This window comes from Oncorhynchus masou, chromosome 6 (assembly GCF_036934945.1).
Source record: "Oncorhynchus masou masou isolate Uvic2021 chromosome 6, UVic_Omas_1.1, whole genome shotgun sequence".
NCBI lineage: Eukaryota > Metazoa > Chordata > Actinopteri > Salmoniformes > Salmonidae > Oncorhynchus > Oncorhynchus masou.
Window position 1 is genome coordinate 28,332,434 of NC_088217.1, and position 113,180 is coordinate 28,445,613.

At 41.4% G+C, this 113,180-nt stretch overlaps 3 protein-coding genes and 1 long non-coding RNA gene across 6 annotated transcripts; all 4 read left to right on the top strand.

The window, feature by feature from the left end:
* The first annotated feature begins 6,229 nt into the window (after nucleotides 1–6,229).
* LOC135541826 (uncharacterized) lies at nucleotides 6,230–18,624 on the top strand. Of its 2 annotated transcripts, none has more exons than XR_010456000.1 (2): nucleotides 6,230–8,100; nucleotides 12,848–18,624. It is a non-coding gene; the product is annotated as an uncharacterized LOC135541826 (long non-coding RNA). The 2 variants fall into 2 exon arrangements; XR_010455999.1 differs by having other exon boundaries at nucleotides 6,230–6,400.
* A 1,022-nt stretch (nucleotides 18,625–19,646) lies between these two features.
* Nucleotides 19,647–49,070, top strand: LOC135541827 (carboxy-terminal domain RNA polymerase II polypeptide A small phosphatase 2-like). The gene is made up of 8 exons (XM_064968236.1): nucleotides 19,647–20,204; nucleotides 36,251–36,402; nucleotides 40,223–40,261; nucleotides 41,590–41,691; nucleotides 42,366–42,422; nucleotides 44,589–44,681; nucleotides 44,937–45,122; nucleotides 45,380–49,070. Exons 1-8 carry the CDS (start codon nucleotides 20,144–20,146, stop codon nucleotides 45,503–45,505), a joined length of 816 nt encoding a protein of 271 aa, XP_064824308.1. The 5' UTR covers nucleotides 19,647–20,143; the 3' UTR covers nucleotides 45,506–49,070.
* A 10,164-nt stretch (nucleotides 49,071–59,234) lies between these two features.
* LOC135541828 (advillin-like) lies at nucleotides 59,235–79,030 on the top strand. The gene is made up of 20 exons (XM_064968237.1): nucleotides 59,235–59,453; nucleotides 59,820–59,971; nucleotides 60,067–60,131; nucleotides 68,149–68,345; nucleotides 70,608–70,716; nucleotides 70,832–70,942; nucleotides 72,483–72,688; nucleotides 72,898–72,976; nucleotides 73,092–73,190; nucleotides 73,360–73,513; nucleotides 75,436–75,536; nucleotides 75,655–75,792; nucleotides 75,919–76,077; nucleotides 76,282–76,461; nucleotides 76,717–76,868; nucleotides 77,108–77,252; nucleotides 77,453–77,641; nucleotides 77,784–77,852; nucleotides 78,173–78,283; nucleotides 78,525–79,030. The coding sequence occupies exons 2-20, from the start codon at nucleotides 59,893–59,895 to the stop codon at nucleotides 78,636–78,638; spliced, it is 2,457 nt and encodes an 818-aa protein (XP_064824309.1). The 5' UTR covers nucleotides 59,235–59,453; nucleotides 59,820–59,892; the 3' UTR covers nucleotides 78,639–79,030.
* A 3,064-nt stretch (nucleotides 79,031–82,094) lies between these two features.
* Nucleotides 82,095–90,839, top strand: LOC135541829 (probable Bax inhibitor 1). Of its 2 annotated transcripts, none has more exons than XM_064968239.1 (10): nucleotides 82,095–82,221; nucleotides 83,711–83,809; nucleotides 86,768–86,876; nucleotides 87,099–87,219; nucleotides 88,158–88,206; nucleotides 88,299–88,396; nucleotides 88,643–88,722; nucleotides 88,904–89,004; nucleotides 89,292–89,367; nucleotides 89,643–90,839. In XM_064968239.1, exons 2-10 carry the CDS (start codon nucleotides 83,754–83,756, stop codon nucleotides 89,664–89,666), a joined length of 714 nt encoding a protein of 237 aa, XP_064824311.1. In that variant the 5' UTR covers nucleotides 82,095–82,221; nucleotides 83,711–83,753; the 3' UTR covers nucleotides 89,667–90,839. The 2 variants fall into 2 exon arrangements, with proteins under 2 accessions (XP_064824311.1, XP_064824312.1); XM_064968240.1 differs by having other exon boundaries at nucleotides 89,646–90,839.
* Nucleotides 90,840–113,180: the final 22,341 nt, after the last annotated feature.

A 113,180-nucleotide genomic window follows, 5' to 3' on the forward strand; every position in this document is an offset into this window, starting at 1 on the left:
TCCTACTTCAGGCCAACAGCTTGAAAGGTTGGGACACAACTACTTAACACACCCTGTAACTCTGACGTCAAGTCTCGCACATCCAAGTACCTTTCTGCAGCTGCCACCACAACCTCATCTGCCTCACCACATCCCTGCAGTACAGTTGATAACCATTGCTATAAATGCCAAAAATCCAATCTTACTAACATATATGGGTGATTATGCAACTACGGGCACTTCCATGTCCTCGGGTCAATTTTGGGGATTTCATACAAAATAAAACAAATACAAAAATGTGTATGTTATGTTCACACTGGAATCACCCCATACTTTAAAAAAAACTCTCTATCAAGTATTTTAGCTACTTTTTAGATGCATTTTATACCTCAATTTCCCTATTTTGCCATTGTCCCTGACCCAGACTTTTAAGCTTCTACCATGTTTTTCTATGAGAAAAGATGAATAATTACGCATTATATAATGTTATGTACTACAGAAAGAGGCAATTAAATAAAATCTATATCAATATTTATTGTAAGTATGCACTTTATATTGTTTTTTTACACAAAATATACCTGTCCTTTGGGAGTGGTGTCATTTCCACCACTGAGGACAAATTACTCACTAATAAAGATTTCAAGAGGATGTTAATTTAGTTACCATGGAAACATATTGTGACACTGAAACACATGGCTGTGATGTCCTGAAGTTTAAGAAAAGTCAAGGTAAATATTACTTGTGTAGAGAATATTTTAATTGTCAGTCATTTCCAAACAGGCTATAATTTCTTTAATTTGTGGTAGAACTTTTGATTTAAAAAAATATATATTTTATGTATTTAAGGTAAATTATATGCTAACTGTAATACTAATCAAAGCATGCTAAACTGTCTGTCAATTTTCTCCAGAAACTGTAGAAATGTCTTTTCCATCACAAACTTAAGTGTGGTGGAAATGACAAAGTGGTGGAAATGACACACATCCATTATCTTATTAGTTTTTACTTAACTTTAAAAAAAAACTTTAGCCTTATTTAATCATGTTTTAAATTATTTGAATCTAGAAAATGCTCCAAGGTGTGCACAAGTTAAAAACTAAGTAGTATTTTTCTTTATTTTTAGAAGATGCCACATAAAACAACACAGAGGTCACAGACATATAGAAACAAAATAAAAAATTGTTCTATATGATACCAGGAACATCTGCGAAAAGACGGAGAGATACTGGAAGAAAAAAGAGAAGGGAGAAGTGAAATCTATCTCTGAGCTTACAAAGCGAGAACAAAGAAACAAGAGATGGCAATGGAAATGTAACCAACGGTGTAGAAGACAGTCTTTAAAGAGAACAGTTGCAATGGAGACCGACCTATCAGTCAACACACCACCTCAGTCACCAGATGACTTGCAGCCAGAACATGCAGCTAACATACCTGCCCCTAACTTACCTACCTCTGATGCACACCCTGGTACCCCTTCCTCATCGTCTGCAACATGAATGGGAAGTCGAATACTATCTGGAAGGAAAAAGGTTGGAAGAGGTCGCTCAAAAGCATACAGAGATCTTAATATGACAAATGTCAAGCTTGATAATGCTTTACGGAAAGTAAAAAATACAAAAAAAGGTATGATCGACTGATGAACAAAATGAAGAGACAAGATTCCCCAAAGACAAAGACAGAACAGCAAATTAAGAGAACTCCAAAGAACGTGAGAAGGATTTGATTGTTTCAAAATGCCATCATTGCAGAGTTAAAACAAATGTATTAAAAAATGTGCAGTGCCAAAGACACAAGTGGCTTCAAAAATTCTCAGAGGCAACATCCTGAGAAAGTATGGCCTGGTCAAAGCTGCAAACAGAGAATTTGGATTTTCAGCAAAAGCAATGCAGTCAAATGAAAACAGGCCATCAAGTCTTCAATACTCCAGGAAAAATCAGTGTAACAGAATTAGCACAGCCACAGAAGAGAAAATCACTAGATTCTATGAACGTGATGACAACAGCAGAGCAACAACAGGGAAAAGGGACACACTAACGAGGAACAAGAAGAAAAAGCAGAAGCACTTCTTGAATGGCACAATTCAGAACCTTTATCAGAAGTTTAAGAGGGAATACTCAGAAATTCAAATTTCCTACTGTCTATTCTGCAAAATACGTCCTTTTTGGGTTGTCAGGCCAACAGTCCAGGATAGGGACACGTCTCTGCAAAACCCACGCCAACCTCCAGTTCATGGCGGACAAACTACAGTATCACAAAGTGATCAGCTGCAGCAACATTGAAAACCTTAATGAGTCTTTGTGCTGTGAGAACCTGAGGAAAGAGTGCATGTGTACAGAGTGCTCCCTTTGTCAAGCCAAAGAGCTTAAAACATCTGACGTTGATGCTGGTGAGCAGTCATGGTGGTTTGAGTGGAAAAACAAAGCTAAAGAGAGAGAGAAGTTCGCTGTACATTTGACAGTAAAAGAAAAGCTATGTGGCACACTGCATATTCTACTGTAGGGCTTCTCCAAAGGATTGAAAGAGAAGTTGGGGAAACACGTGTACAACATTCAACACCAATACTCATCTGAGAGAATTAAGAGAATATGGAGAAAGAGGAGATCATTGTGCATATTGACTTTGCAGAGTGATAACTGTGTAAATACACCAGTGAAATCCAGGCAGTTCACTTTGGTGATTCTCACAAGCAGGTGACCCTCCACACCTGCGTTGGATATACCACGAATGATAGTTTCACTATGCTCACTGAGCTATTCTATGCGGCATGACCCCTTTGTTATCTGGGCCCATCTCTCAAAAACACTGGCCTACTTCCTTGAGCTCTGCCCATCGGCTGCTGCTGTACACTTTGTTGAGTGATGGGCCTACAACCCAGTATAGGTCTGAAATGTTTAACAATGGTTGTTGTTCAAAATGTTTGCAATAAAATATTGTTTTCATATGATTTTTTTTTACATAGATGTAATTTCCACCACACCTTGTCATTTCCATCACAACCCATATTTTGAGGTAAATGAGTATATTATGTATAATGTACATGCATTTATTTGTTTTAGATATGGAAATCATATGGTTGTTATCATAATCGCATAAAAAGGTTGGATGGAAATATATTATTTTTCATGATAAATAAATGTTTTCAGCTTTCACAAAGGCAAGTTTATACATTCAGGTGTTGTGTTGAATTATTAACATTAGGAAAACTTTAAAAATCACTTTAAATAATATTCAATGCAAGTTCATGTACAAATGTATAAGAAATATGTTATAAATCAATTGTATGATATTTCATTTTCAACTAAAATTGATGTTTAATGACATGATGGAAATTACATTTCCATACATGTGTATGGCTGTCTGGGAAAATTGACAAAAATATATACATTCCTGAAGTACGATCGCAGCCATTATCAGATATAACTTCTAGACAAATCAAAGACAAGTACAATACTGGTAAAATGGTGTTTGAATAAGTTTTAATTTCTGAAAGTTTGCACGGCCAAAGTGCCTGAAGTTGCATAATCACCCATACCTTATACATATATCTTATATCTTACTGAAACCCCCACTATCTTAGGCCTCATCCCACCCCCTATCTGAGATACCTACTGCAGCCCTCATCCTCCACATACAACACCCGTTCTGCCAGTCACATTCCTCAAAGCACATACATCCCTGGGTCGTTCCTCTTTTCAATTCGCGGCAGCTAGCGACTGAAGAGAGTTGCAAAAAGCACTCAAACTGGACAGTTTTATCTCCATCTCTTCATTCAAAGACTCAATCATGGACACTCTTACTGACAGATGTGGCTGCTTTGACTGATGTATTGTTGCCTCTACCTTCAAGCCTGTTGTGCTGATGTCTTTGCCCATGTTTGTACCTCATTGTAAATGAGAATTTGTTCTTAACTGACTTGCCTAGCTTAATAAAGGTTAAATAAAAAATAAAAATAACTTGTTGGTTTATCCCTCTGTACTGGTACAGATCTACTACTCACACCACTGCTCTCAGGATCCCTCCCCCTTGACCCATCTTCCTCTATTTTCTTCACTGTGTCAGCTTATGATATCTTCTGCACTACTCTAACCCTGGAAACCTCAACCTGCCTCTCTCACATGGCAATATTCCTTTCGTGTTAGAACAGCTGTGGTAATGTTAGTGTAGTGTAATATACTATAAAAAAAGGACAAAATTATCCAATGTATATATATATATATATATTTTTTTTTATGTAGGTAATGTTAGGTACCTGTGATTTTTTTGAAGATTTTATTTGGTTATTTCAAATGAATAAAAGGTGCTGATTGATCTCAGTCAGCAAGTAAGCCTGAGTCATCAAGGAATGGTAGAAGCCGTATGCCAGAGTCATGGGTACCTGGAGTGTCTCTGGAAGTGGGCGTGTCAACCAAAGTGGGCGGGTAAATCGAAGAGGCCGTATTTCAAGTGAACGAGCTAATTGGGCAGATTTGTTGTCACTCAAGACCGTTTTGCATGGCTCTTGTCAAACTTTCAGTGAGTCTGTCATGGTTTTGGTAGAAGATGGGTCAAGGGGGAGGGAACTTGAGAGGAGTGGTGTGAGTAGTAGATCTTTACCAGTACAGAGGGATAGGCCAACAAGTGATACTGTATACAGTACAAGTCAAAAGTTTGGACACATGTACTCATTCAAGGGTTTTTCTTGATCTTTAGTCATCTGGAATGCATTGTAATTAACAGGTGTGCCTTGTTAAAAGTTGATTTGTGGAATTTCTTTTCTTCTTGAGCCAATCAGTTGCGTTGTGACAAAGTAGGGATGGTATACAGAAGATAGACCTATTTGGTAAAATACCAAGTCCATATTATGGCAAGAACAGATCAAAAAAGCAAAGAGAAACAACAGTCCATCATTACTTTAAGACATGAAGGTCAGTCAATCTGGAAAATGTCAAGAACTTTAATTAGAATTACCAGCCTCGGAAATTTCAGCCCAAAAAAATCAAGTAACAGACACATCTCAACATCAACTGTTCAGAGGAGACTGTATGAATCAGGCCTTCATGGTCAAATTGCTGCAAATAAACCATTACTAAAGGACACCAATAAGAAGAAGAGACTTACTTGGGCCAAGATGCACGAGCAATGACCATTAGACCTATCGAAATCTGTCCTTTGGTCTGATGAGTCTAAATTGAGATTTTTGGTTACAACGGCCGTGTCTTTGTGAAAAGCAGAGTAGGTGAATGGATGATCTCCACATTCTGTAGTTCCCGCCGTGAAGAATGGAGGAGGAGGTGTGATGGTGTGGGGATGCTTTGCTTGTGACACTGTCAGTGATCTATTTAGAATTCAAGGCACACTTAACCAGCATGGCTACCACAGCATTCTGGTTTGCGCTTAGTGGGACTTTCATTTGTTTTTCAACAGGACAATGACCCAACACACCTCCAGGATGTGTAAGGGCTATTTGACGAAGAAGGATAGTGATGGAGTGCTGCATCAGATGACCTGGCCTCCACAATCACCAGACCTCAACCCAATTGAGATGGTTTGGGATGAGTTGGACCGCAGAGTGAAGGAAAAGCAACCCACAAGTGCTCAGCATATGTGGGAACTCATTCAAGACTGTTGGAAAATCATTCCAGATGAAGCTGGTTGAGAGAATGCCAAAACTGTGCAGAGCTGTAATCAAGGCAAATGGTGGCTACTTGAAGAATCTATATAACATATATTTGGATTTGATGAACACTTTTTTGGTTACTACATTATTCCATGTGTTATTTCATAGTTTTGATGTCGTCACTATTATTCTACAATGTAGAAAATAGAAAAAATAAAGAAAAACCATTGATTGAGTGGACGTGTCCAAACTTTTGACTTGTACTGTATGTTACAGTAAGATTGGATTTTTAGCATTTATAGCAACTGTACTGCAGGGGATAGAACGTAAGTTGAAGAAAATGTTGGTTTTGGTGGCAGCTGCAGAGGTATTTGGGAGCGAGACTAGACATCAGAAGAATTACAGGGTGTGTTATGTGGTTGTGTCCCATCCTTTCAGGTCAATGGCCTGAGGTAGGACTAAATAGATTTAAATAGTGGAGTAGGGTGGTGCTATTTTTTGTGTTGTGTAGATGGTAGGGTATTTTTTTATTTTTTTCAAGCAAAGTACAAGGGAGTTGTACTCCAGCCCAGTAGGTGGCGGTAATGCAACATGTATTGGATGCCAACCATCGTTAAACCTTATCGAAACAGCGATGTAGAAGGATGACCGGAAGTGGTAGGAGCTGAATCGTCAGATTTGTAATCACATTTTCGAGTGGGCTGATGGAAATGTTGTTTTCGTGGACCAGTGACCACTGTTTGGGAAGCTGTGGCTAGCGAACAATCGATGATAAACAATCAAATTTTACTCGGTGTGGCGGTGGTTCGGCTGTGCTGTGACTGTGTAAGATATAGTTGGAAATAGGGATGGAGAAGAAAGTAAAGCAAGTATGGAGCATGGTGGTACAAATAAAGGAGGGCGGTGTTGAGCAGCTCGACTGATCAAGCAGGGAAGTAGTGGATTAAAGGGGTGATAACAGGAGTTTCTGTGAGTGTTATATGTGTTATGTGAGAGCTTATGTACCGAAGCCTTTAAGATGCTAGAGGTTTGGGCATGTGGCAACAGCCTGTAAAGGGAAAAAGAGGTGTGGAGGGGAGTATTGGAAGTGTGGCATGCTGTACAACTAAAGTGCTGCAGCTGTGGGGGTGCTCATAGTGTGGCATATAGTTGGTGTGAGGCTATGAAGCAGGCAGTGGAGGTGTAACAAGTGAGAGTGGCAAGAAGGGTGTCATATGCTGAGGCAGTGAGGGTGGTCCAGGTCCAGGGACATACAGGTTCAAGGGAGAGATGGGTAAGGAGCATCTAGACCAGGGATTACGGGGCAGGTGGGAGGCGATATGTTATACATAGAGAAGAGAATGCTGGTGACGTTCATAGCAGGAGCTATCAATAGCAAAGTAGAGTCTAAAACAGAGAGGATTCAGCTAATAGTGAAAGCTGCTGGGACACATCTGAGTATGACAGGGTTGACATGGGATGAGGTTCGGATGATCTCAATTAGTGGAGTCATGTATTACTGGATCTTAGTTATGGTGGTAGTGCCACAATGGAATGCTTGAAGCCTGTTGACTAATGGCCAGCAGTTTATTGTAGATATGCCAGCTAAGCCTGATGTGATTTGTGTGCAGGAAACATGGCTCAAACCGAATGTGGCGTGTATCATACAGGGATATGTAGTGGTTTGTAGGGACGGAGATATTTGGGGAGGATGTGCCACATTCATAAAGCATGCACTTCCTTACAGGATGTTATGGAAAAGGTATTGAACAGGAATGTATGGAGGTGTGGTTGAGGGGGGTGGTAGTGAACTACTATGATACGTGTCAGATATTGGATTTAGAAGTGCTGGAGAGGGGGAAGGGCCAGGACAGAAGTAAGGTAATGTGGTGTGGAGATTTTAATGGAAATGGCCAAGTGATGGAAAATCTGATAGGAATGAAAGATCTGGTGTGCCTGAATGATGGCAGAGGGACCAGGATTGATGTAACCACAGTGAAAGAGTCTGCCTTGGACCTCTCTCTGGTATCTAGTGCGATGGCAGGAATCTGTGAGTGGGAAATATTGGAGTCGACGACAGTAGAGAGTGATCATTACCCCATAGTATGCACAGTAGGGCGGAAGGAGGAGGAGGTGTCAGTGGATGGAGTAGGCAGGTGGGTGTTTGGAAAGGCAATGTGGGATCAGTTTCGAGAGCTGAGTGAGCAGGTGATGGCTCAGGTGGATATGAGAGGGGATGTGGATAGTATGAATAACTGGGTGAGAACAGCATCAATGAGGCAGCTACTGAGGCTATACCGAAGAGTTCAGGGAGGAGGAGGAAGCAGTCCCATAGTGGACGGAGGAGTGTGGGGAAATGGTGAGGAGTAGGAACAGGGCATTTAGAGTACTGAAAAGGATGCCTAACTTCCAGTACGTCTGACTCAGTATAAGCAGGCCCAGGCCCTGGTGAGGAGGGCCGACTCTTTTCTCTGTATATATCAATGATGTCGCTATTGCTGCTGGTGATTCTCTGATCCACCTCTACGCAGAGGACACCATTCTGGGTACATCTGGCACTTCCTTGGACACTGTGCTAACAAACCTTCAATGCCATACAACACTCCTTCTGAGGCCTACAACTGCTTTTAAATGCAAGTAAAACTAAGTGCATGCTCTTCAACCGATTGCTGCCAGCACCTGCCCGCCTGTCCAACATCACTACTCTGGGCGGTTCTGACTTAGAATATGTGGACAACTATACATACCTAGGTGTCTGGTTAGACTGTAAACTCTCCTTCCAAACTCACATTAAGCATCTCCAATCCAAATTGAAATATAGAATTGGCTTCCTATTTCGCAACAAAGCATCCTTCACTCATGCTGCCAAACATACCCACATAAAACTGACTATCCTATCGATCCTTGACTTTGGCGATGTCATTTACAAAATAGCCTCCAACACTCTACTCAGAAAATTGGATGCAGTTTATCACAGTGCCAACATTTTGTTACCAAAGCCCCATATACTACCCACCACTGCGACCTGTACACTCTCGTTGGCTGGCCCTCAGTACATATTCGTCGCCAAACCCACTGGCTCCAGGTCATCTATAAGTCTATGCTAGGTAATGCCCCGGCCTTATCTCAGCTCACTGGTCACCATAGCAACACCCACCCGTAACACGCACTCCAACAGGTATATTTCACTGGTCAGCCCCAAAGCCAACACTTCCTTTGGTCGCCTTTCCTTCCAGTTCTCTGCCTCCAATGATTGGAACGAATTGCAAAAATCACTGAAGCTGGAGCCATATCTCCCTGTAACTTTAAGCATCAGCTGTCAGAGCAGCTTATCGATCACTGTACTTGTACATAGTCAATCTGTAAATAGCACACCCAACTACCTCACACCATATTATTACTTACCCTCTTGCACCCCAGTAACACCCCAGTGTTGTTTGATTTTGTCACACTGCTTTGCTTTATCTTGGCCAGGTCGCAGTTAGAAATGAGAACTTGTTCTCAACTGGCCTACCCGGTTAAATAAAGGTGAAATTTAAAAAAGGATAACTATCCGTCAGGCAAAATGGTCATGTTGGCATTGGTTCTTTGACACCACTGGAACGGTGACACCTGTGGGAGAAGTGTGGGGGATGAGTAGGGTCAGAAGTGAGTGATATTATCCAGTGTTGACGAGTGGGAAGGATGCGGCAGTAACAGATGAGAAGGCAGAGATGATGGCCAAAGCTTTTGTCAAAGTGCATAGCTCTGCAAATTTGGCAGAGGGGCAGAAGCGGAGAGGACGAGAGAGGAGAATTCTGGTGTGCTGGATAGGAGGGAGGATGTAATTGATTTGTTGAATGCACCATTTACCATGGCAGAGATGAAAAGGGCAATAGGTAAGGTTGGGTTAACTTCTCCTGGGAAACATTAGGTGTGCTATGTTATGTTGGCCCATCTTAGTGATGAGGCCCTGGATAAGGTATTGGGGTTCTACAACACAGTATGGGAGAAGGGGAAACTACCAAGCAGTTGGAAGGAGGCAGTAGTGGTACCAATCCGGAAGCCAGGGAAGGACCCAACGAGGCCAACGGCTTTAACATTACATGTATGTAAGATTATGGAACGTATTATTACAGAGAGGCTAACTTACTTCTTGGAGATCAGAGGGCTCGTATCGCCACATAAGGGTGGGTTCAGGAAGGCTCATTCAATTTGAGCTGTGTCTTTGATGTATGTATACTAGGTTTTTATTGCTGTCTAACATTAGCGTGGATATAATCTACCAAGCTAACATTAGCTAGTATGTGGACACCCCTTCAAATTAGTGGATTCTGCTATTTCAGCCACACCTGTTGCTGACAGGTGTATAAAATCGAGCACGCAGCCATGCAATCTCCATAGAGAAACATTGGCTGTAAAATGGCCTTACTAAAGAGCTCATTGACTTTCAACGTGGCACCGTCATAGGATTCCACCTTTCCAACAAGGCAGTTCATCAAACTTCTGCCCTGCTAGAGCTGCCCCGGTCAACTGTAAATGCTGTTATTGTGAAGTGGAAATGTCTAGGAGCAACAACGGCTCAGAAAACCGGATGCAGTCTATCACAGTGCCATCCATTTTGTTACCAAAGCCCCAGATTGGCTGGAGTGGTGTAAAGCTCACCGCCATTGGACTCTGGAGCAGTGGAAATACATTCTCTGGAGTGATGAACTGCGCTTCATCATCTGGCAGTCTGACAGTTTTTGCAGATGCCAGGAGAATGCTACCTACCCAAATGCATGTTGCCAACTATACAGTTTAGAGGAGGAGGAATAATGGTCTGGGACTGTTTTCCATGGTTCGGGCTAGGCCCCTTAGTTCCAGTGAAGGGAAGTCTTAAAACTACTGCATACAATGACATTCCAGACGATTCTTTGTGGCAACAGTTTGGGGAAGGCCCTTTCCAGTTTCATATATATATATATATATATCTGTAGATATGTATGTATAGATATGTATATATATATACATATATATATATATATATATACATACATATATATATATATATGTATATATATATATATCTATAGATATGTATGTATAGATATGTGTATATATATATAGATATGTATATATATAGATCTATAGATGTGTATGTATAGATATGTATATATATCTATAGATATATATATATCTATAGATATGTATGTATAGATATGTGTGTATATATCTATATATATATCTATATATATATATATATATATATATATACACACATATCTATATATATATATATATACACATCTATATATATATATATATACACATATCTATATATATATATACACACATATCTATATATCTATATACACACATCTATATATATCTATGTATGTATGTATGTATGTGTGTTAATTCAACCCATTTTGTGTATTTCTTCCTTTACTTTCCAAGTGCATGTCTGCAACACAAACTACAACAGTGTTTTCATTGTTTGTCAATGCACATTAATAAAATGTAAGTTTTATTTGATGTAAATTATTCATACTCATTTATATTTTACTATTAAACTGGTATCTACTTTCTTACAATATAAAATTAATCTGTAAAACAAATTGAGAGATTATTTGGATAAAACACTGATTTTGGTGAAGAACCATTTTTAAGAGTCCACAAGAGGGCGCACCAGGCTACACAACGAAAAGTTGACGAGCAACTAATTTTATTATTTTTTAAACCGGAACACTAACCAACTAGTCAATTATCTAGTAAACACTTCGGATACGAGGTTGGTGTCTGTTTTGAACAAAATGAAACGGATATATTTTGTAATTTAACAAAATAGTAAGGTGGGCAATAACTGGGCGGGGAGCGTATGCCGAAAATATTTTGCTCAACAGTTTATCAAAAAGCTGATAGTATTGCCACAGAAATGTCAAACATTCTACTTGCTAACCCGTTTTACTGTTTTACGACACCAATAATCACAAAACATTGATGGCTTGATCACAAGATAACACCGTTGAAGGTAATATATTTCTTGAAACGCTGTTGAATATGCCGGTAATACGGGGTTCCACGTCAACTATTGAGAGGAGTTGTGGGAGAGACGCACCAAAACGTTTATTTGTGGCGCAGATCGGTGCAACGGTCATTCAGTTTCGGTAGGCAATTAGATCTGGCATCGACACAGGGCTATCACGACTCCTACTTATATCAATCAGTACACGTGTAAGAACCTAATCATTACGAAACCTGTATTCGATCAAATAAGCCACAACATTTATACATACTTTTTACATTCTTCCTCAAACATAATGCTCTATACTAGTGGTTCCGAAACTTTTAATAGTCCCGTACTCCTTCAAACATTCAACCTCCAGCTGCGTACCCCCCTCTATCACCAGGGTCAGCGCACTCCCAAATGTTATTTTTTTGCCATCATTGTAAACCTGCCACACACACACACACTACGATACATTTATTAAACATAAGAATGAGTGTGAGTTTGTCACAACCCGGCTCGTGGGAAGCGACAAAGAGTTCTTATAGGACCAGGGCACAAATAATAATCAATATTTTTGTACTTTATTTAGCCATATTACATAACCTTACTTGTACATCAAAATTGTGAATAACTCACCACGGTTTAATGAGAAGGGTGTGCTTGAAAGGATGCACATAACTCTGCAATGTTGGGTTGTATTGGAGAGAGTCTGTCTTTTTCTACACACAATCTGTCCATGTATTTAGTTTTCATGCTAGTGAGGGCTGAGAATCCACTCTCACATAGGTATGTGGTTGCAAAAGGCATCATCAGTGTCTTGACATCACAATTTGCCAAGGCAGGATACTCTGAGCGTAGCCCCATCCAGAAATCTGGCAATGGCTTCTGATTAAATTCAATTTTAACAGAACCGCTTGTTGCAATTTCAATGGGGCTCTCTTGTTCAGATATTAGTAAGTGGACTGGAGGCAGGGCATGAAAGGGATAACGAATCCAGTTGTTTGTGTCATCTGTTTTGGGAAAGTACCTGCGTAATTGCACACGCAACTCACTCAGCTGCTTTGCTATATCACATTTGACATTGTCTGTAAGCTTGAGTTAATTTGCACACACAAAATCATACAATGATGGAAAGATCTGTGTGTTGTCCTTGTTTATGCAGACAGAGAAGAGCTCCAACTTCTTACTCAAAGCCTCAACTGTGTTTATTTTCAGCAAACTTAACCTGTAAATATTTGTATGAACATAACATTCAACAACAGACAAACTGAACAAGTTCCACAGACTTGACGAACAGAAACTCTGACATTCTTGTCTTGCAGGAAATCACGCACAGAACGAGCAGTTGGTGGCATTGTCATGCTGGAGGGTTATGTCAGGATGAGCCTGCAGGAAGGGTACCACATGAGGGAGGAGGATGTCTTCCCTGTAACGCACAGCATTGAGATTGCCTGCAATGACAACAAGCTCAGTCCAATGATGCTGTGACACACCGGCCCAGACCATGACGGACCCTCCACCTCCAAATCGATCCTGAGTACCGGCCTTGATGTAACGCTTATTCCTTTGACGATAAACGCAAATCTGACCATCACCCCTGGTGAGACAAAACCGTGACTCGTCAGTGAAGAGCACTTTTTGCCAGTCCTGTCTGGTCCAGCGACAGTGGATTTATGCCCGAATGCAACGTTGTTGCCAGTAATGTCTGGTGAGGACCTGCCTTACAACAGGCCTACAAGCCCTCTGTCCAGCCTCTCTCAGCCTATTGCGGACAGTCTGAGCACTGATGGAGGGATTGTGCGGTTCCTGGTGTAACTCAGGCCATTGTTGTTGCCATCCTGTATCTGTCACGCAGGTGTGATGTTCGGATGTAACGATCTTGTGCAGTTGTTGTAAAACATGGTCTGCCACTGCGAGGCCGATCAGCTGTCCACCCTGTCTCCCTGTAGCACTGTCTTAGTAGTACGGATATTGCAATTTATTGCCCTGGCCACATCTGCAGTCATCATGCCTCCTTGCAGCATGCCTAAGGCACTTTCACGCAGATGAGCAGGGACCCTGGGCATCTTTCTTTTGGTGTTTTTCAGAGTCAGTAGAAGGGTCTCTTTAGTGCCCTAAGTTTTCATAACTGTGACCTTAACCTCTCTGCGATCGTCCGGGACGCTAGCGTCCCACCTCGCCAACAACCAGTGAAATTGCAGGGCGCCGAATTCAAAACAACAGAAATCTCATAATTAAAATTCCTCAACCATACAAGTATTTTACACCATTTTAAAGATACACTTCTCGTTAATCCAGCCACAGTGTCAGATTTCAAAAAGGCTTTCCTATGAAAGCAGAACATATCATTATGTTAGGTCAGCAACTAGTCACAGAAAGCATTCAGCCATTTTACAACCAAAGAGAGGTGTCACAAAAAGCAGAAATATAGATCAAATTAATCACTAACCTTTGACGATCTCCATCAGATGACACTCCTAGGACTCAATGTTACACAATACATGTATGTTTCGTTCGATCAAGTTCATATTTATATCCAAAAACCTCAGTTTACATTGGCGCCATGTTCAAAAATGCCTCCGAAACATCCAGAGAAATTGCAGAGGGCCACATCAAATAACAGAAATACTCATCATAAACTTTGATGAAAGATACATGTTTTACATAGAATTAATGATAAACCTGTTCTTTATGCAACCGCTGTGTCAGATTTCAAAAAAGCTTTACGGCAAAAGCACAATATTCAATAATCTGAGAACAGCGTTCAGCCACAAAAGCAAGCCATAGCCGACAAATTGTGGAGTCAACAAAAGTCATAAATAGCATTATAAATCTTCACTTACCTTTGCTGATCTTCGTCGGAATGCACTCCCAGGACTCCCACAAGAAATGTTTGTTTTGTTAGATTACGTCCATATTTATGTCCAAATACCTCCGTTTTGTTCGCGCGTTTAGTTCACTATTCCAAAGGCACAATGCGCAAGTGCAAAATCCAGATGAAGAGTCAAAAGAGTTCCATTACAGTTTGAATAAACATGTCAATCGATGTTTACAATCAATCTTTAGGGTCTTTTTTATAACACAACAATAGCGTATTCATTACAGAGGAAAAAGAAGGAACGGCGCGCCCGCGTGACCACGCAGTAAACAACTGATTGGCCTCAGCCTAGTCCATTTGTTGAAACAGCTCTTATTCGACACCCTTCCACAAAAGAAGCCTCAAACAATTTTCTAAAGACTGTTGACATCTGCTGGAAGCCTTGGGAAGTGCAATCTGTTCCCATAGACACAGCATATTGGATAGGCAATCACTTAAATGAAACTACAAACCTAAGATTTCCCACTTCCTGGTTGGATTTGTCTCAGGTTTTCACCTGCCATATGAGTTCTGTTATACTCACAGACATCATTCAAACAGTTTTAGAAACTTCAGAGTGTTTTCTATCCAATATTACTAATAATATGCATATACAGTGGGGAAAAAAAGTGTTTAGTCAGCCACCAATTGTGCAAGTTCTCCCACTTAAAAAGATGAGAGAGACCAGTAATTTTCACGATAGGTACACTTATTAGCATCTGGGACAGAGTAGCAGGCAGTTTACTCTGGGCACCTTATTCATCCAAGCTACTCAATAATGCTCCCCTGTCACCAAGAAGTTAATTGCCTACCGTCTGTAAGCTGTTATTGTCTTAATGACCGTTCCACAGGTGCATGTTCATTAATTGTTTATGGTTCATTGAACAAGCATGGGAAACAGTGATTAAACCCTTTACAATGAAGATCTGTGAAGTTATTTGGATTTTTACAAATTATCTTTGAAAGACAGGGTCCAGAAAAGGAATGTTTCTTTTTTTGCTGAGTTTATATATTTTTCAAATGACAATCACGTTTTTATTTGGCGTTCCGCCGACGGCATTGCAAGTACTACCTGCTCTATACCATTTTACAGGTACAACGACTTGTGTACTTTACAGATGGTTTGTTTCAATGAAATGCCAATTATCCCAAAGTGAGCAGTCTGCACTGCTGGGCAGTGAGATTGTTTTGGGAGATATGTAAGATGGGAGGGTATTCGCGCCTTTTATTTTCTTCTCTCCATTTGGGCAATTTTGTTTGCTTCTCTTGTTTCATCACCACTTTTCACTACACCTCTCTTGTGGGCTGTCTCTCTCTCCTCACACTCACATTCTCTATCTCGTTCCCTCTCTCATATCCCCCTGTTTCGCTCAGCTCAGGCGTCACAGTTTGCCTTCTAGGACCCTTTTCCTGGAAACGGCCCTATGGCTGAGGCCACCTCGGGGCAAGATGGGAAGGAGTAGGGGGAACAGGCATATTCCTGCAAATCACATGGTACAGGAGGTGCCTTCACTTCTTGTCTTAAATTAGTTCAGCTTGTGGTCTACGATGTGGTTGAGAGATAAATGGAAGCATGGAGTACAGTGGGCGATTACCCTGATATGCCAACTACACATATGTGTCCATCCTGCCACAGCTTTGTGTAGTATTTCTACACCACTGTTTTAGTTAGATTCGTTATGTGTATCAGCCTGCCCCACCCTTGTGAGTTCTGGTGTTCTCTGCTTATCCTGTCTCCCTCTCTCCAGCCCCCTCATTCCTGCCAGACCCTGAGGATCACGTGACCTCTGTATAGGTTTTCCATAAATTCCTCACATTCAACCAATGGGCATCCAGTATCACAACCTTCGGTTTCCCTGTTACCTCATTCCTGCCTGCACGTGTGCATTCTTCAGTCTCTCTCCCTATAGGTCAATGTATAGGCTAATCTATAGTTCAAGGCCAAGCAGTACCTCGCACAATGCACAGCACACTGTATTGCTGATCAGGCACAGGTTGTTGGAAGAGTATGTTGTCAGAGAGTGAGACATTACATGTGAAAGTTTAGTCCATTACATTAGTCCTCAGAGGCCCTGATGAAACAACATATAGAAAACATCTTTCATCCTGGTGTCAACTATAGACATGTTGGCCTATCTATTATTCGCTGCAATGTATTTTGTTTGTATATCACAATGAAATTCATATAATTAATGTATAGCTCTTATCTGCAGCCTATTCACACTGCTGTTTTTTCATGAGCTTTTTATCTTATAAAAAATCACACTTCCTGTGTTCTTTACTTGCTGTTTGTTTAAACTTTTTCCTGACATTTCTGTTATGCATGTTGTTTTCTGTTTTAATTTGATACATTTATTTTACAGCTGTGTTTTATCAGCTGGTGAACACTTTCAATATCTTAATCGCTTAGTACAATTAGTAAAAATGTAAAAAAATCATACAGACCCATATGCAAACATACCATAATTTGCCAATATAACAGATATTCTACATTTCTTAATCCTCCAGACCAGGTATTTCCAAACTGTGGTACGCGCAATGCTGTCTAGGGTACGCCAAATAAAAATGTGATTCACTTTTAAAAAATGTATTTTTTCTTCACATTTTCCAACAGTATATTTATATTTTTCAACAAGTGAGTTTTTTCTCTCACCTGAGTAGCCTCGTTTCACTGCCAAAATAAAATACAATTATCTAGTGTTCAGCGAAATAACAACACAATGTCAAATAATTAACCTAGTCAAATAATTAACATCCAATCACATTAACCATTACTCTCTCACGGGAAACCTTCACTCATAAGCAGACATTTATAAACGAAACATGACCATTTGAAAAATAAGCCACAGGGTTTTTTTGAGCGAGAATAAAGGTGACTTTCGAGTAGTAAGACATGTATAAAAGCAACAGATACCATTAAGAAGGGGCTAGAAGCGTCTTATATGATGAGCTACCGAGTAGCTAGGACATGTTATTATATTGGACTTTGAGGTCTTATTACATTCATACATAATACCACAAGAGGATCTGAAGGAAGCTGCTCCTGCGTTGTCTTGGCTGTGTGCTTAAGGTCGTTTTCCTGTTGAAAGGTGAACCTTCGCCCCAGTCTGAGATCCTGAGCGCTCTGGAGCAGGTTTCATCAAGATTCTCTGTACTTTGCTCTGTTCATCTTTCCCTCGATCCTGACTCGTCTCCCAAGTCCCTGTCATTGAAAAACATCCCCACAGCATGATGCTGCCACCACTGTGCTTCACCGTAGGGATGGTGCCAGGTTTCCTCCAGATGTGACACTTGGCATTCAGGCCAAAGAGTTGAATCTTGGTTTCATCAGACCAGAGAATCTTGTTTCTCATGGTCTGAGAGTCTTTAGGTACCTTTTGGCAAACTCCAAGCGGACTGTCATTTGCCTTTTACTGAAGACTGGCTTCCGCCTGACCACTCGACCACAAAAACCTGATTGGTGGAGTGCTTCAGAGACGGTTGTTCTTCTGGAAGATTCTCTCATCTCCACAGAGGAACTCTCGAGCTCCCTGACCAAGGCCCTTCTCCCCTGATTACTCAGTTTGGCTGGGCGGAGAGCTCTAGGAGGAGTCTTGGTGGTTCCAAACTTCTTCCATTTAAGAATGGACATTCAATGCTGCAGAAATGTTTTTGGACCCTTCCCCAGATCTGTGCCTTGACACAATCCTGCCTTGGAGCTCTATTGACAATTCCTTTGACCTCATGGCTTGGTTTTTGCTCTGACATGCACTGTCAACCATGGAACCTTATATAGACAGGTGTGTGCATTTCCAAATCATGTCCACGGGTGGACACCAATCAAGTTGTAGAAACATCTCAAGGATGATCAATGGAAACAGGATGTACCTGAGCTCAACTTCTAGTCTCATAGCAAAGTGTCTAAATACCTTTGTAAATAAGGTGTCTGTTTTTTATTTTAATACATTTGCAAAAATTTCTAACGATCTGTTTTCCCTTTGTCATTATGGGGTATTGTGTGTAGATTGAGGATTTTTATTTATTTAATCCATTTTAGAATAAGGCTGTAACAAAACAAAGAAATGGAAAAAGTCCAGGGGAATACTTTCTGAATGCACTTGTATTTACTTTTTTTTTTAAGTTATTCATGTCAAATTCAAACACTCATTTATAATAATGTACCTAATATTGCATAATAATGTACATAATGTTTATAATCAGTTTATTTGCAGATATTTTCAAATAAAGTGTTATAATATGTTATATACTCCCATTACCACAATCATACTCTAGTTTGAAAATATAATATAGGCCATCAATCAAAGGCAAGATAACTAGTTGATAAGAAATGTATAAAATACATGTTGTCTTCTGAATGCCTCAGCAAAGGCTTTGTTTTATTTTACTGTTATGACTGATGATACTTTTTAATTACTGGTCATCGGTGATCCGTGCCTCTCCCGGTCTGAATGATTCAATTATGCTTTAGGATTCTTAACGGCCAGCAGGTAGAGTAGCGCTTAAGAGAGTTGGGCTGGTAACCGAAAGGTCGCTGTTTCGAATGCCGAGCCGACTAGTTGAAACATCTGTTGATGTGCCCTTGAGCAAGGCACTTAACCCAAATTACTCCTATAAGTCGCTCTTCTTCTAAATTACTGAAATGTAAAGAGGTAGCTAATTTTAGCCTATATGATAAATCTAAAATGTGGTTTGTAACCAAAAGATTGGTGATGCACATGGTCAAAACGAAAAAGTATGCTGCCTTTATAGTCTTTAATTCACATGTTTTACATGGTAGTAATTTATTATTTTGTTCTCTGTAGCTGCAGATAGTTGGTGATCATTTTGTCAATAGGTTTCAACCACATATGTATACGTCATATACATACATTTACTGTAAAATAAATAAAGAGCATTTGGAATCATATTTAGCATGTAAATATGCAATTAAATAAATAAGTTTAGGATATCAAACCAGTTTTGCATGCTATATCGATAATACAGTATATTTGATGAGGCCATGAGCGAACACAGGAAATCGTTGCTATTTCGGGATCCTTGGGACGTCCAATATTGAATTTAAAATGGTTAAGATTTGGGTAAGGGTTGGTTTAGAGTAGGGACGTTCCAATGGGTTCTAGATAGCACTAACCACACAGGAATGCGCTCAGGATGAAGCGGGTTGAGAAGAATGCCTGTGGTACGCCCACTTCTACGAGATCCAATCCGCGACGACGAGCAGTTTCAAGGCGCCCCTGAAATCCCCAGAAGAGAAAAAACAAAGCATTCGATAAACGAAAACAATCTATTACTAATCAGACACACCTATTCTTACTTTGGACCAATGTAATCAATTATTTTACCAATATATTTTCCGCTTTCTTATTGGAGATTATGGTCGTCAGGGTTGTTTATCAGTAGTAAGGGGAACTTGAAACCGGCCCCTGCCATTTCCCCTCGGTTGTTTTGCTTTTTTTTATCCTGGATTCTCCATGTTGGAGCAATAGCGAGGACTTGCCTAGTATTAGCTAGCTGTCAGAGGGGACCTTGGCGTTACAATAATATACATCGTGTTAAATGCATGAGACAAATTGGGTAGCTTGAACGTGGAAAGATAGCGGCAGCAAGCTGCAATTGCCACGAGAAAAACGTGTTTATCTAAATATTTTAGGATACCAACGGGTTGGTAAGCGCAATTGCTAACCAGCTAGCTGAATGTTGAAAGTAGCTACCTGCGAATTGGGGGAACGGATTGGACTTTGAGGGGCTGTGCATTTGTTAGATGGAAAGTTCTATTATCACTCAAGTGCAGAAAGAAGATAGTCAACTGCCGTCCAAGACAGGTAAATCCTCGGGTTTATTGGCGCGGTGTGATCACTTTTAAATATAATCTTGTTGAAGCTGACTCGGACACTAGCTAGCCAACTGGTAGCTAGCAAGCAAGCGGCTTCTACTAGGTTAGTAGCATGCTAATAGCTACACGCCAGTCTAATTAATTAATGTAAGGACAGGTTTGAGTTGGTTTTGTCATGTGAACAACATTTTATTTAGGTTCTTGTTGAATGTGTTTCGGACATTTGGGTTATGGCCTGGATATATCCCAACTGCTGGATGTACTGAATCAGATTTGCCACTGTGTGGGTGTCCATTTTACATTCAGCGCGCTAGTCAAATAATAAAACGTAGCGAGTTAGTGCTATTCATGCGCAGACTATAACATCAGTCAGGGATAGCGAACATCTGGATAGTGTTTGTTTGTTTTAACCGCAAACTTACAAACTACTGTCTTGTTGGCTAATATTATGCAAACCATCGATTCTAGCCTATATTGTCAGCCAGATACTCCATAGATCTTAATATTTGTATAATTGAGAAGCTGTGAAACACAAGTGTTGACCGCCTAGAAGTACTGTAATGTCTGGAATGTGCCTGATCGTTTTTATTTGTTCAGACCGTCAGATTGCATACTTTAGTTTGCAATTTGTCATATCAGTTGGTATAAATAACTTATATTTTGGCATGGATGTAACTACAGTCTTCATTCATGGACTGTCATGCAAATATCTGTCAAAGTAGACTCCTTTTTATTCGGGTGTTAGGGGACAAAATAAAACTTTGCCTCTGGTATTCTACTTTCTATTCCATGTTTTAAAGAGAAGCTTCTTAGAACACTTTCTTGATGATAGGATTTACCATGGCTGAGATCTTATTTTCAAGTTATTGGAAAAGGTCAACATTAATCCCTTGTCATTAATGGCACCTAATCACCTGTCTGGATTCTTAAATTCAACACATTCTGTTCAGTGTCTCAAGATAGGGTGGTTATATTATTATAACATTTTCAGGGCTAATGTGGAACACAGATGATCCAAATTAAAGTAATTTATTCAATTAAAATGTGGTATTACAGTAATTTGACTAATTTAAGCTAGGGTGGTCATTATTAACATATCTTTATGCAACACTGAGTTTGTAGCAATTTATGAATTAGGAATACAAATATTTGTATACTATTGTATGCAAATTAGTTACTTAATATGGTAATTCGTTTGTAAGGAATTTGAAAAATACAGCATGTTAAGCCCACTCATTTAAAGTAATTTGGTCATACTAACATATATTGATGTTTTTTTGCAGGGGGTGGTAACAGAGTACATTCAATTGGGATTAAGTAATAATAATAATGATGATTATTTTGACCAATTAGTAACTGTTAGGCTGTATTCAGTAGCTTAACTGATTAGACCTAAAGTGCCAAATAATACACCCAACCCTGTGCCACCTGCATACACACAGCCCCCAACACAGGCTGTGTGTGTGGTAATGCTGAAAAGACTAACACACACACTTCTCACTAAGTATAAACTGTAACATAGAAGTCTACTAGTCTAATTACAGCTTACTTCTAAGGTAAGCCTAAAACTGAGTTGAGTTACATTGTAATGTTATTTTTGGTTTTGATGAGTTACCCTGTGATAGGATGAACTGCACCATTTTGAGCAAATAATTAGCCTAGGCTCAGAAGAGACGGTGAGTTGCCTGCTTGCCAGTTGCAGAGAAGGATAGATGGGACACAATTTCAATTCACTGGTATTTACACTAAAGAAAAATAAATGCAACCATTTCAAAAAGATTTTACTGAGTTAGTTAATTTAAGCAAATCAATCAATTGAAATAAATCCATTAGGTGCTAATCTATGGAATTCATGTGATTGGGAATACCTAAATGCATCTGTTGGTCAGATACCTTAAAAAAAAAAGTAGGGATGTGTATCAGAAAACCAGTCAGTATCTGGTGTTTCATTTGCCTCATGAAGCACCACACGTCTCCTTTGCATAGAGTTGATCAGGCTGTTGATTATGGCCTGTGGAATGCTCTCCCATTCCTCTTGAATGGCTGTGCGAAGTTGCTGGATATTGGCGGGAACTGGAACACGCTGTCGTATACGTCAATCCAGAGCATCCCAAACTTGCTCAATCATGAGACATGTCTGGTGAGTATGCAGGCCATGGAAGAACTAGGACATTTTCAGCTTTCAGGAATTGTGTACAGATCCTTGCGACATGATGGTGTGCATTATCATACTGAAACATGAGGTGATTGCCGTGGATGAATGACATGACAGTGGGCCTCGGGAGCTCGTGGCGGTATCTGCATTCAAATTGCCATCGATAAAATGCAATTGTATTCCTTGTCCGTAGCTTACGCCTGCCCATATTATTACCTCACCACCACGGGGCCCTCTGTTCATAACGTTGACATCAGCAAACCTCTTGTCCCCACTTCTGCCTGGTGCAGTTGAAACCGGGTTTCACACTTCTTCAGTGTGCCATTGGCCATCGAAGGTGAGCATTTGCCCACTGAAGTTGGTTATGACTCTGAACTGCAGTCAGGTCAAGACCCTGGTGAGAATGCAAATGCGCTTCCCTGAGACGTTTCTGACAGTTTGTGCAGAAATTATTCGGTTGTGCAAACCCACAGTCATCAGCTGTCCGGGTGGCTGGTGATAGACTATGCTGGAGGGTGAATAAGCCTGATGTGGAGGTCCTGGGTTGGCGTTGGTTACACATTGTCTGCAGTTGTGAGGCCGGTTGAACATACTAACATAGAGAAATTAACATTTGATTTTCTGTCAACAGCTCTGGTGGACATTCCTGCAGTCAGCATGCCAACTGCACGCTCCCTGAAAACTTGAGACATCTGTGGCATTGGGTTGTCTGAGACAACTGCATATTTTAGTGGCCTTTTATTGTCCCCAGCACATGGTGCACCTGTGTAATGATTATGCTGTTTAATCTGCTTCTTGATATGCCACACATGTTAGGTGGATGGACTATCTTGGAGAAATGCTCTCTAAAAGGGATGTAAACAAATTAGCACAAAAATATGAGGGAGATAAGCTTTTTGCGCATATGGAAAATTTCTATTTTATTTCAGCTCAAGAAACATATAAACCCAACCTGTAAAGTGTTGGTTCTATTTTTGGTTAGTATTGCTATGTTCTTATCAATTGTAGGGCTGTGGCCACGGAATTCTGCTAGTTTTTAATTGAAAGAATAAAATCGTCAATCACAAAATTCGCAGCTGGCACAATACAGCCACGCTGCTTCTCGTCCGACTTGTTGCCTAAGGGAGTGCCTGATGCCATTCGCACACAGCTAGCAAGCTAGAACTCGTCATAGAAACAGGGGTTACGACATTAATTTGGACCAATCCCTGACAACCCATGCCTCAACGTAGTTACAAAACTCTAATTTGGAATCTGCTACGTTTCATTTTCGTGTCTCAAAATATTTGAATGACAGAAGCAAAGGAAATAGTTTTACCTTATTTCAGTCAAAAAATGTTCGTGAAATTAACGGGCTGCATTTCCGCAGGACCCGACGGAGATCTTTGCTGCGCAGTCGGCATTTGTCATGCTGCGGGTGGGAGCAGGGAATCTTGAGACAATTTTGGGATAAGAATATGTTTGTGAAATGGTCGTCTTTCTGCTTTGTATGCGTAATAAATATTGATTTGATAGCCTAATAATGGGCCGCGTGAGAATCTGGTCATTTAAAACCTATTTCCTAGGTTAATTTTGCGCATTTTGATATTGCATATCGGGTGCAAAATTGATGGGACCATGCCTGGCAAGTAAGCTGCCTCACATAAGCTTAAAATAAAATTGCGGGACTGCGGTTGGGTTTATGACCAGTTCTTGCGGTAGAGGGTGGGAGTCGGACAGAAATCCAGCAGGTGCGGTATGAAAAGCTGCAGGTCCAGCGATAGCAGAATGAACAAATCAGTCCCACGCAGACCTCTACCGTGAAATATGCCATCATGACTTTCCCATACGTTTTGGCAATACAATGTTACACCAATCTTACTTTAGTTTGAAGAATATCCATCGCATAGAGCAAATGAACACACAGATTTTGCGGATTTCACAAAAGGGGCTGTCCCTCAGATTTGAATGTTCTTAGCATGGCAGTTGATTTACGTTTGGGCTCATATCCTATAAGTATCATAACAGACAGTATTACGATTTTTAGACATGAGTAACAAATGCCACATTTTTTCAGATTTATGTATTTTTTGGCGAACACATTGACATTTAGTAAAAACAGATTTGTTCACTGTTTTTTGCATAGCGTCCATTGTTTGTCACGTCACCTAACACCCTACTTTTTAAAAATTAACTTTTGTTGTTAATTTTGCTAAGCAATACAGACCGTCAACATAAGATCTGGTTAATGCCACAGTCAGGAAAGATGGTCATGATGGCTGTATATGATAAGCATGTTTGTTCATTTCAGATAACTTCACCCCTACCCACTATCCTACCCATATGTTGAAAGTATAACACAGACATACCACCATGTAACTACACTGTCTTTAGGACCCCATAAGACAAGGATAAACATTCAAAAGCCTGGAATGAGATGGTGCAGCTGATATGAAGGCATTGTGTGTTTTTTATGCTCTGTCTCTGAACTGGATTAAAGGCCTTGCCTGGTCCAGATGGGGAAACTCCATGTTTGTTTTTCAGATTGTCTTGAGCTCTTGTGGGTGGGTGGGTGGATATAATTGCGCGTTATCGTCAACTGTCCTTCCTTTGTTGTCCTGCACAGATAGGCCTACATTTCACAGGCAAAGAGGGGGAAGTTTGTTTCTTAGTAATGTAGGCATACCACGATGCTACATTGGAGGATGACATGTTGAGCAGGGGGGGATAAGAAATGTTGGAGTAAATTCCTTGACTTCTGTTATTGGGGTATGGCTTAGGGGGTTCGTTGCACTTCAAGACAAGGCTGTGTGGAATGATATGAATCCTCTGTGTGAAGCATTCTGGGTGACAGACTTGTTTTCAGTTTGCGATGAGAGCACGGTACTGTGATTGTCTTAACTTCCCATGTTTGGTCTGAGGTCATCATGATCACTGTTTTTGTTGGAATGCTTTTACTGGTTTTGAGCTAGCTATCTATCGGGATAAAAAGCCCTAAATAAGCTTTGTTGTATAATTAAGGGTAAAATACACTGCCTTTCAAACCGCCAGCAATCGTCTAATGAATTTGGGGCTTGTGAAATTATACCTAGGCTTTACATATAAGTCTATGAAAATGCCATTTTTGTTGAACATTTACCAGAACCATTCATAATGTACATTACTTTTTTTGTAGCAGACATTATAGAAAATTAACCCAGGTCTCCTAAACAATCTCATAAGCACAAGCACATGTGCCAGCTAATCTTTATATTTCAAGTTTAGCCAACTTGGATCTATGTGTTTAGCTAACAAGGTAGAACAGTTGAGTTGTTATGAGCACATCCTTCTGTCAGTCTCCAACTTTTTGAACAGCATGCTAGCCTTTTCACTTTGTCCAGATGCTGAAATCAAGTGGCCTACCTTATTTCTCAGAATGCGAGCGAGTTGCCAATTCCATATAATTGTTTTATGCTTGTTGCACATTTATAAAACAGACTAGACAGATAGAGACAAACTGAGCATGAATTTTCCAGAATCAATTTTCATTGATACTCCTGTTTTAGTCGTCTGCTCTGTACGCAATTTGAGGAGTTGAGACACAGGGTATCGTTAGAATGGTTAACTACTCCTCTATTACAGTAAAATGTCTTTCAGTGTCCATATGACCAATTTTTCTGTTGGACCAAACCGAGTTAAAACCGCTTGTCAGAGAGAATGCACAGAATGGAGCAAAGGAGACCAGACCAAAAAGACAACATGAGAATATGCAGACAAACACTAATTTAAAAAATTTTTAAATAAAAACGTATTTTGGGGATTCTTGCTATACAGGCATTTGGAATACCATGCAAAAACATACATTTTCATTAATTTGATATATCGCCTAGCCCTACTTGAAAGCTTTTTTTGTCACTCATGGCTGTAAAAGTATCCATTCAACATTCTCAAACACTATGAAAAGGTAAGATTGGAGACAACATGCTTATGACAGCGTTGTCAGTAGTCATGTGCACTGTAGGGAACAGCCAGGACAGTGTCAGTAGGATGAGTTTCAGTTGTGAAGTTGAACCCAGTTCCAGTGTAGAACAGGGAGTGTACTTTGCAGCAGCTTCATGCCTGTAGTTGAAAATATGTTGGATAAAACTGGGTTGATGAGTTTAGTTGGGAAATCCAAATCTACTGATAGGCTAGGCCTGCTGTCCAAAAGTATGATATAAGTTACGAGGGGGATCTCAGACACTGAGTGTGAAGCAGGCCTTAAAAGATGCTACACAGGATTTAAAAAATAATTTTAACATTGTAATTTCAGAAAATGTCCATAATATATCTGCAGTAATAGTGGAATGATTGTGTTTCAGTGTTACTTACCCACCAGTGTTGTGATTGGCTGTGATATTTGCCAACTAATTTGGGCAAAATGGGAAAGCTGTTTTGACTAGAGGTCGACCGATTTAATTGAAATGGCCGATTTAATTAGGGCCGATTTCAAGTTTTCATAACAATCGGAAATTGTTATTTTTGGGTACCGATTTTGCCTATTTTTATTTTTTTAGAAATACCTTTATTTAACTAGGCAAGTCAGTTAAGAACACATTCTTATTTTCAATGACGGCCGAGGAACGGTGGGCTTACTGCCTTGTTCAGGGGCAGAACGACAGATTTTCACCTTGTCAGCTCGGGGATCCAATCTTTCAACCTTACAGTTAACTAGTCCAATGCAATAACCACCTGCCTCTCATTGCACTCCACAAGGAGACTGCCTGTTACACGACTGCAGTAGAAGCCAAGGTAAGTTGCTAGCTAGCATTAAACTTATCTTATAAAAATACAATCAATCATAATAACTAGTTATAACTACACATGGTTGATGATATTACTAGTTTATCTAGCGTGTCCTGCGCTGCATACACCGGGGGATGATTTAACAAAAGAGCATTTGCGAAAAATCGTTGGACGACAGTACATAACCATAAACACTAATGCATTTCTTAAAATCAATACACAGAAGTATATATTTTTAAACCTGCATATTTCGCTAAAAGAAATCCAGGTTAGCAGGCAATATTAACTAGGTGAAATCGTGTCACTTCTTTTGCATTCATTGCACGCAGAGTCAGTGTATATGCAACCGTTTGGGCAGCCTGGCTCATTGCGAACTAATTTGCCAGAATTTTACGTAATTATGACAACATTGAAGGTTGTGCAATGTAACAAGAATATTTAGACTTAGGGATGCCACCCGTTAGATAAAATACCGAACAGTTCCGTATTTCACTGAAATAATAAACGTTTTGTTTTCGAAATTATAGTTTCCGGATTCGACCATATTAATGACCAAAGGCTCGTATTTCTGTGTGTTATGTTATAATTAAGTCTGATTTGATAGAGCAGTCTGACTGAGCGATGGTAGGCAGCAGCAGGCTCGTAAGCATTCATTCAAACAGCACTTTCGTGCGTTTTGCCAGCAGCTCTTCACAAGCACAGCGCTGTTTATGACTTCAAGTCTATCAGCCTAATGGCTGGTGTAACCGATGTGAAATGGCTAGCTAGTTAGCGGGGTGCCCGCTAATAGCATTTCAAACGTCACTCGCTCTGAGACTTGGAGTAGTTATTCCCCTTGCTCTGCATGGGCCGCGGCTTTTGTGGAGCGATGGGTAACGCTTCTTCGAGTGTGGCTGTTGTCGACGTGTTCCTGGTTCGAGCCCAAGTAGGGGCGAGGAGAGGGATGGAGCTATACTGTTACACTGGCAATACTATAGCGCCTATAAGAACATCCAATAGTCAAAGGTATATGAAATACAAATGGTATAGAGAGAAGTAGTCCTATAAATACTATATTAACTACAACCTAAAACCTCTTACCTTGGAATATTGAAGTCTCATGTTAAAAGGAACCACCAACTTTCATATGTTCTCATGTTCTGAGCAAGGAACTCAAACGTTAGCTTTTTTACATGGCACATATTGCACTTTTACTTCTTCAACACTTTGTTTTTGCATTATTTAAACCAAATTGAACATGTTTCATTATTTCTTTGAGGCTAAATGGATTTTTATTGATGTATTATATTAAGTTAAAATAAGTGTTCATTCAGTATTGTTGTAATTGTCATTATTATAAATAAAAATCGTCAGATGAATCGGTATCGGCTTTTTTTGGTCCCCCAATAATCGGTATCCAAAAAATTATAATCGGTCGACCTCTTGTTTTGACCTTGTCTGTGTCATCTAGTGGAAATTGGGTCAAGCACCAATGTAGACATTGCTATGTAATTTCCTGGTTGCTCCAATTCTACACTGTTCGCTCAATTTCAGTTGGCTTAATCTGAGAAAATAAGCACTGAATAGTGTAGGGAATCCTTGCATCTAAATCGCTGTGAAATATATTTTCAATTACAAAAAATATAGTTTTTACAGCTGAAGCTGGTGGACAAAAACTGAAAGTAAAAGGCTCAAGCGTGAGTCTGCAATGTTAAGTGTAAATGGGATGCAGGGGTGGGGGGGTTCTGAATGCAGGCTAGTATTGCAATTAACCTAGGTTTGCGTGGGGAGTGGGATTCTGAGAAATTCTAGGTGTAGCATCTTTAACCTGAACTGGGCAGAGAACAGAAAATGGTTACAATAAAGAACAGGGAAAGTATTAACTGAATTTGTATCACAAAGTGGGAGTGATATGTAGGCTAAAGAATACTACACAGACATGAGTTTAAAATCAACTAGCTCCTGTTTCAGGTGGATCTATCCTATTTTTTTAATAGCCTATCTAATATGTTTAGTCTACATTTCCATGCTTCATGTGCTTACTATCTCTATAAGTGTTGAAATGTTACACTTAAGTGTTCCACTAAGGCCCTCCCGGGTGGCGCAGTGGTTAAGGGCGCTGTACTGCAGCGCCAGCTGTGCCATCAGAGACTCTGGGTTCGCGCCCAGGCTCTGTCGTAACCGGCCGCGACCGGGAGGTCCGTGGGGCGATGCACAATTGGCCTAGCGTCGCCCGGGTTAGGGAGGGCTTGGTCGGTTGGGATGCCCTCATCGCGCACCAGCGACTCCTGTGGCGGGACGAGCTTAGTGCGCGCTAACCAAGGTTGCCAGGTACACAGTGTTTCCTCCGGCACATTGGCTTCCGGGTTGGATGTGCGCTGTGTTAAGAAGCAGTGCGGCTGGTTGGGTTGTATCGGAGGACGCATGACTTTCAACCTTCGTCTCTCCCGAGCCCGTACGGGAGTTGTAGCGATGAGACACGAAATTGGGGAGGAAAAGGGGTAAAAAAAAAAAAAAGAAGAAAAAAAAAAGTGCCCCACTTAGAGAAACATGACGTTGCTTGCCCTCATTACGCACAGGATTGTAGTCTTCAATTAAGATAGTGGCTAGTAGCGCCTTGCTGTGACTCCCCACTGCCTCCCTCACACCACACCCGCACTGTTTACATTCATACAAACCATGTGGCCTATTGAAACTTCAGTAATCATTTAACTCTAAGTGAGGACCATTCTCAAACTGCTTGGCATTCACATCAAAGTGTGTGTACGTACACGTGTTCACCTCATCCAGGAGGGAGCATGTTAAATATATTTGAATGACAAATAACTCAGAGAGCTGGCATACTCAACAACTTCTTCAATTCTTGCCTGTTTTTGGTGCAGAGTAAAACAAATCAAAATCGAATGTTATTTGTCACATGCTTTGTAGACTAAATGTGAAATGCTTACTTAAGGGTCCTTTTCCAACAATGCAGAGTTTAAGATAAAATTCAAATGGAGACAAGGAATAAATACACAATGAATAACAAATAAATAATTAGTAAAAATATCATGGCTATATACAGGGAGTACCAGTTCTGAGTCAATGTGCAGAGGTAATTGAGGTAGCGAGGTAGGGGTAAAGTGACTAGGCAACAGGATAGATAGACAGTAACAGCAATGTATGTGGTGAGTGTGAAAGTGGGGGTGTGTGGTGTCAGTGTATGTAGTGCGTGCATATGTAGTGTGTGTGTGTGTGAGGTGTCAGTGTAATACTTTGTGCAAAAGATCAGGTAGCTATTTGATTAGCTATTTAGCAGTCTTGTTTTAAAGTCTTACGGTTTGGGGGTAGAAGCTGTTCAGGGTCCTGTTGGTTCCAGACTTGGTGCACTGGTACCACCTGCCATGCTGTATCAGAGAGAACAGTCTGGCTTGGGTGGCTGGAATCTGACAATTTTGGGGGGATTTCCTCTGGTAGGCTTGGGTGGTATACCGGGTATGGAAATAGCCATTCGAAGGTTTTTCAATACGTTTTAATATTTGTAACTACTTTAAGTAAATACCTGCAGTCATCTTGTGCAATACATTAGGAGATAAAGCAGACTGTGTTCTTCATTTCACCTGTCACATTATTTTACATTATGAAGCTTACTGTAGTTCCTCAGACCTGTTTGTAAATGGCACAACCAGAGAAAGCGGGATCAGTTGTGTCCAGCTACAGTGCCTTGCGAAAGTATTCGGCCCCCTTGAACTTTGCGACCTTTTGCCACATTTCAGGCTTCAAACATAAAGATATAAAACTGTATTTTTTTGAAGAATCAACAAGTGGGACACAATCATGAAGTGGAACGACATTTATTGGATATTTCAAACTTTTTTAACAAATCAAAAACTGACAAATTGGGCATGCAAAATTATTCAGCCCCCTTAAGTTAATACTTTGTAGCGCCACCTTTTGCTGCGATTACAGCTGTAAGTCGCTTGGGGTATGTCTCTATCAGTTTTGCACATCGAGAGACTGAAATTTTTTCCCATTCCTCCTTGCAAAACAGCTCCAGCTCAATGAGGTTGGATGGAGAGCATTTGTGAACAGCAGTTTTCAGTTCTTTCCACAGATTCTCGATTGGATTCAGGTCTGGACTTTGACTTGGCCATTCTAACACCTGGATATGTTTATTTTTGAACCATTCCATTGTAGATTTTGCTTTATGTTTTGGATCATTGTCTTGTTGGAAGACAAATCTCCGTCCCAGTCTCAGGTCTTTTGCAGACTCCATCAGGTTTTCTTCCAGAATGTTCCTGTATTTGGCTCCATCCATCTTCCCATCAATTTTAACCATCTTCCCTGTCCCTGCTGAAGAAAAGCAGGCCCAAACCATGATGCTGCCACCACCATGTTTGACAGTGGGGATGGTGTATTCAGGGTGATAAGCTGTGTTGCTTTTACGCCAAACATAACATTTTGCATTGTTGCCAAAAAGTTCAATTTTGGTTTCATCTGACCAGAGCACCTTCTTCCACATGTTTGGTGTGTCTCCCAGGTGGCTTGTGGCAAACTTTAAACAACACATTTTATGGATATCTTTAAGAAATGTCTTTCTTCTTGCCACTCTTCCATAAAGGCCAGATTTGTGCAATATACGACTGATTGTTGTCCTATGGACAGTGTCTTCCACCTCAGCTGTAGATCTCTGCAGTTCATCCAGAGTGATCATGGGCCTCTTGGCTGCATCTCTGATCAGTCTTCTCCTTGTATGAGCTGAAAGTTTAGAGGGACGGCCAGGTCTTGGTAGATTTGCAGTGGTCTGATACTCCTTCCATTTCAATATTACCGCTTGCACAGTGCTCCTTGGGATGTTTAAAGCTTGGGAAACCTTTTTGTATCCAAATCCGGCTTTAAACTTCTTCACAACAGTATCTCGGACCTGCCTGGTGTGTTCCTTGTTCTTCATGATACTCTCTGCACTTTTAACGGACCTCTGAGACTATCACAGTGCAGGTGCATTTATACAGAGACTTGATTACACACAGGTGGATTGTATTTATCATCATTAGTCATTTAGGTCAACATTGGATCATTCAGAGATCCTCACTGAACTTCTGGAGAGAGTTTGCTGCACTAAAAGTAAAGGGGCTGAATAATTTTGCACGCCCAATTTTTCAGATTTTGATTTGTTAAAAAAGTTTGAAATATCCAATAAATGTCGTTCCACTTCATGATTGTGTCCCACTTGTTGTTGATTCTTCACAAAAAAATACAGTTTTATATCTTTATGTTTGAAGCCTGAAATGTGGCAAAAGGTCGCAAAGTTCAAGGGGGCCGAATACTTTCGCAAGGCACTGCATGTAGTGACAAGGGTTGTTGTGTTTTATACACTGCTCAAAAAATAAAGGGGACACTAAAATAACACATCCTAGATCTGAATGAATGAAATATTCTTATTAAATACTTTTTTCTTTACATAGTCGAATGTGCTGACAACAAAATCACACGCAAATTATCAATGGAAATCAAATTTATCAACCCATGGAGGTACACTCATAATTAAAGTGGAAAACCACACTACAGGCTGATCCAACTTTTTGATGTAATGTCCTTAAAACAAGTCAAAATGAGGCTCAGTAGTGTGTGGCCTCCGCGTGCCTGTATGACCTCCCTACAACGTCTGGGCATGCTCCTGATGAGGTGGCGGATGGTCTCCTGAGGGATCTCCTCCCAGACCTGGACTAAAGCATCCGCCAACTCCTGGACAGTCTGTGGTGCAACGTGGCGTTGGTGGATGGAGCGAGACATGATGTCCCAGATGTGCTCAATTGGATTCAGGTCTGGGGAACTGGCGGGCCAGTCCATAGCATCAATGCCTTCCTCTTGCAGGAACTGCTGACACACTCCAGCCATATGAGGTCTGGCATTGTCTTGCATTCGGAGGAACCCAGGGCCAACCGCACCAGCATATGGTCTCACAAGGGGTCTGAGGATCTCATCTCGGTACCTAGTAGCAGTCAGGCTACCTCTGGCGAGCACATGGAGGGCTGTGCGGCCCCCCAAAGAAATGCCACCCCACACCATGACTGACCCACCACCAAAACGGTCATGCTGGAGGATGTTGCAGGCTGCAGAACGTTCTCCACGGCGTCTCCAGACTCTGTCACGTGCTCAGTGTGAACCTGCTTTCATCTGTGAAGAGCACAGGGCGCCAGTGGCGAATTTGCCAATCTTGGTGTTCTCTGGCAAATGCCAAACGTCCTGCACGGTGTTGGGCTATAAGCACAACCCCCACCTGTGGACGTCGGGCCCTCATACCACCCGCATGGAGTCTGTTTCTGACCGTTTGAGCAGACACATGCACATTTGTGGCCTTGCACAAAGGCGGAGGTAGCGGTCCTGCTGGGTTATTGCCCTCCTACGGCCTCCTCCACGTCTCCTGATGTGCAGGCCTGGTAGTGCCTCCATGCTCTGGACACTACGCTGACAGACACAGCAAGCCTTCTTGCCACAGCTCGTATTGATGTGCCATCCTGGATGAGCTGCACTACCTGAGCCACTTGTGTGGGTTGTAGACTCCGTCTCATGCTACCACTAGAGTGAAAGCACCGCCAGCATTCAAAAGTGACCAAAACATCAGCCAGGAAGCATAGGAACTGAGAAGTGGTCTGTGGTCCCCACCTGCAGAACCACTCCTTTATTGGGGGTGTCTTGCTAATTGCCTATAATTTCCATCTGTTGTCTATTCCATTTGCACAACAGCATGTTAAATTTATTGTCAATCAGTGTTGCTTCCTAAGTGGACAGTTTGATTTCACAGAAGTGTGATTGACTGAAATGGCTGAATTAGTAAGGGAATCATATTGTTAGCTTTCTGCCGTGTTTGAGACTTAACGCATCCAAAGGGCTTTGATCTGTACAGCTGCACTGCAGCTTGATTTCCTTGGGATTTTTCTCTGCTCTGCTCCTCCCCCATCTTCTCGGCGCTGAGCTGGCAGGGCCTTTGCCCTAAGAACTCCCAGATTCCACACAGTGTGTACACACTACTGTTCTTCCTTCAGAAAAGCATGCTTTAAAACTTTGAAAATTTCCACAATCTCTCATTTCGCTTGTAAAAGTCCAAACTCAACTAAAATGACATTCCGTAGCTCCTACAAATACATGTATTCCTTTGTTAGCTGGATTGCCTGTCTTTGAAATTTGTTTATTTTAGTTTGCACCTGTTAGCTTATTTAGCTAGCAGCCTACATAGAAATTCGGTATTATTTGTGCTAATTTTGTTAGCATTCTGGTAAGATGCCCAATGGTCTTTTTTTTGGTAACCCTTGTGTACTAAGCCGTTAATTCCATAAATCCCGACATGAGAGAAGGATGGTATGACGATATAAAAATCTGGATACTGCCTAACCCTACCGCCTGGTAGTTATTATTAATAGCAATGACGGCATTTGTCTAATAAAATACATTAACTGTCATTAAAGCTGTAATATATAACTTTTTGGGTGACCTGACCAAATTCACATAGAAATGTGAGTTATAGATGTCATTCTCATTGAAAGCAAGTCTAAGAAGCAGTAGATCAGTTCTATGTGCGCTATTTCTATGCTTCCGGTTTAGTTTTGCCACTTTTAGTTTTGTACACAAACAGCTGAAAATACAATATTTTTATTTATTGACAATACATTTCACAGCAGTTTAGATGGTACAATTATCCTCTTCACTATGCAATGCTTTTTTTGTCACCAACTGAAATAAGGCAAACTTAGAGTTTTAGCAACCAGGAAATGGCAGAGCGATTTCTACATATTACACCTTTTATATGTTTATCAGCGCATGTTGACTAGCCTCCTCTTGAGTCTTTGTGTCCCAAATGGCCCCCTATTCCCTATTTAGTGCTCTACCATTGACCAGGGCCCATAGTGCACTACATAGGCTATAGGGTGCTTTTTGGGAGTCAGTCTGTGGCTTTTTATATCTTCTCATGCCTCTGATGCCTGAGTGTGTAAATGGAGCCGACTCCCTCTTCTATCAGGCCCGGTGAACTGTGGCTATGCCGAAATAGACCCATACAGAGAGCAGGATCAGTTTCCTTTCTGCTCTGATCTATTAGCCCTGGTAAAGACCAGGCCTGATGGCTCTATTTTAGTGGAAACAGGTATCTCCTCTCGAGAGGGATACGGAAGGCACATTATGGCCAGGGTGGTTTCCTGGACACAGATTTGTCGTAGTCCTGGACTTAAAAAACATGCTAATTGGAGAATCTTAATTGAAATAACTTTTTAGTCCAGGACTAGGCTCAATCTGTGTCAGGGAAACCAGCCCTAAGGTTATACTGGTTATTAGAAAGGGTGACAAAAGGGTTGGTACCAATTAGAGGTGTCAGTTATTGTAGGCCTACGTGTTGTGGGTGGGTGTTTGTTACTGATTTGAGATTGACTGGAAGACTCACGAGTGCAAATTAATGTAGTCCTAGAGATGTCTGTTTAGGGGCAAGGGGGAGGTTGTAGGGGATTACATATTTGTCCTTTAATCCCATACAACAACACTATCTCTTATTAGTCTAGGTTTGGGATGGCCCATATGGGGTTTCTCCTTCCATGAGTTTATTCAAATCAAATTTATTTATATAGCCCTTCGTACATCAGCTGATATCTCAAAGTGCTCTACAGAAACCCAGCCTAAAACCCCAAACAGCAAGCAATACAGGTGTAGAAGCACGGTGGTTAGGAAAAACTCCCTAGAAAGGCCAAAACCTAGGAAGAAACCTAGAGAGGAACCAGGCTATGTGGGGTGGCCAGTCCTCTTCTGGCTGTGCCGGGTAGAGATTATAACAGAACATGGCCAAGATGTTCAAATGTTCATAAATGACCAGCATGGTCCAATAATAATAATAATAAGGCAGAACAGTTGAAACTGGAGCAGCAGCACGGCCAGGTGGACTGGGGACAGCAAGGAGTCATCATGTCAGGTAGTCCTGGGGCATGGTCCTAGGGCTCAGGTCCTCCGAGAGAGAGAAGGAGAGAATTAGAGAACGCACACTTAGATTCACACAGGACACCGAATTGGACAGGAGAAGTACTCCAGATATAACAAACTGACCCCATCCCCCCGACACACAAACTACTGCAGCATAAATACTTTACACATTTCTTTACACATTTCTCCATGTGTTAATTTGTTCATTCTCTCCCTAGGCCAGGTGAACCAATCTTCCCCAAAGAAGCCTCGGAGCCGGAATATCTTCAAAGCGCTTTTCTGTTGCCTCCGAGCACAGGATGCCCCTCAGCCTCCACCCCCTGCCCAGGATACTCTACTCCCTCCTGAGGACAATGGGACGATCGACAAGGTAACACAACCGCCAGTCAGCCAGCCACTCCAGTGGTTTAGAGCTGCATAGGTTGAAAGAATGCAGGTTAAGACAACGTAATAATTCCATGTGGCAGGGTTAGACCAGCACTGTTGCTGATTCTACATTAGCATTGAAACCGTGACCTGCAATGGGGAAATCAAGTAGCAAAGTGGCTGTAGATAATTCCTTTAAAATTATGAATAGAATGACAGTAAAACAGTTACGCAATGTGTTTGCTGAGTTGTTAGATGAAATTTACTATGATTGTGTTAGTTCTCCATCAAAGTGGAAAATAATATTTTTATATAGTAATATTCACTGAACAAAAATATAAATTAGGGATGCAAATGACTAACAGACCCTCATTAAGCGGTCAACAAACAGTTACATTTAATAAAACAGTTAAATGACCCGGCCGACAGAGAACACTATTAGAGATCTGTATATAATGACAAGATGCTTATGTTTCCGCCCTAACAATGGGAGTCGGCCCAAGGTGGGAAGGCAGGCGACAAGTTTAGGCACAAAATAAGCCCATAGAAACGTATTAGGCTTCTTTTGGACAGATTTTGGCAAAAGTGAAATATCTCGTTTTGCCTCTTCCTCGCTGATACTATGCATACATACATGGACCAGACATTTTTCATTAAGAGCTTAATTCTTATGGATATAATCCCATTAACGGGATCGGTTTGACAAATCTGGTGACATGGCAGAGCGTAAAATTCAAATTAAATTACTATAAATATTTAACTTTCATGAAATCACACATGCAATACATCAAATTAAAGCTACACCTGTTGTTAATCCAGGAAACGTGTCAGATTTCAAAAAGGCTTTACGGTGAAAGCAAACCATGCTATTATCTGAGGACAGCACCCCATCAAACAAACACAGACAATCATAATTCAACCCGCCAGGCGCGACACGAAACTCAGAAATAACAATATAATTCATGCTTTACCTTTGACGAGCTTCTTCTGTTGGCACTCCAATATGTCCCATAAACATCACAAATTGTCCTTTTGTTCGATTAATTCCGTCGTTATATATCCAAAATGTAAATTTATTTGGCGCGTTTGATCCAGAAAAACACTGGTTCCAACTCGCGCAACATGACTAAAAATATCTAATAAGTTACCTGTAATCTTTGTCCAAACATTTCAAACAACTTTCCTAACACAACTTTAGGTATTTTTTAACGTAAATAAATCAATAAAATTTAAGAAGGGATAAACTGCGTTCAACAGCCAATAAACACAAAGTGGAGCGAGCTTTCAGGTCACACGCCTCTAACAAACAGTACACTCCACTCGACCCTCGTTCTGAACTGCCCTACTTCTTCATTACACAAAGGAACAACATCAACCAATTTCTAAAGACTGTTGACATTAGTGGAAGCGATAGGAACTGAAAACCCATTGAAAAGAGTGACCTCAAACTGCATGTTTTTTTGTTTGTATTATCTTTTACCATATCTAATGTGTTATTCTCCTACACTAATTGCACATTTCCACAAACTTCAAAGTGTTAACTTTCAAATGGTATCATGCATATCCTTGTGTCAGGTCCTGAGCTGCAGGCAGTTACATTCGGGTATGTCATTTTAAGTAAAAATTGAAAAAAGGGGTCCGATCCCTTAACACATGGCAGAGTTTTTAATCTGTTAGCCTAAGTCTAAATTGCTCACATTTAAGTGCCCATTCACCAACATGCTAACTAAAACAGTGTCATCAATATACTGTGGATCTGTGAAGTGTGGTGGTAAACCTGCCTTTCAACTACGAGAAAACGCTTGCATTTGAATAATTAAATTGTCTTTATCGCCAACGTCTATCTTGGCCCAATTAAATCCATAATACTTTGAACTGGGATTGAGTAAATTATTGTGATGTTCATGAGCAGTCAGACATCTTCACATGGTGTGGGGACATGAGTAATTAAGCCAACTGGAACTGTAATTCAGAGAATCACAGATATTATTCTGCAGGGTAATGACGACATGGGACATGTCCCAAATGGCATCCTATTCTCAATATAGTGCACTACTTTTGACTAGAGCCATATGGGCCCTGGTCTAAACTTGTGTACTATATCAAGAATATGGTGCAATTGGGGACACAGCCATGCTTAACCAAATACTAGTGTTGTACCGTATAAATCAGGTCAGCTCTACTCTAGCCGGTTAATTACATTAATAGATCCATCATGAATCAGAGTCATATTAGGCCCCATTAGCCATCTGTCTTGTAATTACATGGTGCGTCTAGACTACTGAACAACGTGAGTGCAGATTTAAGAAGACAGCAGCATACAATCTGAGGCGACAAGAATGTAAAAGATAAAGTCAAATTTATCAGTCAGGGAGAAGTTATATAAATCTCCATCCAGCCTTTATTCTCTATTTACTCTGATTTATCTCAAATGACTTACCTCAAATCAAAACTTTTAATGGGACATGCCACTTAAGACCAATTCTGATATAAAATGACATTACTAGCCACAATCTCTTGGACAGAAGTTGGTCTACTACACTAATGCTAGGTCTTTCTATAAAGTACTCAGCCAGCCTAACTTACTTTTAGGAAGTCTGTCCAGTGTTAGCAGCTGTCTAGGTTGAAGATAAAAAGGTTAAGAGAAAGTAATAATTCCATGCGAAAGTGTTCGAAAATAAACAACTTTATTGGACTAGCGCTGGAGAAGAGAAAAATATATACACATACATACGCTGTTGCCAGAGAATTGAATGTTAATTTCTCTACCATAAGCTGCCTCCAGCGTCATTTTAGAGAATTTGGCAGTACTTCCAACCGATCTCACAACCGCAGACCAAGTGTATGGCGTCGTGTTGGCGAATGGTTTGTTGATGTCAACGTTGTGAACACAGTGCCCCATGGTAGCGTTATGGTATGGGCAGGCAAAAGCTACGGACAATGAACACAATTGCATTTATTCAATGGCAATTTGAATGCACCATGATGAGATCCTGAGGCCCATTGTTGTGCCATTCATCCGCCACCATCACCTCATGTTTCAGCATGATCATGCTGTACACAATTCCTGGAAGCTGAAAATGTCCCAGTTCTTCCATAGCCTGCATACTCACCAGACATGTCACCCATTGAGCATGTTTGGGATGCTCAGAATCAACGTGCACAACGTGTTCCAGTTCCCTACCAATATCCAGCAACTTTGCACAGCCATTGAGGAGGAGTGGGAAAACATTCCACAGGCCACAATCAACAGCCTGATCAACTCTATGCGAAGGAGATGGGTCTCGCTGCATGAGGCAAATGGTGGTCACCAGATACTGACTGGTTTTCTGATTCACACCCTTACTTTTTTTTAAGGTATCTGTGACCAACAGATTCATATCTGTATTCCCAGTCATGTGAAATCCATAGATTAGGGCCTTATTAATTTATTTCCATTGACTGAATTCCTTATGAATTGTAACTCAGTAAACTATTTTTAATTGTTGCATGTTGCATTTTAATATTTTTGTTCAGTATAGTTCATGCATATTCATCTCCACCACCACCCCATCATCATATGACAACTGTGCGTTTCTATGTTTTGTAGTAAGAAAGAGAGGAAGATAATTGTTTCAATGACATCATCTGTGATTTTAACCAATTACGTGTAGGCATTGCTTACTAATTGGTTGTTGTCATAAACACTTATCTTCCTCACTTTCTTACTACAAAATATAGAAACATGCCATTTTCACATGTTGGGGTGGTACTGGAGATGATGAATATGAAGTAGAGAAATTGTGAAATTTCCCTTTAACTGTCTTTTTCATCTCTCTGTTTAGCTTGATCTACTTCAAAACCTTCGCTACCAGTTTCATCAAGTACGTAAAGGACAATATCACTGGTTTTTGTGGGAGTAGAGACAATGGGCTTAGATTAAACTGTCACATTTGGTATGATGCAATGTATTGTAACTGATATTTCTGTGTTTTGATAAATTTTCTTCAGACATGTTACAGTTAAGCTATTGCATTTGGGGTGGAAAAGGAAGTTAATTCACTTTTACAGGACAGTGTGCTTTGTGCAATAGGATACGTGTCTGAAATTGTAATGTGTATGGGCTAACTATATACACTAGGACCAAATACATGAACATATTTAGATGACCCATTTGTTACTGTAGATAGGTCATTGGTTATTATTCTGGAACTCACATTGAACCCGTCATTCTCAAACTAAAATGTTTTCCTAGCTGGAAAAATGTGATTCCTGTATAGAATCGCACCAGAGGTTCCAAGTCAATAGATGATTGATTCCCTCTGGAATATTTCATTGAAGATGCAATATGCCGAAATCACGCTGCCATTTCCTGGTTGATAAAATTATAATAGTTTGCTTAATTTCAGTTTGTAAAAAAAGCAGTCATTGTGTAGAGAGAATCATTGTACCATCTAAACTGCTGTGAAGTATATTTTCCATAACCAATAATATTGTATTTTCAGCTGTTTGAAGCTGGTGTACAAAACCGAAAGTAAATGATGCAAAAACAAAACTTAAGGGAAGCATAGAAATAGCGCACATACTACAGATCTACCACTTCTTTGACATGCTTTCAAAGAGAATGACAGACCTTTCTATGTGCATTTGGTCAGGTCTCCCAAAAAGTTCTGTATTGCAGCTTTAAGTGTGGGGTGCGTCATCTTTCATTTAAATTGTAGGGGAAAAGTCACTCTACCCACCTCTATCCTGCCTCTACCCACCTCTATCCTGCCTCTACCCACCTCTATCCTGCCTCTACCCACCTCTATCCTGCCTCTACCCACCTCTATCCTGCCTCTACCCTCTACTCTTCTACCTTCCTCTCCTCCTCCTCTACTCCTATACTCTTCTACCTTCTAATCTTCTATCCTCCTACTCCTCCGATACTCTTCTACCTTCTAATCTTCTACCCTCATCTACTCCTAATCTTATATCCTCCTCTACTCATCCTCTACTCCTCCTATACTCTTCTACCCTCTAATCTTCTACCCTCGTCTACTCCCCTAATCTTCTATCCTCCTCTACTCATCCTCTACGCCTCTTCTATTCTTCTACCCTCATCTCCTCTTCTAACTGTCCTCCTCCACTACTCTACTCCTCCACCCTCCTCCTCTACTACTCCTTTATCACCTACTCTCTTCCTACCCTTCCCCTGTTCCACTCCTCTCAGGTTCCAGGGACAAGTCTACTGCCCGAGGTAACCCCTCAGGATGAGGGCAAGATCTGTGTGGTCATTGACCTGGATGAGACATTGGTGCACAGCTCCTTCAAGGTAATATACATACACTGTTAATAAGAAACAGGGCTATTGGAAAACACAGTTTGACCTATTATCTCACCACATAGAAGACATCTTGTTTTGGTCCAATGCAGGCCAGGGCAGTTGATTATATATAATATCATGATCCATAGCTCTTACTTTACTCATTTGCAACAGCAAGCTGTAATCGTTGGATCGGCTAGTCCTCTTTGTTTGTGTCCCGTCTGACTTCTATATCCCACTATTAGACTGTAAGTTTTAATGGACAGCTGTTAGCTGGATCAGGTAGCTCTTTACACTGGCTGTGAAACGGGAGCTGCTGATGCTGTTAAAACATTCAATCAACAAATCAATGGTCACTGGCAGACAAATCAGTGTTGTCCATGTTTCTCATAACAAGGCATGATTTGGATTGTGGGAGTGTTAGTTGAGAGGGTTGGAGGGTTAGTTGAGAGGGTTGGAGGGTTAGTTGAGAGGGTTGGAGGGTTAGTTGAGAGGGTTAGTTGAGGGGGTTGGAGGGTTAGTTTTTTCCTAATTTAAAACTTTGCTATGCTTTTAGATGCATCTCTTAATCAGAATATCTAACTTTCTTTGTTAATCTATACATTTGTCTTTTGCGTGTGTCACTGCAACTGATTATATTTTATCTGAAAACTGATAAACGGTTGTCTTCTCTAATGCTGTAGCCCATCAGTAATGCTGACTTCATTGTACCTGTGGAGATTGAAGGAACAACACACCAGGTAACTGACAATGGCATTTAGGTCAACACACGTGTGTGTATAGATGTATGTATGTATGTATATATGATTGTATGTATGTATGTATGTATGTACAGTGGGGCAAAAAAGTATTTAGTCAGCCACCAATTGTGCAAGTTCTCCCACTTAAAAAGATGAGGCCTGTCATTTTCATCATAGGTTAACTCTGGGTCTTCCTTTCGTGTGACGGTCGTGTGACGGTCCTTCATCAGCGCTTGATGGTTTTTGCGACTGCACTTTCAAAGTTCTTGAAATTTTCCGTGTTGACTGACCTTTGGTCATTTACCAAATAGCCCTATCTTCTGTATACCACCCCTACCTTGTAACAACACAACTGGCTCAAACGCATTATGAAGGATAGAAATTCCACAAATGAATAAGGCACTCCTGTTAATTGAAATGCATTCCAGGTGACTACCTCGTGAAGCTGGTTCAGAGAATGCCAAGAGAGTGCAAAGCTGTCATCAAGGCAAACGGTGGCTACTTTGAAGAATTTGTTTAACACTTTTTTGCTTACTACATGAGCCATATCTCAGACTGGCCAATAAAAAGAAAAGATTAAGATGGGCAAAATAAAACACACTGGACTGAGGAACTCTGCCTAGAAGGCCAGCATCCCGAAGTCATCTCTTCACTGTTTACGTTGAGACTGGTGTTACTATTTAATGAAGTTGCCAGTTGAGGGCTTGTGAGGTGTCTGTTTCTCAAACTAGACACTCTAATGTACTTGTCCGCTTGCTCTGTTGTGCACCGGGTCCTCCCACTCCTCTTTCTATTCTGGTTAGAGCCAGTTTGCGCTGTTCTGTGAAGGGAGTAGTACCCAGCGTTGTACGGGATCTTCAGTTTCTTGGCAATTTCTCGCATGGAATTGCCTTCATTTCCTAGAACAAGAATAGACTGACGATGTTCAGAAGAAAATTTTGACCCTGTAGTCGAACCAACAAATGCTGATGCTCCAGATTCTCAACTAGTCTAAAGAAGGCCAGTCTTATTTTTTCTTTAATCAGCACAACAGTTTTCATAATTTCAAAAGGGTTTTCTAATGATCAATTAACCTTTTAAAATGATAAACTTGGATTAGCTAACACAACATACCATTGCAACACAGGAGTGATTGTTGCTGATAATTGGCCTCTGTACGCTTATGTAGATATTACATTTAAAAAATCCCGTTTGAAAATAGTCATTTACAACATTAACAATGTCTACACAGTATTTCCAATCAATTTGATGTTATTTTAATGGACAAAAAAATAGCTTTTCTTTCAAAAACAAGGACATTGCTAAGGGACTCACTGTTGTTATTTTTATACTTTGCAGCCCATTGGAGTAGCGCTACCGCTTCTTAAATGTAGCACTTAAAAAATAATAATAATACATCAAATCAAAAGTCATGTGTAAATGGAACATTTGTTGTATAAATGTGTTTTCTTCCATGGTCAAGATGAATATAGTAGATTTTGAAGCTGTATAGTACAGTTAAGCCAAGGGTCAGCGAGGCCTCCCACTCCGACCTCCTCATCCCGGGACACTGACCACAGCTCCCTGGCCTCAGCCTGGTTCAAGTAATCCAGGATAGGCTTTTTCTCACCAGCACGGCCTATTCTCGATTACTTGTTTCAGGAGGCGGCTGACCTCTTCCAACATGGCCCTCTGGGACAACCACACATACTGGCGCGCTTTCCCTAACCCACAGACTGAATGAGAAGGAAAGAACAGGCAGACCAAACCGGGAGGCAGGCCTCATTTCTAACCCTTATTTTAACATTCATGTTCAGTTATGTTTTTTATGTTCACATTCTATTATTTTCTGAAATGTTGAACCAGGTTGTTGAGTGGATGAAAGATGGATTCACTTGTGCTCACCAGCCTCTGTCCCCCCCCCCACTGTTGCCTTTTCAATTATCCAAAACATTAGCCTTGTTAAGCCAGGTGAGTAGACTTATCACTAGCCAGTAAATAAGGTTGATCAGATTTGAAGATCAATAGATACTGTGGTCCTTAGGGACTGGAGTTGTGTGTGTGTGTGTGTGTGTAGTTGCTTCAGTCAGTTAGTACATAGACTAGTGTTCATAGATGGTCGCTGTTAGATAGCTGTACTTGATTCTCCTAGCCAGATGCTTATAGCCATGCTATGATGTGTCCCAGGTTTACGTCCTGAAGAGGCCACATGTAGACCAGTTCCTCCAGAGGATGGGAGAGCTGTTTGAGTGTGTTCTCTTCACTGCAAGTCTTGCAAAGGTAACATTGCTTTTACTGTTGATTTAGAGAATTACCTGGTGTTTATTCAATTTGCTCCCCCTGGTGGTGGTGATATATGCCTGTTAGCTGGAATTGCCACTTTTTCTATGTTCAGTCGTCTACCACCCAACATACCACTCTCCCCTTACACACTACTCTGTCTTACATCCGTACCTGGCCCTCTCTACCTTTCTGTTTCTATCTTTATGTCCTGTCCTCTTTCTCTTCTCTCTCCTTCCTCTGTCTCCCCTGCAGTATGCAGACCCAGTGACAGACCTGCTGGATCAGTGTGGTGTGTTCGGGACGCGTCTCTTTCGGGAGTCCTGTGTGTTCCACCAGGGCTGCTACGTCAAGGACCTGAGCCGCCTGGGCCGCCAGCTCAACAAGACCCTTATCCTTGACAACTCTCCCGCCTCTTACATCTTCCATCCTGAGAATGCTGTGAGTGTTGCTGCCTAGCCCAATCGTTCTCTTAGCTTTACTCCAAAGGACTTACTGGCCTGTCCCAATGTTGAATCACTGAGGTGATCTCCCTGTTTTAAGCTATTTGATGATGCCAATTTTATTTTCTGAATGTGTGTTTTGTCTAAACTGTGGAAATCAATGTTTCCCAACTGCAGAGTGGCAGGAAAGGGTCTTTCCTTCATTAATAGCCTTCTCTAAAATGTAAATGTTTGATTCTGATTGTGTTTCCTCAGGTGCCTGTGGTGTCCTGGTTTGACGACCTGGAGGACACTGAGCTGCTGAGCCTCCTACCCGTCTTTGAGGAGCTGAGTGAGGCGGACGACGTCTATGCCAAGCTGCAGCAGCTACGAGCCCCCTGACACAACACGCCCCCTCTGACAAGCCAGAGCCTCCCCCTCTCAGCCAGACCACACCCATCAACCGACGGAAAAAAACAAAACCTTACTTACATACACACACTCTGTGTGCTGTGTTAGTATCATAGACACACTCGGCGGTGTGTTTGTTTGGCCCCTGAACGGTGTGTTTGGACGGCTGTCCACCGCTCCTACTGTCCTCTTCCTCCTCAGTATGTTAGCTGGTGCTGCAAAACTGTTCTGGAAACAATCCAACAAACACAATGCGAAGTGGCTCACTCTTTTCTCATTTTAAAATCGGAACTCAAACACATACTATTAATCCAATCATTCACACTGACTGGCCAGGTCTTTGTTTCTCCAAAACAAGACTTTGATTTTATAGCACTAATTGTGACACAAAACAATGGACTCTGCACATCATCTCTCTGCTTCGACAATAATCTCTGTAGAAACACGTTGACAAAGGACTCTAAAGCATTGCAAGGAAACTGCTAAATCCAGTGATTTAATTTCAATTTCTTAGTACAACTGCCTCTATATAGGCTGTTTTTAAGGACTTTTCTCTCCTGAATGGATTGATTACTTCAGGAAATTCATTTTGAAAGTTGAACAGGTGGTCTTTCTGATCCAAGGCCGTCAGTACATAACTAGACATTACAGTACATAAGATGATATGACCTCATTTGACCAGACCTTACATGGGGAGCAAGGGATCTCCATCTTTGTGCCTTCTGTATAAGAACAAAATAATTCAATCTTTTTTGTTGTTTTTAAAGAAGGAAAAAAAGCTTTGTTCCTTGTAGAAAATGGTTGTTCTTTTTCAATCTTTACGCTTTTCTATACATTTTTAAGATGTCTTTTAAATGTTGGATATGTTGGTTAGAAGTACAGATGATGAATTTTGTAATGTCTGGGATGTTGAGGAAGAACAGCCATACATTAACAGCCTCTGTATCTTGTAGTTACATGAAATTCTCCATTCTCATTTGCTGAAGATATCCTCAGCCAATAGGGATCATTACAATCCAAGGGGTCACACCCATGGTGTAAATGCAGTGGTGTAACAAACCCTGCCTCTATGCTGATTCACCCTGAGCTGCATCAGGTACAGGATACTTGAGCTGATTCAGCTCAACTTTTAGCACACTAAAAAAAACCATTTAAATGAACAGACTGATTGAGACTTCGTGTTGCAAATTTGGAGTGATTCTATGCTGGTATTTAGTCTTCAAAGGATGCCATAGTGGATAAACCAAGGCCTTGTTTTAAAATGATTCACATTTTGTGTCAAGCCTTCTGGGTGCCATATTATTTGGTTAGCTTGGGGGACTTGTATAAGCTGCTAAGAGTGAACACAATGCACACTAGTTTAGCCCCCACCTTTAGCCCTTTCTCCATACTTTGCCAAGTCATTATTTAAAAATGTATTATATTTTTGGTGAGATGTTTCTACATTACTGAGACTTAAAAGTATGTCTGATAAATGATCTTTGCGTTATTGCCTGTTGTTCTAGAAGGTCTACGGTACTCACTGCCATATCTCAGGTGTTGTACACATTGTGGGGTGGCAGCGGTTTTGTGGTGCCATAAACTGGATGGATTTAGCAAGAGATGTTCTACTGCTCAAGTTGTAATTTAGCACACATAGACATGCCCAAGCCAGACTAGTCACTGCATCCCAAAGAGATTTGTTTTGTGGTTTTATTCACAAGATAAAGCGCCTTCTCATACTATTACACTATGAAGTGCCTAAGGTTTCTTTCTGCAATAGAAGCTTTGGAATAAAGCACGAAGGGTCTTCATCCCCATTTTTTATTTTACATTTTTATAACTGTTACCCTGTCTCTCGTATTTGGCTGAAATTGAGTATCCATAAAACTCTTTACCAAGTAATCCTACTCCGCTGTTTCATTTGGATTGAAAGAAGGGGCCGTGTGTTATGATGTTGTGGACCCCACACCCATACTGTCAGAGAAATATGTCCGTTTAGGCCTATTCCATGTCTCCCAATCTATAGTTTCTGTTATTTAGATATTTGTAAGCATTTTAATCTCTGGATGTGTCCCAAATAGCACTCTATTCCCTATATAGTAGTTCTGTATGGGATGTTAAGTTGTCTCTTCTGGTGGTGGGATGTGGTAGAGGGTGCACAGAGCATGACCTGACTGTCTTCTTGTTATGTCTGAAACACTAAAGGTAAAGTGGGGTTAGACATTCATTTTTACGAAAGCTCAACACTTTGATTTTGTGGAGGTGGGTGGGTTGGAGGGGAGGGGGAACCAAATATTCACAAATTTCAATTAAAGCGTTTTCTGCTTCACTTTCCTTTCTTCTCGTCGAAAGAACCCATCTTGTTGCTTTAAACATGCATCACTTAATTGTCAGTAATTGTAATTAGGTTAGAGGCCCACACATGATACCTGGTATATTCAGTCATAATGTCTGCTGACATGAAATGACTACATGTAATGAAATATATTGACATTGACATCAGAGGTGACGTGTCGAACCCTAATTAGTAATGTTTTGGATCACTGGGAAGGAGTAAACGTTCATCCCTGATTGCGAGTTAATGTGTAACTCCCACGAAGGGCATGCTTATGGCCCTCAACCAAAGCGACATCAGACATGTCCTGTGTTTGATTCAAATATAGTTTACTGTTTGAGAAATACAAGATTTCATGACCACTTTGTGATCACTAAGCATCCGAATGATGCTAGGATAATTATCATACTATAAATTTTATCTTACTCATACAACAGTTTTTATTTTCTCAAAGTCCTGGAAAGAAAGAATGTAAAGAACTGGAGAGAAATGTATTTGAAATAGATTGTCCTAAACAGTCCATCTGTAAAAATAAAAGGTTTTGGTGACTTATCAAGAGAATTCTTTGTAATTATTATTTTTTTTATATGAAAGCCATATGTATACAAAGTCACAATATTTTTGAAATATTAAAAGCAAAGAATGGATAGAAATGTAGCTCTAAAAAGCTTTCGGTGTTCTTTTGTTTTGGAAATGAATTATTCCAATTTAAAATATTTTGGCCATTACAAAATATGGAGATCTATTTTCAGTGTTCAGTTGGGTTACTTTCTGTACGGATTCTTAGATGCCAAACAATCGGAACAAAATGAGACATGAGTCCGAGGGTACAATCGAATGATGCAGCGTTGTTTTTATGTATATATTGATCAATCTATTGGATAGATTGTGATGGTGACCAGTCTATTATTCTTCTAATGGATGAGATTTCTGTTTGGATAAAATCATTTCTCCATTTTAGTTTTTTGTTAACTGGACTCTGTTGGATTGATTGTGGGGTTGGGTCAGGTTGTGTACAATGAACAAACTTCAAATTTTGCGTAGAAACTATGCAGTAATACATACAGTATAATGCAAAAATGATAAAACAATCTTGTGCACGTCTGGAGTTCAAAATACTGTTTTTACAGCTATTTTATCAAACAAACGTGAGACTCCTGCATTATATTTGGGCTTTTTTGTTAAACTAGCAATTCTGAAAGTTGTTTTTCAAAGATGGAATAAAAAAATTGATTAGTGCATGTGTCTACTGTAGTGCATTTGTGTCCACATCTCCAGAGAGCAGCAAATTCCTAATCACACAGATTTCCTAATCATAATTAGGAATTATTCCTAATCACACAGATTTCCTAATCATAATTAGGAATTATTCCTAATCACACAGATTTGCATTTCACAAACAATATAGTTTAATCAAAGTCAAATTCAGATTTGGCATCCCAAATAGCACTGTTTTCCCTATATAGTGCACTATGACCCGTAGTGGCAGTGGTCAGGAGTAGTGAATAGTGTTTCATTTGGGATGCAACCAAGGCATGTAGGGACATTCATTACATTATGACATCATAATATGTGATGAACTTGTGTTCATTAAGAATCAGTGGCCATGTCACATTTTCGGCAATAGCAGAGAGGGAGTGGTGACGCGAGAGGTTTTAGTCCTCCCAAACTCTGTCCACTTAAATAAGCCTACGAAGTGAGGAATTTTTGTATGGAGGTCAATGAACGTCAAATTTGGTAAACAAAAAAATATAATTGCTAATTTGTTACATGAGGCTTATTTGATTTAATATAAGTTTCGTAATGAATGGTTAGGTTGTTACAAATGCAATGATATAAGTGGACGTATGTGGCATTTCTGCAGTTGTGCCCTTTATCATGAAGTTAGAGGACTCATGATATAACCCATTTAGCATGGACTTTTCCATTTTAAAGTAGTCAACTGGGTGTGGATTCCAAAGATTTCGAAGTCAATCAGCCAATGAAAAAGATAGCACGGGTAGCGCCATTGAGGCTGTCACTGACGCTATAATGGCACAGATACAAAGATGAGTCCTCTTATCTATCTCTATGCCCTGTTGTTGAAGCACGTATATGTCCTCTCATTGGCTAGAATGGTCAGACCTGATCTCGCCTGCCTTCATCTTTGAGGACATGTATTGCTTGCTCTCTGGGGTTTTAGGCTCGGTTTCTGTTTAAGCAATTTGCAACAACTGCTGATGTATAAAGGGCTTTATAAGTAAATGCGATTGACGTATTTCCATTGTTAGAGAGCAGTCACTTGACTATCTTGTCAATATAATCTTTGGCAATAGCTAGGGCAGATGTGGGGCTTATATAATGAAAGTGGGTCATTCTGATCACATAGGATTGTCCAATCACAGAGGTCAGCATGAGGAAATGTAGCTCCTTCTCTGGGTTGTTAACTAATCCTTTTATGTTTCACTAATCTTGCATTATTTCCATTCTGCAGGGGTTTCCCTGAGAACAGATCGCTTGTAGTTGTTCCATGTTCCTCTGAATTTGTTTTCATCAAGGGTGAGGTAGTATAATAGTCACAAACTGTGACCAGATTCAACATTATGAAGCTCTGTACAAAATAAACTCAGCAAAAACAGAAACATTCCTTTTACACGACCTTGTCTTTCAAAGATTATTAGTTAAACATCCAAATAACTTCACAGATCTTCATTGTGAAGGGTTTAAACACTGTTTCTCATGCTTGTTCAATGAACCATGAACAATTAATGAACATGCACCTGTGGAACGGTCGTTAAAACACTAACAGTTTACAGACTGTAGGCAATTAAGGTCACAGTTATGAAAACTTAGGACACTAAAAGAGGCCTTTCTACTGAATCTGAAAAACACCAAAAGAAGGATGCCCAGGGTCCCTGCTCATCTGTGAGAATGTGCCTTAGGCATGCTACAAGGAGTCATGAGGACTGCAGATGTTGCCAGGGCAATAAATTGCCATTTTCGTACTGTGAGACGCCTAAGACAGCGTTACAGGGAGACAGGAATGACAGCTGATTGTCCTCGCAGTGGCAGACCTTGTGTAACAACACCTGCACAGGACCGGTACATCCGAACATCACACCTGCGGGACAGGTACAGAATTGCAACCCCAACTGCCTGAGTTACACCAGGAATGCACAATCCCTCCATCAATGCTCAGACAGTCTGCAATAGACTGAGAGAGGCTGGTCTGAGGGCTTGTAGGCCTGTTGTAAATGCAGGTCCTCACCAGACATCACCGGCAACAATGTCGCCTATGGTCACAAACCCACCGTCGCTGGACCAGTGGACCAGACAAGACTGGCAAAGAGTGCTCTTCACTGACAAGTCGTGATTTTGTCTCACCAGGGGTGATGGTTGGATTTGCGTTTATTGTCGAAGGAATGAGCGTTACACCGAGGCCTGTACTCTGGAGCAGGATCGATTTGGGGGTGGAGGTTCCGTCATGGTCTGGGGCGGTGTGTCACAGCATCATCGGACTGAGCTTGTTGTCATTGCAGGCAATCTCAACGCTGTGCGTTACAGGGAAGACATCATCATCCCTCATGTGGTGCCCTTCCTGCAGCCTCATCCTGACATGACCCTCCAGCATCACAATGCCACCAGCCATACTGCTCGTTCTGTGCGTGATTTCCTGCAAGACAGGATTATCAGTGTTCTGCCATGACCAGCGAAGAGCCCGGATCTCAATCCCATTGAGCACGTCTGGGATCTGTTGGATCGGAGGGTGAGGGCTAGGGCCATTCCCCCCAGAAATGTCCAGGAACTTGCAGGTGCCTTGGTGGAAGAGTGGGGTAACATCTCACAGCAAGAACTGGCAACTCTGGTGCAGTCCATGAGGAGGAGATGCACTGCAGTACTTAATGCAGCTGGTGGCCACACCAGATACTGACTGTTACTTTGATTTTACCCCCCCCCCCCCCCCCCCCTTTGTTCAGGGACACATTATTCCATTTCTGTTAGTCATATGTCTGTGGAACTTGTTCAGTTTATGTCTCAGTTGTTAAATATTAATACAAATATTTACACATGTTAGGTTTGCTGAAAATAAACCCAGTTGACAGTGAGAGGACGTTTCTTTTTTTGCTGAGTTTACATGTTTGTGATGGCCATAACACAAACACAAACACAACACTTCAACATAAGTAATTTGCCTGTCAAACTTCTCAGGCTGTTAAGGGCTCTCTGGTATTTGCATTATGTTTCCAACTAGGTCGAGAAATACACTTTTGAGTTCTTGAACAAACCTTCCAGACTGCCTCCCCACTGGGCACAGACGTCAGTTAAACGTCTAGTTTTGATTCACATTTGGTCGAGTTGTCAACTAATGTGAAATCAACAAAAAAATTCACCATGTCATTGGATATAGGTTAAAAGTTGGGTGAATAAAATAAGATTCAATTACCTTCTACTTTTTTCAAATCCAATCAGTTTTCCACATTTATTCAATGTCATCAAAATATATTTTCTTGTTGTTGAAATGTTGTGGAAACAACGTTTATTAAACCAGTTTTTGCCCAGTGGGTATGTATGTCTGGCATGAACCATCAGATTTCATGGAAAGCTACAGTTAACTGCCAAAATAATGGAAACACTTGAGTAAATGAGTGATACAAAGTATATTGAAAGGTGGGAATTCCACACAGGTGTGGTTCCTGAGTTAATTAGGCAATTAACATCCCATCATGCTTAGGGTCATGTTTAAAAATGCTATACAGGCCACTATGTTGGCTACCATGGCTATGCCCCCATAGGATGACAATGCCCCAACTGCAGGGCATGAGCGGTCACTGAATGGTTTGATGATCATGAAAACGATGTGAACCATATGCCATGGCCGTCTCAGTCACCAGATCTCAACCCAATTGAACACGTATGGGAGATTCTGGAGTGGTGCCTGAGAGTGTTTTCCACCACAATCAACAAGTCACCAAATTAGGGAATTTCTCATGGAAGAATGGTGCATCATCCCTCCGATAGAGTTCCAGACACCTCTAGAATCTATACCACGGTGCATTGAAGCTGTTCTGGCTCGTGGTGCCCCAACGCCCTATTAAAATACCCTGAGTGTACAAAACAGCTCTTTCCATGATATAGACTGAACAGGTGACTCCAGGTGAAAGCTGTGATCCCTTCTTTATGTCACTTGTTAAATCCACTTCAATCAGTGTAGATGAAGGGAGCCTTGTTAAGCCTTGAGACAACTGAGACATGGATTGTGTATATGTGCCATTCAGAGGGTGAATGGGCAAGACAAAAGTGTGTTGTGTGTATCAAGAATGGTCAAAGGATATCCAGCCATCTTGACATTACTGTGGGAAGCATTGGAGTCAACGTGGGCCAGCATCCCTGTGAAACGCTTTTGACACCTTGTAGAATCCATGTCCTGACGAATCGAGTCCGTTGTGATGGCAAAAGGGGGTGCAACTCAATATTAAGGTGTTCCTAATGTTTTGTGCACTCAGTGTACACTTTATTATTTTGATTTTTCCTTTATTTTGGCAGTTACCTGTACTTCTAGAGTGCAGCTAGATTTGGCTTTAAGGACATCCAGTGAGAGCATTCTAAAAATCAATAATGCAATTTGAAACATAATCAGTGTAAAGTGAGTGTCACGTAGTTCTGTGTCATCATGTGAGATCTCTCCACAGTATTGGCCTCTACTGGAGATGGCTCTCAGGATCTCTCCACAGTATTGGCCTCTACTGGAGATGGCTCTCAGGACCTCTCCACAGTATTGGCCTCTACTGGAGATGGCTCTCAGGACCTCTCCACAGTATTGGCCTCTACTGGAGATGGCTCTCAGGACCTCTCCACAGTATTGGCCTCCACTGGAGATGGCTCTGAGGACCTCTCCTACAGTATAGGCCTCTACTGGAGATGGCTCTTAGGACCTCTCCTACAGTATAGGCCAGTACTGGGGATGGCTCTCAGGACCTCTCCTACAGATAGGCCTCTAATGGAGATGGCTCTTAGGACCTCTCTTACAGTATAGGCCTCTACAAGAGATGGCTCTTAGGGCATCTCCTACAGTATAGGCCTCTACTGGAGATGGCTCTTAGGATCTCCTCTGCATTACAGGCCTCTACAGGAGATGGCTCTTAGGACCTCTCCTACAGTATAGGCCTGTCCTGGAGATGGCTCTTAGGACCTCTCCTACATTATAGGCCTCTACAGGAGATGGCTCTTAGGACCTCTCCTACAGTATAGGCCTCTACTGGGGATGGCTCTCAGGACCTCTCCGACAGATAGGCCTCTACTGGAGATGGCTCGTAGGACATCTCCTACAGTATAGGCCTCTACAAGAGATGGCTCTTAGGACCTCTCCTACAGTATAGGCCTCTCCTGGAGATGGCTCTTAGGACCTCTCCTACATTATAGGCCTCTACAGGAGATGGCTCTTAGGACCTCTCCTACAGTATAGGCCTCTACTGGGGATGGCTCTCAGGACCTCTCCGACAGATAGGCCTCTACAAGAGATGGCTCTTAGGACCTCTCCTACAGTATAGGCTTCTACTGGAGATGGCTCTTAGGATCTCCTCTACATTACAGGACTCTACAGGAGATGGCTCTTAGGACCTCTCCTACATTATAGGCCTCTACAGGAGATGGCTCTTAGGACCTCTCCTACAGTATAGGCCTCTACTGGGGATGGCTCTCAGGACCTCTCCGACAGATAGGCCTCTACAAGAGATGGCTCTTAGGACCTCTCCTACAGTATAGGCCTCTCCTGGAGATGGCTCTTAGGACCTCTCCTACATTATAGGCCTCTACAGGAGATGGCTCTTAGGACCTCTCCTACATTATAGGCCTCTACTGGGGATGGCTCTCAGGGCTTCTCCGACAGATAGGCCTCTACTGGAGATGGCTCGTAGGACATCTCCTACAGTATAGGCCTCTACAAGAGATGGCTCTTAGGACCTCTCCTACAGTATAGGCCTCTCCTGGAGATGGCTCTTAGGACCTCTCCTACATTATAGGCCTCTACAGGAGATGGCTCTTAGGACCTCTCCTACAGTATAGGCCTCTACTGGGGATGGCTCTCAGGACCTCTCCGACAGATAGGCCTCTACAAGAGATGGCTCTTAGGACCTCTCCTACAGTATAGGCTTCTACTGGAGATGGCTCTTAGGATCTCCTCTACATTACAGGCCTCTACAGGAGATGGCTCTTAGGACCTCTCCTACAGTATAGGCCTCTACTGGGGATGGCTCTCAGGACCTCTCCGACAGATAGGCCTCTACAAGAGATGGCTCTTAGGACCTCTCCTACAGTATAGGCTTGTACTGGAGATGGCTCTTAGGATCTCCTCTACATTACAGGCCTCTACAGGAGATGGCTCTTAGGACCTCTCCTACAGTATAGGCCAGTACTGGGGAGTGCTCTTAGGACCTCTCCTACAGTATAGGCCTCTACTGGAGATGGCTCTTAGGATCTCTCCTACATTGTAGGCCTCTACAGGAGATGGCTCTTAGGACCTCTCCTGCAGTATAGTTCTCTACAGGAGATGGCTCTTAGGACCTCTCCTACAGTATAGGCTTCTACTGGGGATGGCTCTCAGGACCTCTCCGACAGATAGGCCTCTACAAGAGATGGCTCTTAGGACCTCTCCTACAGTATAGGCTTCTACTGGAGGTGGCTCGTAGGACATCTCCTACAGTATAGGCCTCTACAAGAGATGGCTCTTAGGACCTTTCCTACAGTATAGGCCTCTCCTGGAGATGGCTCTTAGGACCTCTCCTACATTATAGGCCTCTACAGGAGATGGCTCTTAGGACCTCTCCTACAGTATAGGCCTCTACTGGGGATGGCTCTCAGGACCTCTCCGACAGATAGGCCTCTACAAGAGATGGCTCTTAGGACCTCTCCTACAGTATAGGCTTCTACTGGAGATGGCTCTTAGGATCTCCTCTACATTACAGGCCTCTACAGGAGATGGCTCTTAGGACCTCTCCTACAGTATAGGCCTCTACTGGGGATGGCTCTCAGGACCTCTCCGACAGATAGGCCTCTACAAGAGATGGCTCTTAGGACCTCTCCTACAGTATAGGCCTCTACAAGAGATGGCTCTTAGGACCTCTCCTACAGTATAGGCTTGTACTGGAGATGGCTCTTAGGATCTCCTCTACATTACAGGCCTCTACAGGAGATGGCTCTTAGGACCTCTCCTACAGTATAGGCCAGTACTGGGGAGTGCTCTTAGGACCTCTCCTACAGTATAGGCCTCTACTGGAGATGGCTCTTAGGACCTCTCCTACATTATAGGCCTCTACAGGAGATGGCTCTTAGGACCTCTCCTACATTATAGGCCTCTACTGGGGATGGCTCTCAGGGCTTCTCCGACAGATAGGCCTCTACTGGAGATGGCTCGTAGGACATCTCCTACAGTATAGGCCTCTACAAGAGATGGCTCTTAGGACCTCTCCTACAGTATAGGCCTCTCCTGGAGATGGCTCTTAGGACCTCTCCTACATTATAGGCCTCTACAGGAGATGGCTCTTAGGACCTCTCCTACAGTATAGGCCTCTACTGGGGATGGCTCTCAGGACCTCTCCGACAGATAGGCCTCTACAAGAGATGGCTCTTAGGACCTCTCCTACAGTATAGGCTTCTACTGGAGATGGCTCTTAGGATCTCCTCTACATTACAGGCCTCTACAGGAGATGGCTCTTAGGACCTCTCCTACAGTATAGGCCTCTACTGGGGATGGCTCTCAGGACCTCTCCGACAGATAGGCCTCTACAAGAGATGGCTCTTAGGACCTCTCCTACAGTATAGGCTTGTACTGGAGATGGCTCTTAGGATCTCCTCTACATTACAGGCCTCTACAGGAGATGGCTCTTAGGACCTCTCCTACAGTATAGGCCAGTACTGGGGATGGCTCTTAGGACCTCTCCTACAGTATAGGCCTCTACTGGAGATGGCTCTTAGGATCTCTCCTACATTGTAGGCCTCTACAGGAGATGGCTCTTAGGACCTCTCCTACAGTATAGTTCTCTACAGGAGATGGCTCTTAGGACCTCTCCTACAGTATAGGCTTCTCCTGGGGATGGCTCTCAGGACCTCTCCTACAGATAGGCCTCTACAAGAGATGGCTCTTAGGACCTCTCCTACAGTATAGGCTTCTACTGGAGGTGGCTCGTAGGACATCTCCTACAGTATAGGCCTCTACAAGAGATGGCTCTTAGGACCTTTCCTACAGTATAGGCCTCTCCTGGAGATGGCTCTTAGGACCTCTCCTACATTATAGGCCTCTACAGGAGATGGCTCTTAGGACCTCTCCTACAGTATAGGCCTCTACAAGAGATGGCTCTTAGGACCTCTCCGACAGATAGGCCTCTACAAGAGATGGCTCTTAGGACCTCTCCTACAGTATAGGCTTCTACTGGAGATGGCTCTTAGGATCTCCTCTACATTACAGGCCTCTACAAGAGATGGCTCTTAGGACCTCTCCTACAGTATAGGCCAGTACTGGGGAGTGCTCTTAGGACCTCTCCTACAGTATAGGCCTCTACTGGAGATGGCTCTTAGGATCTCTCCTACATTGTAGGCCTCTACAGGAGATGGCTCTTAGGACCTCTCCTACAGTATAGTTCTCTACAGGAGATGGCTCTTAGGATCTCCTCTACATTACAGGCCTCTACAAGAGATGGCTCTTAGGACCTCTCCTACAGTATAGGCTTCTACTGGAGATGGCTCTTAGGATCTCCTCTACATTACAGGCCTCTACAGGAGATGGCTCTTAGGACCTCTCCTACAGTATAGGCCTCTCCTGGAGATGGCTCTTAGGACCTCTCCTACATTATAGGCCTCTACAGGAGATGGCTCTTAGGACCTCTCCTACAGTATAGGCCTCTACTGGGGATGGCTCTCAGGGCTTCTCCGACAGATAGGCCTCTACTGGAGATGGCTTGTAGGACATCTCCTACAGTATAGGCCTCTACAAGAGATGGCTCTTAGGACCTCTCCTACAGTATAGGCCTCTCCTGGAGATGGCTCTTAGGACCTCTCCTACATTATAGGCCTCTACAGGAGATGGCTCTTAGGACCTCTCCTACAGTATAGGCCTCTACTGGGGATGGCTCTCAGGACCTCTCCGACAGATAGGCCTCTACAAGAGATGGCTCTTAGGACCTCTCCTACAGTATAGGCTTCTACTGGAGATGGCTCTTAGGATATCCTCTACATTACAGGCCTCTACAGGAGATGGCTCTTAGGACCTCTCCTACAGTATAGGCCTCTACTGGGGATGGCTCTCAGGACCTCTCCGACAGATCGGCCTCTACAAGAGATGGCTCTTAGGACCTCTCCTACAGTATAGGCCTCTACAAGAGATGGCTCTTAGGACCTCTCCTACAGTATAGGCTTCTACTGGAGATGGCTCTTAGGATCTCCTCTACATTACAGGCCTCTACAGGAGATGGCTCTTAGGACCTCTCCTACAGAATAGGCCAGTACTGGGGAGTGCTCTTAGGACCTCTCCTACAGTATAGGCCTCTACTGGAGATGGCTCTTAGGACCTCTCCTACATTATAGGCCTCTACAGGAGATGGCTCTTAGGACCTCTCCTACAGTATAGTTCTCTACAGGAGATGGCTCTTAGGACCTCTCCTACATTATAGGCCTCTACAGGAGATGGCTCTTAGGACCTCTCCTACAGTATAGTTCTCTACAGGAGATGGCTCTTAGGACCTCTCCTACATTATAGGCCTCTACAGGAGATGGCTCTTAGGACCTCTCCTACAGTATAGTTCTCTACAGGAGATGGCTCTTAGGATCTCCTCTACATTACAGGCCTCTACAGGAGATGGCTCTTAGGACCTCTCCTACAGTATAGGCCTCTACTAGGTATGACTCTTAGGACCTCTCCTACAGTATACGCCTCTACTAGGTATGACTCTTAGGACCTCTCCTACAGTATAGGCCTCTACTAGGTATGACTTTTAGGACCTCTCCTACAGTATAGGCCTCTACTAGGTATGACTCTTAGGACCTCTCCTACAGTATACCTTCTACTGGGAAGGACCTTCTAATGCCTAGTCATTATATGCAGCAGCTGCATTACAGCATCAATAGTCCATTGTGCAGTGCATCATTTATCAAAACATCTATAGCTCTTTGGCTTCCTTCCTCATTTCCTGGCAAAGGGAGGGTTATTTATTACTCCCCCTCCCTCCCTTTCTTTCTCCACCTCCTCTCCCCCCCTTCCCTCCCATCTCCACTATCACTAATGTGTCCTTTAAGCCCGTGGTCTTTTGAATATGAGTCGTGTCTGCTCTCTCATTTCCCTGCTGATTTGTGTATCTTTCCTTTTCTCGAATCAGCGATTGGATGGAGCGATAGGAGAGGTCCTGGAACATGCAAACTCAGGCAAATCTCCCAGGGTCCAAGGGCCAGGAGGAGGAAGAGGAGAAGAAGGATGCTTTGATGCTCCAGTGACAATCCTAAATCCTCTGGTACTCTCCTGGGGATGTACTGCTGTGTCCAACCTTGAGTCAACAGAAGAACCATCCAGACACACACAGAGACACTTACTCCTACAATCAAGCAAGTAACTTTCTAGCCGGACACCCTTGTCTTCTACCTCTGCAACAGCAACTCCAGGTACTGTTTGACTTGATCATATCTGCCCTCTGTGATTTCTGAGTTTCATGGTGTGTATTGAGAGAAGATAATCAGGATGTTTTATGGCTGGATCGATATAGGCGTACACAGCTTTGACCATCAGAACAATAAGGTACAGTATGTTGTGGACTTTGTGACATTGACTGAATCTAATGTATAGTAATGGATGTCAATGGCAACGCAGTGCTTTTGAATGCTTCTCCCTCTTCTTCCGACAACACCCATTTTTTGATGCAAATACATTCGTTCTGCAGTAAAACTCCATAAATCCTGAAATTGATATTGAAGTCATTTTTAATATCCATCTCAATAACCTCCTGTGTCAGATCATGCAATTTTGTTCAGTGGTTACAGAAATACTCCTTCTTCGTCCAAGGATCTTTCCCTCATAGATTGAGATTGCCTGTATCTGAGAAACATGGAGTACACATTCAGAGCAGTATCCCACAATCCTGGGATTATAATCTGGCGAATCGAGGTAAGGCAGCTGTCAGTCAGTGTATCCTTTGAAAATGATCAGGGTGTGGATTTCACAAAGTCAGTTGTGAAAAAGACAGACGTCTGCATTTCTTTGTCATCACAGAAAATGGAGTTGTGCAGGTCCCTGAAAAATCACATGGAAACTTCTACGAGGGCGACTGCTACATCCTACTCTCTGTGAGTCTCGGGGCCATGATACTCATCAGGGATGTCATGTCAGCACATTAATTTGTTGAATGAGGGAGTTATGATTTGCAGTGCCTAATGAAAGTCTACACACCCCTCTTCACATTTGTCTGTCTTAAAATGTAATCTAAAAGGGATTCAATAGTTTTTCCCCTCTACAGATATACAACTTCTCCACATTTTTTTGTGGTACTTTTTACCCCTTTTTTGTGATATCCAATTAGTAGTTCCAGTCTTGTCTCATCACTTCGACTCCCAACTCGGGAGAGGCGAAGGTCGAGACCCACGCATCCTCTGAAACACGACCCTGCCAAGCCGGCCTGCTTTTTGACACACTGCTCGCTTAAGCCGGAAGCCAGCCGCAACAATGTGTCGGAGAAAACACTGTACAACTGGCAACCGTGTCAGCGCCCGGCCCACCACAGGAGTCACTAGAGCGAGATGGGACAAATACATCCCGGCCGGCCAAACCCTCCCCTAACCTGGACAACACTGGGCCAATTGTGCCCTGCCTCATGGGTCTCCCGGTCACGGCTGGCTGCAACACAGCCCGGGATTGAACCCAGATCTGTAGTGATGCCTTTAGCACTGCAATGCAGTGCCTTAGACCGCTGCGCCACTCGGGAGGCCTACTCCACATTTTCAAAGTGAAAGAAAGCTATAGAATAATTTCCAAATGAACACAAAAAACCCTAGGATTTCTTGAATGCGCATGTCTTCTTTGCTCCGTTCATATTTATTTTGAGCCTGGCAAACTCCCCAGTCCCTGCCAGTGACAAGCATACCCATAACATGATGCTGTCACCACAATTCTTGAAAATACAAACGGATCCACAACATTGCATTCACTCCATACTAGCCTGTGTGATAAAGTAAAACATCCACTCCAAATCATCCATTCTGTTTGCAACAAGGATGTTAAGCAATACTGCAAGACAACACAGTGAATACATTAAATACAAAACTACAGGTTTGGGTCAAATCCAATACATTACAGAGGGAACCCCTCTCTATTTTCAAGTATTGTAGTGGCAGCATCATGTTATATGTATGCTTGTCATCGGCAGGAACTGAGGAGTTTGTCAGGATCAAATTAAATATGAAAAGAGAAAAGCCCAGGTAAAAAGTTAGAGGAAAACCAGCCTCAGCCTTCTGAATACCCTGGGATAGAGTTTTATTTTACAGCGAGACAATTACACAAATGTTAATGCCAAAGACACACCAGAATGGCTTTCAAAGTGGTGTTGAGTGTTCCTGAATGGTCCAGTCTTAAATCTGCTTGAAAAATCTGAAACAAGGTTTGAATATTGCAGTCCATCAATGATTCACAATCAAATGTAATGTGATTGAGCAATTTTTACAAAAACAATGGATATGTTGCCCTATATGTTGGTAGAATCATTTTCTAAATGATTCACAGCTCTAATGGCTGCCAAAGGTGCTTCCACCAAGATTTTTTTATTATTTTTATTATTTAACCACATATTGACTAGGCAAGTCAGTTAAGAGCGCATTCTTATTTACAATGACGGCCTACCCAGTCCAAACCCAGACAACGCTGGGCCAATTGTGAGCCGCCCTATGGGATTTCTTAACTCTTGGTTGTGAAAACATACGCAATCCAGATATATTTGTTTATTTTTTACATTTTCTATAACTTCCTTTAAACTTTGAAAATATTGTGTTGATCTGTAGGGAACCCCCACACCCCGCACACACATTTAATCAATATTTAGATTGAATTTTAAGGCAGTAAAATGTGAAGACTGTACATAGGGTGTGTAGACTTTCACTAGGCACTGCATGTTAATTAATGCCCTGGAGGGAATCAGTGTGTTTGCTTTGGAGTCTGTTTTGCATGATTATCATAGTGGTGACAGTATTTGCTTGCTAACGGCTATATACCATTGGTCCTGGTTTGAAGGCCTGTGAGTCACAAAATGCTCTTTGTGATGTTTCCTCTTTCTATCTCTGTCGGTTTGTTTGTTTGTCTGTCCGCCTCTACCTCCTCTTCTTTCAATCTCCCTCCATGCTTTTTATCTCTTTCTATCTCCACCCTCTCCCTATCTGTCGCTCTGTTAATCTATCTACAGTGCCTTCAGAAAGTATTCACACAAGGTGGGATTCAAATGGATTTAATGGTCATTTTTTTGTCAATGATCTACATAAAAATTCTAATATTGGTCCAAAAAAAATGTCATGAAAAATAAAATACTAATATACATTATCTTGATTACATAACTATTCAACCCCCTGAGTCAATACATGTTAGAATCTGTGAGTCTTTCTGGGTTAGTCTAGGATTTTGCCTGTGCTTAGTTCCATTCTGTTTATTTTTATCCTAAAATAAACTTCCTAGTCCTTGCAGATGACAAGCATACCCATAACATGATGCAGCCAGCACCATGCTTGAAAATATGAAGAGTGGTACTCAGTCATATGTTGGATTTGCCCCAAACATAACAATTTGTATTCAGGATATAAAGTTAATTTCTTTGCCAATTTTTGGGGGTCTTTCGTGCTTTGTTGCAAACAGGATGCATGTTTTGGAATATTTTTTTAATTCTGTACAGGCCTACTTCTTTTCACTCTGTCATTTAGGTTAGTGTTGTGGAATAACTACAATGTTGTTGATCCATCCTCAGTTTTCTCCTATCACAGCCATTAAACTCTGTAACTGTCACAATTGGCTAGTGGTGAAATCCCTGAGTGGTTTCCTTCCTCTCCGGCAACTAAGTTAGGAAGGACACTTGTATATTTTTAGTGACTAGATGTATTGATACACCATCCAACGTGTCATTAATAACTTCACCATGCTCAAAGGGATATTCAATGTTTGTTTTTTGTATTTTTACCCATCTACCAATAGTTGCCCTTCTTTGCGAGACATTGGAAAACCTCCCTGATCTTTGTGGTTGAATCTGGGTTTGAAATTCAATGCTCGACTGAGGGACCTTACAGATAATTGTATGTGTGGGGTACAAATCATGTTAAACACCATTATTGCACATAGAGTAAGTCCATGCAACTTATTATGTGACTTGCAATAACAAAGGGGTTGAAGACATTTTAGTAAAAACATAATTCAACTTTAACATTATGGGGTATTGTGTGTAGGCCAGTGACACAAAATCTCAATTTAATCCATTTTAGTTTCAGGTTGTAACACAACAAAATGTGGAAAAAGTCAAGTGGTGTAAATACTTTCTAAAGGCACTGGATCTATTTCTCTCTCTCTCTCAATTCAATGGGGCTTTATTTACATGGGAAACATGTTTACATTGACAAAGCAAGGGAAGTAAACAATAAACAAAAGTGAGAAGACACAAAACATCAACAAACAATTATTAGAAATTAACAGTAAACATTGCACTCACAAAGGTTTCAAAATGATAAAGACATTTTAAGTGTAATATTATCAACTATGTATAGTGTTTTAGCAATGTGCAAATAGTTGTAGTAGGAATAGTAGGGAAGATAAATAAACAGATAAGTGTTGGTGGTATTTACAATGTTGTTTCTTCTCCACTGGTTGCCCTTTTCTCATGGCAACGGGCCACACATCTTGCTGCTGCAATTGCACGTTGTGGTATTTTGCCAAACAAATATGGGAGTTTATTAATGTTTTATTTGTTTTCAAATTCAGTGTGGGTCTGTGTGATCTGTGAGAAATATGTATCTCTAATGGGGTCATGCATTTGGCAGGAAGTTCAGCTCAGTTTCCACCACATTTTGCGGCCAGTGTGCACATAGCCTGTCTTCTCTCGAGAGCTATGGAGCTATGGCGGACTCTCGCAATAGCAAAGCTATGCTCACTGAGCCTGTACATATTCAAGGATGTTCTTTAATTTTGGGTCAGTCACAGAGGTCACGTGTTCTGCCACTGTCTAGTCTCTGTTTAGGGCCAGATAGCATTCCAATTTGCTGTTTTTTGGTTAATTCATTTCCAGTTTGTCAAATAGTTATCTTTTTGCTTTCTCATAATTTGGTTGTGTCTGATTGTGTTGCTGTCCTGGAGCTCTGTGGGGTCTGTTTGTGTTTGTGAACAGAGCCCCAGAACCAGCTGGCTGAGGGGACTCTTCTCTAGGTTCATCTCTCTGTATGTGAGGGCTTTGTGGTGGAATGTTTGGGCATCGGTTTGTTTTAGGTGGTTGTACAATATAACACCTCTATTCTGGATTTGGATAACTACCGGATATAGTCCTAATTCTGCTCTGCATGCATTATTCTGAGTTTTGCGTTGTACACTAAATATATTTTTGCAGAATTCTGCATGCAGCGTCTAAATTGGGTGTTTTTTCAAATTTGGTGAATTCTTGGTTGGTGAGTGGACTCCTAGACCTCACAACCAGAGGACAATGAGTTCTAGAACTGATTCAAGTATTTTTATCCAGACTCTAATTGGGATGTCGAATTTTGTGTTCCTTTTGATGGCGTAGAAAGCCCTTCTTGCCTTGTCTCTTAGATCGTTCACAGCCTTGTGGAAGTTACCTGTGGTGTTGATGTTTAAGTAATGCTTGACTTGGGATGAAAGAAGTGCAGGAGCTGTCTTTTTCCAAGTTGGTTCATTAGACTATGTTCACCAAAATTCACAAATTACATTATGCTACAGATACCTGATAATTCACTGTTAATGGTTTTACAAATTTTCCATTAGTTCTCCATGATTTTTAACCACGTTTTCATGACTATTATTATAGCGTACATGAAAAGTAAGCATTATTGACACTGGAAGGCTGCTGTGTCAGATCCCATGTAGACTTACCATCTCCTGCCATTGTGCCCTTGATCAAGGCACTTAACCTTCAACTAAGTAGAACTCGAGTTGTCACATGTTGTCAACATGTGGTCAACCCTCAATCTGGAGAGCTCCTGGGTGAGGAGGCTTGGCTATTGATCCAGCCCTGAAACACCCAAGTCTACCCTGTTGAGCAGCTCCTGTTTTGACTACTATGTGGTTAGACCAGGGCTTGAACAAAAGCCTGCACACTCAGTAGCTATCCTGGAGGATGGTTACCACCCTTGATATAAAATATTGCAACATTATAACAACATGCTTTTGTCTTTAGAAAATGATTCCCTCATTCAATGAATCAGGGATCAAATGGATAAAGTAAGCAATTCAAAGCCAGGTATCTAACTAGACATATTTATATATAAGGCTATAATATTCATATTTTGGGGGAGATCTATGCACAGCATGTTATTTGTCAATTAGACTATTCTTCGAATATTGTTTAACATTAGCCATAAATTATGGCTACTGTCTAGTAGAGGGGAATCCCAACTTTCCAACATTGCAGATTTATTTAGGCTCTACAGAGGTGGTGGAAATGTGACAACGACATTAATGCTTAGTTAGCTATAGCAAGATAACTTGTAGAAATTATGTTTTGAATTGGCTATCTAGTTAGTCTTGTCTGTAATTATTTTATACCTTCTGCTGAAATGTCGCGCTCTTCCTCAGGCAACGGCCCACTCCCCCTTGCACACAAACAGCACACACAGACAGGCACTGAAGGGTCATTCCCATTTAAAAATGTGCCTTTATGAATTACATAACAAAAATTATTTAACTAATTTCCATGACTTTTCATGACCTTACAATCCCTAATTTGACAATTTGGAACAGCATTCAGGCTGGCACATTTTCAATATGCGCACTTTCAAACAGTTTACTGTTACGCACAGATTCACAGACTAGCAGCAAATAAACTTGACCAAAACGGAATCAGGAAATGAATGCCCACTCTCCATTGCTATTCAATGCAGATCTCGCCTTCATTCCACTTCGATCAATCATTTTTTGCCTGTGTGTGAATCTGGGCCCAGCGATAGACTACTTTGTTTTATAGAGGAGGTGATACGCAGTTCCCCTAAACTTTGAAGTGCCTGTATGGCGCTCTGTACGGCTCTGGCCGAAGTCAAGCAATGTGTCACGCCCTGACCTTAGAGAGCTTTTTATGTCTCTATTTTGGTTTGGTCAGGGTGTGATTTGGGTGGGCATTCTATGTTCTTTTTTCTATGTTTTGTATTTCTTTGTTTTGGCCGGGTATGGTTCTCATTCAGGGACAGCTGACTATCATTGTCACTGATTGGGAAACATACTTAGGTACCTTTTCCCACCAATGTTTTGTGGGTAGTTTTTTTTTCTGTCTGTTTAGTGTTCTTCACATGACAGGACTGTTTCGTGTATTCACTTTGTTATTTTTGTTTATGTGTTCAGTTCAATAAAAGTAATGAACACTCACTACGCTGCGCTTTGGTCCGATTCCTCTTCCGACGACGACACCCGTTACACAATGTGTTTAGGCCAGGAGCTCAACTTTCACCTGCCGCCTAATGAAAATGAAAAGTGTTTGCGAATGTATTTACAAAAACAACAGATATGTAAATAACGTAAGTATTCAGAACCTTTCCTATGAGACTCGAAATTGAGCTCAGGTGCATCCTGTTTCCATTGATCATCATTGAGATGTTTCTACAACTTGATTGTAGTCCACCTGTGGTAAATTAAATTCCTTCGACCTCATGGCTTGTTTTTTTGCTCTGACATGCACTGTCAACTGTGGAACCTTATAGACAGGTGTGTGCCTTTCCAAATCATTTCCAATCAAATGAATTTACCACAGGTGGACTCCAATCAAGTTGTAGAAACATCTCATAGATGATCAATGGAAACAGGATGTACCTAAGCTGAATTTCGAGTCTCATAGCAAAGGGTCTGAATACTTATGTTAAGATATTTCTGTTTTTTTAAATTTCTAACATTTCAAAAAAACTGTTTTCACTTTGTCATTATGGGGTATTGTACGTAGATTTGTAAGGTAACAAAATGTGGAAAAGGCAAGGAGTCTGAATACTTTCCGAATGCACTGTGTACGTGGTCTGTCGTATGTTTTTTTGGTAAGAAACCAATTTGACATTTGCTCAGGACATTGTTTTCACTGAGGAAATGTTGGTGTCTACTGTTGTTGATACTGCAGAGGATTTTTCTGTGATTGCTGTTGACACAGATTCCACAGTAATTATTGGGGTGAAATTTGTCTCCACGTTTGTGGCTTGAGGTAATCAGACTTTGGTTCCAAATATTGGGGAATACGAATAAGAATAATGTTGGAGAGTTTAAGAATAGCCCATTTGAATTTGTGTTCTGTATATTTTATCATTTTTGTTTAGTATACCATTAACAACACAGGCCTTTTCGGGTTGGAGGGTTTGTATTTGTCCTGTAGCTCATCCAATGTAATTGGAGAATCCAGTGGGTTCTGGTAGTCTTTAATAGCTGATTTACGCTCTTATTCTTTGCTTTATTCTAGAATTGATTAAATTTTATTTTTCTCTCATCAATCTACATACAATACCCCATAATGACAAAGTGAAAACTGTTTTTTTGAAATGTTAGAACTGTTGTTATATTGTTGAAGAGGTTGGAGAAGTGGTTTATCCAACCATCTCAATTTTGAATAGATAGCTCTTCATTAAACCATTTCTCATTGCTGTTAGTTTTCTTAGGTTTTCTGCCTGAAGTTTACACCTTCACTATTGCAGGGAAACATTTTGTCCATGAAGTTCTCTTGGGGTGATTGGCTTTGTTTTTGGCCAATTGTTTTTTGGTAGGTATCTACACTACCCTTCTTCCATCGATAGCATTTCTCAATAGCATGCAGTTTTTTCTGCTTCGATACCTCATGGTTGAGTATTGCTCTCTTCAAGTAGATTGTGATTTTGCTGTGATCTGATAGGGGTGTCAGTGGGCTAACTGTGAACACTGAGAAACTCTGGGTTAAGGTCAGTGATTTAGTGGTCTGCAGTATTACTGCCAAGAGATGAGCTATAGGTGTACCTACAGATGTAGTTCCCTCGAAGCCTATCATTGACTATGTACGGACCCAGCGTGAAACAGAGCTGCAGGAGTTGTGACCCGTTTATGTTGGTTGTTTTGTTGTAGTTGTGTCTTGGGGGGCATATTGATCTCTCTCTCTTTATCTCCCCCTGTCTATCTCAGACCCAGAAAGTGGGTAGCTCTCTCTCCTATGACATCCACTACTGGATCGGCTCCCAGTCCAGTCAGGATGAACAGGGTGCGGCCGCAGTCTACACCATCCAGCTGGATGAGTTCCTGGGATCAGGGCCCATCCAGCACCGCGAGGCCCAGAACCATGAGTCGGATGCCTTCCGGGGATACTTCAAACAAGGGGTCATGTAAGTATATACAGTGGCTTGTGAAAGTATTCACCGCCCTTGGAATTTTTCCTATTTTGTTGCCTTGCAACCTGGAATTAAAATAGATTTTTTTGGGGGGGTTTGTATCATTTGACTTACACAACATGCCTACCACTTTGAAGATGCAAAATATTTCTTCTTTGAAACAAATGACAAATAAGACAAGAAAACAGAACTTGATTGTGCACACCTATTGGGGTATGTCTCTATAAGCTTGACACATCTAGCCACTGGAATATTTGCCCATTTGTAACGATCTTCTTCATCTGAGGAACAGGAAAGATCGGACCAAAACGCAGCGTGGTAAGTGTCCATGTTAATTTAATAACTGAACACGAAATACAAAATAACCAAGTGAAACAACGAAAATTGAAACAGTCCTGAAAGGTGACAACACAAAACAGGAAACAACGACCCACAAAACCCATGTGGGCAAGAGCTACCTAAGTATGATTGAGAACCAGAGACAACGATAGACAGCTGCCTCTGATTGGGAACCATACCAGGCCAAACACAGAAAACATAGAAAAACAACATAGAATGCCCACCCCAACTCACTCCCCGACCAAACCAAAATAGAGACATCAAAAAGGAACTAAGGTCAGGGCGTGACACCATTCTTCAAGGCAAACTGCTCCAGCTCCTTCAAGTTGGATGGGTTCTGTTGGTTTATAGCAATCTTTTAGTCATACCACAGATTCTCAATTGGATTGAGGTCTGGGCTTTGACTAGGCCATTCCAAGACATTTAAATGTTTCTCCTTAAACCACTCAAGTAAGCAACACTAGGAGTATGCTTAGGGTTATTGTCCTGCCGGAAAGTGAACCTCCGTCCCAGTCTCAAATCTCTGGAAGACTGAAACAGGTTTCCCTCAAGAATTTCCCTGTATTTAGCTCCATCCATCATTCCTTCAATTCTGACCAGTTTCCCAGTCCCTGCCGATGGAAAAACATCCCCACAGCATGATGCTGGGGATGGTGTTCTCGGGGTGATGAGAGGTGTTGGGTTTGCGCCAGACATAGCATTTTCCTCGATGACCAAAAAGCTCAATTTTAGTCTCATCTGACCAGAGTACCTTCTTCCATATGTTTGGGGAGTCTTCCACATGCCTTTTGGCGAACACCAAACATGTTTGCTTATATTTGTCTTTAAGCAATGGCCTTTAACTGGCCACTCTTCCATAAAGCCCAGCTCTGTGGAGTGTACGGCTTAAAGTGGTCCTATGGACAGATACTCCAATCTCCACTGTGAAGCTTTGCAGCTCCTTCAGGGTTATCTTTGGTCTCTTTGTTGCCTCTCTGATTAATGCCCTCCTTGCCTGGTCCATGAGCTTTGGTGGGCGGCCCTCTGTTGGCAGGTTTGTTGTGGTGCCATATTCTTTCCATTTTTAATAATGGATTTAATGGTGCTCGTGGGATGTTCAAAGTTTCTGATATTTTTTTTATAACCCAACCCTGATCTGTACTCCACAACATTGTCCCTGACTTGTTTGAAGAGCTCCTTGGTCTTCATGGGGCCGCTTGCTTGGTGGTGCCCCTTGCTTAGTGGTGTTGCAAACTCTGGGGCCTTTCAGAACATATATATATATATATATACTGAGATCATGTGACACTTATATTGCACACAGGTGGACTTTATATAACTAATTATGTGACTTCTGAAGGTAATTGGTTTCACCAGATCTTATTTAGGGGCTTCACAGCAAAGTGGGTTAATACATATGCACGCACCACTTTTCTGTTTTTTATTTTTTAGAATTTTTTTAAACAAGTAGTTTTTTAAATTTCACTTCACCAATTTGGACTATTTTGTGTATGTCCATTACATGAAATCCAAATAAATATCCATTTAAATTACAGGTTGTAATGCAACAAAATATGAAAAACACCAAGGGGGATGAATACTTTTGCAAGGCACTGCACATAAAATATATATAAATATATACACAGAGACAGGGAGAAATCAAACAACCTCATCGTTATACTCTGTTCAGTATTCCCATTCTGATCTTATTCTGAGGCACTGTGGGTAATTCTTCTGTGGGTGTAGGTTGGGCAAAGCAGCACAGTTATCAATGGTGATTAGTGTACCCACCCATACAGATTTGATTACTGAGCAAAAGCTCTTATTTCAACGTCACTAAAAACACAATGTATATTGTGCACACAATACAGACATTACACTGTAATAAAACCAAGAGAAATGTATTTTATAGCCTACTTACCTCTCTGTCTCCTACAGCTATAAGAAGGGTGGGGTGGCATCAGGAATGAAACACATAGAGACCAACAGTTATGACATCCAGAGACTGCTGCATGTGAAAGGGAAGAAAAGGGTCAGCGCCATGGAGGTGAGAAACATAGATACAGGGGGATTTCATTCTGTGTAACACAACAGGAAGTGCTGCTGAAAATGCTTGAAAATTAACTTGTAATGTATCTGGCACAATTCTGCCTATACTGTAGGTAGAGATGAGCTGGAAAAGCTTCAATCTTGGGGATGTCTTTCTGTTGGACACTGGTAAAACCATCATTCAGTGGAATGGACCAGAGAGCAACAGACAGGAGAGGCTCAAGGTACGGTAACGATCTGTGCAATTGCTATTCTCAAGGAGTGCATCCACAGTGAAGCCAATGTAATCTTATTACACCTACCTCCTATCAGTGACACAATGAAGCTAATTCCACATTGGTAGCTCAATAAGAGTGGTTGAAGTGAAATCCACTTCACTCCCCTAAAGATTGGCTGAAGAGACCACTAGTAGAAAAACATTAGAAGCAACACTTTAGATTAGAATCACAGTAAATCAATCATGCACCTCTGGGTTATTCCACCAATTCTGTGCCTTTTGAAAATATTTGATTTCACCTAATTTTAAGATTCTGTCATAAAGAGCACATGTTCATGTAATGCGGTGTGTGCTGGTGGCAGGGAAGTCAGGCGCAGGAGAATGAACTTGGTAAAAACAGAGCTGTTTAATAAACATTCCAAAAACCTCAGAAAACCAAAGTATACAAAAATAACATAATAGGGTGCAAAACCTGTCGCACACCAAAACAAATAACACACCTACATGCAACAAACAATCTCTGACAAGGACATGAGGGGAAACAGAGGGTTAAATACACAACATGTAATAAATGGGATTGGAACCAGGTGTGTAGGAAGACAAGACAAAACCAATGAAAAATGGATCAATGATGGCTAGAAGGTCGGTGACGTCGACCACCGAACACCACCCGAACAAGGAGAGGGACCGACTTCGGCGGAAGTCGTGACAGTTCAACTTTATTCAAAACAAATCTTTCCATCTTGATAGGTTAAATAAATTTTAAAAAAATACTATAATAAGTGCCTATTAAGTGCCAAATAAAGTAACAGGGTTGATGATTTCATCTTAAATCCGACATAAATCCCATTGTGACAGGGAGAATGGAAGCTTGTTGTGGGCAACAGAGAGCGGTAGTTGAATGCAAGCTTCACAAAAAAACGTTTATCTCGCCTGTCTATCTTATGGGTAACAGGGTTGACAGGTGTTATGCTCGACCTGTTTAGTTGTCCCATCACAAAACACCAGAAAATTGCCAAAAAGAGTAGAACCAGCTCACTTGCGTTTACACTATGATTTGACTATTAGATGTTCAATGTTTCTTTTGGAAAAAATGATCCAAAACTCAATAAAAATGCAGTTATTGTAACAGGGTTGACCTTAAAAGAGGGAGAAACGTAAATTGAACCACTAATCACATTAAATAAATAATCCTTAGAAATTAATTTGGCAAATCAAGTTAATAACTAGGGCTTTACAATGATTATGAAACTTGGGGAAATGTTTGGTGGGTTGAAGTGGGTTGAAATCTTCCTAAAAGTGACACAGGGTTGATAGAGGGACATGTACAAATGCAGAAGTTTTGCACTTTATAAGCCATAATTCATATAATAAAGTCTGATTTATTGAATTCTCCAGGTGGTATATATTAAAGGGCACTTCATTTAATTTAACAGACTTTTAAAATGCAATATTGGTGAACAATTTCTACTGAAAATATCAAAGGGACGCAACATCCACTCTTTTCATGGAACAACATCTCTAACTTTACATTCTGTGACTCTTAGGGCATGCTGCTGGCTAAAGACATTCGGGACAGGGAGCGAGGGGGTCGGACGGAGATAGGGGTGATAGAGGGGGAAGCAGAAGCAAATTCCTCTAAACTGATGGACATCCTGACTAGCATCCTGGGGCAACGGACCTCCAAGCTGCCCAGTGGAACGCCTGATGAATTAGCTGACCAACAACAAAAAGCACAGCTTACTCTGTACCAGTGAGTGGCTAAGGGCCTATGTCCAGATGTCCTGTATTTATGCCTGTTTGGATTGCATTTATTCAAAAAATAGTTAACTCCAAAAAGTTTAAAACTCATTCTGAATCATAGTTAGCCTAGTCCAAGCCATGTTTGGCATGACAATAAGATACAAGGAGTTGACACGATAGCATGCTTAGTCATTAGTAAGTATGTCCTGTCCCCAACAGTGTGTCTGATGCTGAGGGCCAGATGAAAGTCATAGAAGTTGCCACTAGGCCACTGGTTCAGGACATGTTGAATCATGACGTAAGTCTGCAGAGCAGAAAATTGTACAAGTCGGACATCATTTGATATAAGCATTATGAAGAGTTGTGGGCTCCCAGTGATAGACATTTGCTCATGTGACTTAATCTTTCTCCAGGACTGTTATTTCCTAGACCAGGGAGGGGTGAAGATCTTTGTGTGGAAGGGGAAGCGAGCCAACAAGGCAGAGAGACAGGCTGCCATGTCCAGAGCTTTGGTGGGTATAAGAGATCACACATACTGTACATACTGTATGGTATCTTCTTTTTGTTTCCTATTTTGTAACAAAAATCAGCTATAGTGGCAGCTTGAGTTTTGTGTGCCAAGTAACCAGTTGCAGTATCTGATGGGAATGCACTGAATCTGTCTCCTTCCTTTGTGAACAGGAGTTCATTAAGCTGAAGAACTACCCCACTACCACCAATGTGGAGACAGTGAATGACGGGGCAGAGTCTGCCCTCTTTAAGCAGCTGTTCCAGAGCTGGAGTGTGAAGGATCAGACTGTAGGCCTGGGCAAAACACACAGTGTGGGGAGAGTGGGTATGTGTTTCTATGTTAGGTACCAGATCCAAATCAATAGCTAGAAATGGGATAAAAGTTATTGTCTTTAAGTGACTACCTTTCCCCCTTTTGGATGTATGTTTGACATGAGTGCTTGGAAAATACTATCTTTATCTAATTGCTCACTTTGTGTTTGTCTTTATTTTGTGGAGTCATTAAAACTCGTTTTTCAACCACTCCACAAATTTCTTGTTAACAAACTATAGTTTTGGCAAGTCGGTTAGGACATCTTCTTTGTGCATGACACAAGTCATTTTTCCAACAATTGTTTACAGACAGATTATTTCACTTATAACTCACTCTATCACAATTCCAGTGGGTCAGAAGTTTACATACACTAAGTTGACTGTGCCTTTAAACAGCTTGGAAAATTCCAGAAAATGATGTCATGGCTTTAGAAGCTTCTGATGGGCTAATTGACATCATTTAAGTCAATTGGAGGTGTACCTGTAGATGTATTTCAAGGCCTACCTTCAAACTCAGTGCCTCTTTGCTTGACATCATGGGAAAATCAAAAGAAATCAGCAAAACCCTCAGGAAAAAAAATGTAAACCTCCACAAGTCTGGTTCATCCTTGGGAGCAAATGCCTGAAGGTACCACGTTCATCTGTACAAACAATAGTACACAAGTATAAACACCATGGGGCCCGCAGCCGTCATACCTCTCAGGAAGGAGACGCGTTCTGTCTCCTAGAGATGAACGTACTTTGGTGAGATAATTGCAAATCAATCTCAGAACAACGACAAAGGACCTTGTGAAGATGCTGGAGGAAACAGGTACAAAAGTATCTATATCCACAGTAAAATGAGTCCTATATCGACATAACCTGAAAGGTCGTTCAGCAAGGAAGAAGCCACTGCTCCAAAACCGCCATATAAAAGCCAGACTAAGGTTGGTAACTGCACATGAGGACGGAGATCGTACTTTTTGGAGAAATGTCCTCTGGACTGATGAAACAAAAATAGAACTGTTCGGCCATATTGACCATCACTATGTTTGGAGGATAGAGGGGGAGGCTTGCAAGAGGAAGAACACCATCCCAACCGTGAAGCACGGGGGTGGTAGCATCATGTTGTGGGGGTGCTTTGCTGCAGGAGGGACTGGGGCACTTCACAAAATAGAAGGCATCATGAGGTAAGGAAAATGATGTGGATATATTGAAGCAACATCTCAAGACAACAGTCAGGAAGTTAAAGCTTGGTCACAAACTGGTCTTCCAAATGGACAATGACCCCAAGCATACTTCCAAAGTTATGGAAAAATGGCTTAAAGACGACAAAGTCAAGGTATTGGAGTGGTCATCACAAAGCCCTGCCCTCAATCCTATAGAATATTTGTGGGTAGAACTGAAAAAGTGTGTTTGAGCAAGGAGGCCTACAAACCTGACTCAGTTACACCAGCTCTGTCAGGAGGAATGGGCCAAAATTCACCCAACTTATTTTGGGGAGCTTGTGGAAGGCTACCCGAAACATTTGGCCCAAGTAAAACAATTTAAAGGCAATGCTACCAAGTACTAGTTGAGTGTCTGTAAACTTCTGACCCACTGGGAATGTGATGAAAGAAATAAAAGCTGAAATAAATAATTCTCTCTACTATAATTCGGACATTTTACATTCTTAAAATAAAGTGGGGATCCTAACTGACCTAAGACAGGGTATTTTTACTATGATGAAATGTCAGGAATTGTGAAAAACTGAGTTTAAATATATTTGGCTAAGGTGTATTTAAACACTTTTTTGTTTGTGTGTTATATCATAGTTTTATATAAGTGTTATATATATGTGTTATTTCATAGTTTTGATGTATTCACTATTATTCTACAATGTAGAAAATAATAAAAATAAAGAATGTGTAGGTGTGTCCAAACTTTTGACTAATACTGTATACATTTATATGTTAGCCAACGTCACTCAGGAGAAGTTTGATGCCACACGGATGCATGTGATGCCAGATGTAGCAGCACAGGAGCGCATGGTGGATGATGGCACTGGCCAAGTGCAGGTAAACTCACAAAAACATTAACTCTGATTTATATCATTTGTTCCAAGATATCTCTCGGTCATTTGACTCACTGTTTGTTCCTTGTGGACATTTCATACACTCTCTGTGACACATGCAGGTGTGGCGTATCGAGGACCTGGAGCTGGTCCCAGTGGAATCCCAGTGGCATGGCTTCTTCTATGGAGGAGACTGCTACTTGGTCCTCTACACTTATGAGGTCCACAACAAACTCAACTACCTCCTTTACATGTGGCAGGTAAAGGAGCTCACTGCCATTGTAGAACGCATGAAGGTTCATCCATTTATTTGGAATAACATGGCAATAAAATTGCATTACTTTAGACCTAAATAGATCATCATTACAGTTCATATTTTTTTTCAGGGGCGTCATGCCTCTCAGGATGAGATAGCGGCATCTGCCTTCCAGGCCGTGGCCCTGGATCAAAAGTATGGTGACCAGCCTGTACAAGTAAGGATCACCATGGGCAAGGAACCCAGACACTTCATGGCCATGTTCAAGGGTAAAATGGTTATATTTGAGGTGAGACAGTTTTTTATTTTTTTATTTAATGGTACAATGATACGATTTAAGAATTGTGAAACTGGTTTTCATTTTCTGATATCCATGGATTGTCTTTTGTTTATCCGTGATTATAGGTTGATTTTGGATTTCAAACCATTAAGTAATTTATTACAACATATTTAAATCAAACCTGACCTGCTCTCCTCATCTTCTGTTCCTTAGGGTGGTACCTCCAGAAAAGGGACATCTGACCCAGAGCCCCCCATCAGATTGTTCCAGGTCCGCGGTTCTGACGCCTCCAACACCAAAGCCATCGAGGTGCCGGCCCTAGCAGCCTCGCTCAACTCAAACGATGTCTTTCTGCTGAGGAGCCAGTCCGGGATTCACCTGTGGTGTGGCAAGGTACTGTAGGGAGGATAAATAGATATATCCAGGTGTGGAATCTGCTGGTTTTCTGTTTTACCAGGTAATTAATTGCACACACCTGGTGTGACAGGTCTAAATCAGTCAGAAAGGGGAACAATTAATAAAATGATGTGGAACATGCTTCGAGGTCCAGAGTTGAGTTTGTGGGGTATAGCGAATAGGGTGCCATTTGGGACGCAGACACAGAGATGGTACAACATTCTGTCTAATAGTCTTTCTCTGATTGACCAGGGATCAAGTGGGGATGAGAGAGCCATGGCTAAGGAGGTCAGTTCTGTAATTGGACAGCACTCAACTGCTGAGGAGATCGTGGCGGAGGGTCAGGAGCCTGTTGAATTCTGGGATTTACTTGGAGGGAAGGCCCCTTATGCCAACGACAAGAGGTAATAAACAGTCATAAAGTATGGCAGTATGTTACCTTGCCATTATCTGTATTTCAACCAAATATTCTCTCATATAATGTCAATTGGAGCAGCTGTATTACTATTACTATTATTAGTGAAGTGATTGCAATCCTAAACCATGTACAATTTATTGATGTGAGTCACTGTGCTAGATATGTTGGATTTCAAGTAAACAGTTTGGTGTATTTACATTTGTGTGTGTTTCTTGTCTCTGAAAGACTACAGCAGGCTGCTCTGGATCATCAGCAGCGTCTCTTTGAATGCTCCAATAAGACTGGCCGTTTCATCGTTACCGAGGTGACCCAGTTCACACAGGATGACCTCAGCGAGGATGATGTCATGCTGCTAGACACGTGGGACCAGGTACAGTGTGTATTGTTAAAACACAACTTGCAATGTTAACCAAATTGGTATAAAGTAAATCACACAATTATAAAACATTATACTAACAAAAAGGTAATAGGTCTGCAATCAAAGCGCTGTCACATGAAGCTTACTTTATTTTGTATATTTTATATTACATTTGTGAACTGTCATCAGATATCTGATCATGTTGCATCCAGGTTTTCCTCTGGGTAGGGAATGAGGCCAATGAGTTGGAGAGGAAGGAGGCTGTTGTCACCAGTCAGGAGTACCTGCGAACCCACCCAGGGTCCCGGGACCCTGACACCCCCGTTCTCCTCATCAAGCAGGGGTACGAACCCCCCACCTTCACCGGCTGGTTCACCGCCTGGGACCCCTCCAAATGGAGTGTGAGTGCAAGTGATCTGCTTCTCTTCCAGTTGAACTCTCGGCCTGTGTGTGTGTGTGTCTGTGTGTGTGCGTCAAATTGTACACAACTGTTTAAGTATATAGATTCCATCAATAATACTGTACACACATTTGTTGTGTTAGGGAGGGAAAACTTACGAAGAGCTGAAGAAAGAGTTGGGGGAGGTGACATTCCTCGTAAGGATCACAAATGTAAGCACAATTTTATTTATCTATGCATTCACCAAAACTTGGTGTAAAGAGGGGGATTGAGAAAATGATGAGCTGAATCCATCAATCAATTGACCTAACCTTGCTGTGAACTCAACCCAACAGACGAAGGGATACCTCAATTGTATTGGCCCTGTACACACTCAGGCCATTACAACAGATTTACAACCCACTTTGGTTGTGATACAACTGATCGTTTAGTTTGTCTGAACAAAAATTATTACACATCCATTATGCCTCGGCAGCCGTTGTGTAAAAAAAAATTGTCAGACAAACTCCTGAATCTAATCTTTGCCTCTCAGGAGCAGAATGGTGTTGAGACCAAGAAGAACTTCCAGTCTTACCCACCTAAGGACCTGATCAGCAAACTAGCCAATGAGCTGCCTAAGGGTGTCGAACCCACCCAAAAGGAGGTAGGTGTACTGAGCTGCTATAATGAAGTGACGAGTGTTCAAAGTACTGCCACACTGATACACTCAGATGCTGTATTCATTGGTAGTTTTTAAAGTGTGAAAAGTATATTCTCTCCTCAATATGAGTTACGCTGTAGTACAACTTGTTTTAAGTGTCTTGACAAATGTATTATTTACACTTGAATGTTGCCTTGAAACATGTAAATGGTCTCCTCCTCTCTCTCCCTCCTCTGTCTTCCAGAAACATCTCTCAGACTCAGACTTCAGTGCTATATTTGGAATGTCTAAAAACCTGTTTGCCAGCCTGCCTCTATGGAAGCAGCTGAGCATTAAAAAAAGCAAAGGCTTATTTTAAGGTGACTGAATGTCTCATAATTTTGCATCAATTTCCAGATGTTTAAATTTGCAAAGCATACTAATTGTACCTTGTTCCAACATGTACTTTTAATTTGTGTCTTATTATTTTGTTCTAATTTCAAAGACTGTCATAAATTAAATGGACGTCAGAAGACATTAACTGAGATATTTAATGTTTTGTGCACTTAAAAAGACATTTTGATTGTACATGTCTACCTCTCAATCAAACATCCATGTTAAATACAATCAATCAAATAAAAATATCAATGTGTGTATTCTCAATGATTATATTATTGCCTCTTCGGACCACGCACAACTACCATATATCCTGTAGTTTAGTTGATTGTAATATGGTAGGACTCAATATACAAATAAAAAAGGGGATATGTCTATCATTGTTATGTGTGTTTCATGTGTGTAGTTCACAAGAGGCTTTCAGGGTCTTGATTTCTTGGTGTAATTATCTTTCTCCTAATCCATCTTCAATAAATTGATGTTAATAATGTCAAAATCAAACATGCATAATTGTGATTGAATTGTTTTGAGTCCTGAATATATATTTTATGGCAAACTATTTTTATTAGCAGACATTTTTGGAGGTGTGTTGTGTTCAATGCAATGCATGCAACCTTTGTACCATGTCGTTGCACTATATTTGGGGCGTGTCTATTCCTATGATGTCACCACATACCCTATAGTTACGTACACATTGAAACAACAGAATCTAAAGCGGAGATACAGAAATACACTATAGAAAAAGAAGGAACAGCACTGTCAGAAATCAACTCAATGTAATCGAAGACTCCATAGACTCTAACCACTTCTGGGAAAATTGGAAAACACTAAATAAACAACAACACGAAGAGTTATCTATCTAAAACTGAGATGTATGGGTAAACCACTTCTCCAATCTTTGTGGCCCAATAACAAAGAACAAACAGCAAAAACATATACATGATCAAATACAAATCTTAGAATCAACTATTAAAGACTACCAGAACCCACAAAATGCAAACCCTCCAACCCAAAACGGCCTGTGGTGTTGATGGTATCCTCAATGAATTTATAAAATATACAAACCACAAATTCCATTTGGCTATACTTAAACTCTTTAACATCATTAGCTCTGGCATCTTCCCCAATATTTGGAACCAAGGACTAATCACCCCAATCCACAAAAGTGGAGACAAATTTGACCCCAATAACTACCATGGGATATGCGTCAACAGCAACCTTGGAAAAATCCTCTGCATTATCATTAAAAGCAGACTCGTACAATTCTTCAGTGAAAACTATGTACTGAGCAAATGTATTTTTTTTTTTTTTACCAAATTACACGATGACAGACCACGTATTCACCCTGCACACCCTAATTGACAAAGGGTCTGCTATACAAATTGATGGAAAGTGGTGTTGGGGGGGAAAAACATACAACATTCTAAAATCCAAGTAAACAAACAAGTGTGCAGTAAAAATGGAAAAAAAACACACAAATTTCTTTCCACAGGGCCGTGGGGTGAGACAGGGATGCAGCTTAAGCTTCACCCTCTTCAACATGTATATCAACGAATTGGCGAGGGCATTAGAAAAGTCTGCAGCACCCGGCCTCACCCTACTAGAATCTGAAGTCAAATGTCTACTGTTTGCTGATGATCTGGTGCTTCTGTCCCCAACCAAGGAGGGCCTACTGCAGCACCTAGGTCTTCTGCACAGATTCTGTCAGATCTGGGCCCTGACAGTAAATCTCAGTAAGACTAAAATAAGGGTGTTCCAAAAAAGGTCCAGTTGCCAGGACCACAAATACAAATTCCACCTCGACACCGTTGTCCTAGATAACACAAACAACTATACATACCTCGGCCTAAAAATCAGCGCCACAGGTAACTTCCACAAAGCTGTGAACGAGCTGAGACAAGGCAAGAAGGGCCTTCTATGCCATCAAAAGGAACATAAAATTCGACACACCAATTAGGATCTGGCTAAAAAATACTTGAATCAGTTATATAATTCATTGCCCTTCATGGTTGTGAGGTCTGGGATCCGCTCACCAACCAAGAGTTCACAAAATGGGACAAACACCAAATTGAGACGCTGCATGCAGAATTCTGCAAAAAATCCTCTGTGTACAACGTTAAACACCAAAAAATGCATGTAGAGCAGAATTAGGCCGATACCTGCTAATTATCAAAATCCCGAAAAGAGCCGTTAAATTCTACAACCACCTAAAAGTAAGAGATTCCCAAACCTTCCATAACAAAGCCATCACCTACAGAGAGATGAACCTGGAGAAGAGTCCCCTAAGCAAGCAAGCTGGTCCTGGGGCTCTGTTCACAAACACAAACAGACCCCATAGAGCCCCAGGACAGCCACACAATTAGATCGAACCAAATCAAGAGAAAACTAAAAGATAATTACTTGACACATTGGAAAGAATTAACAAATCAACGGAGCAAACTAGAATGCTATTTGGCCCTAAACAGAGAGTACACAGTGGCAGAATACCTGACCACTGTGACTGACCCAAACTTAAGGAAAGCTTTGACTATGTATAGACTCAGTGAGCATAGCCTTGCTATTGAGAAAGCTGGCTCTCAAGAGAAGACAGGCTTTGTGCACACTGCTCACAAAATGAGTTGGAAACTGAGCTGCACTACCTACCAAATGTAGAGACACATATTTCCCTCTGATTACACAGATCCACAAAGAATTCAAAAACAAACCCAACTTTGATAAACTCTTATATCTACTGGGTGAAATACCACAGTGTGCCATCACAGCAGCAAGATTTGTGACCTGTTGCCACAAGGGCAAACAGTGAAGAACAAACACCTTTGTAAATACATCCCATATTTATGTTTATTTATTTTCCATGTTGTACTATTTGCACATCATTACACTGTATATAGACATAATGTGACATTTGTAATGTCTTTATTATTTTGGGTCTTCTGTGAGTGAAACCCCCCCCCCAGTAATGTCAATTTTTATTGTTTTTTTTTACCCCACTTTTGTTTATTATCTACTTCACTTGCTTTGGCAATGTTGACATATGTTTCCCATGCCAATAAAGCCTTTAAATTGAAATTATATTAAAGAAAGGAGGAGCTCTGGCTAAAGTACGTAAAGAAGCTGCAAGACTATTCTACTCAAGATAGACCACAGCATTTCGTTTCAAATGGGAACAAATTCATAGTCATAGTGGGCAGAGCCAAGCACGCATTTATTTGATAGAAATCTAAACAACGCAATTTTTAAATAAACTTTTGCAAAGGTTAAATCTATAAAACTCAGTCCACTCTGTTCGTAACAGATTCTAGTTTAGGCAACAGTAAACGGTATTGAGATCAAATGTTTCATCGATGAGAACCTTTGCATAACTCCGGCCAAAATCCATCTCACTCCATCTTCTCCCACTGGGCTTCCTCTCATCGCCATATTTGGTAGTGAGCGGAAACGCCAACCGGATGCTTCACACTTGTACTAACAGTGAAATATCTGGCTCATCTGTGGAAACAGCTTGCCTTTCGTTAGCTATTTAAAAATCTATCTGTTGCTGATCGTTGTCCAAATATCACCGTCAGGTAATTTGTATTATATATAAAATGCAGCTATCCCGAAAGTTGTAAACGACACCTGCCCTTATGTTCGTTTTGACGTCTGACAATGAAAAACGTTGTTAGCCAATGTCGATGCTAACATAAACTAGCTAGTTAGTGGGCTTGTTCGACATTGCAGCCAACAGTGTAGGCGGCTACCGACTGATCTAAATAACTGTCCATTAAAATGTCTAGATCAGTCAGTCAATTCACCCATGCTACATTACGTTTTTGATGCTCTCGAACACGGCCAATGTTAGTTAGCTACCGTTTAAATAGTTGACTTTCTACTCACATTTTATTTATCCATAAAAATGATCTAACGTGATCCTGTTACCTGTTTTTTATGTAAAGGGTTGTGGTTAGCTATATTACAATAGGCAACTGTAATTAATCGGAGTGAAGTTGGCTAGTTTTAGATAACCTTACACGAAACGGCGAACAAGCTAAGTTTGTTTGAGTTACGCATGATTGGGTAAGGGCCTTCGTTAGCCAAGTTGTCGAGGATAGCGTGCTGGCATTAGATGTCTGGCTCTCATGACAGCGCCCCCTTCAACTAGCAATCTGTTTGGGAGCATCTAAGAGCTAGCTATTTTAGTTTACGATTACATTAAATAGCTAGATACATTAACAACGTAATCTGAAGTGAGTTAGTTAGCTTCCTGGTTGCACTATCCTCTTCCGCCACTAAAAGCACTTGCCGCGTTCATGTACTAGGTCGGAACTCGGAAATGTACGACTTGCTTACTGGTTGTCGTTATACGTGTGACGCGTTTAACCGTTTGGCAAGTCGTACAATTCCGAGTTTCCTCGTTCAGACTAGCAAATTAACATGGCAACTCATTTTGAATCAGTGCGTATGTGGCCTGAGGTCAATTGTCGACTCTTGTGCGATTACGACAAGGTTTCATTACGTTTGACAAAAGTGTTGACTTTGTTTACTGTAGGCCTAATTACCCGTAATAGTTTGTTACTCTGGGGGATTTTGGCCAAGGTGTATTAGCAACAGTTGCTTACCGATAACTAAGTAAATCTGAAACGTAGCCAGAGATGGTCATGGTGAGACTGAGTGCTATATAAGAATTGAACTCAGGAAGCCCCTTACCACAATCCCTTACAACCAAGTCAGTAAAAAGCTAAACCCCATCCCAGACCTTCGTAATGTCAGACTAATCATTACACGAATTATTGCTTTGCATAAGAGGAGGCTACATTCGTTCAATTTCAAACCCACACAGTTAACGTTAGCTGTCTATTTGTTCTGTCCAAGTATGTGATCCATAATATAAAGAATGAAGTGAAAAAAGTACTTTTGGCTCGGGTGATTCAGCCAGATATATTTTTTTCACTTTCATTCCAGGACATATAGCTCGTTCAAATTTGATTTAATTAAGAAGGCTGTTTTTATTTCAATTCATTACTGTACTAATCAACAGTAATGCCTAATGTCCATCACATATTTGTTTTGTTTCAGGAAATTTTACTCCAGGGACAGGGTCCAACCAAGTCCAGACAAGATGAACATGTTTGATCGGAAAATACATTTTGATTCCCTTTTTAAATTTTCCCAAATGTAAGTAACTTGCTTGGTTTACTATTTCCACACACTATCTGACAACATTAAGGAGACTTACGGGCATCATTAGTGTTGTCATCACGAGTCAGTCATTGAACAGAAGCAGTCTGTACTGGTCACTAACAGGCTTTGCTACTGTTGCAGGCATTGATGTGTTACTAAATTACAATATGACTAGATTAGTCCTAACTGATGAGTTGGACATTTTATGTTAAAATACATTTTCTGTAGAGCTAAACCTGTTCCTCATACAATAAAAACTCTCCCCTTGATCTCACCTCCTGCTCCACTCAGGCTTCAAGCATACCTGATTCTGGGTGGGTTGGGTGTAGAGATAGATCAATTCTCTGTTGATGTTAGGCTTTGTGGGTGTTGCATATGATGTGCACTACCGTTAAAACATTTGGGTTCACTTAGAAATGTCCTTGTTTTTGAAAGAAACGCTCATTTTGTACATTAAAATAACATCAAATTGATCAGAAATGCAGTGTAGACATTGTTAATGTTGTAAATTACTATTGTAGCTGGAAACGGCAGTTTTGTTAATGGAATATGTACATAGGCATACAGAGGCTCATTATCAGAAACCTTCACTCGTGTTCCAATGACACGTTGTGTTAGATAATCCAAGTTTATAATTTTAAAGGGCTATATGATCATTAAACACCCTTTTGCAATTATGTTAGCACAGCTGAAAACTGTTGTCCTGATTTAAAGAAGCAATAAAACTGTCCTTCTTTAGACTAGTTGAGTATCTGGAGAATCAACATTTGTGGGTTCAATTAGACCCAAAATGGCCAGAAACAAAACTTTCTTCTAAAACTTGTCAGTCTATTCTTGTTCTGAGAAATGAAGGCTATTCCATGCCAGAAATTGCCAAGAAACTGAAGATCTCATACAACGCTGTGTACTACTCCCTTCACAGAACAGAGCAAACTGGCCCTAACCAGAATAGAAAGAGGAGTGGGAGTCCCCAGTGCACAACTGAGCTAGAGGACAAGTACATTAGACTGTCTAGTTTGAGAAACAGACACCTCACAATTCCTGAACAGGCAGTTTCATTAAATAGTACCCGCAAAACATCAGTCTCAACGTCAACAGTGAAGAGGCGACTCCGGGATGCTGGCCTTCTAGGCAGAGTTCCTCTGTCAAGTGTCTGTTCGACCATCTTAATCTTTTCTTTTTATTGGCCAGTCTGGAATATGGCTTTTTCTTTGCAACTCTGCCTGAGACATGAGATACATAGAGAAGATTAAGAGAGATGTGTATGTGCATGTATATACAGTTGAAGTCAGAAGTTTACATATTTCGGTTGGAGTCATTAAAACTCGTTTTTCAATCAGTCCACACATTTCTTGTTAACAAACTGTAGTTTTGGAAAGTCTGTTAGGACATCTACTTTGTACATGACACAAGTATTTTTTTCCAACAATTGTTTACATACAGATTATTTCACTTAAAGTTCACTGTATCGCAATTCCAGTGGGTCAGAAGTTTACATACACTAAGTTGACTGTGCCATTAAACAGCTTGGAAAATTTCCATAAAATTATGTCATGGCTTTAGAAGCTTCTGATGGGCTAATTGACATCATTTGAGTCAATTGGAGGTGTACCTGTGGATGTATTTCAAGGCCTACCTTCAAACTCAGTGCCTCTTTGCTTGACATCATGGGAAAATCAAAAGAAATCAGCCAGGACTTCAGAAAAAAACATTGTAGACCTCCACAAGTCTGGTTCATCCTTGGGAGCAATTTCCAAACTCCTGTAGGTACCACATTCATCTGTACAAACAATAGTACGTAAGTATAAACCCCATGGGACCACGCAGCCGTCGTACCGCTCAGGAAGGAGACGCGATCTGTCACCTAGACATGAACATACTTTGGTGAGAAAAGTGCAAATCAGTCCCAGAACTTAAGCAAAGGACCTTGGGAAGATGCTGGAGGAAACGGGTACAAAAGTATCGACATCCACAGTAAACAAGTCCAATATCGACATAACCTGAAAGGCTGCTCTGCAAGGAAGAAGCCACTGCTCCAAAACCGCCATTAAAAAATAAAAGCCAGACTATGGATTGCAACTGCCCATGGAGAAATAGAACTGTTTGGCCATATTGACCATCGTTATGTTTGGAGGAAAAAGGGGGAGGCTTGCAAGCTGAAGAACATCATCCCAACCGTGAAGCATGGGGCTGGCAGCATCATGTTGTGGGGGTGCTTTGCTGCAAGAGGGACTGGTGCACTTCACAAAATAGACAGCATCATGAGGAAAGGAAAATTATGTGGATATATTGAAGCAACATCTTAAGACATCAGTCAGGAAGTTAAAGCTTGGTTGCAAATGGGTCTCCCAAATGGAAAGTGACCCCAAGCATACTTCCAAAGTTGTGGCAAAATGGCTTAAGGACAACAAAGTCAAGGTATTGGAGTGGCCATCACAAAGCCCTGACCTCAATCCTGTAGAAAATATGTGGGCAGAACTGAAAAAGCGTGTGTGTGCAAGGAGGCCTACAAACCTGACTCAGTTACACCAGCTCTGTCAGGAGGAATGGGCCAAAATTCACCCAACTTATTGTGGGATGCTTGTGGAAGGCTACCTGAAACATTTGACCCAAGTTAAACAATTTAAAGGCAATGCTACCAAATACTAATTGAGTGTATGTAAACTTTTGACCCACTGGGAATGTGATGAAAGAAATAAAAGCTGAAATAAATAATTCTCTCTACTATAATTTGGACATTTTACATTCTTAAAATAAAGTGGTGAGCCTAACTGGCCTAAGACAGGGAATTGTTACTAGGATTAAATGTCAGGAATTGTGAAACTGAGTTTAAATGTATTTGGCTAAGGTGTATGTCAACTTCCAACTTTGTGTGTGTGTGTGTATGCGCGCACACACACACGTATGTGTCTGTGTGTTCCTCATACAGTACAACTCTCCCTTCTGTCTCAGCTCCCGCTCCACTCAGCTGCACCTGAAGAATGTCTACTCCAGCCTGGCCCTGTGCATGTTTGTGGCTGCAGCTGGAGCCTACGTCCACGTCATCACCAGACTATTCCAGGTAAATGGAGATAATGGTAGCCATAGGAACAAGTACAACCAAGCTGAAGCACTCTATTAGTGTTGTAACTATGAAGAACACTCAAGTTTGGGGTAGATTTCGCAAAAGAGGGCCATATAACATATGATTGTGTGGTAATGTTTCGCATTAACTGGTAATTGACAATCACCATTTATCTTATTACATTATAATAACTGTTGCTGTGTGTTTTATGTCCATTAGGGTGGGCTGTTGACAATAATGGGCTCCCTGGCCATGATGGTCTGGCTGACGATGACCCCCCACTGCCCTCAGACGGAGAAGAAGAGACTGGCTATCCTCTCTGGCTTTGCCTTCTTCACAGGTAATCTCTTGTGGACAGATCTACGTAAATATAACTGGTAACGTAGAATCTGTCGGGAAGGAATGGGACGCGTAGGATAACGAGCAGCAGTAGTTTCGTTGTTTGGGTTTTCCTTCACTGGTTATTTGGACAATCACGATTTCGCAGGTGTTAGCATTTTTGGGAGGGGACATTCAGCCCCGTAACTTGCAAAGAGGGGGTGGAGCTCCTCGTTCCAGTTCCGCTCTGTTTTAGCATCTCTTGATCCCTTCTCTTAACACCTATGGACCCAGAACTTAATTGAGCAGCTGAGCAATTACACAAGACTTTAGTTCTGGGTTAACCAAGGTCACTTGACATCTGATTACCAAGGTCACTTGACATCTGATTACCAAGGTCACTTGACATCTGATTACCAAGGTCACTTGACATCTGATTACCAAGGTTACTTGACATCTGATTACCAAGGTTACTTGACATCTGATTACCAAGGTTACTTGACATCTGATTACCAAGGTTACTTGACATCTGATTACCAAGGTTACTTGACATCTGATTACCAAGGTTACTTGACATCTGATTACCAAGGTTACTTGACATCTGATTACCAAGGTTACTTGACATTTGATTACCAAGGTTACTTGGCATCTGCCTCATAGCGCTGTCAGAAAAGGGCCTACACTGTGTGTGTGTGTGTGTGTTTGTGTGTGTGTGTGTGTGTGTGTACTTTTTCACTCACCCTCATGCATTTTAAAAGCTTTGGATTGGTGCAAACATGGCTGGAGGGAGTTACCACCATATTCCTTACACCAGTCCATTATTTTTAATAAATCCTTGAGGGGGAGGGTACGAGTGCACACGTCCAAAGAAGGGTAGAGAATCTAAACGCAGCCTATGTATTTTTAGCTATTGTAGTGGTCATGTGCTGATATTTTGTTTTGTTTTCGTCTTCATTCCAGGTGTTGGTTTGGGCCCAACCATGGATTACATAATCTCTATTAACCCTAGGTAAAATGACAATGATCTGTAAGTAGCTAGTTTCCTTTTGACTGAAGGTTTTTTCTAAATGTTTCTCATATCTACTCTCCTTCTCCGACCAGCATCATAGTTACAGCCTTCCTGGGGACCTCCATCATCTTTGTGTGCTTCACACTGAGTGCTCTTTACGCCCAGCGTAGGAGCTTCCTCTTCCTCTGGGGTAAAGTGTTGTCTGCTGCTAACCACATTGTGTAATGTAAAGGAATTGAAACTATAGAACGTAAACTTGCACACCTTGACGTGCTACTAGGTCAGATACATGGAGAAAATAGTATAGTCATTACCAGTGTCCTGGAGTTTTATTTTTTATTAAGGGACTGAAACTAATCACTCTGGTTTTAGTGAAACTGTACTGTTGTACAAAATAAATGTTACTAAATTAAAACACCCCATGTCTGCCTTTCAGGTACTCTGACATCCGGATTGTCCATCCTGCTCCTGGTCTCTTTCCTCAACATGTTCCTGGGGTCTGTCATGTTGTTCAAGGTAAGAGGAAAACAACCTACTATAGTCTATATGTTTGCATTGTTTTGAATAATAATAATAATAATAATAATACTATACACAGTGCTGTTCAACACTACTCTTCATGGACTTAGTTATAGTATGACTTACAGAATGTGTGCTAGTTGTCATTTTTACCAATCAAGCGTTTTTGTGTGTGTAGGCTCACATATACCTTGGCCTGGCCATCATGTGTGGATTTGTGCTGTTTGACACTCAACTCATCATTGAGAAGGCTGAGATGGGAGACAAAGACTACATATGGTAATGGGGACACACTCTCTGGACCTGGTGAAGAGGGTGGGGGACTAGTTGTTGAAACAGTCTTTTGCCATTGTGATCTGGAATTTACAAATGTGCATGGGTGTGTCTGTCAGGCCATGCAATCTTTCCTTATCTAACACAGTAAAACGTAGAGTAGGGTATACAATGCAATTGGTATGGACTTGGTATTATGTAGCCTGTGTCAATAGCTTGGCTCTTTTACAATGAGCTTTTCAAGTGTTTTATAAGATATTTGTTAACTCTTTTCTCTCTTCACCCTATTGAAGGCACTCTGTAGATCTCTTCTTGGACTTTGTGACTATCTTCAGGAAGCTAATGGTTATTCTGGCCATGAATGAGAAGGTACAATACTGGCAAGGGTGCTCTAACACAGTGCATTTTTATATAGTATACCAACTATACTATACTTCCACTAACTCTTATACACATTGCTATGTTTTGAACAATCTAATAACATGCACATAGGACCAGAAAGCATCTTAAATACTATGTATGATTAACCAGCATAGTGTACCTTATAGTAATCTTGTACTTGCACTGCCAGGTTAATAATGGTTTGAGGTTAGTTAGGTGAGAATTTGTCTGTTTAATGTATTGAAAATATGTTATTTATTTAGCAGGACAACAAGAAGAAGAAGTAAATTAAGTGGAGGAAAGATCTGTGACCTGGAATTGCATCAGGAGTGCGTCTGGTGCATTCGCCTTAACTGCTTGATCATTATGAATTATTTAGACCATGATTTGATTTTGTTCTTTGGTATAATGTCTTAATTTTTAGGAACCGATTGGTTGCATTTGGAATTTGACTTTGGCATAAGGTTTGATGTCTTTGAGCTTTGATGTAAAGATCTAGAAGTCCCATTTTGAAGGGACCGTGTAGTTGCTTTGAAGTAATTAACACACTTATTTTGATAGTTATTTTCACATTGTGTTGAGGAGACGATTATATATAAAAAAAAAAAATTCCATGTGAACAATGCCTCAAATGATTAAAGACCACTTTTTATATACCTACTGATAAGTACAATAATAGTTTGCATTTGTGGGACCTCTTCAGCAGCTGTTAATATAATGGAAATGGATACATTTACTGCAAAGAGGATGATAATTCTGTGAATATTATCTGTTCAGTTGGGAATTCTGCCACTTAAATAACCCCCCACACCATATTCGTCTCATAACGATGACATCGCAGGATTTCAGCGTTGTGATGAATGAAGAACATGAGTTCGTAGGGTGGTCATTTACATGGTTTATCATTGTTATTAGCATACCGGTATAACAAATATTACTACTTCTATTACAGTACAATCCCTTTCTAGGACGTTTATTTTATGTCTGTTAACTGATCAGAGTAATTTACTGGTTTCATTTAAGACATTGCCTTTCTCAAAGTGAGGATGCTCTTATATCAGTATTTTTATTTTGTAGGTTGTCATTTAGGGGATGTTCTCAGTTTTTTTTATAAGATGCAAACGATTGCATTCGAGGATTTTACTCATGTTAAATATCCAGACCTGGCCCAAAGCACCTCAATCAACATAAAAAATGATTGCTATAGGAGTTGTATGGTAATTACTAATGGTGTTGTCCGCTATGGTGTCTAGAAAGTGATATATATTGATTGACTTGTGTTGAGAAGTGTAATATATTTTTCCAGATATTTCTTTTGTCAAGCTCGTTTTCTTTTCCTTACAAAAAAAAGATTCAGTGCTTGAAACGGGTGAACAGTAGAGAACCTGTGTTTCATGTGCTATGGATTTTATTTTATGTATTGAGGTGAAATGAAATAAATAAATCCCACTCATCATAAAGGAATGTCCAGGAGTAACAAAATTGATTTACAAGGTGCACTTACAGTTGAATTGAGAAGTAATCTCTTGTGACAGGGGTTATGGGATTAATTGAGAAGTAATCTCTTGTGACAGGGGTTATGGGATTAATTGAGAAGTAATCTCTTGTGACAGGGGTTATGGGATTAATTGAGAAGTAATCTCTTGTGACAGGGGTTATGGGATTAATTGAGAAGGTATGGCATTTCTGCCAAATTCAAACTATTCCAGTCAATTCAGTCACTGAAGCACATGGCATAGCATCCAATTACCAGTCAGAACTAGTCCTCTTCTACCCATTAACTCTTCGTCCTTGGCTAAAGGATGAGCTTTTACGACTGTTTCTTCCTTGATGTTGAGGGGAATCAAGATGCAGGGAAATTAACGGTTTCCATTCTGATATGTGTCATATTCCTTAGGCTTTCAACATTGGTTGAATGACATTGAACAGTCAAAGATCCTCCCTGCTAGGCTTTATTTTCTTAAAGTGCCAATAACAATACAGGTTTACCAAACTATTACTTCTCATCTGAGGATTTTACGGTTTCAAAAATTAAATAACTGCTCTCTTATACTGTGAAAACTTTTGCTTTTCCAGGAATTGCTGTTTTAAATCTGCAAAATTAATGTAAGAATAAAAACGTGTTAAAATAAGGTTTAAATCAATGGGACTTGTAATTTATGTTCATTGATTTTTTTTAATGGGTTGCAAAGTATCACACACTTCCCAAGGTTTTTTAAATCCTTAGTCTATTGACACACCTGTGCATCAATCTAATTAACATGATAAAAACATCCCCATCAAAATCTGTCAGTTTAAGATTATTATTTTTTGCATGGGCTTCATCTCAATCCACCACATTTACATTTACATTTAAGTCATTTAGCAGACGCTCTTATCCAGAGCGACTTACAAATTGGTGAATTCACCTTCTGACATCCAGTTGCAAGCAATACCCATCAGATCATGCTGCCTTTGTCAGCATTCCACATCAGCCTTTGTCAGCCTTCCACATCAGCCTTCCACAGCCTTCCACATCAGCCTTTGTCAGCCTTCCACATCAGCCTTTGTCAGCCTTCCACATCAGCCTTTGTCAGCCTTCCACATCAGCCTTTGTCAGCCTTCCACAGCCTTCCACATCAGCCTTTGTCAGCCTTCCACATCAGCCTTTGTCAGCCTTCCACAGCCTTCCACATCAGCCTTTGTCAGCCTTCCAAATCTGCGGTGGAAAGTGGCTACAGGACATCCCAAAAGTCGGTATTCTCACAAAAACCTCTGTAGCATCCTAACAGTTTGGCCTTGGGGTAACTATTTTGACCACGATGGAAAGAGTCCTGTGGGACTCGCCTGAAGTCAGTACCACCGATGTGGCAACTTCTGTCTTTACCGTCCAAACTGTTTGGACAACAAACTAATATGCTAATTTGCTCTTCAACCCCCACAAGTGTCTTGGGACTTGTCTCAAGGTAACCCATACAGATGTCATGGGACTTGCCTCAAGGTAACCCATACAAATGTCATGAGACTTGTCTCAAGGTAACCCATACAAATGTCATGAGACTTGTCTCAAGGTAACCCATACAAATGTCATGGGACTTGTCTCAAGGTAACCCATACAAATGTCATGAGACTTGTCTCAAGGTAACCCATACAAATGTCATGGGACTTGTCTCAAGGTAACCCATACAAATGTCATGAGACTTGTCTCAAGGTAACCCATACAAATGTCATGGGACTTGTCTCAAGGTAACCCATACAAATGTCATGGGACTTGTCTCAAGGTAACCCATACAAATGTCATGGGACTTGTCTCAAGGTAACCCATACAAATGTCATGAGACTTGTCTCAAGGTAACCCATACAAATGTCATGGGACTTGTCTCAAGGTAACCCATACAAATGTCATGGGACTTGTCTCAAGGTAACCCATACAAATGTCATGGGACTTGTTTCAAGGTAACCCCTACAAATGTCATGGGACTTGTCTCAAGGTGTAACCCATACAAATGTCATGGGACTTGTCTCAAGGTAACCCCTACAAATGTCATGGGACTTGTCTCAAGGTAACCCCTACAAATGTCATGGGACTTGTCTCAAGGTAACCCATACAAGTGTCATGGGACTTGTCTCAAGGTGTAACCCATACAAATGAATGGAGGTAGTTTTGTGGCAACAAAAAAGCGGTTAAATATGTAAAAAAATATATCATTTCCTAAGCTTTCTTATCTCCTAGATATGAGGACAGACACTTAAACCATATTCCTTATGATTTATTTTTAGACTGTCTTTTTTTGCCATGTATGAATGTGTTATTCAATGTGTTTCTATGGGCTATAGTAGTAAAGGCCAAATTCAATATTTTCTTTTTTAAATATATTTTTTGATACATAATGGTTCTACAATTCAAAATCAAATTGCTTAATGATCCATGGTTTGAGCATCTTAAAACAATTATATATGTTATCTTTGTAGACCAATTTCACTTCTGTTTGTCATTCTTTTTGGTCAATGGAGCCATATGTGTCAGTCAGCCCTCTTGGTAGATTGTAGAATCTCTGTCTACAGTAGACCTAGTTTTTCCAGTCATCTCTCAGGGCAGTGTCTATTGGCTCCAACGCAAGGCATCTCCACATCTGAGAACCTTCTATCCAATCCAGCCAATACTAGTGTCCACATCAGGGAAGTGTTCCCATGGCAACAGTGATGATGAGGAGAGTAGTGGGTCTAGTGGGAGGATGGGTGGGGGCCAGGGAAATCCTGGGTGGGCGGGGTCCGTTGCAGAGGGGGGTGTTACAGCAGCTGATGCAGACAGAGCCCACCCGACCCGGGACGCAGAAGGACTGATACCCTGCTGATACGATCAGACAGGTGGAGAAAGAGGCACAGGTCTTCCTGTAGGACACACCTGGAGAGAGAGAACACTGAAACATCAAAATCAAAGCCAAACATTACACAAGTCAAAGGGTGCAATTTTGTTTGTTATTGTAAAACAACAAAGATATTTGTTTTTATATTACTATTAACCCTGCTAGAATGGATTCAGACTTGGCAGCAAAAAAAGTCCACCAGGCTCACCATTTTCACCCACAATCACCTCCTTCTGACAGGCATTCTGGATGTTTGCTGTGCAGTTGACAATGAACTTTGGAGCTGAACAGTCATTGTCCAACAGAGTCTCTTCACAGTGGTAACACTGCATCTGAAAAGGCCAGCCTGACACACACGCATGCGTAAAATACATGGAAGGAAACATCTAGTTATGGTGCAATACAACATGGAAGCGCATTAACGTGTTTCCAAGCAACGTCCATGGAGATAAATGCAGTGCAGAATATCCACAAGAGGGAGCCATTTCCTTCTGTTGATGCCTCTATTCCTTCTCTAATACGAAGACATGACCATTTGCTAGTACCCTTTTCAATTAGCATGGGTTTAAACCCTCTAAAAATGCTACAGCTATTGCTTTTACACTGTTTATCGTTTTAACACCATATTATTATGACCACTGTCTCAGCAAAAAAGGGAGCGATCATCACATGCACCTTCAAGTTTGAAAGCTATCCAATCACTGCCAAGATACAGATAATCATTAGTATTACGAATCCTTGGCAATCAGTAGTCATCCAGCTCTGATTAACATAGATGTTTGGAGTTGATCTGTTGTTCATCCTCTGACTATCTGGCGCTATGGTAGACGGCATCCAAAGGTTTAAGAGTAGAGGGTAATGCAATCTGTTATGCCAGCATGATCTGATGGGTATTGCTTGCAACTCATGAACAACATTATAGCAGCACGTTGTAAAACACATATCTCTATACAGCTCCACTATTTTGAAATCGTATTACTGTTTTTCTGTGTGGTTGCATCCTATATGCATGGTACACATTGATCTGTCTGTCTGTCTGTCTGTCTGTAAGGTCATCTACCATAAATAATAATCCAAAGTGGCCACATATTCAGTATTATTATTGCATTATCCATATTTCAAACAAAGAGATTAACTGGTCTAACTATAGGCTCATGCTGTTGGAGCAGAAATGATTCATGCGTCTGTCTAAATGACAGAGACTGGTTTCACGATTTTGTGTTTATGACAGGTTGCCTCAGACTTCAAAGGTAAAACAAGTTAAATAAAGCATTCACTTCTGTCAATGTTCGTAATTGTGCATGGTTAGCTTAAATTTAAAACGATTGCATACATATTTAGTCTACATTTTAGTTTAGAAAGTAAAATAAAATACATTTGTGAGAAGCCTTCCCACGCCTAAAGGCTATATTCTTAATTTGAGAGATTTTAGGGCACCGAGGCAATAATTGAGAAAATAATCAATACTGGGGATTGAAAATATTATACATAATATAAATAAACCTACACTGAACTGTACAAACGGGAAACAGTAGATATGTACCTGAGCAGAGGACGCATCCACATAGAGAAGCGAGGAGAACAAACGATTGCATCTTCCATAAACTCCATCAAAAGGTTACTGTGTCTCCCCAAAAAATACTACCCAGGTGTAAGGTTAGGCTAGACTTTAATTCACGCCTGATAAAGTATAGTGGAAGCAGCAATATCACCAGTAAGCGTCCAGTAGCCGAAATTGGTTCGAGTGGGTAGGCTTGCGTTTCCTAACTTGGATGCGGTGAGTGCGCTCTTGTGGGCAATCAATCTCAGAGTGCTGTGTGTAGTGAAGTACAATTCGCAAACGATTCGTTTCTTTTGAACAACTCTTTTTACTGACTCGAGGGTCATGATTCATTTTTCTGAGTGACTCGTTCATTTTAGTCGTACATTGACCTGCTAGTGCTGGTCGCAATGGGCCCTACAGGAGGATTAATAGCAAATGTATGCTTGATCTGTAAATGTGTCCGGAGACTCCATTTGGAGGGTGTGACGCAATTGCGAAACTTCCAGTGGCATGCAGAGGCCAAATTGTGCTCTGTACTGCATCGCTGTGCAGCTCCTAAATGTTGTAGGGCTCTGCATGACCAATCCGACGTCTGAAGTTGCCGTACATAATTTACCGTGATACAGCCACCAAAAACATCAGGGCTTTCAGAATTCTTGCGCTTAGTGGAGCAGAGCTATTGCGAAGGAAGTTGTCAAGGAAGTGAGTTTGTGTTCAAAAGCACTGCATGGTCAATCTGTCGTCTGCATTGGGTTTGCTGCATTTAGGGTGACACTGCCTATGCAGAAGTCAGGGCATTCATACTTCTGACACTTCGCCGAGCACCACAGAGCTGTTGTGAATGAAGTCGTCAAGGAAGTGAATTTAAGTTTATACAGGACGTCCTGCCCTCACCTACTGTCAACCAATCATGTCAACGCAGTGCTATTGCCCTCTACATTTAATAAATAATATTTTTTAAATAATATTTGTTATTTTGAACAACAAATCAATACATAAAGCACCTGAGGGAACACGAGCATACATAGATTACAAACAATGGACAATCGAGCTAGGGGGTACAATATCACATTACAATTACACAAGGACCTTAACGGACATGCATATACTTACAATTCTAACAGCTTTTTTTGTTAGAAGAGCATTTAACCGTCTTAAAATACAGTTCAATTTATTTTTGTAGGGTAAGAAAATGTGGTTTTCTATTTGTAAATTTACATTTGTGTATATGAAATTTGGCCAAAAGAATAATGAAATTAATTACATAAAAATGTTTCATCTTATTTCTATTGTATGTAAAGAATACAAACAGTACATCTCTCCACAATAGTGTAAAATCTTCATAAATGTGTTCAATTATAAACCTACTGATGTCTTGCCACAGTTTTCTTACATGCACACAATGCCAAAAAAGATGCAACACTGTTTCTGGGTGGTCATTACAAAAGGAGCAATTTGAGTTGATGTTTTCCTTAAACTTCTTCATATAGTGGTTGGCAGGATAATATTTATGAATAATTTTAAAGGAAACTTCCTTAATTTTGTTAACAGGTAGGTATGTGTGTGGCAACATCCACACTTTTTTCCAACAGATAATATCAATAAATCCATTCCAATAAGGCATGACATACGGTTTGCATACAACATCCTGCTGAAACAAGGTTTGTATCGCTCTGTTGTTGAATGGGCCAAAAGAGAAACAAATCTTTCCTACTGATGAGTCAACAGGGTCAACGGAAGGTAGGCTCTGAGGATCAGGTCTCCACACGAATGAATAATAAAGCAACACCTGAGGGAATGGCATCTAAAACAATTGCAAAATCTTTAGGTGTTACAGGGACCTTGTAAAGTGATAAGAATTCTTTATAACTGAGTAAAATACCCTCTGCATTTACCAGTTGGCTCACCAATATAATATTATTTCGGAACCAATATTCTAAAAACAAAAAAGTACTTTTATACAATATATCCCCATTATTCCATATATAATATCTGTGTGGATAAAAATTGTGTTTATAAATTAAGGACCATGACAAGAATACCTGCCGATGAAAAGCAGAAAGTTTCACTGGAACTTTGTCAATATTATAATTGCAAAACAACATGAAGTTAAGGCCACCAAAAGTAGAGAAGATGTGATGAGGAATAAAATTCCAGATAGAAGTGGGTCTTAGGAATTGTTTTATCCAATTGATTTTAAAAGTATTTTTTAAAGTAGTAAAGTCCAGAAGATTCAGCCCACCATTCTCATAAGTGTTCATTACAACAGTTTTCCTAAGGTAATAGGTATGATTTCTCCACATAAAGTTGAAAAGCATCTGGTCTATCTCCTTGCTTATTTTACTGTCAAGATATAAAGATGGAGTGCCATATGTTAGTCTAGAGATACCTTCAGCCTTGGTTATTAGTACTCTACCTTTTAAACATAAGTCCCTCTGTAGCCATTGATTTAGCTTTTTCTGGGGTTTTTTAATAAGAGGGTTAAAATTTAGTAAGCCTCTAGACTTCTGATCCTTTGTAATGGTTATGCCTAAATATGTAAGTTCTTACTTTACTGGAATACCATAATATGAAGGTGTCACACAATCTTTGACAGCTATGAGTTCACATTTATTAATGTTATGATATATACCAGACGCTTTGGAAAAGGATTGTATCACATTGATCGATATGGGAATTTGGTTAGCGTCTTTCAGAAAAAGTGTAGTATCATCAGCCAGCTGGCTTATAATAATTTCTTTACCAGCTATGGAAATACCTTGTACAGGACTATTATTTAAAGAATTTGCAAGAATTTGGGTGATTTAATAAAAACAGGTACGGAGAGATAGGACAACCTTGCCAAATTCCTCTCTTTAACTCAAATCTAGGTGAGGTGCCATATTTCAATTTGATAGAGCTTTTACCATTTGCATAGAGAGTCTTAATAGCCTTACAGAAAAAATCCCCAAAGCCAAGTCTCTCAAGGGAGTGGAAGAGAAACTCATGCTCTACTGTGTCAAATGCTTTATAAAAATCTAAAAATAATATGAAGCTATCCTCAGTTATTAGGTCTGAGTAGTCAAGTACAGTGCCTTGCGAAAGTATTCGGCCCCCTTGAACTTTGTGACCTTTTGCCACATTTCAGGCTTCAAACATAAAGATATAAAACTGTATTTTTTTGTGAAGAATCAACAACAAGTGGGACACAATCATGAATTGGAACGACATTTATTGGACATTTCAAACTTTTTTTAACAAATCAAAAACTGAAAAATTGGGCGTGCAAAATTATTCAGCCCCCTTAAGTTAATACTTTGTAGCGCCACCTTTTGCTGCGATTACAGCTGTAAGTCGCTTGGGGTATGTCTCTATCAGTTTTGCACATCGAGAGACTGACATTTTTTCCCATTCCTCCTTGCAAAACAGCTCGAGCTCAGTGAGGTTGGATGGAGAGCATTTGTGAACAGCAGTTTTCAGTTCTTTCCACAGATTCTCGATTGGATTCAGGTCTGGACTTTGACTTGGCCATTCTAACACCTGGATATGTTTATTTTTGAACCATTCCATTGTAGATTTTGCTTTATGTTTTGGATCATTGTCTTGTTGGAAGACAAATCTCCGTCCCAGTCTCAGGTCTTTTGCAGACTCCATCAGGTTTTCTTCCAGAATGGTCCTGTATTTGGCTCCATCCATCTTCCCATCAATTTTAACCCTCTTCCCTGTCCCTGCTGAAGAAAAGCAGGCCCAAACCATGATGCTGCCACCACCATGTTTGACAGTGGGTATGGTGTGTTCAGGGTGATGCGCTGTGTTGCTTTTACGCCAAACATAACGTTTTGCATTGTTGCCAAAAAGTTCAATTTTGGTTTCATCTGACCAGAGCACCTTCTTCCACATGTTTGGTGTGTCTCCCAGGTGGCTTGTGGCAAACTTTAAACGACACCTTTTATGGATATCTTTAAGAAATGGCTTTCTTCTTGCCACTCTTCCATAAAGGCCAGATTTGTGCAATATACGACTGACTGTTGTCCTATGGACAGAGTCTCCCACCTCAGCTGTAGATCTCTGCAGTTCATCCAGAGTGATCATGGGCCTCTTGGCTGCATCTCTGATCAGTCTTCTCCTTGTATGAGCTGAAAGTTTAGAGGGACGGCCAGGTCTTGGTAGATTTGCAGTGGTCTGATACACCTTCCATTTTACATTTACATTTAAGTCATTTGGCAGACGCTCTTATCCAGAGCGACTTACAAATTGGTGAATTCACCTTATGACATCCAGTGGAACAGCCACTTTACAATAGTGCATCTAAATCATTTAAGGGGGGGGGGTGAGAAGGATTACTTTATCCTATCCTGGGTATTCCTTAAAGAGGTGGGGTTTCAGGTGTCTCCGGAAGGTGGTGATTGACTCCGCTGTCCTGGCGTCGTGAGGGAGTTTGTTCCACCATTGGGGGGCCAGAGCAGCGAACAGTTTTGACTGGGCTGAGCGGGAACTGTACTTCCTCAGTGGTAGGGAGGCGAGCAGGCCAGAGGTGGATGAACGCAGTGCCCTTGTTTGGGTGTAGGGCCTGATCAGAGCCTGGAGGTACTGCGGTGCCGTTCCCCTCACAGCTCCGTAGGCAAGCACCATGGTCTTGTAGCGGATGCGAGCTTCAACTGGAAGCCAGTGGAGAGAGCGGAGGAGCGGGGTGACGTGAGAGAACTTGGGAAGGTTGAACACCAGACGGGCTGCGGCGTTCTGGATGAGTTGTAGGGGTTTAATGGCACAGGCAGGGAGCCCAGCCAACAGCGAGTTTCAGTAATCCAGACGGGAGATGACAAGTGCCTGGATTAGGACCTGCGCCGCTTCCTGTGTGAGGCAGGGTCATACTCTGCGGATGTTGTAGAGCATGAACCTACAGGAACGGGCCACCGCCTTGATGTTAGTTGAGAACGACAGGGTGTTGTCCAGGATCACGCCAAGGTTCTTAGCGCTTTGGGAGGAGGACACAATGGAGTTGTCAACCGTGATGGCGAGATCATGGAACGGGCAGTCCTTCCCCGGGAGGAAGAGCAGCTCCGTCTTGCCGAGGTTCAGCTTGAGGTGGTGATCCGTCATCCACACTGATATGTCTGCCAGACATGCAGAGATGCGATTCGCCACCTGGTCATCAGAAGGGGGAAAGGAGAAGATTAATTGTGTGTCGTCTGCATAGCAATGATAGGAGAGACCATGTGAGGTTATGACAGAGCCAAGTGACTTGGTGTATAGCGAGAATAGGAGAGGGCCGAGAACAGAGCCCTGGGGGACACCAGTGGTGAGAGCGCGTGGTGAGGAGACAGATTCTCGCCACGCCACCTGGTAGGAGCGACCTGTCAGGTAGGACGCAATACAAGCGTGGGCCGCGCCGGAGATGCCCAACTCGGAGAGGGTGGAGAGGAGGATCTGATGGTTCACAGTATCGAAGGCAGCCGATAGGTCTAGAAGGATGAGAGCAGAGGAGAGAGAGTTAGCTTTAGCAGTGCGGAGCGCCTCCGTGATACAGAGAAGAGCAGTCTCAGTTGAATGACTAGTCTTGAAACCTGACTGATTTGGATCAAGAAGGTCATTCTGAGAGAGATAGCGGGAGAGCTGGCCAAGGACGGCACGTTCAAGAGTTTTGGAGAGAAAAGAAAGAAGGGATACTGGTCTGTAGTTGTTGACATCGGAGGGATCGAGTGTAGGTTTTTTCAGAAGGGGTGCAACTCTCGCTCTCTTGAAGACGGAAGGGACGTAGCCAGCGGTCAGGGATGAGTTGATGAGCGAGGTGAGGTAAGGGAGAAGGTCTCCGGAAATGGTCTGGAGAAGAGAGGAGGGGATAGGGTCAAGTGGGCAGGTTGTTGGGCGGCCGGCCGTCACAAGAAGCGAGATTTCATCTGGAGAGAGGGGGAGAAAGAGGTCAGAGCACAGGGTAGGGCAGTGTGAGCAGAACCAGCGGTGTCGTTTGACTTAGCAAACGAGGATCGGATGTCGTCGACCTTCTTTTCAAAATGGTTGACGAAGTCATCTGCAGAGAGGGAGGAGGGGGGGGGATGAGGATTCAGGAGGGAGGAGAAGGTGGCAAAGAGCTTCCTAGGGTTAGAGGCAGATGCTTGGAATTTAGAGTGGTAGAAAGTGGCTTTAGCAGCAGAGACAGAGGAGGAAAATGTAGAGAGGAGGGAGTGAAAGGATGCCAGGTCCGCAGGGAGGCGAGTTTTCTTCCATTTCCGCTCGGCTGCCCGGAGCCCTGTTCTGTGAGCTCGCAATGAGTCGTCGAGCCACGGAGCGGGAGGGAGGACCGAGCCGGCCTGGAGGATAGGGGACATAGAGAGTCAAAGGATGCAGAAAGGGAAGAGAGGAGGGTTGAGGAGGCAGAATCAGGAGATAGGTTGGAGAAGGTTTGAGCAGAGGGAAGAGATGATAGGATGGAAGAGGAGAGAGTAGCGGGGAGAGAGAGCGAAGGTTGGGACGGCGCGATACCATCCGAGTAGGGGCAGTGTGGGAAGTGTTGGATGAGAGCGAGAGGAAAAGGATACAAGGTAGTGGTCGGAGACTTGGAGGGGAGTTGCAATGAGGTTAGTGGAAGAACAGCATCTAGTAAAGATGAGGTCGAGCGTATTGCCTGCCTTGTGAGTAGGGGGAAGGTGAGAGGGTGAGGTCAAAAGAGGAGAGGAGTGGAAAGAAGGAGGCAGAGAGGAATGAGTCAAAGGTAGACGTGGGGAGGTTAAAGTCGCCCAGGACTGTGAGAGGTGAGCCGTCCTCAGGAAAGGAGCTTATCAAGGCATCAAGCTCATTGATGAACTCTCCGAGGAACCTGGAGGGCGATAAATGATAAGGATGTTAAGCTTGAAAGGGCTGGTAACTGTGACAGCATGGAATTCAAAGGAGGCGATAGACAGATGGGTAAGGGGAGAAAGAGAGAATGACCACTTGGGAGAGATGAGGATCCCGGTGCCACCACCCCGCTGACCAGAAGCTCTCGGGGTGTGCGAGAACACGTGGGCGGACGAAGAGAGAGCAGTAGGAGTAGCAGTGTTATCTGTGGTGATCCATGTTTCCGTCAGTGCCAAGAAGTCGAGGACTGGAGGGAGGCATAGGCTGAGATGAACTCTGCCTTGTTGGCCGCAGATCGGCAGTTCCAGAGGCTACCGGAGACCTGGAACTCCACGTGGGTCGTGCGCGCTGGGACCACCAGATTAGGGTGGCCGCGGCCACGCGGTGTGGAGCGTTTGTATGGTCTGTGCAGAGAGGAGAGAACAGGGATAGATAGACACATAGTTGACAGGCTACAGAAGAGGCTACGCTAATGCAAAGGAGATTGGAATGACAAGTGGACTACACGTCTCGAACGTTCAGAAAGTTAAGCTTACGTAGCAAGAATCTTATTGACTAAAATGATTGAAATGATACAGTACTGCTGGAGTAGGCTAGCTGGCAGTGGCTGCGTTGTTGACACTACACTAATCAAGTCGTTCCGTTGAGTGAATAGTTTCTACAGTGCTGCTATTCGGGGGCTAGCTGGCTAGCTAGCAGTGTTGATTACGTTACGTTACGTTAAAAGAACGACAATAGCTGGCTAGCTAACCTAGAAAATCGCTCTAGACTACACAATTGTCTTTGATACAAAGACGGCTATGTAGCTAGCTAGCTACGATCAAACAAATCAAACCGTTGTGCTGTAATGAAGTGAAATGAAAATGTGATACTACCTGTGGAGCGAAGCGGAATGTAGACCGGGTTGTTGAAGTTCTATTCGGTAGACGTTGGCTAGCTGTTGGCTAGCTAGCTAGCAGTATCTCCTACGTTAAGGACGACAAATAGCTGGCTAGCTAACCTCGGTAAATTAAGATAATCACTCTAAGTCTACACACTCTAAACTACACAATTATCTTGGATACGAAGACAGCAAAGACAACTATGTAGCTAGGTAACACTACACTAATCAAGTCGTTCAGTTGAGTGTAATAGTTTCTACAGTGCTGGTAGACGGTGGACGTTAGCTAGCTGCTAGGCAGATAGCAGTGTAGACTACGTTAGGACGACGAAATACGATAATTACGCAATTATCTTTGATACAAAGACGGCTATGTAGCTAGCTAAGGAGAGATTGCTAAGATTAGACAAATCAAACCGTTGTACTATAATGAAATGTAATGAAAAGTTATACTACCTGCGGACCGAAGTGTAGATGCGACCGCTCGCTCAAACCGCTCGCTCATTTCAATATTATCGCTTGCACAGTGCTCCTTGGGATGTTTAAAGCTTGGGAAATCGTTTTGTATCCAAATCCGGCTTTAAACTTCTTCACAACAGTATCTCGGACCTGCCTGGTGTGTTCCTTGTTCTTCATGATGCTCTCTGCGCTTTTAACGGACCTCTGAGACTATCACAGTGCAGGTGCATTTATACGGAGACTTGATTACACACAGGTGGATTGTATTTATCATCATTAGTCATTTAGGTCAACATTGGATCATTCAGAGATCCTCACTGAACTTCTGGAGAGAGTTTGCTGCACTGAAAGTAAAGGGGCTGAATATTTTTGCACGCCCAATTTTTCAGTTTTTGATTTGTTAAAAAAGTTTGAAATATCCAATAAATGTCGTTCCACTTCATGATTGTGTCCCACTTGTTGTTGATTCTTCACAAAAAAATACAGTTTTATATCTTTATGTTTGAAGCCTGAAATGTAGCAAAAGGTCGCAAAGTTCAAGGGGGCCAAATACCTTTGCAAGGCACTGTATGTCTAATACTAGTCTGACATTGTTAGAAATATGTCTGTTCCTCATGAAGCCAGACTGTGTTTCATCAATGATTGCATCCAGGACCTCTTTAATTATTTTTGCAAGTAGTAAGACTAATATCTTATAGTCATTATTAAGAAGACAAATTGGACGGCAGTTATCAATGAGCAGCACTTCTGACTCATTGTAGGAGGGAGAACATTGTTTTTAATACTCTCTAAAAAAGACTTCCAATAGGAAGGGAGCTACTTGTTCAGAAAATAATTTGTACAATTCTGATGTAATTCCATCAACACCTGGTGATTTATTGTTCTTTAGATGTTTGATAGACTCTATAATCTCTTCAACTTTGATGGGTTCATCACACTGTTTAGATTCTATATCACTGATAGAGTGAACATTATTCAGTGAGTTAAAAACATATTTGTGGATTCCTGACAGTATGTAGAGAGCGATTAATTTTTTTGGTCCATATGTAATAACACCATCAATGTTTAACTTATGGATAGTGTTATTTTTAGAGTGAAATTTCTCAAGTTTAAAGAAATAGGATGAATTCTGTTCTCCCTCCTCAATCCATTTTTTCCTAGATCTAATAAAGGCTCCTTCTGCTTTTAATTTATATATCTTATCCAGTTTATTTAGTAATTCTATTAGTTCCATCTTCTCATCCCCCGAGAGGTTGGCTGGGGACCTCTGAGAAAGGGAAGATATCTTAATGATCACCTTTTCCTCCTCAGCTCTTCTGGTTTTAGCAAGGTTACTACCATAATTTCTAAGGTATTTGAACACCTCAAATTTAAAGAGCTCCCAGTTCTTGCAATAAGATTTTTCTTCACAAGCCCTTTCCCAAAAGTGTGAGAGCAGATTTCTAACCTCAAACTTAACTATATCATTATTTAATAATGAGCTATTTAGCTTCCAGTATGATGCTCTACCAAGGTAAATATTAGGGGGTAAATATTTTGATATCAATGTAAATAGCCTTATGGTCTGTGAGGGGAGTAGTACAAATATTTGTAGTAACACACTCACTATCAATACATTTGGATATAAGCCAAAAATCTATTCTGGATTGTCTGGAGCCTGTTTTGTTACTCCAAGTGAATGATCTGTTGGCAGGAAACCTTTCTCTCCATATATCAGTAAGATCCAACTTTTCCATAAAAAGTATTAAACCCGAATTCTGATTGGTTGGCCTACCTGGGGTCCATCTATCAGTTGAATTATCTATAGTAATGTTAAAGTCCCCTCCTATCAATAATAACGATTTGGGAAATTTATTTAACCAATGAAGTATATGTTTCTCTATAGATTCAAGCAACTCATCATTCTCATGTTTGGTGTTGTACCCGTAGAAGTTTACAGTAATGAGCGTAATGTCACAACTGATCACAAGACAAATAAAGTGACCAAAGGGGTCACATTCCGACTGTAGAATATTACCACCAAAGGTATTTTCATTGTAGTGACACCAGCAGAGCATTCAGATCCATGGGAAAGCCAAATATCGTTGCCCCACTGTGACCTCCAGAAGTTGGCATCAGCTGAAATTGAGTGAGACTTGAAAAAAGCAAAAATCGGTTCAAAATTGTTTAGCAAATAAAAATAAGGCCTTGCACTTCACATTGTTTCGTAACCCCCTAGCATTAAGAGATACTACAGACAAAGACAAAACAACAAAGATTATATAAAAGTATAAACTGTAGTAGGATGAGTCAAAGACGTAGGAGCAGTGAACGTAAACGATAAGGAACCGAGATCTGCACCATTTCTGTCAATTTAAAGTGAAAATAGCTTATTCCATAACCTTTGAGCTAGACGTTATCCGGCTTTGAAATTCAACTCAACTGAAAATTATGTTCAAGACCAAACCAAGGGTTCTTGTAGAAAGAGAGACTAAAAACCCTCTTTAGTGTAATTAGGAACTATTCTGAGAAATAAAATAACAAATAATAATTTAAATAAAAGGGTACCTACTATGTTAAGTGCATATGAAAACTGATCATAAAATAATTGAATAAAAAATGTTTTACATATAAACGTTCCTAAGACCTTTTTTGGAAATAAGTATTAATAACTAAATAGAACAATAACCGTGTAAAGTCAGAGCAGACCTGTATGCCCTTTAAAACAGTATCTTAGTTACTGTATACATAAAACATAAATTCAGCTTTCAATCTTCTTCGTAAGTTTGTAAACAAAATAGGTCTTCTGGTCATACAAGAACAAACTAATAAATTGAAATACCTGAGTATTCCTGAAAAATAGTCACCTGATACTTGTTAGGTAAACAACATAAGGAAAATGAGAATACCATGGCTGAAACCATCAACCTGTTCCTTCTAGTAAGATTTTAGGGAGGAATATGGATTTCTGAACCGTTGATGAAGCCTCGTCCTCCGATGAAATAAGCAGCCTTTCCCTCATTTCGTGCTTTCTTGATCGTTGGCCACAACTTGTTCCTTCTTTCTATGTTCTCCGGGCTGAGATGCTCGGCGAAAGGCATACCATGGTTCTGAAGGAAGGCGTTCTTCCTAGCAGCTTTCCAGTGAAGAGGATGATGATACCCCTTGGTCTTGAATCGTTTTGCTGTTGCTTCTTGCTGAGGTGATGCACAACGTCGATGGTATCACCAACTTTGTTCTTCTCTGCAGGCAAAACTTCTTGGCAGATACGGATAGCCTCTCCTCGCACATCTTCATTCTCCACCTCTGGCAAGACGTAGAGTCTCAGGTTCCATCTTCTTGTGTATTGTTCCAGATCAGCGAGACATTGTTATTCATTGTTATTCTTTTCCACCCTTTCCACCCTTTTTTTCAACTTTTGCCACTCTTGTTTTCACATCCTTGATTTCACCACATGCAAACTCCACAGTCTTTTTCAAGCCTTCGATAACCATGGTGTTCGCGCCAACCATTTTCTCAATGGCGTCACACCTGGAGTTGATGAGTAAGGAGAGGGTAGCCACGATGTCAGAGTTCATGTTGGGTTTTTTGGAGGATGGAGGTTTTCACGGAGTAACCGGTAAAGAGGGGAATTCGTCATCTTCAACAGCATTCGAAAGCATGATATTATCCATAGGCCAAGCGTAGTTATGGCAGTTGTCTATCAGTACGTTTCTCTCTTGTTGATTAGCAATAGAACGGCTAACTTCTTTCTTTCTTTTTTTGTCACGACTTTGCATGGACATGCTGAAATAAATGATCCAATTATTATTCCAGTCACAGGAAAGGTCTTGTATCTTGAACAAATAAAAATAGTAATGATTGTAAACTTGTTTCGTTTTTTTCACAATCTTTCTGTAGTTTGGTACGGAGCTCGGTAAAAAAGCGTCTGTTCAAGCCGTCATTTTGGCACCACCAATTGCCCTCCACATTGTTACAACATTTGAGAGGAGCACTGGGATACTGTATGGAGCTCAATTTGGCCTCTGCGTGTCTCCGTAGGCTCCTCGAACGCATCACACCATCCATACAGCATCGCCGACCACATTTTCGGATCAAACATAAATTGTCTCTTATACTGGACCTCCCACCCCCAACTACCGTCAACCAATCATGTCAATGCGGAGCTATACTGAGCCCTCCGCATTGTTACAAAATTTGAGAGGCGCACGGTGATGCAGTAAGGAGCTTGATTTGGCCTCTGCATGCCTCCACCGACTTCGCATTGCACCCTCCATAAGAAGCCTCAGACCACTTTTTCAGCTCAAGCATAACAAAAAATGCAAAGTCGAAGGTTGCGAGTTCGAATGTCATCACTGACAACTTTAACATTGAACTAATTAACAACTTTTCAACTACTTTAGTTACATTGCAACTACTTAGCATGTTAGCTAACCCTTCCCCTAACCTTAACCCTTTTAGCTAACACTTCCCCTAACCTTAACCTAACTCCTAAACTTAACCCTAATTAAAAGTCCCAACATTCAACCTTCAATTGTCCATTTCACTGTCAGTGTTCCTTTTCTTTCCCTGTTGGTTTTCTTTTTGACTGGTATCTGACGGCTCTATTCACAGGTTGTCCCGGTAACTTTTGGTGACTCTGTAGACCTAGGGGTTTTTGGTGTGGTTGGAGGATCACCAATGTGGTTTGCTTCCAACTCTGGCTCTGGGGTAGCAGATGGCAGACATTCCACTATAACATCAGACTCGCCTTGTGGGGTTTCCATTGTGTGGTGTCTGTCCTCAGGAGCAGCTTGGAGGTGTCTCCGGTTTCTCCTGAACTCGCCATGCTCAGTATCCACAATGTATGATCTGGCCTGTTCAGCTTGACCTTTCACGGTTGCTGTGGTCATCCAGCCTTAGTCTTGGTCGAGCTTCACGAGCACGGAGTCACCCAGCGGTAACGGTGGCAGGGGTCTGGCTCCGTGACGCCTGTTTTAGTAGGTCCTGTAGGATGCTTTTGCCTCAGTGTCTTGCTTGGCAACCATCTTCAAGTCTGCCCACCTAGGTTATAGGTTCTTCGCTAGGTTTGGACGCGTTGTCCATAACTGACAACCCATGAGTAGCTGTGCTGGGCTACAGCCTGTAGCCGCAACCGGTGTCGCTATGTAGGTAAGAAGAGCGAGAAAGGGATCTTCTCGCTTTAAGATTTTCTTAGCAGTCTGGACAGCTCTCTCAGCTTCTCCATTAGCTTGTGGGAAGTGAGGGCTGGAGGTCACGTGGTCGAAGTCATACTCTTCCTTGAAGAACTGGAATTCGGAAGATGTGAACTGCCTTGTGTTATTGGACGCCAAGACCTCAGCTATTCCTAAATGCAGGAACATGCTCTTCAGCTTCCTGATCACTCTTTTGCTTGATGTATCTGGCATGTGTACCACTTCTATGAATCTTGAGAAGTAATCATCAACAACCAGGTACTGCTGTCTGTCAACCTCACAGAGGCTGGCTGCAATGCGTTTCCAAGGTCTGTCTGGCAACTCGGTCGTCATCAACGGTTCTTTGCGTTGGCTTGGTAGCCTGACACTGCTTGCACTGGCTCACTTTGTCATTTATGTCCATGCTGATTCCTGGCCACCACACAAAGTCGAGCATGTTCTCTGTTCTTTGTGAAGCCCTGGTGACCCTTGTGGATCTTGCTGAGAATCTCGCTTCTCAGGACCTTTGGAATCACGATTCTATCTCCGTGCAGCAGTAGCCCATCTGATTCACTTGGGAACCCTTGCTAGCTAAAGTAGGTCTTGATTGTCTCAGGAACTGTTTTGATGTGCTTTGGCTCTCCATGCCTTGTGTACTTCAGTGCTGCCTGTATTTCCTCATCTTCACTGTTTGCTTGCGCAATCTGGTGAAGCTTCAAAGGCTGCGACCTCTTCTTCCAGGTCTGAGCTCTCTAGGAGGACCGACGGGTTTCTTGAGATTGTGTCAGGAAAGAGCAGCGTTTTGCCTGGGGTATATTTAGCTTTGGGGCTGAACCTCATCATTCTGATAAGCAACCGCTGGCAGCGCAGAGGGACCTCATCCAGGTTTTTGTAGTTAAACAACGCCACCAACGGTTGAGGTCTATTAGCAGTTTGAAAGACTCCAGGCCGCACAGGTAACATGAGAACTTCTCACAAGCCCAAACTGATGCCAAGCACTACCTCTATATCTGGACATGTCTTCTCTCAGCAGAAGAGAGGGTACGTGAGCAGAAGGCTACAGGCAGCATTTTCCATTCATGCTCTTGTAACAGTACTCCTTCAATGCCATAACTACAGGCAACGTTCTGTGGTTTTTCCAGTTTATCAATATTTGAATATTTCTTAGTGTTTTAGAATGAGTTGCTTATTAGCAGTGCTTGACTTGAAATGAAATAGGTACCGATACTCAATTTGGGTGCTGGTACTGTTTATATTTAGGTGCAGGAGCTCCACAACACTTTAGAGCTAATATTCTATAAGAGGAACAGGAGCTGAAGCAGTAGAACATTTGAGGTGCCGGTACTCCGCTCCGGTCAGAGTTCCTGCCCAAGTCAAGCACGGCTTATTAGGCTATAAATTAATGTCCCTCATCTCTGATTCTCCGCTAGGTGTGCAGTATCATGTGTGCCTATAGGCTACTTAGTGTGGTCTCAATCAAATGAGCCATAGCCTATAGGGAGTGTGGCAGGGTAGCCTAGTGGTTAGAGTGTTGGACTAGTAAACACAAGGTTGCAAGTTCAAATCCCAGAGCTGACAAGGTACAAATCTGTTGTTCTGCCCCTGAACAGGCAGTTAACCCACTGTTCCTAGGCAGTCATTGAAAATAAGAATTTGTTCTTGACTGACTTGCCAAGTAAAATAAATAAAAAATAGGCTATAGGCTACAAAGAGCGTGCTCGGAGAAGCACATAGCAAAGTTATATTTCTAACAGCTGCTGGGATGGTATAAATACAACGAGGCTGCATTACACACTGCAATGGATTTTCCAACCCTTATCCCTGGCCTGCTCTGCTCTTGCTGATAAAAACATGTTTTATTGTGCTGCCTAACCAATGTCTGTGCTGTCTAGGCCTAAGGTGACAATTTGTATTTGTATTTATTATGGATCCCCATTAGCTGTTGTTAAGGCAGTGTGTATAGTGCATATGTTATCATGTGTGTGTATACATGTGTCTGTGCCTATGTTTGTGTTGCTTCACAGTTCCATAAAGTGTATTTGTATCTGTTTTTTAAATTTGATTATACTGTTTGCATCAGTTACCTGATGTGGAATAGAGTTCCATGTAGTCAAGGGTCTATGTAGTACTGTCTGTTCTGGACTTTGGGACTGTGAAGAGACCTCTGGTGGCATGTCTTGTGGGGTATGCATGGGTGTCTGAGCTGTGTGCTAGTCATTTAAACAGACAGCTTGGTGCTTTCAACATGTCAATGCCTCTCACAAATACAAGTAGAGATGAAGTCAAACTCTCCTCCACTTTGAGCCAGGAGATATTTACATTATTAATGTTTACTCTCTGCCCTGCCCTGTTCTGAGCCAATGGCAATTTTCCTAAGTCCCTCTTTGAGGCACCTGACCACATGACTAAATAGTAGTCCAGGTGTGACAAAACTAGAGCCTGTAGGACCTGCCTTGTTGATAGTGCTGTTAAGAAGGTAGAGCAGCACTTTATTATGGACAAACGTCTTCCCATCTTAGCTACTGTTGTATCAATATGTTTTGACCATGACAGTTTACAATCCAGGGTTATTCCAAGCAGTTAAGTCACCTCAATTTGCTCAATTTCCATGATTTATTACAGGATTTAGTTGACGTTTAGGGTTTAGGGAATGATTTGTCCCAAATACAATGCTTTTAGTTTTTGAAATATTTAGGAATCATACTCTTAGCCACCCATTCTGAAACTAACTGCAGCTCTTTGTTAAGTGTTGCAGTCATTTCAGTCGCTGAGGTGTATAGTGCTGAGTCATCCGCATACATAGACACACTGGCTTTACTCAAAGCCAGGCATGTCGTTAGTAAAAATTGAAAAAATTAAGAGGCCTAGACAGCTGCCCTGGGAATTCCTGATTCTATCTGGATTATGTTGGAGAGGCTTCCATTAAAGAACACCCTCTGTGTTCTGTTAGACAGGTAACTCTTTATCCACAATATAGCAGTGGGTGTACAGTCATAACACCTACAGTACCAGTCAAAAGTTTGGACACACCTACTCATTCCAGGGTTTTTCTTTATTTTTATTATTTTCTACATTGTAGAATAATAGTGAAGACATCAAAACTATGAAATAACACATATGGAATCATGTAGTAACCAAAAAAGTTTTAAACAAATCAAAATATTTTATATTTGAGATTCTTCAAAGTAGCCACCCTTTGCCTTGCTGACAGCTTTGCACACTCTTGGTATTCTCTTAACCAGTTTCACCTGGAATGCTGCTTCTCCTTCTCCGGTCCAACTCATTTCAAACCATCTCAATTGGGTTGAGGTCAAGTGATTGTCGAGGCCAGGTTATCTGATGCAGAACTCCATCACTCCTTCTTGGTCAAATAGCCCTCACACAGCCTGTAGGTGTGTTTTGGGTCATTGTCCTGTTGAAAAACAAACGATAGTCCCACTAAGTGCAAACCAGATGGGATGGCGTATCGCTGCAGAATGCTGTGGTAGCCATGCTGGTTAAGTGTGCCTTGAATTCTAAATAAATTTGTTAAACACTTTTTTGGTTATTACATGATTCCATATGTGTTATTTAATAGTTTATGTCTTCAATATAATTATACAATGTAGAAAATAGTTTTTAAAAACCCTTGAATGAGTAGGTGTGTCCAAACTTTTGACTGGTACTGTTCGTTTTTCCAGCAGCAGACTATGATCGATAATGTCAAAAGCCACACTGAAGTCTAACAAAACAGCCCCCACAATATTTTTATCATCAATTTCTCTCAGTTAATCATCAGTCATTTGTATACGTGCTGTGCTTGTTGATTGTATTTCCCTATAAGTGTGCTGAAAAACTGTTGTCAACTTGTTTACTGTAAAATAGCATTTTATCTGGTCAAACACAATTTTTTCCAAAACTTTACCAAGGGTTGGTAACAGGCAGATTGGTTGGTTATTTGAGCCAGTTAAAGGGGCTTTACTATTTTTAGGTAGTGGAATGACTTTTGCTTCCCTCCAGGCCTGAGGGCACATACTTTCCAGTAGGCTTCAATTGAAGACATGGCAAATAGAAGTGGAATTATCATCTGCTATTATCCTCAGTAATTTTCCATCCAAGTTGTCAGACCCCGGTGGCTTGTCATTGTTGATAGACAATAATGCTTTTTTCACCTCACTCACTTTACGGAATTCAAAATTTAATATACTTGGATGTGTATGACCTCTTATAGACTATATTAGGCCCAGCTTTTGGAACTTTGGTTTTCCTAGATATAGCTACTATATTGTGATCGCTACATCCGATGGATCTGGATACTGCTTTCAAGCACATTTCTGTAGCATTAGTAAAGGTATTATCAATACATGTTGAATATTTCACTCCTGTGCTGTTTAACTACCCTGGTAGGTTGACTGATAACCTTAACCAGGTTGCAGGCACCGGTTACAGTTTGAAGCTTTTTCTTGAGTGGGCAACTTGATGAAAGCCAGTCAATATTTAAATCACCCAGAAAACATACCTCTGTTGATATCACATACATTATCAAGCATTTCACACGTTATCCAGATACTGACTGTTAGCACTTGGTGGTCTATAGCAGCTTCCCACAGTGCAGGGTGAGCTGCACA

What these genes read in the sequence shown, in the direction of transcription:
- LOC135541827 (XM_064968236.1), top strand. Translation starts at nt 20,144, where the DNA reads ATGGAAAGTTCTATTATCACTCAAGTGCAGAAAGAAGATAGTCAACTG. An exon ending in ACAATGGGACGATCGACAAG is followed by an intron (nt 36,403 to 40,222) that starts GTAACACAACCG and finishes CTCTCTGTTTAG; the next exon opens with CTTGATCTACTTCAAAACCT. An exon ending in TGGTGCACAGCTCCTTCAAG is followed by an intron (nt 41,692 to 42,365) that starts GTAATATACATA and finishes CTAATGCTGTAG; the next exon opens with CCCATCAGTAATGCTGACTT.
- LOC135541829 (XM_064968239.1), top strand. Translation starts at nt 83,754, where the DNA reads ATGAACATGTTTGATCGGAAAATACATTTTGATTCCCTTTTTAAATTT. An exon ending in ATAATCTCTATTAACCCTAG is followed by an intron (nt 88,207 to 88,298) that starts GTAAAATGACAA and finishes TTCTCCGACCAG; the next exon opens with CATCATAGTTACAGCCTTCC. An exon ending in GGTCTGTCATGTTGTTCAAG is followed by an intron (nt 88,723 to 88,903) that starts GTAAGAGGAAAA and finishes TTGTGTGTGTAG; the next exon opens with GCTCACATATACCTTGGCCT.
- LOC135541828 (XM_064968237.1), top strand. Translation starts at nt 59,893, where the DNA reads ATGGAGTACACATTCAGAGCAGTATCCCACAATCCTGGGATTATAATC. An exon ending in ACAGACAGGAGAGGCTCAAG is followed by an intron (nt 70,943 to 72,482) that starts GTACGGTAACGA and finishes TGTGACTCTTAG; the next exon opens with GGCATGCTGCTGGCTAAAGA. An exon ending in ATGGCACTGGCCAAGTGCAG is followed by an intron (nt 75,537 to 75,654) that starts GTAAACTCACAA and finishes TGACACATGCAG; the next exon opens with GTGTGGCGTATCGAGGACCT.